The sequence below is a fragment of the Anoplolepis gracilipes genome, chromosome 14, assembly GCF_047496725.1.
Source record: "Anoplolepis gracilipes chromosome 14, ASM4749672v1, whole genome shotgun sequence".
Lineage (NCBI taxonomy): Eukaryota > Metazoa > Arthropoda > Insecta > Hymenoptera > Formicidae > Anoplolepis > Anoplolepis gracilipes.
Window position 1 is genome coordinate 9,065,784 of NC_132983.1, and position 144,179 is coordinate 9,209,962.

At 32.0% G+C, this 144,179-nt stretch overlaps 11 protein-coding genes and 1 pseudogene across 27 annotated transcripts; 6 read left to right on the forward strand and 6 right to left on the reverse strand.

Annotated features, from left to right (window-relative positions):
* Positions 1-2,380: 2,380 nt before the first annotated feature.
* LOC140673340 (uncharacterized) lies at positions 2,381-4,791 on the reverse strand. Its single transcript, XM_072906236.1, has 4 exons — positions 4,440-4,791; positions 4,309-4,359; positions 4,009-4,200; positions 2,381-3,175 (listed from the first exon to the last, which is right to left on the reverse strand). The coding sequence occupies exons 1-4, from the start codon at positions 4,474-4,476 to the stop codon at positions 3,018-3,020; spliced, it is 438 nt and encodes a 145-aa protein (XP_072762337.1). The 5' UTR covers positions 4,477-4,791; the 3' UTR covers positions 2,381-3,017.
* Positions 4,792-6,751: 1,960 nt separating this feature from the next.
* Positions 6,752-8,746, forward strand: Not11 (CCR4-NOT transcription complex subunit 11). Of its 2 annotated transcripts, none has more exons than XM_072906279.1 (2): positions 6,752-6,910; positions 7,123-8,746. In XM_072906279.1, the coding sequence occupies exon 2, from the start codon at positions 7,128-7,130 to the stop codon at positions 8,490-8,492; it is 1,365 nt and encodes a 454-aa protein (XP_072762380.1). In that variant the 5' UTR covers positions 6,752-6,910; positions 7,123-7,127; the 3' UTR covers positions 8,493-8,746. The 2 variants fall into 2 exon arrangements, with proteins under 2 accessions (XP_072762380.1, XP_072762379.1); XM_072906278.1 differs by having other exon boundaries at positions 6,756-6,910; positions 7,089-8,746.
* Positions 8,747-10,599: 1,853 nt separating this feature from the next.
* Taf3 (TBP-associated factor 3) lies at positions 10,600-24,061 on the reverse strand. Of its 3 annotated transcripts, none has more exons than XM_072905832.1 (10): positions 23,817-24,061; positions 23,173-23,344; positions 22,642-22,884; positions 21,315-22,510; positions 20,811-21,203; positions 20,173-20,370; positions 19,995-20,095; positions 19,394-19,730; positions 12,402-12,502; positions 10,600-11,231 (listed from the first exon to the last, which is right to left on the reverse strand). In XM_072905832.1, exons 2-10 carry the CDS (start codon positions 23,336-23,338, stop codon positions 11,096-11,098), a joined length of 2,871 nt encoding a protein of 956 aa, XP_072761933.1. In that variant the 5' UTR covers positions 23,339-23,344; positions 23,817-24,061; the 3' UTR covers positions 10,600-11,095. The 3 variants fall into 3 exon arrangements, with proteins under 3 accessions (XP_072761933.1, XP_072761932.1, XP_072761931.1); XM_072905831.1 differs by having other exon boundaries at positions 10,604-11,231; positions 20,601-21,203; XM_072905830.1 differs by having other exon boundaries at positions 10,605-11,231; positions 20,592-21,203; positions 23,817-24,060.
* Positions 24,062-25,711: 1,650 nt separating this feature from the next.
* Positions 25,712-32,640, forward strand: LOC140673171 (transformer 2). 2 transcript variants are annotated; one of them, XM_072905885.1, is made up of 5 exons: positions 25,712-25,865; positions 29,075-29,575; positions 30,092-30,306; positions 30,596-30,693; positions 31,501-32,640. In XM_072905885.1, the coding sequence occupies exons 1-5, from the start codon at positions 25,851-25,853 to the stop codon at positions 31,509-31,511; spliced, it is 840 nt and encodes a 279-aa protein (XP_072761986.1). In that variant the 5' UTR covers positions 25,712-25,850; the 3' UTR covers positions 31,512-32,640. The 2 variants fall into 2 exon arrangements, with proteins under 2 accessions (XP_072761986.1, XP_072761985.1); XM_072905884.1 differs by having other exon boundaries at positions 32,100-32,625.
* Positions 32,641-35,615: 2,975 nt separating this feature from the next.
* On the forward strand, positions 35,616-37,921 carry LOC140673583 (beta-1,3-galactosyltransferase 5). 3 transcript variants are annotated; one of them, XM_072906623.1, is made up of 2 exons: positions 35,616-35,980; positions 36,155-37,921. In XM_072906623.1, exon 2 carries the CDS (start codon positions 36,279-36,281, stop codon positions 37,359-37,361), a length of 1,083 nt encoding a protein of 360 aa, XP_072762724.1. In that variant the 5' UTR covers positions 35,616-35,980; positions 36,155-36,278; the 3' UTR covers positions 37,362-37,921. The 3 variants fall into 3 exon arrangements, with proteins under 3 accessions (XP_072762724.1, XP_072762726.1, XP_072762727.1); XM_072906625.1 differs by having other exon boundaries at positions 35,618-35,980; positions 36,322-37,921; XM_072906626.1 differs by having other exon boundaries at positions 35,618-35,980; positions 36,354-37,921.
* A 644-nt stretch (positions 37,922-38,565) lies between these two features.
* Positions 38,566-42,324, reverse strand: Angel (protein angel). 2 transcript variants are annotated; one of them, XM_072906620.1, is made up of 7 exons: positions 42,208-42,324; positions 42,047-42,141; positions 41,412-41,787; positions 41,129-41,307; positions 40,675-41,048; positions 40,349-40,595; positions 38,566-40,040 (listed from the first exon to the last, which is right to left on the reverse strand). In XM_072906620.1, the coding sequence occupies exons 2-7, from the start codon at positions 42,089-42,091 to the stop codon at positions 39,624-39,626; spliced, it is 1,638 nt and encodes a 545-aa protein (XP_072762721.1). In that variant the 5' UTR covers positions 42,092-42,141; positions 42,208-42,324; the 3' UTR covers positions 38,566-39,623. The 2 variants fall into 2 exon arrangements, with proteins under 2 accessions (XP_072762721.1, XP_072762720.1); XM_072906619.1 differs by having other exon boundaries at positions 38,566-39,541; positions 39,596-40,040; positions 42,047-42,312.
* A 10,951-nt stretch (positions 42,325-53,275) lies between these two features.
* Positions 53,276-58,321, reverse strand: LOC140673582 (ectonucleoside triphosphate diphosphohydrolase 5-like). Of its 2 annotated transcripts, none has more exons than XM_072906621.1 (4): positions 58,063-58,321; positions 55,995-57,140; positions 55,199-55,375; positions 53,276-55,112 (listed from the first exon to the last, which is right to left on the reverse strand). In XM_072906621.1, exons 1-4 carry the CDS (start codon positions 58,081-58,083, stop codon positions 55,035-55,037), a joined length of 1,422 nt encoding a protein of 473 aa, XP_072762722.1. In that variant the 5' UTR covers positions 58,084-58,321; the 3' UTR covers positions 53,276-55,034. The 2 variants fall into 2 exon arrangements, with proteins under 2 accessions (XP_072762722.1, XP_072762723.1); XM_072906622.1 differs by lacking the exon at positions 58,063-58,321 and adding an exon at positions 57,534-57,798.
* LOC140673584 (mitochondrial 2-oxodicarboxylate carrier) lies at positions 57,873-62,522 on the forward strand. The gene is made up of 7 exons (XM_072906627.1): positions 57,873-58,010; positions 61,079-61,372; positions 61,467-61,573; positions 61,645-61,707; positions 61,785-62,084; positions 62,163-62,308; positions 62,394-62,522. Exons 2-7 carry the CDS (start codon positions 61,207-61,209, stop codon positions 62,512-62,514), a joined length of 903 nt encoding a protein of 300 aa, XP_072762728.1. The 5' UTR covers positions 57,873-58,010; positions 61,079-61,206; the 3' UTR covers positions 62,515-62,522.
* LOC140673585 (uncharacterized) lies at positions 62,290-64,321 on the reverse strand. Its single transcript, XM_072906628.1, has 3 exons — positions 63,564-64,321; positions 62,896-63,178; positions 62,290-62,797 (listed from the first exon to the last, which is right to left on the reverse strand). The coding sequence occupies exons 1-3, from the start codon at positions 63,873-63,875 to the stop codon at positions 62,718-62,720; spliced, it is 675 nt and encodes a 224-aa protein (XP_072762729.1). The 5' UTR covers positions 63,876-64,321; the 3' UTR covers positions 62,290-62,717.
* Positions 64,322-68,236: 3,915 nt separating this feature from the next.
* On the forward strand, positions 68,237-78,143 carry Mtr4 (exosome RNA helicase Mtr4). 6 transcript variants are annotated; one of them, XM_072906610.1, is made up of 11 exons: positions 68,237-68,346; positions 70,779-70,895; positions 70,976-71,077; positions 71,340-71,582; positions 71,659-71,866; positions 72,018-72,284; positions 72,749-73,580; positions 73,673-73,845; positions 73,915-74,346; positions 74,555-75,092; positions 77,569-78,143. In XM_072906610.1, exons 2-11 carry the CDS (start codon positions 70,819-70,821, stop codon positions 77,724-77,726), a joined length of 3,030 nt encoding a protein of 1,009 aa, XP_072762711.1. In that variant the 5' UTR covers positions 68,237-68,346; positions 70,779-70,818; the 3' UTR covers positions 77,727-78,143. The 6 variants fall into 6 exon arrangements, with proteins under 6 accessions (XP_072762711.1, XP_072762714.1, XP_072762713.1 ...); XM_072906613.1 differs by having other exon boundaries at positions 68,258-68,346; positions 70,787-70,895; XM_072906612.1 differs by lacking the exon at positions 68,237-68,346 and adding an exon at positions 70,629-70,714 and having other exon boundaries at positions 70,787-70,895.
* Positions 78,113-83,135, reverse strand: Casp (Fas associated factor casp). Of its 4 annotated transcripts, none has more exons than XM_072906617.1 (12): positions 83,088-83,135; positions 82,338-82,406; positions 81,428-81,716; positions 81,164-81,341; positions 80,779-81,055; positions 80,523-80,664; positions 80,248-80,393; positions 80,017-80,171; positions 79,327-79,522; positions 79,082-79,185; positions 78,443-78,755; positions 78,113-78,271 (listed from the first exon to the last, which is right to left on the reverse strand). In XM_072906617.1, the coding sequence occupies exons 1-12, from the start codon at positions 83,118-83,120 to the stop codon at positions 78,191-78,193; spliced, it is 1,983 nt and encodes a 660-aa protein (XP_072762718.1). In that variant the 5' UTR covers positions 83,121-83,135; the 3' UTR covers positions 78,113-78,190. The 4 variants fall into 4 exon arrangements, with proteins under 4 accessions (XP_072762718.1, XP_072762717.1, XP_072762716.1 ...); XM_072906616.1 differs by lacking the exon at positions 83,088-83,135 and adding an exon at positions 82,809-83,081 and having other exon boundaries at positions 80,523-80,661; XM_072906615.1 differs by lacking the exon at positions 83,088-83,135 and adding an exon at positions 82,809-83,081.
* A 6,669-nt stretch (positions 83,136-89,804) lies between these two features.
* LOC140673408 (uncharacterized) lies at positions 89,805-90,485 on the forward strand (annotated as a pseudogene).
* The last annotated feature ends 53,694 nt before the right edge of the window (positions 90,486-144,179 follow it).

Here is a 144,179-nt window from a genome sequence, read left to right on the forward strand (position 1 = left end):
GACAATCGATACATTTATATATATAAGGTAAAATGTTATCGTACGATATAGATAATTATAATATATTAGATTGCGCAACGCTATATATATTTCTTTTTTTTTCGATCTATATATATTTCTTATATTTATTATGTATTCTTATTATTATTATGTATATAATTGAAGAAACATTAACATCATTTGTTATATATTTATTATATATTTATATTTTATTTATTTATATTTTGAAATTATAGTTTTAACGAATTTATATTGCAACCGATATTGTACTTATTAGTTATATTTATTAATGTACGCTGAAGAAAACTCAAAATGAGCTCGAAACGTTCGTTCGATTTTGTTTTTTAAATTATACTAATTTACAACACATGCGTAGATTTCGTTTATTGTTAATAAACTAATTTGGTCACTACATAAAATATTCTATTATATCTACAGTGTTCTAATTATTCTCAATTGCCACCTAATTCCGTTTATACGTTATTTGCTCTCTACTGTCTTTATTGTTTTTTAATTTTATTTACACAGAGAGCCTTGATACTAGTTATTTATCATATATAGACTTTAACTACTGTATGGCGTTGACATCATTTCCCTCTTAATTAAAGAGAGCTTTTTTACTTGATTAATTATATATTTTTTTTTGGTTGTTTCCACATGGATATTCTTTATTCTTTCAAATCATCAATTTGAAATATACATTTTTCTACGTGTGTAATATAAAAATTTTTAATAAATATACATATTAAAATCATAATAAATAAATTAATATGTATGATATATATATACATATGTAATATATATAATAATAAATATAATAATAAACATATAATTCATAATATAACAAAAAGTAAAAAAAAACATTTAATGTTTTCACGCGTATCAAGAATCGAGAAGCGAGAAGCATCGCTCGTTGCCAGCTTGGTGGGAAGGAGACAGAAAATAATCTATCCATCCTTTTCTATTAGCCAGCCGAAGCTAGCCGAGCACCGAGCTCACACGTACGCGGTACGGCGCTTGTGTGTGTTTCCCTCTCCTACAGTCGCACGCAGCAGATACGGTTGCTAGCGTGGGCAACCTGGCATCTCTGGGACTAGGTGCCTGCTTTTCGGCCGAGCCGGCTTATATACCCGGCGGCTGGCCTCCCACTCTCGGTTACGAGTAGAGTAAAGAGGCGGTCGAGTGAGGAGATCGGGAGCCCCAACGTCGTAACGTTTGGTGGCGCCGAAAGGCGCCGATTATTTTGCAGGAGCGACTGTTCGGCCCCTGGTGACTTTGTTACAATATAGATGGTTATATTGTAAAAAAATTAAATATTATAGATTGTTATAATTACATCCAAAGTTTGACATGCAATCGTGAGCATAGTTATGCGCATTGCGAACCTTTTGCAGAATTTGTGGAATTCAGCACAAAAAAGAATGGTTTGATTCGTCCATCAAATAGTGTTCTTAAAATTTTAATGGAAACCGAAAGGCAAATACAAATTTAGACCGCAAGATTAACAGATTTGCAAATAAAACACTTAGATTTAAAAATATTAAATAAAGTCAGACGTAAATTAGTATTAGAAAATACCATATTTCCTGATCTTAGATGTGACGACGCACTTTTGGAAATTTCCCATAAAGTATAATTAATTACAGCAATAGCAATTAAGTATATTACAATTAGATTAAAAAGTTATAGCAAAATTTTATGTACAAAATATTTTACAAGCAAACCGCAAACGCCACCGTCTCACAAAACAAATCCTTTTTTCAAATGAATAAAATAATAACTTAAAATTGTAACAAATTTGTATTGTTTTATACAACCTTAAAAAGCTATTCTTTCCTATGTACATCTGTCAAAGTTTTAAGTAATAAATAATAAATTAATGTATTATATAATTTAATATAGATTGTCCATAATTAATTTTATTAAAAATTAGAAATTATTAACACTATAATTAATAACCAATTATTGATTAATAAAATTACCATTTATTCGTTTTTTATTGTTAGCCAGCAATATTTATATAATTCATATATTCACTTATTTGTTATTTATTAATTTTAAAAAATATCTGTAGTACAAAACTAAACATTATATTAATATTTGTTATTTTTAAATAAAATTATATTTGTGATTTTGTATGCAAAAAATGCGATATTAATATCATTAATTTTTATATTTATCTTTTCTACAATTTACATTAAATTTATCTTTTCTACAATTTACATTAAATTATTATAATTGTTTGCAAGATTTGAAATTTACTCTCATATATCTATGATCAATACATACATATACATATTTCTTATTTACTCGAGTATGTAGAGAACCTTTTGCGCAAGCGTATTCTTTATTCTGCGCATGTGCGAAAAGTTGTACAAACTTTTTGGTAATCGTGAAAAAGGTTAGTTAGCAATCTAATGTATTATATAGATGTCTATAGTACAGCTAGAGAATTAAGGGTCTACCGGACCAGCTCCGTAAAGTTAGCCGAACCATTTTGATTTTTTTATAATTAAAGTTAACTAATCATTTGGTAATCGTTTGGTGATGATTGGTAGTCCAATTAAAACGTTTGGTGGTTTATCGTTTTTTTTTTTGTAAATTAAATAATTAAAATTTCGAAGTAAAGTTAGCCGAACATTTTTATTTTTCGTCCAATCGAGTTAAACAAGAGCTTATTTGATGCAGAATCGTTAGGTGGTCACGAATAATTTTTTTACAACGTTTGATGGTCCATAGTTTATCCGAAAAATGAAAAAAATTATGTGGTGTAAAATGACGGCAATGATTGTAAAATTAGCCGGACCAATATATTATTTATTAAGCAATTTTGTTCAAATTGGTCCTACATGATAGAAAATCGTTTAGTGGTAATTGGTAGTCCAATTAAAACGTGGTTAATTATTAGATTATCACGATCTTAAATTCTTTTAAGGCTGATTCACACTTTGGCAGAAAAGCAAGTAAATATGAAGATGAGCGGTTCTCCTCACCGATTTTATTGAAAAAAAATTTTTTTAGTAATAGTTTCCCTTTAATCCAAATATACGTCGAACTGTTGTTGGGCAATTGCCGAAATCTGCAGCAACACTCAAGGTCTTCTTTCCTTTCTCCAGCCTTTCGATGATTTTTAGTTTGTTGGCAAGGGATATCAATTTGTATTTCTTCTTCTTACCTAAAATTTGATAACACTAATTTTTTAAATTTTATTCAATAATCAATGCTTTTTTCTTTAAAAACTGATTAAAGAATTTCTTCATTTCTATTTGGTAATTTTAATATATTTCAGTATGAAATATATTAGAAATTAAATATAAAAATAAAAATTAATATCACATATAAAAGTACATATATGATTTAAGGCTCCTGAGTACTCGCCGCGGAACTTCGACGGTGGCGACATATAGTTCTGTCTCTTTCTTTCTTTTGGGAAATATGTCAGAAGCGAGAAATGACAGCCCAATTTATGTTGCAACCTACGTCGTAATTATTTGCTTTTTGCTAGTGTTGTGATGTGCAACGTATTTATGAAACTTGTGAAAATGGACGGCTGCCAACTGTGTAAGGAATAAACTGTGTAAAGTAACATTTTCCTCTCCTTTCGACAGCTGTCAAATCGCGTGTTTTTCCGCATTTCAAGGGTTCATTTCGGACTCAATTTACAGTTATTTATCAATTGTCAGGAGAAAGGATTACCAGCCGTCCATTTTTACAAGTGTTCTGAAGAGATTGGTAGTATTATTTCGTTGAAATATGTTTTTATTTATATGTCAGTCGCAACATAAATTAGGGTGTCATTTCTCGTTATTTCTCGCTTATGACGTCACGATTTTAATATGGCCGCGGTGACTACTCAGGAGCCTTAAGAACTCATTTTTTGAGAGAAAAAAAAGTTAATTTTAATTTTAAATCAGAAGTTTTAAAATCCAAAATATTGTAATTTACTTTAATTTCAAAATACAAACAAATAAAAAATACAAGCAAGTAAAAATTATTTTAAAAATTTACCGATTACTCTGTTAATCTGAGGACTACAGTTAGACTTTTTTTTTGTTTCAAGAACAATCAAATCGTTTTCAATAGACTTGGTTGACGTTGATTCGCATCTAACATGAAGTTCCTGGTCTTCCCCCGGATGATCAACACATGGTTCATCTATCTCATCCAAAATCATTTCACTCTGCGAAATGGACTGGATATCTAAAATAAAGAAAAATCAAAATAATCAGTCTACGAATATGCATTTTACGAAATCAAATTGTACCATAATTAAACGAATCACACATATCTGATAAAATGGTTACGTACCACTAGCAGATTGAAAGTCTTTCAGAATTCTCTTAGAAGTTGACGGAATATCTATGAAAATATGTATATACAATAAAGGAAAATATGGCGAGTTGCAGATGAGGTTATCTTATGATTTTTTTTGTACATACCTTCGACTTTTTGTTGCTCTATTGTATGTGCATACATATTCCATCAATAGTATAATAATATTAATCAGTATAATATGTAATTCCATCAATGGTTTATATAGTATTACATATTTATTTCGCACAAAATCACAAAACGTATATGTATATATCATGTTACGCGCTTCGCACGATTCGGAAATGTTTGGAACCCGAATCTTTCCAAATAGACTGCAAAATGGGGATAAAGAATCGCCCCGCTTTTTGTCATAGGATCAAAGGTTTTCTGGGCCCAAAATGTCGTAGGATAAGAGGTCCGACTGTATAAAAAATCAAAGTGGTTCGGCTAACTGTACGGAGGTTACTAAGTCTATGCATAAAATACATGGGAGCCAAAATGGCGAAAAATGTAGATAGTGCATGTCGTAGTGTAGGCATTTGTACTTTAAGGCCGGTATTCATAATCCGTTCTTATATTCAAGCTCGTCTTAAGTAAAATCTTAAAATTCTGTTCAGCCATCTGATTGGCTGAACGTAGTCTTAAGTCAACTAAAAACATATTTTAAGATGATTTTATATATAAGAACGGACTATAAAGGTGATTCCACAATAGCTGTCATAAGTCGGATGTCGGAAGAGTTGACCAATCATATTCGATTATTCTTCTCTAAAGTCAACTGTGATTGGTCAACTCTTCCGACATCCGACTTACGACAGCTATTGTGGAATCACCCTAAATACCGGCCCTAGAAGAGAAAATAACAGGCTGTTGCGTAAAAGACTGCAATACTCGCAGTGAAAGAGGATTCAGATTATTCCGTGTACCAACCAAAATGAAAAATATATACAAACTACTTTAAATGTGCAAACTGTTTATGAATATTTAGAAAAATATAATTTTAAGTATTTGTTGTTAGGACAATTTACACAAGATGCTCTGGAAAATCTATTTCCACAAATTCAAGGGAGAAAATCTGTACCTGATGCTCGTGAATTTAAACAGGTTAGGTTAGGTATTTAGGCTTATTTGTTTGTCACAGTTCCAAGTTAACATTAACCGTAGCAATTATTCTGTTATAAACTTCAAAGACCTTATTCATTATTGTGACGAAATGGAACAATTAGATTATAAAAATATTTCTGTAGAAGAGAGAAACCTAGAGAGTAATGAAGATTTATGGAATATTAATATATATCAATCATTGCTTGAAGACGAGGAAGATTTAAATTATACAACGCAAGCTGCGTTGTATCATTTAATAGATGCTTTACTATTTAAAATAAAAAAAAAATTTAAACATTGTGATAACTGTTTCAATGCCCTTCTGATAAATAATTCTAACAACAATTCTGTTAGCTATAATCTTAGTTTTTATACTAAATTAAGAGAATATAAAGAAAATATCTTGATATTTCCAAATATAGATACAGTCGGACCTCTTATCGTACGACATTTTCGGTCCGGAATCTTCCCCTTAAACCTCTGATCCTACGACAAAAATTTGAGAGTGGGAGTATAATTCCCCTTTCGCGGTCGTAGCATGAGAGGATTTTTGTCGTAAGATAAGAGGTTTCGTAGCATAAGAGGGTCGTAGGTTAGGTAGGATAAGAGGTCCGACTGTATATATAATTTAAGGACGGGATCCGATAGCACACAATGCTAATTGGCCAATGAACAATTGAATCTTCTGATTGGCTAACCGTGTTGGTTACCCTAGACATCGGTCAATATTGTGTGCTAATGGGACCCTCCCTAATTTAATATATAAATGTTAGCATTTAAAAAAAATGAAACTAACTTACTCTATTAATAAATTAAAACCTATGGACTTTATAAATATGTTTTTAAAAGAATATTCCATATTGTTTATTTCTCAATGTCATAATATTAGTTACAAATTTATTAAAAACTTTATTATTACAAGGATACATTTTTCATTAAAAAAAGGAAAGCAATGATATTAAAAATGCAATTAGTTATAGTAGCAGAAGTGTAGCAATGAAAATGTCTATAGCCAATAAAAACATAAATTAAAAAACTTATTCACATAATAATTTATGGTTTTATTTTCTTTCTTTCCTACAAAAAATTATGTTATAATACATTCATACAATTAAAATGGCCGCGTAACGCGGAGCCAAAATGGCAGCTTTTTTTTCCCTGATTGCGGCACTTTGTAATCTAGTGACTTTACGTTGGAATTGTTAGAGTTGTGTTACTGTATACACTATACACTGTGGGCGCGTTCGGGGAGACGCTATTAGCGCTAACAGCGTCGTTCTATCTTTGTTTAACTTTTTATGAGTAACAAAGACAGAACGACACTGTTAGCGCTAATAGTATCTCCCCGAACGCGCCCTGTGTCTGACTACTTTATAATCTAAAGAAGGTTATTTTGACGTGATATTTCATTTAATGATAGAAACAAAAAACAAAGAAGAAAATATGAAAAACTAAATAAGAATCAATCAAATATCAATACATATAATACTATGTGAGTACATCGGTCAGAAAAATATTAAACGTACATTATATGCATATTACGAATTTGAATATAATAATACTCCCTTTGCAAATTCTGTACCCATAAATATTTAAGATATTTATAAAAGACAACCACCATTATTTGCTCTATTTTTTTATGTACATAACATTGCGAAATAAATGCAAAGGATCTTATGAAATAGAAAATCATTTGTCGCATAGCAAAAATGCTTTCTCCGAAGACGTTGGTAAAATTGCTGGATCTTCTCGATAAGGAAAATTTGGACACCACCCTGGAAAGTCTCTGTAATCAGCTGCACCAGAGTTTCCCTAAGGAAGATCGTTTTAAGGTGGGAACAATATTATTGTTACAGTTGCAGCACATTGATCTACTGCCAAAGCATGTTCAACGTGTCATAGCATTGACCTTGCTATTTGATTTGTATAAAGGAGAACCATTGGCTACCACGCCTTTTGCCAGTGTATTTGTGCAGGTTTTGAAGCAGGAAGATGGAACTAATAATGGAAACTCAAAACCATCCAATCACACAGGTCACATACCATTTCTGTCTCAGTGCGAGAGGAATTTGTTGGTCAATTTACTGGGGTACAACCATAAAGACATTATGAAAAAGACAGCCCGTCAGATTGTCGACGAATTTTCCTTTGCCCCTGTGCCATCTATCGATTTAACTAACTTACAATTACAATTAGTGGAACATCAGTCCGAATTACCCTCCGTTAGTAAATGTGGAAATCCTGTTATTCTACCCGATGTGGATCATTCTAAGGAGACAGAATTTGACGAAACAACCGTGAAAACCGTAACGGAAAGCCTCACTGTCGGTGATCCGCCTTTGTGCATGCAAAGCTATCATCCTGAGTTTCTGAGGCTAGTGCCACCTCTTTATCATTCTATCAATGAAATAGCTTGGTTTAATGTCACGGAACCAACGCAATTTACAATAGAGTATGATACTAGCATGTGTGTGTCTAACTGTGCTGGTGCGGAAGCTCGTAAACTGATGGGCAAGGCTTTTAAGGGTGTATTGACGCTACCGCAACAGCAGCATCTAGTCAATGAACTGGAGAACGATCCGAAGCTCGTTTATCATATCGGGCTCACACCCTGCAAATTACCGGATTTAGTTGAAAATAATCCTCTAATTGCCATTGAAGTTTTATTAAAGCTGATGCAGTCTAGCCAGATAACCGAATACTTCAGTGTCTTAGTAAACATGGAAATGTCCCTTCATTCTATGGAAGTTGTGAACAGGTTAACAACCACTGTGGATCTACCGACAGAATTTGTACATTTATACGTCAGTAATTGCATATCCACTTGTGAAACTATTAAGGATCGTTATATGCAAAGTCGATTGGTACGACTCGTTTGTGTGTTTTTACAATCCTTGATAAGGAACAAGATCATAAATGTGCAAGAACTATTCATTGAAGTCCAAGCATTTTGCATCGAGTTTAGTCGAATCAGAGAAGCCGCTGCATTATTCCGATTGTTAAAACAACTTGAATCCGGCGACACTGGTGGACTTAATGCTTCATCTACGAAAAATAAAATAGATATGTATTAATATAGTATCATTGCTTACACAAATACACTATCTGGAATATGTATATTGTTAACAAATTATTATTGATTAATTATTTAATTATTTCTCATATTTATATATTGTAATCTTTCACATGACATCTAGATTGGATATAAATGTAATCATCATGAATTATATATCAAGCCGCTCAAGTATAACAAGTATTTTTTTAAACTTACATATATATATATGTGTGCGTGTGCGCGCGCGTGTGTGTGTGTGTGTGTGTGTGTGTCTGTCAAAGAATGTTTCAAACACAATTTTATAAAAAAATATGATTTAAATGTTATATACTTAAATAGATTAAATTGATCAAGGGTTTGATAACATAGAGATGTATCCTCAATTTTTTGAAAAATGAGATATTAAAGAATATGAGTAGACATCTTGAATCTTATAATAGTTGCATACTAATTGGCCTAATAATGACATATTTAGATGTATATCCTATATATTAAATGTGAATTAAATGTTTCTCTCATTTCTGTAAAGTTACAATTTTGGGTTTACACCACTACATTATAAATCTCTTGATATATATGAAACACATTAGGATTATACTTTAATTTTTTAATGTGTTTTTAATCTAGAATTGACAATATTGTATTTCTGTGCTCATAATATATATATATATATATATATATATATATATATATATATATATATATATATATATATATATATATATATATACACTATCGTGTAATCAACAAATAAATGCCTTGCATAAGTAAATAATGATAATTTATTTAATTAAAAAATTTTTTACACATTAGTATACCAAATTTTACAAAACAGAAGATTACAATAATAAATATTGCAATTGATACAATTTTGCATTTCATACACATTCTATATATATAAAAATATATATATTATATGTATGTATATATATATAATATATATATATATATATATATATATATATATATATACATATATATATATATATATTATAGATATATCATATTTATTAACATATGTACAATTTATTAATATTGATTGGTTTGCAATAGATATGCTTCTATTTTAATATATGTTTACACTTTGTATTGTAGGAAAAAATATTGGATAAATTTCTATCATATACACGCACAAAAATACAAATTTTATGTAACAAATTATAATTACAAATATCTATAATCTGTTATAATTAGATGGATAAAATTAATATAGCTATCTATAATTCCAATTCGAATAAAAGTCAACTTTTTTAAAAATTATATTAGATTGTGACTTTGGAGAAGTTTATCTTATTGTTTTTTATTGATTTAATTAATCATTTTTTTTAATATCCAAAGTATCTTGTTTTAGACGGATTCTTATTTACTACGCATTTTACCATTCATAAATATTATGAACACATCTCACAAGAGACACTCACAAAGTGTTATGTCTTTTAGTAAAAAGTACATTTATGAAAAGTGCTTGCTAAAACAAATTCATATATACAACACTTGTATTTTTAAATAAGAGGTACCAAAAATCGAAAAATTTTGTTATATTAGTTTGAGCTAACACTTGTCACAAATATATACATCTTTCAAAAATAGACGTAAAACTTTGTATTCCTTGTCAGAATTAAATATTTCACGTCTTATATATGCAATACAATTATAGTATATATTATTTAGTATAATTGCTACAATCATAATAATAAACACACACAGACACACATATAATTATACATGTAGTACTATAAATATAATTACTATAGTTATATTAATATATAAATTAAAAATAAAGTGACATAGTATTACACAATAAAGTCGCTATAAAAATGTTTCATCATTTATTTTATCTGCAAACTTGTATACTTCTTATCAGTATATAACCATATATTTATATAAAAAAAAATATATAATTATCTATATCATTTATGATGACTTATTATATAGTTTTTATACATAATTGATTTACATAACATATATGCATTAAAAATAGATATAATTTTGCACTTTTTTTTTAAGTATCTTTTATGTTAAGTTTGTTAAAAGCAGTGATAGCATGAGAAAGTGATGTAATCTGGAATATAGCTAACTATAAGAAAATATACTACAAATTTATCATGCTGCATAATAAATAACATAGAATATGTGACAAAATTCATAATGTGTATGGAAGTAGAAAACTGCAGATATTTATAAAATCTATAAAGATATCCATAATATCTATTAACGTTTGTATGTATTGACATCTTAATTTTTAATGAATATAACATCGACACAAAAATATATATATTGTTAATGCAATACAGGATATTGTTACAGACAACTGGTAGAATAGAATCATTTACATTTGTCTTATAGTTTAGAAAATAATATTTTCCGTTATTTAAATTGCATTACATAATATAACAATTCTTTTTTTTTTTATTTCTTTTTTAGACTTTTTACTTTCACTATATTCTTCACAGTCTTTCCTTTAGTCATGATCGATTTTCCTTTCATTTGTATCTTAACATCACTCTTGGACACCTTTTTCATTTTTACACTTTTAACACCAATTTTGTCTTTTGCTTTAACTTTGGTAGCGAACGGTATCGTGACACCGGGTCTCACACAATTAGACCCGGTTGACTTATACTAGGCTGTTACTTTCACTTTTTTCTTTCGCTTTTTCTTCTTTTTATCATGAAGAAGTTCCTGCTTTTTCGCTATACAAAATCGACAGTACCAATCCTCATCATCAGCTGGTGGAACTTGCATACCAACGCACACCCTGTAATATGAAAAATATTGTATAATTATATATATATATATATTTAAATATCATGTAATTATACAGGGTGAGGAAAAAGTATGGAAACCCTGAAAAATATAAGTTTTACAGAAAAATAATTTAAAGCAAGATCGAGGAAAGATCCAGCCATCTAAGGCAAGCTTTATTCATTTATTTCATATTTTATATTAAAAAGTATCACGACAAACTTTAAAATATCTCAGGAAATTTTTAATCAAAAGAAGTTTTATTATAATGTTTTGGAAAGTTCTCGAGGTAAGCTCTCTCTCTCTCTACAAGAATATACAATTAAAAATAAGATGTTCCATTTAAGAAATTGAAGGTGACCTTTACATGATCTTCAAGTGACTATTCAAGACACCATCTTAGTCTCTTGAAACCATACAACTTTTGTCTGAAACATTTTTCTGTAAAACTTATATTTGTCGAGATTTTTCAGGATTTCTATACTTTTTCCTTACCTTGTATATTATACAGGGTATCCCATTTTAACTTTTACACTGAAATATCTCGAAATGTACAAAAGATACGGAAAAATGTTTCAAACAAAAGTTGCAAGGTTCGATGGGAGACATAAACAAGTACCATTGGTTTGAAATTAAGTGGCGCCGACAAGGTCAGGTCAAGGTCAATTCCTTCATTAACCGAATTATCTTGCCTTGTTGGCCAGCTCATTCTTCGATAGCCGAATCAACCACCAATCTTCATTGACTGGATATTACCATATATAAATCTTGATAACTCCAAAACGGTTGATCTAAAGTGAATTAAAGTATTTTGGAAAGGTCTCAAAAAGAGCTAAAATAATGTGTAATAAAATCTAGGAGGTACCATTTAAAAAATTTAAAGTGACCTTGACCTGACTGTCGACGCCATCCAAGATCAAACCAATGGTACTCTCTTATGTACCCCATCGAATCTTACAACTTTTGTTTGAAATATTTTTCTCATCTTTTATACATTTCGAGATATTTCTGTGTAAAAGTTAAAATGAAACACCCTATATACATAATATTTTCTCTAGTACATTATATGTACACTTGAGTTTTATTATTCAAATTAATTTTCTTTAATACATTATTTATTCATTGCAAAATTTTACTTTTAAGTATCTTTCTATAAATTAGATAAATTTAACGAGTTATTTACCAATGGTACCACGCGTCACAATCGTCGCAGCCGATCATTGGTGAGCCATCATCCTGGTTGCCGCATGCAGGACATATCCACACTTGACGACCTCCTCGATCCTGTAACACTCACCTCAAGATAAACAGAACAGAACTTGACCAGCTTTTTGTCTAACCCAACCCATCTTTGATGAATTTATTCTAGAGATTTACTCTAGAGAGTAGAAAATTGTTCAAATACATTCGCCAATACTTCAAATCGATTATTCAAATTTTTTTTTATTAATAATGTACTGGCTTTGACTGCAAAGAAATCAACATTTTGTTTTAAGCTATCTATCCATTAATAATCTCATCCATTGAAAAGAAATATTTTTAATATAACAATGAGATTTTATGTAGTACCTTAAGATACATTTTTTTGTATTATTCCAAAATTTCTTGAGTCTTAAATAATGTGTGGGACAAATGTATTTCGATGAAATAATGACTTGACAATGGCACATGAGTGGAGATGCACATGAGAGGAGATGAACTTGTCTCTTCTTTTTTTAAAATTCAATACGCATATATATGTGTATAGTCTTTAAATCACATTCTAACTTTTTATGTGTAAATCAATCCTATTAAAACAATTAACAAGACCAGATATTTCAATATTTATATTTTTGCATAATTTATGTCATAACGTACGATGTATACACGTCATATTACAACATAAGTGGTTTATAAACTAATTATTCATAGCTTTGGCGAACAGAAAATGCCTTGCAACATTCTTTGAAAGGGGTATAAAGCGTACTCACCACAGTAGTGGCTGGTGTTGTAGGCAACATGTTCCTGCCATTTTCTTTGTCTTCTTTAGCATCGTCCTTTTTAGTATTTGGGTCTGCTTTCACCTCTGTACCGTTAAAACCGTCAGTTATATTCCTAACGGGTCTTTCATGCTAAATTCTTTTATGGAACATGCAATCTCATGCAACGGTCTAATTTTATACTTTCTGCTCTTTTTATTAATATAAATTAATGTAAACTAATAAATAATGTATCAATCTAATGTATGTTTTTATTAATGTAAACTAATATAAATAATATATCAATAAACATATATTTCTGATTAAATAAAGAGAAATAAACGAGTAAAAATAATTTCTTATTATTATATCTTTAGAAAATTCTCATGATAAAGTTTCAAAATAAAAAACATACTCAAAAATGGTATTAGTTATAGTTCTAATTAATAAAAAATGCATGCTAATACTACTAATTAATAGACAAACAATAAATTCAGAGATAGAGAACATAAATCCTGATAATAACTTATAAATATTTGTAGAAGAATATACATATATGCATATGCATTAATGCAACTACACTTGCTAAATAGAGAAGAGAAATCAATGAGAAGTCTGAGCATATATTATTAATTAACATAACGCAGATGTACATGTTATAAAAAAAGTTACTTCCTTTTTGTGGCATGTACCAAAATATCAAAAATAGACTATATGTTATTTTTAATTATTAAACAATTATATCACTAATGATATTATTAATGCTACAAGAGAGAATGTGGAAACTTGTACATTGATATGCCAAATAAGTGGCATAAAATTTATATAATGCATAAATTTAGTTACACATACCTCTTTTAGACGTAAAATAATATATTCAATATTTATGATATCAATTATATACATATACATATATTTATAGTAATATAAATATACATATATTTATAGTAATAAACTCTGCAATTTTCTTTTATATAGTACAAGTAAATATTTTTTCGTTAAATTCAGTAGAATAATATTCGTTATTTTATTGTATATTAATCATTTGAATTTGTAATAATAAGAAGAGACAAGTATAATATACTAAATGTTGTATATGAGCGCCATTTAAAATGTATTAATATAATAAATAATTATGATAAAATGATGAGGAATGCTTTCTCTTAGCCTTAAAATGCATATGATTAAATTTCTGATTCAACTTGTTCAATGAAGAACTGTTTATATTTACGAAGAAGAAATGATCATTTGCAAATGAATAAATGCTTACATTTGCATAGGTGCAGCACTTCTATAAACAGCAAACTTAAAAAATTTGGCGTGCCGTTCAGAAAAGATATCTACATGTATATTAAAATATATTCTAAGATATAACAAATCAAATAAAGCAGGTAACAGATAAAAAGAGCCTATTTCTACTTAAAAACGTGACTTATTAAACAAAATTATAAATATATAATCTTATATCGTATATAATCTTTTTTTTTAATAACTAGATGTGAGAGTAATATTTTTATCAGTGCAAAAAAATGATGAGAATTACAAATATAAATATATTTTAAAAGAATAAAGATAAGTCTTTAAATATAAATAATGAAAATTTTGTTCTATTTATTTATTATTTTATTTTTATAACTTTTTCATCCTAAAAATTAAAAAATTATCTCAAAATAAATAATTCAGAAATGTTAAATTTAATATAGCAAATCCATATAACAGATCTAAAATTAATAAAGATCAATTTTCTCATTGAAAAAAAATGTTAAATCTTACTAGTGCATATTTTAGTCATAAAAATGTTAAACTATCTAATAATGAACTTCTATTTTACTAATAGGCATAGACAGTTTTATTAATAGTCAACTAAATTTATATATATATATATATATATATTATACACAGAATAATTCATAAAAAAAGACTTACGTAAATATTTGCAAAAGTTAAGGATATGTAAAAAAAAATTCTTTATACAAAAAATATTTAATACGCTGCAGTAGGGGACATCATGGAAACAATTTTTTTGGAGACATTAAGAAGATTTCAATCTAATCTAAGAAGGTTTTAAATCTAATTTCTTTAAATGGAACTATCCAGATTTTTTATATAAATTGATTTTTCGCAATATTCTGCCAATGAAGAAAAAGTTATAAGGATATAATGACCAAAAATTGAATTATTTACGAAATATTTTATACTTTAATTTGACATAATTTTATATAAACTATGAAATATCTCGTAAAATATTTATTATCTTGCCTTAATATTTTTACGTACAGAATAACAAGAGGAATTAATTAGTGTTAAAAAATACATAGTTATATTTTGAAGAAAAAATATTATAATCTGCTTCCACTTATAAAAAATCATTTTCATATAAAAGATTTTTTATATATCCTCAACTTTGCAAATATTTATATCGGTCACTTTATATAAATCACCTTGTGTGTGTATAAATATATATATATTTTTTTTTAAATTCACTCATCTTCAGAATCTTTTTAGGAAGGTTCTTTGACGTTAAACATATTATCTTAATATTCATCAGACTTGTATAAATCTCGCAAATAAATCCTTTATAATATATATATATATATATATATATATATATATATATATATATATTGTATCTTAATAGAACTATGAGAATAATATGGAAGATCACTATTTTTCTACTTTTATTTCCGACTGCTGCTGCAGATGTTGATAAAAAATGGAGGAAGTATATGTTTCATCGAGTTTCGGATCGGTTATTATAAAATATCCTCATAATTACAAAAATTTATTTATTACAATCTTATAGTAAAAATTTAAGATTTTTTTAGATAAAAAAACTGATTATTTCAATTTTTACTTATTTTATATGTATATATATATATATATATATGTATATATATATATATTTATTATATATATATTGCCACATTAGGTTTAACATTTCTGAGGTATTTAATTTTAAGATGGTTTCTTAAGATGTTTTTAATGAGAGGTATAAGAATAAATTATAATACAAATAATTAAAACAAAATGATTATTAATGATATTATATATTTAAAAGACTTACTTTGATATTTTTAAAACGATATTTTGACTACTTTCTCAACTTTAAATAAATAAAAAAATACTATCACTATTCAACGATTTAAAAAAATATACATTTTTTATGTATATGTGTATAAAGCATAATATGTAAAACGTAATATAATTACATATATAATTTATATTACACCTTTTAGGCAGAAATCAGTCTTTTTGTATCTACCATGTTTTTGTTAAAAATATATCTATATCTTTATATACAATTCATATATGTATGTAAAGTGTCCCAAAACCACTAGATGTTCTATTAATATTAGTTTTCTGATCAATTTAAAACCAATTTCTTTCTTTATGAAAATGTCGAGGCATTAATAACTTTCGAAACAAAAATTGTAAAAAAAAATTACAAAACAATAATTGTAAAAAAAAAATTTTTCAAAATATTAAAATGTGAAAAGTTTCCACAACTAAAGAATGATAAATTTAGCCCATTTTATAGCCTTCGAATTTCGAATCGAATTGTATGCCAAACGATACTATATGATGAACATTAATCTCAGAAAAATAGTCGTCAGCTTCGACATTTATATAAGTAGCAATTTTTGCAATATATGTGGAATTTAAAACTTTTAAGATTGGTTTTTTCTGGAATGTTTATAACTGGGTTAAATAATTACAGCCCCTTCTTTCCTACAAAACTATAGAGAAATAGGATTAGACCTACAAAAAAAATTAATGAGATTTTCTGTGTAAAATTTCAAGGTAAACAACTTTTATCCTAAATATTTTTTTACGTCTGCATCCATTTTCAAGGAGATTTAGCAAAAAAACTTTTTTTATCCCTTTAAACAACAAGGTTGGAAGAGTCGAATTTTCAATACGATAGTCATAGAACTATTCTTACTAATTCTATTCAAAATCCTATTGCTATTAAAGAAATATTAACTTTCTTTTTATATTTATTGTGCTTGAACAATATTGAGAATTTGGCCATTTTAATTCCCCATATAATTCCATGTAATTCCATTTAAAAAAACAAACCTTAGCTACACTCAAGGTCAACTAATAGCCCTATCTTTTTTCCTCTTTGAACCAAACAAATTTTATCTGAAACGTTTTTTTCGTGTCTTCTATATTTTTCGAGATATTTGCTTGATGGATTTAAAATAAAATACTCTGTATATATAGAATATTTCGAAATTCGCGATTCTATAACAAAAATGTTTGCAATTTTTTATTCCAAGCAATAGTTTTTCAGATTAATGGCTTAAAGAGAATAAGATATGTCAAAAGTTAATGAATCTAATATATTTAATAAATCTAATATGTTTCGATATACATGTATTGCAAATAAAATATTTTTAACCTTTAAATATAAAATTAATAATTAATTTGTAAATTAAAGATTTGCCTCGTAGAATGGAAATTTTTATTTTCATAAATTTTTATGATCACTATAAAATTTTTTAAGTCCCTATAAAAAAGTTCGATATAATATTCGATATAAAATTGCAAATATATATATATATTTTTTTAATACTTTATTTAATTTTCCGAGAGTTTTGCTACTATAAAATTTTAAGAAAAAATTTTTGACACATCCTATACATGAGCATGTATATATATTTTTTAAAATGAAAATGAATTCAGCATAATAATATATGTATATAAAATAAATAATATCTAACTTTATATTATTTAAATTATTAAATCTTTTCTGAAAAGCCTTTTTGTATGCCATAAATTTTACAGGGTGAAAAAGCAAAAATCAAATAAGATAAATGTATTCAAGATTCAATTTGTGTAAGAAATATTTAAGACTCAAGATAGAGATAGAGATAGAGATAGAGATAGAGAGATAGAGATAGAGAGATAGAGATAGAGAGATAGAGATAGAGATAGAGATAGAGATAGAGAGATAGAGATAGAGAGATAGAGATAGAGAGATAGAGATAGAGAGATAGAGATAGAGAGATAGAGATAGAGAGAGATAGAGAGAGATATAGAGAGAGATATAGAGATAGAGGGAGGGAGGGAGGGAGGGAGGGAGGGAGGGAGGGAGGGAGGGAGGGAGGGAGGGAGAAAGGGGGAGAGAGAAAGGGGGAGAGAGAAAGGGGGAGAGAGAGAGAAAGAGAGAGGGGGAGGGGAGGGGAGGGGGAGGGGAGGGGGAGGGGGAGGGAGGAAGGGGGAGAGAGAGAGAGAGAGAGAGAGAGAGAGAGAGAGAGAGAGAGAGAGAGAGAGAGAGAGAGAGAGAGAGAGAGAGAAATACAAATAATTAACGTTAAAGAAATTCATTAAAATAATGATTGCAACGTAAAATACACAGTAAATCTAAATGTATACATAGTTATTAAAGAGAATGTACTACATTTATAGTTTATACAACATAACAATATACCAAAAGCATGGTTTAAGGAAAAAAAGGAGACACGATACCATCACCACAGGTTTTAAATGCATAGATAGCATAAAATAAAATGAATGGGAATTTTTTGGAGAGGTTTGTATTTGAAACATGTTGATGGGTTGGATTTCTCATTATAGAATAAAATATCAAAAAATATTTGTAATATAATTTAAGGTAAATTCTCTATAAATCGGTTGACTTTATCATAATAACTTGAATTAATTTGTAAGATTTTGCTGTACAAATTTAATGTTGACCTATTCTGTTCAACTAAAATTTGTGACATACATACACACATTATACATACATACACATACACACACACATTCACACACAGACATAAAAAACACACAATGCACGCAACACACGCACGCACACATATATGCACATTCGTTTATAATTTTATTATTTATTTATTAACTTGTTTATTTATTTAAAAAATTTTTTCTTAATATATTAATTTTTTTAAATATAATTATATTAAATTTAGAAACTAATATAGATTTCTTGTGCAATTTTAAAGCACTTGGACATAAGTACATATTATTTGACAGTAAATAGTCCTTTGAAATTAATAATCTGCGAATTTTTAAGCTCTACATATTTTCAGCATAAATGATTATTTATTCAACTTATTTATCACTTCTTTCTTTGTCATAAAATACTATTTATAATGTTCATTCATTGCAAAATAACATTCATTTTTTGAATCAATGATGCAAATTTAAGTGATCTCCATTATTGTAAATATATGACAAAATGGATACTTACAAAATAATATGGTGGTTGTTGTGGCGATATTAAAGGTTTCAGGACTTTAAGAGGATTGTCAAACTGAGATGAAGGTATTGGCTCACTTTGAGATAGACTTTGGAAATTAGATTTCTTTGCTCGAGGAATTGATGCAAGTGACACGTGACTAGTAAGATTGGCAGAGAAAGAGTCTGTAGGAAGAGCAGGACTTCCATCTAATATTCCCTCCTCTGTTTTCTTACTTGTTGACTTCTGCTTTGGCGGTCGTGTTACCAATGCCGATATTTTTGCCAACTCTGGACTAGGTTCCCGCTTGATTTCCTCATCAGGTTTTTTCACAAGTGGTTTAATAGTTCTGCACGAAACAAACAAATAGTCAATGGCCTGTGTCTATGTCAATGAAAACTAAATTATGAAAAATTTACCAGGATTTTGCTAAATTATAAAATATACAAAAAATTTTAACACAAATTTCTGTTTCCAAGTAAGTGAAAATGCACTAACAAATTTAAATAAATGTTCATATCACAAGACGTTGTAAAAAGATAAAAATTTATAATAAATAAAATTTCAAATTTTCTCTAACATTGCTATAATAAAAACATGATTAATGACTTACATTTTCTTCATAGGAGTATTATCTGGTGTTGCTGGTCTAGGAGAAGCTGTACCTAATTTTAATGTTATTTTTGGTACAGCCTCTGGATTTTTATCTTCTCTCTGAAATATATACATAATAAATTATTTTATTATTGTTATTTAATACCATTATCATTGATAAAAAGCTAACAAAATACCATATTTTTCTTATTTGAATCCTTTTCCTTCTTTTTCTCTTTCTTCTCCTTCTTTTCTTTAAGCTTTTCCAGCTTCTCGCGTTTCTCCGCCTTTTCTTTCTTCTCCTTCACTTTCTCGCCTTTATCTTTGTGTTTCTCTTTTTTATCTTTCTTTTTCTTTAATTTATCTTTCTTTTCTTTTTTGTGCTCTTTAGATTTCTGAAAATTTTATATAAAAATTACTATAAGTATAAAAAATAAATTAAACACACAAAAGCTACCAAATTAGTTGATTGGGATAATACAATTATATGCCAGATAGACATAAAGGAAGATCATTATCATGCACATATACAAATTATTTTTTTCGAAATATTCTCTTAAAAATAAAATTATGATAAAATACAGCCAAACATGTGATCTCGGACATGATCTCGTACCGAATTTACCATATCATTCTTCTCTGTTTTTTCAGTTTTAGGATTTTTCGATGGTGGTATTTGCGCGACGGGTACTGGTGTAGCAAGCGTGATTGGTGCGACAAGTGCAGACACTATAGGCGGTGAAGCGCCTACAGGTGGTGGTGGTACCCTCTCAGGTACTTTCATGAAAGGCAATTCTTTATTTGGCTTAAACATTTTTGTAAGTTTATTATCCACCTTCTCTTTGTCCGCTTTTTCATTCTCGCCTTGAATCGATGAGGATGTTAACTCAACTGGTGAGGGAATCAGTGGCTTTTCACGCTCTACTGGTTTAATCTTGGGCAACGCAAAGTCCTCGGGCTTCATGGATGAATTGAGAAAGCGCGGAGGTAATGGTAAATTGGGCATTGCTGGATGAGGACCACCTGGCCCACCTCGACCCAACGGCAATGGGAATCGCGAGAACATTGGATGAGGTATTAAACCAGGTGCCGAAGGAAACGTAGGAAAAAAAGGAAACGGTAGTGTAGGCGGAAGAGTGGGTGGCTCTCTGTGTAATGGTGGCTCAGGTGCCTGTGGTGTTTTTGGTCGATCTGGTATGTCCAGTTCTGCCGTATCATTTAGCTTTGTCTGAAAAAATGGCGATTATCAGCAAGATACATTAATGTTAAAAATTGAAAGCGTGTACAAAAGAAGATATGGTACACAATCAAATTGATACTTTGTTAGATATAATCTTACCTTCTTTGGGCTGACACATTGTTTTGGACTCTTCAATTTAGACTCTTTCTTTTTGCCACTCTTTTCTTTCTTTTTTCGTTTCTGCTCTGGTGCAGTAGGTACGTTCAATTCGGGAGTTTTCGGCGTACTAGGCGTACCCGGTGGTGAGATATCATGATCTTCAAATATATAAACCTCCGATTCTGAGCTTTGTACATCCGGCAAATCAGTATCCGGTTGCACATGCACATCTGGCGTGTGCGGTGTCCTCTTCTCCTCCCGGTCATACTTTGTGATCGCGTCATTATTTCGCTTTTCTACATCGCTTTTCTCGACATCTATTATTAACTCCGGCGAGTTCTCGCGCGAATCGAGAATATCTTTATACTTATGCGGCTCCAGTATCTCCTTGTCCTTTTCTTCGCGCGGTTTCGATATCTTTTTGAATATGTTTAATTTCTGTTTATCCGGCTCTGACGGCAATTTATCAATTGTGTCCTCCTTCTTCTCGACAACAGAGGAGTCATCTGTCACATCTATCATCTTTTCGCTCTTAACTTTCGGCTGCGCGGCTTTCGATGGTTTCGAACTACCAATGGTCGACTTGGGCGACACGATTTTCGGTGTGGACGGTCTGCTGGCCGTCGTAAGCTCTTGCAGCGTAGCGGGTTGCGCTTTGCCACCGCCCGGTTTTAATGGCTTCAACTTGGCCATCTCCTTCATGCCTACCAATTTCTTTATCTTACCCTCTTCTGTTTTATCCGGCTTAAATAATTCTTTCGTGCCTTTCTTCTTTTTATTTTCTTTGTCAAGCTTACGATTCTCCGGACCTTTCTTTATAACCTTCTTCGGTTTCTTTTCGCACTTCAGTTCGGGCGGTACCATCGGATACGAGCTCGGTTGCGGCGAATCTGATCGCACTTGATGCGGCGTTCTCGCCTCAGGTAACTTTCCCTCTCGCGCAGGTGATAAAAAACCGGAAGTGGTCATCATAACGCTGCTTATTTCACGTAATGGTCTACCTTCCTCCAAAATTTTTGCCCGCTTCGCTATAGAGCTTTCGAAAGATACCGGATCTCCGGGCCGTTTGAAAACTACTTGTGGTGACATTCTATGAGGTGATGCGTTATTCGAATTGCTTGACGATGTTGCACTGCTAGATGTCAAATCTGCCGTACCATTCATTAAATTTTCATTCTTATCTGGTATATATTCCTCTGTAATTGTATTATATTATACATTAATTTATTATACAATATATTATAGAGTCAATACATAGTCAATATAAATATAAATTAATGTAATGATGTTATTATAAAAAGTATCACACTATATAAATTTCTTATACCTTCAGTATCTGGATACATTGCTGGTAAATGTTCATGTACATGCACTGATCTAGTGACAACTTCACGACTTCCTGGCTTTAAAAAATTTAAATGATTTTCACGTCTAACTGGATATTGCGGTATCTGTATGGGACACGAAACGGAATCTATATTCTTAACATACTCAGCTAATTCCTGTATATCAATATTCATATGCTGAAATGTCAATCCTAAATCATCAAGATTTGGCTCTGTTCTTCCCACTGCAAAGTAAAAACATCATAAATTCAAATATATATATATATATATAAAACATTAATAACTTTTTAATTATTTATTAATTACTAATTATAATAAATGTAAAAGAATAAATAACTTATTCAAAATGTCTTTTTAATATTATTATAAATCTTAAGAATGTGAAAGGTATTATTTCAAATATGTATATCAAGTTTAATATTTTTATTTGCTAAATTACATAAAAAGAATAAAAAAAGACTTTTGATAATGCAAAAGCAATTATTGCCAAAATTGATATAATAATTACTCACAAACTTCTGCATATTGATGTGTCAGTTTTGAGACACGTAATATATATTCTTGCATAAGATCTACCATAAATTCTAATGGTGTAGAGTTAATAGAGTGCCATCCGATCATCTGACAGATCTGAGCAACAACTACTTTTAATATACTTCGACTGTATTCAGCTGACATTTTTTCCTAAAAAATTATTAAAGTATATATTTAAATATTTTGATACAGCATTCTTTTAAAACCAAAATTATTGTATAAACTATGTGTTAATGTGTCAATTATATAAACAGTAACAACAAATAAAATAGAAGAAAACTAAAACATTACGCTTATATATAATTGAATTTAAAAATTTTATAATACCTATACATGCAATACAATCATAAAAAAATATATTTATTATTGTTTCGAAAACTATAATGCAAGAGAAATTACACAAACTGTCATTTTGTATATACAAATGCTGAATAATTACAAAAATGTTACATAAATTTTGCATAAAAATCTAAAATCTCCTTCAAATAGAATAATCAATATCCTTATAAAAAGTTAATTGTATAAATTGTAGATCCAACTAAAGACGGTTGTCAAACTCGATTACTTTAAAATTGCGGTAAGATGAAAAAAAGAGAATTAAATTCGATTAACGTTGACTTACCTGAATGTAATATGACGAAGTCGTAAAAAATATTTTCCAGTTCTCGAATCAAATTTCACATTCACGCGTTAACGCGATCGATGTCATCGTATTCAATACTTGAGAACTTGTTTTTTTTTTTTTTTTTTTTTCTTTTACGCGCATCAAATTGTAACGCAACTGGACGCAATGCAAACTTTAAAACTTGTACGTCGCCATTCTTATTCTCAAATCTTTTCCGACTACGGCTGCGTTCCAATATTCACTGCCAGTACTGAAAATCTATAGTATACGTCATGGTATAATCACAATATCTACCACAGACTTTTATATAATACTAGACTGCTAACTTCTTATGTATAAGGCAGCTCTAATTTTATGTACATACAAACAAGTATGTATAGCATCTCTTTCTGCGCATGCGCTATGAAGGCGTGTGTTGCACGCATGTATATACATACTAAGTATGATAGGTCGGTATTCATAGTCCGATCTTATATTTAAGATCGTCTTAAGATCCTGTTCAACCAATCAAATAGCCGCATAGCATCATTTTATTGGTTGAACGAGATCTTAAGATAATCTTAAATATAAGATCGGACCATAGTATAACTAGTAGGAGCACTCCGAGCTTTTTCGGAGTTGTGTCGATCCGTTCTGCGCATCCGCCATGTTTTTGGGAGGAACCAATCAGACAATTAATTGTATATGTGGTAGTGTGAAATTTATGAGAGTGCATCACAGAGGTAACAATATTATATATTTGTGAATATAAAACTATAAATTATTTTTATTTCTTTTATTTTTTACATAATTTTGTAACTTTTTCTTAATTTTTTAAAATTTATAAAATTTTTATACATTTCTTTCACGGCATAAATGTAACGCAGATTCTTTGAACGATTGATACGCCACTGAATATTAGTCTAAAAACATGGCAAAATACCACGTGATCAAAGACAAAAAGATCAAAGTGCCGACAAAGAGTGCTTCTACTAGTTATACTCATAGAGTCTATGGTTATACTATGAATACTGGCCATAGACAAGCTTATATAAAAGATATAAAATAACTGCACATTTGTATCCCATAATTTAATATTTATATTTCTTACTTTTTTTACTAACACGACATGTGTTCTGATAAGAATTAGAGATCGAAAGCAGGTTAAAAGGTCATGTACTGATCATAATGGCATCGGCACATGTCAGCGCATGCGTAGAAAGAGTTACCTTAGGGCGCGTTCGAAGAGACGCTATTAGCGCTAACAGTATCGTTCTATCTTTGTTCAACTTTTAATGAGTAACAAAGACAGAACGACACTATTAGCGCTAATAGTATCTCCCCGAACGCGTCCTTAGTACATAAAATTCGAGGACACTATATAAGCAAAATCTAGGGAGTTAGCAGTCTAGTATTATATAGAAGTCTGTGGAGAAATATCTTCTCTCTCTTTCTTTTCTACGTTATTTCCTGTTTCTATTTCTTGTTGCCTGGCATTGTGTAAGGGACTTTAGTTATACTATGGTTTTACCACAAATAACTGCAATAGAAAACATAAGCGGTTATTCCGGGAGGGTCCCATTAGCCTACGAGCCTGATAGCGCACAACCACACATATCGGCCGATGCTTAAGGTAACCAGCACAGTTTACCAATCAGAAGGTCCTAGTGTTCTAACTGACCAATTAGCAACACTCGTGCGCTATCAGATCCCGTCCGTTATTCCAATCCCTCTTTAGAGGATCACCAATCACAGTTGTATGTGAGAAGAATAATCAAATGTGATTGGTCAATTCCTTAAGGCTTAAGGCTTACTATACCTATTGTAGATCTGGCCTAAAGCTTGAATCACCATTTCCATATCCATAGCAACGCTGCCGGATGTTGGTATATTCATTTGTATACATATGTATATCTGGGCCCGGCGTTTCCTGTATTCCTGCCGAAAGAGTAGGTACGCCATTATCGTCGTGAGTTGATGACACAGATTTTCTGCCTGTAAATTTCCCATATTCTTTCTTCCTTTGATCAAGGCCTTTAGAGAAGATTAATAATGAGTGACATCGAGGTAAGTACAACGAGCTTCGTACAACAACGAGCTTTTTATCGTATGAATTATGATAAATATGATACGGACTCCTTGAGCAGCCATTATATCGATCCCAACGCGGTCTTATAGCCATTATCAATTCCATGCAAACACAATATTCATACGAATACTCGATATACGATTTTTAATCTTGCCTATTAATTTTAGAACTTATTTCAACAGAAAATTATGAATATGACTAATACGTTGAATTCTCTCCTAGCATCATGTGATAATAATAGTATCATCTTTTAATATAAATGTTGTAAGGTTATAAATATTGAAATTATATATTCTAGTTATATATATATATATATATATATATATATATATATATATATATATAATACAATGTATATGCAATTATTATTGTTAAGAATATACAGTATAAAGAAAACATTTCAGACAATTTCTGAATAGGTTTAAACTGCAGAAGGATGGATAAAATTACTGATTTTTGCCTAAAAAATGTAAGTTATATATGTTTTCTTATGGTTTCAACTGAATATAAAAATATCTGTTTTATTGATTTAAATCCATAAAAAAATGGTCAAAATTTGCCTTAAATGTGTCCAAATAAGTTATTTTTAATAATAACTTGATTAATATCAATTTTGTTCTAATTATTTAATTATTTGTATTATATAGTTTAGTTTTTATAATTTTTTACTGAAACTAAGGATACATTTTAAAATAAAATACCTTCAAAAATCTAACATAGCAAAATCAATATAACATAAAAATTAAAAAAAATGTGTATCAATTTAATCAAAGAATTTTAAGTCTCATGAAATACACACCTTCATACATTGTACAGTTTTAAATATGTTAAAATAGTAGATTTTTTACACCACTATAAAAATGCTTCTGATATTTCAGTTATAGCAGTTATTTATTATGAAATTGTAGAATTGATACTCGTGTAGTTGGCTGTTGCTCATATGTAACAATTCTCTGATTTTTTGCATATGCTCGATATTTGGATTTGATGCCTATACCTGGTGATTTAAATAATATTTTTTATAAACAAGAATATATTTTATGTCGAAGTCTACAGATTCTGATTACGAATAAAACAAAATACTATACAGTATAATATGAAAAGAAGTATAGGCCTCTACAAGCAAATATCTACTATTAAAAAACCTAATGCGCCTCTAGATGGAACCTCTATGATGTGAAAAAAGCTCACTATTTTAACGTATTTAATTGTACAATGTATGCAGGTGCACATTTGATGAGATTTTGGGATTTTTTGAATAAATTGGCTATCTTTTTTTGTTTTTTTTTTTTTTTTTTTTTTTATATTGATCTTACTATATTAGATTTAGCATTTCTAAAGTGTTTTCTTAGTTTTCAGTACAATGTTATAAAACTAAATTATAATACAAATAATTAAATAATTGCAACAAAACTAATACTAATTGAATTACTAAAGTGATTTTAATAGTAACTTATTTTGATACATTTAAGAGGATCCAAAAGCTGTTCTATATTATCGACCAAAATCTAACCTAACATAACAATATATTTGCTTAATATAAAAGTTACAATTTATACACATAAAATAAAATAAGTTTCCACTCTAAGGATTGCATGAAAGAATATTTGTGAACTTTTAAAAATGAGTTTAGAAGCTTAGGTAAAAAACATTCATTGCAGAAAATATGCAACAACATTTTCTACAAAATGTTTTTTACCTAGGCTTCTAAGCTCATTTTTAAAAGTTCACAAATATTCTTTCATTTGAATTTTGATTATTTTTCCACAGGCTTAAACCAATAAAAAGAGTATTTTCATATTCAGCAGCTCAAAAATTGTAATAAAACAAATGTAACTTATGTTATAGTTTTTAGGCAAAAATCAGTCCATTTTACCAATCCTCCTTTGTATAATACATATATTTGTATTAAAATATATACACAAATATATTTATTATAGTAAAAATAAAAAATGTGTATGTATACATATCATGTTTTAAACAAAAAAAAATCAATTTGTAATAAAGTTATCATGTTATTTTTTACAATATAAAAGAATATATATTATTGTGTATTATTATATATTAAATTCTGTTATTCAAATTCAATTTGGTCTAAAAAGTTATCTTTTATTTTAAAATATTAAATATTATTGAAAAATTTAACTCTGTTCTTACATTGAACATCTTGTATTTTTCATTATGTATTAAAGGTGTAATACGGCCATATATCTTAATAATTAAAATATGTGTAAAATGAATGTACACATACAATAGTACAATAATATTATTGTATTGAAACACATTAATATGTGCTCACACTAGTGAACACTGTGTTATACTGTGTCTTGCTGGAAAGTTCCTATTGAATGTGCATACAATAAAATAAAATTGCAAGTAATGGCATTAATTAATGAGTTAAAAATGTTGAGAATTTATATATTTCTGAAATTTGTATATATGTACGTTTTGGGCAGGAATCTTGTAACTTTTTTCCTACTGTGAAAATGAAAAATTTTATCATTGGCAATATGTATAATGATGAAATTTTTTTATGTCTCTTTGATAGAGAAAAAAAACTATGCTCACTGCCATGCATTCAATATTTGATGACAGATTAGATTTAGTTTATTAATTGTAGATATTTATTCCTTACCTGTTGGCTTTGGAAGGGATTTTACAAAAACTACAGTGCCTACAGTATAATGCATATAAAATATAAGTTTTATATAACAATGTCTCTTATTAGTATATAGTAATAATTTGATTTGCTAAATTTCTGTAATTATTCAATATTTAAGGTTGCACATATAGCAAAAATATAATAATAATTTAGTTTTTACATTTCTACATAATAAAATAAAACAATAATAAAAGGGACAACAATAACATAGTTTTTAATCTGTTACCATTGAGAAGAATTTGAAGGGACTTGAAACTTTGGCAAATTATGTTTATTTTGAGCTTACGCAAAAAACTTTTATAAACTATTTTATCACGCATTACTTACTGTGTTCAGGTTCTAATTACCCTTCCCTCTTTACTATTAAATTTATATAGAGTCTTGTCTAAATTAATCTTAATTGTTTTATTTATTAAGCTTAATTATCTTATTAATATAATTATTTTCTTTAATCTTATTATTATTTATTATTTATATATTACTTATTTTATTTTATTTTAATAACATGGTTTGTGTGTTTTGCAGAGAAGTGGTAGTCGCAGCGCGAGTCCACGTAGACCACGAACTGCGGATGGTGGTCTGAGGGATTCGCGGTCACATTCGAGATCGCGTAAATCACGCGAGCGGAAGGAAACGCACAGAGAGGTCAAGTACTCCAGATCGCGAAGCCGTTCCGTGTCGCGTGGCCGGAAGTCGTCGTATCGTGGCAGCAAGTACACAAGTGTTGGCCATCGCGGTAGCAGCCGTAGTCGGAGTCGCTCGCCATATCGTAGCAACCGTTACTCCCGCAGTAGATCACGCTCGTACTCACGATCACGATACTCCCGCGATCGTCATGTATACCGGTCTCACTCTCGCAGTCCAATGTCATCTAGACGACGACACGTCGGCAATCGCGACAATCCATGTCCCTCCCGATGTCTAGGTGTATTTGGACTGTCGATTTTTACGACGGAACAACAAATCCATCACATTTTCTCGAAATATGGTCCTGTTGAACGAGTACAAGTCGTTATTGACGCAAAGGTACATTTATTTGTCCATTTATGTACATACGTGTGTGTGTATATATAGGGTGAAGAAAAAGTAGGGAAATCCTGAAAAATTTCAAAAAATATAAGTTTTATAAAAAAAAAAACCCAAGACAAGATCGAGGAAAGATCCGGCCATTTAAGGCAAGATCTATTCATTTATTTCATATTTTATTATATTAAAAAATATGACAAACGTTAAAATATCTCAGTAAATTCTTAACCAAAAGACACTTTATTATAGTGTTTTGAAAAGCTCTCGAGATAATCTACAAAAATATGCAATTAAAAATAAGGTATTCCATTTAAGAAAATAATCTTCACATCACTTTTATTATTCAAGATCAAATCAATGACCATCTCATGTCCCTTTTGAAACGATACAATTTTTGTCCGAAATATTTTTCTGTAAAACTATTTTTCAAGATTTTTCAGGGTTTCTATATCCTTTTTCCTTACCCTGAATATGTGTATATATACTACAATAATATAAATTATTTTTATTATATAGACTGGAAGATCTCGAGGATTTTGCTTTGTATATTTTGAATCATCGGAGGATGCCAAAGTGGCTAAAGAACAATGTACTGGCATGGATATTGATGGAAGAAGAATAAGGGTAGACTTCTCTATCACACAGCGTGCTCACACACCCACTCCTGGAATATACATGGGAAAACCAACGCATCTACATGATAGAGGATGGGATGGACCCAGACGTAGAGAGTAAGTGTAACTTATATAAAAAGTTCATGAAAATAATTTTAATTCTACAAAGCAAATCTTTATTTTAACTCACAAATTCATTATTAATTTAATATTTTAAAAGGCTAAAAATGCTTTGTGCAATGTCAAATTCATGAATCTCGAAATGTATTAGATTTATTTATTTTTGATATAGCTGATTTTTTTTTTTTTTTTTTTTTTTTTTTTTTTTTTTTTAAGATGATTGCATGTTGTTACACATAATGTTCTTTTTTTTTTTTTTTATTTCTCCGCTCGCGATGCAAACTAGGATCAGCTATAGAGGAAGTTATCGTCGCTCACCCAGCCCATACTATAGCCGCCGACGTTCTCGCTATGATCGTTCCAGATCACGTTCTTATTCACCACGTAAGTATAATTTCTATTTTAATTTGTATTATTTGTAATATAAGCAGTCTGCATTCGCCTATGAATTTTATGTTGCATTATTGAAATATACTATATATTTTATTTTGTTAAAATATAAAACTTTTTCTTTTTTTATCAAAAACTAGATATTTATTTACATGATATATCATGTGATGCACATTTATTGTTAGTTAACTTTTTTATACTTTATTTTATTATATAGGTTTTTGCTTGACAAAATTTTACGGAAAAAAACTTTTATAATCATATTTTATAATATTTTATAATATTTGTATTTCTAAAGGAAGATATAACTTTATTCAGATTTGTTATTGCCAGATAGTTTTATGCATCATACATACATATACTCGTTAATAATTTATAAAATATAAAAAAGATTGATTTGCATGTAAACTTAAATATTTTTCACACAAGATGCAAAAAGGAAATTATTGATACTAACAAATGTGTATATTTTTATTAAGAATGTTAAGAGAGAAGATACCAATGAATAATGTTTTTGCTATATTGCATTAATATTTGTTTTAAATTAAGAATTATTGAATAAAAAATAGTCCTGCTGTGATATTTCTTATTTATAAATTCATATTTTTGCAGACTGCTTATATATTTCCAATTGAAATGATAAAAAGATTAATTGGATTGCAAAGTAAGTAGTGCAAGTTAGTGAGAAATGGCAGACAGATGCGTCAGAGAAATGCATTCGATAAATCGGTAGCAATTAAGCAGCAATCCGTAATTTGCGTAACAATCATCATGGTTTTTTTGTTCCTTAATGAATTTCAGGTCGGTATTAAGTGACACGAGTGTGATGCGAGAGGCCAGGTGTTTTGGGAGAGCCCTTGACTTTGACCCAAATATTTCTCTCTTCTAACAACGGGTCAAAAAAGAAAATATATTTAAAAAAATATGTCACAATATTACTATTCTTACCTTACCAAAATTCTGCATCATATGCAAATTAATTATATACAGTATTTGAGTTACAATATTATATAACATTGATTAATATTTCAATAATATATGCAAAATATAGCATATTGTTTGCATGAAACTAGTAAGGTTGGAATAGATATAAAACCTTATTTTCATAAGTTTATATTTCTTCCTACTAATATTATGAAGATAAGGTTTAAATTATGTAAAAATACATGGCTATAATACGAAAGTTGGAAAATAATTGAGTGCTCGGTGTTTTCTCGATTGCTAGCTTATAGTTGTATCAGTTGTACTCCAGTCATTGGGCTGAATCTGATAAAAATACAGAGATATTCTCTCTGAAAAAGAAAAAAAGCAAGAAAACGAAACAAAAAGACAAAAAAAAAAGAAATAATAATAAACCTCGAGTAAAAATAAGTTCTCTAACCTGTTTGTTTGTTTATAAGGTTTTGAATCAAGAGGTATTGGATGATAGAGGGAAGTTTGAAGTTTCTCTCACTCTGAAAAAATGAGTTTTGAAAAGTTGAAGACAAGATATCCGAAGACACGTTTATCTTGCTCACATTATCAAGAATCTGAAGGTTTTCTCAGTTGCTTGTGACAAAGAATATGATCTGCAATTCATTTCCGGCTGAGAAGTCTCAAGCCTAGAAGAGAACTTCAAGCGCTCAGTAATGCAAGTCCGAAGACAGTCGAGTTGATCGTCAGACCCCCCGACCGGGACAGACGAATCGTTTGGTTGGGGGTGAAAAACAGGGCCGACGTGTTTCCGAAAATATTCAAGAAACATCGAAATCTTTCATAATAGGGACGAGCGTAAGGTGCTCCCAGACCTTTATACCGATCATATTCTTTATCAGTTGATTTGTTTGTCACGCGCCACATTATTCGCTGGGTAGAGAAATTCAATATATATATATATATATATATATATATATATATATGTGTGTGTGTGTGTGTGTGTGTGTGTGTGCGTGCGTGCGTGCGTGCGTGCGTGCGTGCGTGCGTGCGTGCGTGCGTGCGTGCGTGCGTGCGTGCGTGCGTGCGTGCGTGCGTGCGTGCGTGCGTGCGTGCGTGCGTGCGTGCGTGCGTGCGTGCGTGCGTGCGTGCGTGCGTGCGTGCGTGCGTGCGTGCGTGCGTGCGTGCGTGCGTGCGTGCGTGCGTGCGTGCGTGTGTGTGTGTGTGCACGCGCGCGTGTGTATTATATATACATATATATACATATATACGCTTATATATATATATATATATATATATATATATATATATATATATATATATATATGTATATGTATATATATATGAAAATAAAAATAAAAGTATCTCCATCATCTTCTCCCTCCACCATCCTAAGACCTCTCCAAGAAAACATTGTTCTGTTATGAATTTTATCTATCCAATAGTAGTCAGATTTTATCATAATATTTCATCAATAAATGTTTTTCTACCATGACCGACTATCCCTTTTCTTTTTACATTACATTTTGCATAATATATCAACAACTTTTTACATTTGCACTAAAAAGAATTCTAGATTAATCTATTTCAATAATTCTGCATTAATATTGCCTTTACAAATTTATAGATCTTAATCTTGTAAAAGTATGTGATGTATACATATATAATAGAGAAATCCGACTATCTTGTCTTGATTTGAAATATGCTAATAATAATAAAACCAGCTTCCAGTAAAAAATTCCTCGAGTTCATAAATCCCAATTTGCATCCTTTTTATTACTATGTACATAGTTTATGGAGGAAAGAAATAATAGGAGGAAAAGAAAGAAGTTAGATATCGAGCACAGGAGTCATAGCAGATCATAATAGTAATTGTTATAATTTATAGTGGAACCTTTTAATTTATGTAAGTATATATAAAATATAATTTCAATAAATGCATTTAATTGTGTGTGTACACATATATTACTCTATTATATAGGGTGATTCAAAACAACCTAATGTCCTTAAAATAACATTCCTGAGTAAATTCTGAGACGATTTTTTTCCTTTTACAAAATTTTGTCTGAAGCTTAGTGTCTGAGTTATAATTAAAAATAGTTAACTACGGCTCCTGAGTACTCGCCGCGGAACTTCGATGTCGACGGTGGCGACATATAGTTTTGTCTCTTTCTCTCTTTTGGGAAATATGTCAGAAGCGAGAAATGACAGCCCAATTTATGTTGCAACCTACGTCGTAATTATTTGCTTTTTGGTAGTGTTGTGATGTGCAACGTATTTATGAAACTTGTGAAAATGGACGGCTGCCAAGCTGTGTAAGGAATAAACTGTGTAAAGTAACATTTTCCTCCTTTCGACAGCTGTCAAATCGCGTGTTTTTCCGCATTTCAAGAGTTCATTTCGGACTCAATTTACAGTTATTTATCAATTGTCAGGAGAAAGGATTACCAGCCGTCCATTTTTACAAGTGTTCTGAAGAGATTGGTAGTATTATTTCGTTGAAATATGTTTTTATTTACATGTCAGTCGCAACATAAATTAGGGTATCATTTCTCGCTTATGACGTCACGATTTCAATATGGCCGCGGTGACTACTCAGGAGCCTTACGATCCGAGTACAACGGACAAGCAGGGACGATGCAACACGTCATGAAACAAATGACTCTTTTAGACAGTTAATAATATCATCTAATAATAATTATTATACAATATTGTTTGAAGTTTATTGAATTATTATTGCATTCTATACAATACTATACAATATTAATGACTGCAGGGAAGCCATTCATCTCATGATGTGTTGCGTCGTCCCTGCATGCTCGTTATATCCGGCTCGTAAATAACTATTTTCAATTGTAACTCAGAAACTAAGCTTCAGACAAAATTTTGTAAAAATAAAAATCGTCTTAGAATTCGCTCAAGAACATGTCATTTTAAGGACATCAGGTAGTTTTGAATCACCCTGTATATACTAAAATGAAGAAAAAAGCTGTTTGTTATCGCCTCTGTCCTTTTCATGGAGCGAATAAAAGCTGGCATTTTACCCCCATTTCATCACAATGCAAAGCAGCGTTTAAAAAGCGACAATTGCTGACATAACTGCAAAAATGGAGTTGGAATATAATCATTACGTCGAGTACGTAAAATATAGACATACAGTAGCGGTGATAGCTGAAATTAGAAGACGGTGTATAGCTGCTGCAGTTGCTGCGATGTGTTTATGAAAAAAAAAAGAAATAAAAAGAAAAAATTTTGGGTAGATCCGATTTTTAAAAATTTTTAAATTTTTAAAATTTACTGTATGTATATAAATTAAAAAATACTGTATGTACTCGTGCTACGCATAGACTTCTATAGACAGCGTTTTACGAGGGGCATCTGATAATCGCGGTAAAGGGGGCATCGGTGCCAGGTCGGCCATTTTCGTAACCGATCGGATGTGTTCGGCTTTCCATATATAATTACTGATTCTCAATCTAACTTTATTAATCAAAATATTTATAATTAATATATTAAATGTTTTATTTGCGTCATTTCAAATATTGTACATGATAATAAATACTATAAAGTCTTTTTTGTAATTTTTTTTTAAATCAAATAGTTTTTCTAATCGAGAAAAATATAACGTAAAAAAATTGTAATACGAAAAAAATTTAGACCCACTGATACAATCACATTTTAAATATTTTTATATTTTTTACTGTATATATTATTATTAAATAAATATTTTATAAAATATTCTATATATATATATATATATATATATATATATATATATATATATATATATATACATATGTTATATATATTATTATTCTAATATATATTAGCACTTAATTTTTATAAAAGGGTAAATAAAATAAAATATATGTTTGAACACGTTCCATCTCTATTTGTTCAACATTTTTTTTATTTTTGTGTTTATGATTTTTACATTTATACACAACACAAAAACTCATTTTTATATCTCTTTCTAAACTTCGATGTTAGTATGTTCTTCACACTACTATTTAACACCATGTTTAACACATAGACAACATATATGTTAGGTTAGATATTGACCGAACATTATCGAGTCTTAACGAAATAAACCGAGTTGGCACCGATGCGAAGAGATTCTCGCAGCATCAGAGCCCCTCTCGCCCTAAGTAGGGCCTAACGCTCTGTCTATAGAAGTCTATGGTGCTACGACCGCGAAAGGGGAATTATACCCCCACTCTCAAATTTTTGTCGTAGGATCAGAGGTTTAAGAGGAAGATTCCGGACCGAAAATATCGTAGGATAAGAGGTCCGACTGTACTGTCTGTCCTTTCTTACGAGGTCAATTTAAAGTAGGAAGATCTGCCTAATTATTTCATAAATCGAAGTCGTAAGTCGTAAAATGAATACATAATTATTATATTGATGTAAAGTTTACGTCATAAATGTAAACCTATCTATTGCATATTCATTCGTGTAAAGATCCAAACCACAAACGCATTCTGTCACTCTAATATCAATCCAATTATGAAAAAAGACCCAATCGTCATTACTATGCTTTCAGAAATAATAATTTGGATGAAACAATGTCTGAAATAACAATGTAATGCAAGAAGTTACAATTACTTTTTATTCCAATTTTTATTTCATTAATTAATCATCAATCCTAAATACGAAGACAGGCAAGCATGGTTTCCAAGTTCGGATTTTTATTGTTGTTTGGTTGTATAGGATGTGTCTTGTTATTTTTCATATTCGTGGAGAGAAATTTACGACAGACTCCGAGAACGAATTTACACTTTCAAACGGCATACGAGATGATCAACAGATCATCAGGAGATATTAGAATTCTAATCGAATCATCATGCAATGCTACTTTTTTGATATGGATTATCACATCTTATGCGGGTGATCCCTCAGCTAGAAGCGCTTTACGACGAGCATATATGGATCAGGAATTACAAACTTTAGGGATTGAAAGAGTATTTTTACTTGGTAAATTAAATGATGATGCTGAGAAGAGAACGCATGTATCACAGGGAGCATTATTGGATGAGTCGCGACGGTTCAATGACATACTTCAGGGAGATTTCCTGGATACTTATAGAAATTTAACTTACAAACATCTGATGGGTCTTCGGTGGGCAATGAATAACTGCAAACACGTTAAATACATTATGAAGATGGACGACGATATAGTTGTAAATATATATGGCATATTAAAAATGTTACGTTCAGGTATAATAGAGAAAGATTCCTTAGCTGGTTACATCATGAAAAATCTGGTCCCTGTTCGAGAGCCAGCCAATAAATGGTATGTAAGCAAAATGGAATATGCAGATAATATTTATCCTGATTTTGTTTCTGGTTGGCTGTACATTACAAATTCACAAGTGGCAAATCAATTGATCAATTATGCTGAATCTTCCCATATATACTTTTGGATAGATGATGTATTTGTGACTGGTATTTTGAGAAAAGGTGTAAATGTTAAGATTCAAGACATAGGTAAAATATATACGACAGATTATAGATATTTGGAATGTTGTATAAAAGGAAAAATAAATCTGCTGAAATGTGAATTTCTAATTGGTCCTAACGGGGGCGACACAGAGTTGCAAGTGAAATTCAAAGAATTTGCAAAGTTTTGTCATACAAACTGTTCCATTCGCGCCGAAAATAATCTTGTTGGCAAAACCTGTGTAGTTGCATATAAAGAACGATATCTACATAAAGGTGCTTTCCAAATAAATTCTATTAAAATTTTATAGAGGAATGGATAAATGTGTAAATAAAGATAAGATTAATAAAGATTTATTAATTAAGACAAAAGAAGCAAAAATTTTTGACAATATAAAGCGGCAAAGTTAGTACTTTTTATAAAACGAGAAAATACTATTATAAATTTTAATATAAATTTTATTTGAGAGAGAATATTTTCTATTTATTTTATATTGTATAAAAAATTTGTACAGTATTTTATACAACATTTTCTATTATTATATAAAGTTTTGTAGAATATTGTAATTGTCTTTTATCTTTCACCTATTTTTTATATATATATTAACAGTTCTTATATAATAGTTGCTATCACACGCGCGCGAGCACGTACGTACGCATACATGTACGCACACAGACATAGTTCTATATACGTAGTAATAGTTTAGTTTGTAATATATATTAGATATACACCTGGCACAAATCATAATGTCAAATCAATATTTTTTAGCATAGAAATAAACAAAATAAATTTCTGATAATATTCATAAATCTTTTAAAGACAAAATTTAGTTCTCAGGAAATTCTTGTCCAATTATTAAAAAAAATTTTTTTAAAAGACTTGACGTACTTATAATTACTAAAGGTTAAATCATGGACAAAAAAAAAGATTTAAGTATAAAGTTATATTTCCATAACTTTTGCAAATATTATATCCAGAGTATGTTAACTCCTTTGGAACAATTTTCAGTACTACTTGGGCCGCGTTTCACTAAATAATCACGACACTCACGAGTATTATGTCTATCTTTATTTAACTTTCGGTTAGGCCAAACAAGTAAACAAAGACAGACATAATACTCGTGAGTGTCGTGATGGTTTAATGGAACGCAGCTTTGGTTGGTAGTCAGAAAAATGCTAAAGTATGATTTACTTGATACTTTTTTTACTATTTAACAAACTGGCATGCATACATAAAGCATTGTGTAAACTATACTCAGTTAAAATGAATCATGCGACGCGAAGAGTGGAAAGAAGTCGCGTACAATAATTTGTTCAAAATTATATTATTTACGAGTATGAAGCACGATTATCCGCAAATTAAATGGAGATTCGTTTAGTTTGACAAAGAGAGATCACAGTTATCTAATCACCGATTTTAATCTTCTTGCACATAGTGAATTTACATAGAAAATAAGTCTATGTCCGAATGTTTCCTTCAATGTGTCTTGTAAATATTTTATAATTAATAAGTAATCATCTCATCTATTTAATCTACAATATCTAAATCTCTCTCTTTAGATTTGTAAACAAATCGTAAGTCACAATCAGTCAGCTATAAATCATTTAACTGCCATTAGTAATAAAGATGTTAATAGACTATGAGACTGATAATATGCTAATAATATTTCTAAGCATTGAATTTCTGTCTTCGTTCAAATACAGAGTTAGCATATTCTGGCTATATTGAGTGCTTTTCATTTAGCGACACAAGTGTTATTCTATCTTTGTTGTCACTAGTTGAAAAAAAATAATGCTTGTGTCAACTTATATCGTTAAATGGAAAGTCCATTAAGATAAATTTCATAAATTTGTTTTTCATAAATCAAAATATATATCTTGCACTTTTGCTTTAGAAAACTGACAATGCATTTAACATTTCTCATCTTTCAAGTATGCTATCTTTCTCTCCTTTTTTCAACATAACTCTTGTAAATTATTGATACTCATAAATAATATTTTTAAAGATTTAATTTTGTATTAGAATAAAAAAAATATATATATATATATACAGGATGTTCGGTAATAATCGCCCAACCTTTCATGGGCAGATAGAGCAGGTCAAACTGAATAGAAAAGTTTTCTACCATTTTGCAATTTTCGTAATAATTATCGAGAAATTAATTAACAAAGATTGACAAATGCAGGCGAGTACAAGCGCGCGGCGAGAAGGCCCATCCTACTGCTACACGGTTACTAGGCACTCATTGAATGATAGCAGGAGCGGTCTACGACTGGCAATGGCTGTGTATGAGTAGCGCGCCTAGTAACCGCGTAACAGTAGAATGGGCCTTCTCGCCGCGCATTTGTACTCGCGCGGATTTGTCAATCTTTGTTAATTAATTTCTCGGTAATTATTATGAAGATCGCAAAATGGTAAGGGACTTTTCTATTCGGTTTGACTTGCTCTATCTGTCCATGAAAGGTTGGGCGATTATTACCGGACATCCTGTATATATATATATATATATATATATATATATATATATATATATATATATATATATATATATATATATATATATAAAAGTACTTTAAAGCACAGATTTCTTTTTTGGTAACTGAAAAGTGGCACCTATACATAAATGATCACTACCTACTACGAAATTTGGTATATTTGGTAATGCAGTGCATTGGCTTACTGTAGGTAGGACATACTTCTCTACAGGTTGGATATTGCTGTAAAATATATAGTCGACTGTAATCCAATCATCCTGATGTGTTGTCGCTTCCTTTTCACCATGGCCGCTTGTATGCCTATAAACGCTACGCATGTTGAAGGGATGAGTTAAAGTGCCGGATGAAAATCTCACGGAATAACCCTTTACAATCTCGATGATTTGCGTACAGCTAGTATTAATATTGACACTGTTTTGCTGTAGCACATTTACATTACAAGATGTAGTCATATTCCCGTCTCGTTTCTGAATAGGCAATTCGCTGTTTTCCAACTAAATAGAAACATAAGTAGTTAAAAGGATAATTCGTAATATATACTTATGACATATAGAAAAACTAATAAAATGAAGAAAGAATAAAGTACCTATACATAAAATTTAGAATTACAAGCACATTATAGTATCATAATTTAAAAATATTATTTTATAATTTATGCTGAATGTTAAAAAACTTTTAGCATAATAGATACTGGCAATACTCATTGAAATGAATATATGTCGACTATAATATATTAAGATAAGCCTTTGATTTAGTAAAAAAAGTTAAAATTTTAATATTGCATATACAATTAAGAACATACCATGATTTTACCAGTACCTTCCCTTCGCAATCTTTGAGTCAAGATGTTAAAATGTTGACAATTATCAGTAATGCATAATCGTGATGGTATCAAACAGTTGGATAAAGAATTATATTGAGAAGACTCCAAGTTTCGTCCTTTGTTATAATACTCAAATGAACCTTCCGTTAAAAACTTGTAGACGCCTGTAAACGGTTCCAAATTGAAGTCACCCGTCAGTATGATCGGTAAGTATTTCGGGCCCGTTCTGCAGAGTATAAAATGTACATATGAGGAACATTTGGTACAACACGTAATGAACATATTTCATTAAAGTGCACACTTACATTGTGTTTTCAACAAATGCGATTCGTTCTATTTCAGCTAACAAAAGCTGTGTCTGTGCTAATCGTACGTCGTTACGTCTCGGATTATACAACAAATGAGTGGTTGCAATCACGACTTGTGTTTCTGGGCTATCTCTAAGGGACAATTTAGCAATTATTCCAACATTGTCTCTATTTAAAAGCTCGACGCCGGCTTGATATAATTCCACCTTCGCATAATCTAGTAAAACGAACTGATTGGAGCGATATAGCAAGAGCAAACCATCCCTTTTATCATTAGTTCTTTTTTTATATAGATATTCATAACCAATTTGTTTGAATGGAGCTACAAAATCTAATAGATGATCCTCCTGCATTTCCTGAAGGCATATTACCTGGAATATTTCATAGATATTTTTTTACATTTATATTTCCATTACAAGACAGAACTAAATACAGAAAAATAAGTATGTACATTTGCATCTGCTTCACGTATCTCCTGTATCACCAGAGGTTTTCGAATTTTCCAACTCAAAGCTTTCTTGTTATGGTCCTGATACAAATAGGAGTGATCTTCTAATAAGTTTTGCGCAAGAATATTAAAAGATAAAAGTTTCAGGATAAAAGAATCTTCTATATTGCTAGTCAATCTATCTAAAAATGTTTAAGAAATTATGTTCTTTAGACAATTAATAAACAGTAATATGTAGATCCATGTGGAAATTTTACATTTGAAAAAGAAAAGTAACAATCTTTACTTTTTCCAATTCGTTTCCACTTCCTCATAATCTTATATCTTTCTTTATCAATATAATTTCCATGCATTGTATCTGCCGCACATACATTAGCTTTAACGCTGTGCGTTACATCTGTAAATGCTCCAGGTTGACAATAAACTAAATTACTTGAAGTTGTGTGAAATGGCACATCGCACATTGTGGTGGTATTATTTTGGTTGTAACATGTGCCAAGATAAGATTCCATCTTGGCATTTGTACGCTTTTGATGAGGCGCAGAATTATCCATAGAAATGGCGAGGTCGAGATAATCGGAAACTAAAGTTTCCGGAAATGGATTCAGAGGTAGATTTTCTAGGGACAATCGTTGCCAAATTTGTTCTACCATGTAAAAAATCTGAAAAAAAATTGTACAATAAATATTATAAAACAGTATAACGCGTGCGCAATCAAATTATTATATTAAAAAAAAATGTAATGTGTGTGAAAAAAAGATATATACATAATAATTTGTTGAAATGTTATTTAATAAAATTAAATATCTCTTAAAAAAAAATACAATAATATGTTTGCGTGCGATTGAAAATTTATTATCAAATTAAATGATTTATATATATTTTTTATTTTTCGGTAAATGTTTAATTTGATCTACTCACCTTAAATCTTCTTGACAAAAATACATTCATTCGATGCTTTTGCATAAAAGAAAGATTTGAGAAATAAAAATTATCTATTATATATTTCGAATACTCTAAAAAGAATAATTAAGTGCTATAAAGATGACGTCTTTGAAGGTTAGGAAATCTGTCATACCGACCACTGAACTATAATAATACTGGAATGCAGAGTCTGTTGTCAGAGTCTAAAGTCACTAGATTTACAAAGTATGTCATAGCAGAGAGAAACCTGAGAGCGACCATGCCGGCGTTTTTCGTAAAACGCTTTCTACATGTGCAGCAGCGCCATTGCATCCACTTTTAGGAATTGGAAACACTTAGCCACATCCACTTTTCGATACTGTCGGTAAGACTTCTAATTTGGTTTATGTCCTTGCTACATCCATTTTTCGACAATAATGGTAAACTTATCGTTTGGTTCAAGTCCGTGCTATATCTATAAATTATAGATAAGAAATTTCATATATATGAATTAATTAATATATTTTATTAGTTATTGCGTAATTGCGTGCAATATTTTTATATACTACGAATAACATGTTATATGTTATTATTGAAACATTTTTATGTAGCCATATAAGCAATCGCGCGATGAACATAATTGCTTGTATACATATTCGTGCATGTATAAAACACACACACACACACACACACACACACACACACACATTATTTTTAATTAGAAAGATAATCGTAATTATGATTATTAATTAATTTAAAGTAATCCGATTTATGTCGTGTTTGGTGTCATTTTAATCGTAAAAATCTCATTAATCCATTAAAATTATTTTCAAATCGATAAAATGCGAAATAAAAAAATTTTATATTCTGCGAAAAGATGAAATATGATACGAAAGACTGGAGATAAAGGAAAGCTCGCGAACGAGACTTCGGAACTGCCTTTGATGTTGACCATCTCGCTTATTCCTTACTCGTTCTCTCTCTTGCTTTCGACGACTTACAAGTCTCGCGGAGATCTTATCTGATCTATAATATAAACATCTTATAAAATAAAAATTGAAACTTTTATTTCGCATTTCATTAGTTTGAAAATAATTATAAATAATTATGAATTAGTGAGATTTTTGCAATTAAAATAAAACCAAACACGACATAAATCGGATTATTTTTAATTAATATGTAATCAAAATTTACTCGTTCTTGACGCGCTCTCGCTTTTCACGATACTGGGGACCTTCTTTTAGCTTTAATGCTTTTTAGCTATATTTAGCTATTAAAATGCTTGTCAAGTAAAAATTAAAACTTTTATTTTTTATTTTATTTTTTTTATATAATGAGAATAATTAATGAGAGTTTTACAATTATGACATCAAACACGATATAATTCGGACAATTTTTACTTAAATAAGTAAAAAATTATTTTTCTCTAATTAAAAAAATTATGTACATATATGTATATGTATATATATATATATATGTGTGTGTGTGCGTGCGTGCGTGCGTGCGTGTGTGTGTGTGTGTGTGTGTATTTATACATGCACGAATATGTATACAAGCAATTATGTTCATCGCGCGATTGCTTATATGGCTACATAAAAATGTTTCAATAATAACATATAATATGTTATTCGTAGTATATAAAAATATTGCACACAATTACGCAATAACTAATAAAATATATTAATTAATTCATATATATGAAATTTCTTATCTTTAATTTATAAATATAGCACGGACTTGAACCAAACGATAAGTTTACCATCATTGTCGAAAAGTGGATGTAGCAAGGACATAAACCAAATGAGAAGTTTTACCGACAGTATCGAAAAGTGGATGTGGCTAAGTGTTTCCAATTCCTAAAAGTGGATGCAATGGCGCTGCTGCACAACATGTAGAAAGCGTTTTACGAAAACTGCCGGCATGGCCGCTCTCAGGTTTCTCTCTGGTTATAGACTTCTATAGACAGAGCGTTTTACGAATGGCATCTGATAATCGCGGTAAAGGGGGCATCGGTGCCAGGTCGGCCATTTTCGTAACCGATCGAATGTGTTCGGCTTTCCATATATAATTACTGATTCTCAACCTAACTTTATTAATCAAAATATTTATAATTAATATATTAAATGTTTTATTTGCGTCATTTCAAATATTGTACATGATAATAAATACTATAAAGTCTTTTTTGTAATTTTTTTTTAAATCAAATAGTTTTTCTAATCAAGAAAAATATAACGTAAAAAAATTGTAATACGAAAAAAATTTAGACCCACTGATACAATCACATTTTAAATATTTTTATATTTTTTACTGTATATATTATTATTAAATAAATATTTTATAAAATATTCTATATATATATATATATACATATTATATATATTATTATTCTAATATATATTAGCACTTAATTTTTATAAAAGAGTAAATAAAATAAAATATATTTTTGAACACGTTCCATCTCTATTTGTTCAACATTTTTTTTATTTTTGTGTTTGTGATTTTTACATTTATACACAACACAAATACTCATTTTTATATCTCTTTCTGAACTTCGATGTTAGTATGTTCTTCACACTACTATTTAACACCATGTTTAACACATAGACAACATATATGTTAGGTTAGATATTGACCGAACATTATCGAGTCTTAACGAAATAAGTTGGCACCGATGCGAAGAGATTCCCGCAGCATCAGAGCCCCTCTCGCCCTAAGTAGGGCCTAACGCTCTGTCTATAGAAGTCTATGAAGTATGTATGTACTGCAATTGATGAAAAAAAACTGAATTTGACCACAGACTTCTATATATAACTAGACCGCTAACTTCCTTATATACTCATAGGGTACGTTCGGGGCGACACTATTCGTGCAATTTAGTACTATCGATTGTTCACAGAGATAGGTAGTAGTGCTACCAAACGCAATCGTGACGTCATTAATGATGGTGTGTGACGTCATAATTCTACGCTACCAATGCTATTCGGCTCCATAAAGTTAGCCGAATCACTTTGATTTTTTTATAATTAAAGTTAACTAATCGTTTGGTCATCGTTTGGTGATGATTGATTATTCAATTAAAACGTTTGATCATTTATCGTTTTTTTTTAATTAAATAATTAAAATTTTGAAGCAAAGTTAGCCGAATATTTTTATTTTTCATCCAATCGAGTTAAACAAGAGCTTATTCGATGCAGAATCGTTAGGTCATCACGAATAAATTCTTTACAACGTTTGATGGTCCATAGTTTATCCGAAAAATGAAAAAAATCATGTGCGGTAAAATGACGACGGGCGACGTATAATAACATGGACGTGCGCTGCGGTCACGCGCGCATGCGTTTTAGTGACTTATACAAAATTTTAAATAAATCTTTTTTAATTTTAAACAAATTCTTTTTAATAATGTAGCTATGCAAGTTGCAAACCCATGTGGAATTGTATATGCATTGCAAAGTACATGCTTAGATGGGAGTGCATAGGAGGATGGGGCTTCGCTCCGTCCCCATAAAAAAATATAACAAAACTTGAGAACGTAGAAATTACCAAGGCTGACAGTACTGTGTGGAAGTTTCAATGCTATTTTCCTAAGCAAATGCTATTTGACTGAAGCGCTGCTAGGCAAATGGCTCAATGAATCGTGCATCGATACATTCAGTATTTATTTTGTAAGATTATGAATAAAAAATTATAAATGTAGTGTAAGAGTTCGGACATAGATTGAATTAAGATTTTACATTGAAACTTCCACACAGTACTGTTAGCCTTGATAGTTTCTACGCTCTCAAGTTTTGTTATATTTTTTTATGGTGATGGGGCTTTGCTCCGTCTTCCTATGCACTCCTATCTAAGCATGTACTTTGCAATGCCTATACAATTCCACATGAGTTTGCAACTTGCATAGCAACATAAAAAGGATTTATTAAAATTAAAAAGGATTTATTTAAAATTTTGTGTAAGTTACTAAAACGCATGCGCGTGTGACCGCAGCGCACGTCCATGTCATTATATGTTGCCCGACATCATTTTACGCACATGATTTTTTTCATTTTTCGGATAAACTATGGATCACCAAACGGTGTAAAGAATTTATTCGTGATGATCTAACGATTCTGCATCGAATAAGCTCTTGTTTAACTCAATTGGACGAAAAATAAAAATGTTCGGCTAACTTTACTTCGAAATTTTAATTATTTAATTTAAAAAAAACGATAAATGACCAAACGTTTTAATTGAATGACCAATCATCACCAAACGATGACCAAACGATTAGTTAACTTTAATTATAAAAAAATCAAAGTGGTTCGGCTAACTTTACAGAGCTTCTCTTATTAGAGGCATAGTACAACTAGTAGGGGCACTCTTTGTCGGCACTTTGATCTTTTTGTCTTTGATCACGTGGTATTTCTCCATGTTTTTGGACTAATATTCAGTGGCGTATCAATCGTTCAAAGAATCTGCGTTATATTTATGACGTGAAAGGAATGTATAAAAATTTTATAAATTTTAAAAAATTAAGAAAAAGTTACAAAATTATGTAAAAACTAAAAGAAATAAAAATAATTTATAGTTTTATATTCACAAATATATAATATTGTTACCTTTGTGATGCACTCTCACAGATTTCACACTACCACATATACAATAATTGTCTGATTGGTTCCTCCCAAAAACATGGTGGATGCGCAGAACGGATCGATGCAAATCCCGAAAAAGCTCGGAGTGCCCCTACTAGTTATACTATGTTAGAGGGTCTCTATCCTTGCCCAAAGAAATAATTCATACTCGGTCTATGTATATCTATGGTAATTCGTGGTTGATATGTTAGATTTCCTAACCTTTAAAAGTGTCATATTTAACATTTATAATTATTCCTTTTAGAATATTTTGAAATTTTTAAAACTTTTTTTTAATACAAAAATACACCGAATGAATGTATTTTTATTAAGATTTAAGAAAAGCTGGTCCAATTAAACATTACCAATTTCTCTCGAAAAAAGTCGTATCTTAAACAGCACACGATTGTTTATAGGATTGGTAAGTTAATTTTTTTTTTAAATTAAGTTCAAAGTTAATAGCCCATAAATTAACTAAATTTACATGAAAAATTAAAACAAAAACTAACTTATTCAGTTTATGTTAGTTAAAAATTAGGTTATAATTAAACTTTATTAAATTAAAATTAATAACTTATTAAATTAAAATTAATAACTTATTAAATTAAAATTAATTTATTAAAGTTGAAAGTTAATTATGCATGTGTGTAAAATTCTAATAAATACTTTAGCTTACACACCTCCGTTGAATGTTTTCATTTTTACATATGTTTATATAGCGCGTACATTCTTGAAAAAATCCGTTTGGATTTTGTGGAGCTTTGATTTCGTTCTTGAGATATGCGATTTTGAAGTGTTATAATTTTGGATATTTATATCATCTTTTTGTTATATATATATCTTACAATTAGTTATGTTATATTTCTTTAGTTTACATTTGGTAGTAAAAATATACTGAAAAGTACAAAAGTAGACATTTACCAAACTCTCTATATTTAATAGTGAATCAATACATCCAAAATGAAATATTAACTTGTATTTTTTTACGCATTGTGACTATCATTTTCATATGACTTTATATTAATAAATTATTTTGACTATAAAAAATTAATAAGTTAACGTTAATGTATTTAAAAATAATTATATTTCAAGTTATTAACTACATAGTTTAAGTTAAAAGTTAACACGTTTAAAATTAATTAAGTTAGATTAAAAATTATTAACTTTTTAATTGTTTAACTAATATTTAACTTTTTAACTGTTAGTTATTTATTATCTTTAATTTACTTATATATATATAAATATTCATAATTATTTTTGCCATATATTTTTTTGAAATATATATAGAAATATTGATTGTATTTGACATATATATTATTATTAAAGAGATGTTAGATAAAATATTTTGTATAATATTCATAGTAAGTAACAAAAATAAATATTATTTGTAGTAATATTATTTCTTAAATATTTGCTAGGATATTTATGATAAATCTTTAATCTGTTATTCAGTTTAAGAGTACAAAAATATTTATAAAATATTTTGATAAATATTTCGTATATTTATAATTTATACTATTTGTTATATTCTCACACATAATATATATACAAAATAGATACAATATAGACACAATTTCAACAAATGTAAAAACTGAAAGTCATCCAAAGCCGAAAAGCACGGATTAATAAATAAATAAAATAATAATAATAAATAATATAAATATTTCGTATATATTTTTATAAATAATATTGTGTGCAGTCTGTGGAGCGATCACTGTGCTAATAACCTACTAACGAAGCATTGTATATCTCTTGTTATGAATATGACGTAAATAAGTTGTCATTCGCGGAAGATTTGAAACAATCGGCAACGATGCGTAAATGAAAATACGCTTACCTTTTGCGATTGAAGAAATTTAGCTGTTCGCGGGTTACATACTACATTTAATAGAGAAGCCGTGATTGTCACCAACCGTGTGTTTTTTTGAAGACACACTCATTTATCCGTGTGAATTTTCGCTCTCACAGTTCTATTATATCCATATACGCACTATCATAATCTAATTGTAAGATCCGGATATATATAATATATACGTACGATTGTGTGTTGTGAATATTACTTGACTGTATATTATAAGGTAATATACGAAAGAGAACTAACATGGAAATATCTCAACCGAATTAGTAATACATTGAACGGACAACAAAATATGTTGCTCGTTTGACTTTTGGTTTCTGACTCTCTTGCTTCGCGTTGTAGATCGGTCTTTGCTGTGACTTTAACAATAAAATTTACACAAAGTCGGACCGCGAGGGTCGCGACAGCCTCATTTGAGATCAGCGTTGACCCTGATAGATCGAGTTTTATCTCGTACAATCTGTAAAATAGGACGATGATCTGAAGGAGGGATATAACCGAAGCAAGATATTAATCTAATATGTATTAACCGAGATCCGAGACTTTTTTCTCCGCTATTTTCTGCTATTTAATTATCAAATAATATCTGCAGTATTAATTCTTAATATATAATAAAATTATCTTTTTTTTATTTTGTTCGACAAATGTAAAGATGAGATATTATAATTCAGAGAACAACGAATTATTATATATATATATATATATATATATATAATTGGAAAAATTTGGTTGTAAGCAATAATTTCAAATAAGTTAATTTCCGATGAGTTAATTATCTGATTAAAATGGCTCTTTAATGCGTTAAATGTGTCTAAGGATGTTTTTATATAAGTTTAATCAGTTACATATTATAAAATTATCATAAATATATAATTTCAAAATTAGCACTAACCTATATTAATATATATTATTAGTCTTTTTTTTTTACAAAATATGAACAATAGATATGGAAATTATAATAATTTGGAAATCTTTCTAATGTATCAATATTATTATTTTTTTCCAGATATATTTGAAACAATAATAAGAGAGAAAATTTAGATAAGAAATTTAAGATAAAATATATTTCATGAAAATTATACGTTTTTTTTTTCATCAACTATGAATGTGCATTAATTATATTGCATTTAAGAAAATATACTATTCAATTTAAGAAGGATATATTATAAACATTATAGGAATGTTGCAAAATCATCGGATGTGTATCTTTTTAATAATAAACTGCTCAACCAATTTAGAAGTGATTTTATTCCTTAACAGAAATAAGTAAGAGATTATCATTTTTTTATAAGTTTTTATATTTATTTCTATTATATATTTTTATAACTGTTACATAATAACATTTATTGTGTTTTATTATTGACTAGAAAAAAATAAAAGATCAGCATTCTTATTCTTTCTTAACTATAATATAAGCTTCAAATTAAAATTCTATTAAATTACATTTCAAACTAATTGAATTTTATTAACTCTTCATGACATTTAATAACAGTTTATGAAAAGCTTTTTTTTTTTAATCGCTTACAACATAGAAATTATTTTTACTTTTGTTAGGAAAAAATCATTTTCTAATTGACTGGAGAACCTGCTATTAAAAGGTATCCAATGATTCTGTATAGAATAAGTAATTTAAATATTAGAAAAAAGAAAGGAAAGCAATTTATTAGTAAATTATTTATTAAACTTTTATTATATTTGTATATATTATAAACTATATTTATTATATTTTGTGTATATGTTATATATAAACTACAAAAAATGAGATTCGATAAAAAGCAAATTTTTTAGTTTTATTAATAAGAGTTTTATTAAGAAGTTGGAAAGAAAATAATTTTAAGATTAAGTAAAAACTAACCTTTTTTGGTTTAAAAATTTTATTATCTTTAGGAAATGAAATATCTTTTAAAATGATAAGTTTTTATTCCTTTTTAAGTATTGTTAAAGTGAAGTGCAAATTACTATAGTTATATAATATATTGCAAAATTGTTACAATTATTTACTACGCTTTATTATTGGCTAGAGAAAAATAAGACCAGCATTCTTAATTTTTTTTTAAGGATGTTTAATACCTATTTTTAAAAATATAGGAATTTAATAAAATTTGCACAGATTGTTCTGATACATGTTCAGAGATTCATAAAAAACCTGGAGTTGATTCACTGAAGCAATCAAAAGTTATAAGGATTTTAATTTGCAATGTATTTACCCGTCGATATTATTATAAATATAATTATTTTGTGGATCTAATTATAAGTAAAAGTATTAATATAATTATAAATATAATTATTTATATAAATAAGTATAAATATAATTATTTCTGTCCTTTTTAGCCCTTAAATTGATACAATTACAGATTTTCTATCTTATAAAAAACCTGCGATCGTGTTGATTTAAGAGCTAAAATAGATAGTAATAATAATAGGAATTTATTCAAAATTTGCAAAAGTATAGTTTAAATATAGAGGAAATATTTGATCACATAATTTTGATCAAGTACTGACTAGTTCAAAAGATAATATTGAATATAATTTTCTCAATTTCGTTCTATTATCCGAAATGACATATTATTTATTGTGAAAACGTGGCAACATATATAGCATTCAGCTGAGCCTTCTTTTGACATTTTAAATAACTTATCTTTTCAACTGAAGAAGCCTCTACATATATAACAAACGTGTAAGCGAGAAGCGACTAAGCCTCTATGTTAATTTGCAATTTGACTAACTTATGAAAAATTACCATGTTGCCACATTTCTTTCTTTTCGGAGAAATGACAAATTATTAAATTTATCAAAGAAATAGTTAAAAATCTTATATTTTGTCATTATTCACTATTATAATTTTTATTCTGACATTTTAAATTACTCTGTACGAGTAAATTCTTTTATTTTTATAATTCAAATTTTGTGCTGTAATGTTGAAATCGAGGTACCGTCAATGATAAAAGTTTCTCATTATAATTTAAGAAACATGAAAATTCTCCGAAAAAAAGCAACAGAAGTTCGAAAATACATTTCTACACACTAGCTATAAATAAATAATAAGGATTTATGTAATCTTTATAATAATCATATATTAAGATATATGAGAAAAGTATATGTGCTAAACATTCTTAAACATAAAAAATATGGCATATTATATGGCTATATACTTTTGTCAATTGTTGGATATAAATGAAATACTATGTAAACTACATATATTGAAGCGCAAAAACATCATCTTATTAATAAAAATTAAAACTTTGTGACAAATCTTTCATAATTATTTCATAAATGAATAGAAAACAATAAAATGTGTAAAAAGAGGCCTAAAGTAAAACAAACCTTATTTTTAAAATACGCAAAAAAGAATATTTAGGTAAAAAAGATACATAAAATAGAATATTTACCTTAAACATGGATCGTTTCTGGCTTCTGAGTCGACTATGAATGACAACGCAGTTTCTTTTTGTTCTCATCCCTTTTATTGTTAAGAAAAAGAAGATGTGTCTCTCTCTCTCTCTCTCCTATACCAGCTTTATGAATAAGGCATTATTTTTCTATTTATTTATTACAATAAGTGGGAGCACAGTTCACGCACATGCGTGACATTTTCAACAGTAACGATTTGTTATTGGTATTTAAAATAATGAATAATGATGCGTGTCCTCGATGCTCATTCATGATAAGATATGCCATTGTGAAATCTGTCTTCTTTTTTCTTATTACCAGAGACTTATTCTTGTTCACTTCCGAATAATCGATGATGATAATTTAACTACAAAAGTGTATCAATAATGAAAAACATACAATAAAAGATATTTCAATATAAATTACATTTTCAATGTTGTAAACATGAAAAAAATTCACATGTTATCAAATGTTATTGTGTAATACAAATTCCTGTTCTATTATTACATTATAAAACAGGAATTGGTTTCACGTGTCTATAGCATATAAAAATAAAATATATATAAATCATCAGATTTAAAAAAAATATCTTTAATGAAATATCAGCAGAAAAAGCGAGGGAGAGAGAGAAGGAATAATCCAAAATCAAGATGCATATTAATTTAAATTGCATTTTTTTTTAATTTATTGACAATAATAAATTTTTTAAGAAAATATATATAAAATATTCTATCTTTTCTGAATTCTTAGAACCTTTGAATAAACGATTAAAAATAAACAATATCTAATTATATATATATACATATATGTATAAAACATTTGCAGAAATTTTTTTTTTCTTTTATATAATTTCTGTCCATATAGAAAAAATAATTGAAAAATAATTCAAAGAACAACTTTCGTATTTTGTTTTATTTAGAAAAAATAAAATTTGAAGTAAAAAAAAATTTTTCTAAACAAAATAATACGAAAATTATTCTTCCAATATGTATGTGTGTCTGTGTGCGCGCGCGCGCGTGTGTGTGTACAATTCATATATAAATTTATATATGATTATAAATAGGCCATTTTTTTCAAAAATTTTACTTAAAAATAAATAATTTTTTAAATTACTTTCTAATTCTTCTTTTTTATGTATATACGTAGACAGAAAAAAAAACTTATATGAACATATTTTATTTATATTTATATTAGGTATACGCATTTACATTTGATTATATATATATGGTTGTCTTTCCGCGTAACTGTAAATCTTATATCATCATAAAATTCATTTTCTCTGAAAATGTAAGAGAGATGCAAATAAATTATACATTATAGAAGTTGTGTATTTATTAATGAAAAATTAATGCATAAAAAAATAAGTTTTCGACAAAAATACAAAAAATATGATTACTAAATTTTTTTTATTTATTTCAAAAAATATATAATTTTTCCGCATAAGCTTACACATTTATATTCATTCACATTGTCAATACTGCTCTTACGACTCGAAATTTCATAAATCAGTGCTCAGAATTGAAATCAGTAACACCAGAAACATTATTTTTGAGAAAATAAAAATTTTTTAATTTTTTACTTCTGTTCCCTGTCGCAAAGCCACTTTTGTGGCTCTGAACCAAAGCTCGAAATTTTGCGCAACATGCATGTTATTTATATATACAAATTTTTTAGAAAACACTATTTTAAGGAAAAAATGCAGTGGCAGCGTTAAACATGAATGGTTGCAAAGAAACTTATTTATCTATATTTTGAAATTGGAATATGAGAAAGATAAATATTAAGTACTTATGTATAGCGATACATTTTATTTAAAAACAGCATTTTAAAGGCACTATATATACATATTACATGCATCTATAGATTTGTGTCTCTATTTTTATAATATGCAGACTAATATATAAAATGTAAAGGATTGTATAAGACTTTAACAGTTTGTAAATAGTATGATTCGTTGCATTGCGCTGTATATAGTGTCCTAAAACCACTGTACATCTTTTTAAGAGCAGATTTTTTGGCCAATTTGAAGATAATTTTTCTTCAGAGAAAATGTTGAAGTATCAATAATTTTTGAGTTATACGCAATTGAAAAAGGTTTTTTCGCAAATTTTGTAGAATTAAAAGATTAATACAATTACTTTCAATTAATTTCAGGAATTTACTTTAATAAAATTAAAAGTTACAAAGTCAGTTACAAAGTAAAAAAATATAAAATAAAAATTAGAAATTTGTAAAAAAATGATGACTTTTTCTTGAAATTTTCACTAAGAAAAATGATCTGTAATTGGCCAGAGAATCCGCTCTTAAAAAGATGTACAGTGATTTTAGGATACTCTGGATGTTACAATCAATATCAAAATTATAAACGCGAACGCGATAGAGTAATGAAAAATCCTGTAACATATTGCAACACACTGAGACATAAAAAAAATCAAACTTTATATACATCTGTGGCATATTTATAACAGATAGATATTAGCATCTTGATTAATCCTATTTGTACTAATTTTGTGATGATAATCGTAATTTTTATGTATATTAATATATGCCAAAAAGTTTTATTTTTTCTTATATTTTAGTCAAAAGTTCTATAGTAAATATCGTCGTAAGAACATATTCGTAATTTCACACTTTTCTGTAATTATTGAATCATCATACTTCTTAATTAATTTTATATATTGAATGATATAAATTTTATCATTGAATGATTTACATTATGAATCTTGAGAGAAAAAATTAAGAACTGAATATATTAATACAAAGTTATTGAATGTATATTGTGTGAGTACATATCCAAAAATAAAATAGTTAAAAATATTTATAATATAAAAGCGATATGTTTTCTATTTGTTAGATAAAAAGACACATTTTAGATAAAAATATATTATATACATGTACCTAAAAATATATATTAAATACTGCTTTTTTATGTCATAGGAGTGATATCAAGATAGATTGTACGATTACAATGTTAGGCAATTGTGCAGTAAACGTTAATAATTCAAACATTTTCATTGCCAAAGCCAAAATGTTTACATCTTAATAACTGCTTTGGCTATTCTTTTTTCCTCCTTAAAAGCATTTTCTTGTCTTTTGTATAAATCTGCTATAAAATTCATCCAACAGTACAACAATAAAACATAAATCAAAGTCCATTTTGAAGAACATTGAACGCAGCTCCTAATGCCCAACTTAATTCGTGGCCATTAATCTTCTTGTAAAGCTACAAGAGTTAAAAATATTTTTATTTTTCAAATATTTTCAAATGATTAAAATCATAACAAAATATACAATCTCTATTGTACTTACATATAATTTAGTTGTTGGTTCCAAGCCAAATCCATCTCTTAACAAAATATAAATAAATGTCAAATCTAAACACATGAATGGCTGATCTGTGTTTGGATAGTCGCATGTTTCAATTGCTTGCTTCAAAAATCCAATTAATTGCACCATTCCACCCAAAAATGGATCTATTAATGCTACCTAAAAACTCAATTCATGTATATATATAGTGTGTGTGTATACAGGGTGAGGAAAAAGTATAGAAATGTTGCAAAAACTCGAAAAATAAATTTTACAGAAAACGAATCTAAAACAAGATTGAGGAAAGATCCAGCCATCTAAGGCAAGGTCTATTCATTTATTTCATATTTTATATTAAAAAGTATCATGACAAACTTTAAAATCTCAGGAAATTCTTCACCAAAAGAAGCTTTATTATAGTGTTTTGGAAAGCACTTCAAGTAAGCTACAAGAATCTGCAATTAAAAATAGGGTGTTCCATTTAAGAAATTAAAGGTAACCTTCACATGACCTTCAAGCAACTATTTAAGGTCAAATCAATGACGTCATCTTATGTATCTCTTAAAACTATACAACTTTTGTCTGAAATATTTTTCTGTAAAACTTATATTTTTCGAGATTTTTCAGGGTTTCCATATTTTTTCCTACACTCTGTACATATATATAATTTTTCATATTTTACGATAATAAAAGTTATAAAAATTGAGATACGTTATTTAATATTTTTATAATAAAAGGATATTTCTTATAATTTTCTTCTTATAATTTTTTATATAATATTTCTAGTTGAAAGCCTTACCTCTGTTGCACGTTCAAAGTAGTATGAAAACGCATATATTTCATGATCTTTTAAGCCTATTGGTTTGTCCGTCAGAGTATTGACATAATTTTCGATGATCTTTGAACATTCCGAAAAGTGTACAATTGGTTTATTTTCTTCCCCACCGGCAAAGTTTTGAGTCTTTATTAGTTTGTATGTGCCATTTATCGGACCTTTTACAATATAGTCACGTCCACCGTATGACCATTCAGTGGATATAATCGGATTGATGCATTCAGAATGTATCTCTATAGGGAGCTTAGAGTCTGCATCCAGATTCGTGTCATAAGTTAATATCGCTTTTCTGGCAGCCATTAAACCCATGCCTAAGTAACTGTGCGTATATAAGCTCATGTTGTGATTTAATACATTTACGGAATAAACATGTTTCTCCAATTGTTTCACTTGATCATTATTTGGCTGAAATGTGATCTGTGTTGAGCCTCCCCCGAGATCTAATGCAGCCACAGTAGTTTGAGAACTAACAGAATTAAAACGATCAAGTAAGAAATTGACGGTGAACCAAGAGAAGATTCCCTCATCTGTGCCTTCCATTATGGAGATGGAATTCTTTGCAACCTGAAAGCCGGACGTGTGAAACAACTTTTTGCACTCTTCCAGTATATTGTTGGCTTTATGTTCCGGTAACAATCTCAATCCTGCTGTGGCTTTCATAGTCAGCAATGTACGAGACCATTCGGATTGCGGAATAACAGTCTTTGCTTTATCCAAAAGTATAGTCAGAGATTTTGCAGCATCTTTCGGATTGTTCGCAAACGAACTCAAACCTGGTTTTATTTCACTAAATAGCTCATTGTCTAACACTAAATTGCCATTGAGAATTGACTCGTGAAAACTGAAGGCTAATACACGACTACCAGTAGAGCCAGCATCAATAACAACAACATAGAATGGTTTTTGTAAATTAAATGAGAATGCTAGTGTATCGATAGCTTTGCTGCCTATTCTCATAGGTTTTAAATCATTTGCTATGGCTATATAACCTAGGAACAATGTACCAAGCAATACCAGCATGGTAAAATACTTTCTTCTTAGCTGATTAGTAGTTTTCTTTTGGTGGGATGCCAATTGATTATCACGCTCCTCTTCATTTTCGTTTCTTAGCTAAAAATATAAAAACAACAGTATTAAAAGAAAATCTGGATTAATGAACAATATTCGATGTATCACAAATTATATTGCAAATACACATGTGTATAAATTACACATATTATTACACATACACATTATTATTATGTAAATCAAAATGTGAAATATAAAAATAAAAAAAAAAATACCGCAATTAATTTAAAGCTACTATAAAAACAATTATATATAACAAAATAATGACAAATAAAAAATAGCTTCACATATTTTCTGTCAAGCCACGAGTTTAACAATTTTTTCGAAAATCTTTCCCATCGATTTAAAGCAATATAACACAATTTTATAACAAAAATAAAATATTTCTAATCAAAATTAATCTTGTAGGTCTTTTTCGATTATTTCTATACTCACGAGCGTATATTGCATTTAAGGCGATCCGAAGAACTTGCCAAAGACATAGATTCGTCATAAAAAAAATCGTAATTCTCTTCATTCGATAAGCAAAACGACAAAAAGATCGACGTAAATTGTGACAAATCGCGTCAAATTGTGTGTTGTGCTCATTTTTTTTCTTTATGGATTTCGTTTCTAGACTCTAGAATTCTAGAATACAACGAAGATACACGCGACACGCGACGTACGACGTACGACAGGCCACACTTCTATTAGCCATTAGCACACCTGACCACGTGGTTTGCCATATGTCAAGCGAGCGTGATCACGTGACACGCGAAGAAAGAGGCATGTTCGAAATTCGAACGATTCATGTCGAGTGTACATACATACATTATTACGTATGGTTATGATAATTAACAGGATGATCGATTACATCGATAAAGGATTAAACCGTGTAATGTGCGACGAATGAATCTTGATAAATAAATTTCGGTAAGTGATTTATTAATGATAAATTGTATATATATATATATATATTATATACCTTTCGATGTCGCACACTCATGTTTCGTTCGGACGTGTATACACGATAATGGACGATTGAAATCTTTTTCCTCGAATTTTTATTGGCACAATTGGACGAACGGCATTAATAGAAATAAAACTGAAAAGAGTACGTAAAGAAATCAAGAGATATTACGCGGAACTCATCGCAAACGATGACGAGTTACCACAATTAATGGAGTACGACGCGGCTCGTGTCGCGCAAGTTTCATGAAGATTGCACGTGTTGATTGGTATTTGTGTGTGTGCGTCTCTATACATTCATTATGACATAGCAACATTTAGATTCGATAACGCACGAACTTCTTCAACTCTTTAGTACCGATGACGTTTCTCATTGTGGATAATATGGGTGCAAAGGTGAATGGAGCGAGTTATACACTGAACTATATAGGGTGTTCCTAAAATGACTTATTTATTTTGGTGAAATTAGAAAAATCTAAGTTCAATGCTTTATACGATATATATATATATATATTTAAACAGCGCACAATATTTATAAAATAAATATAAAAACATTTATATAATAATGATTTGAATATATATTTTATAAATATTTATCAAAATATTTCATATTTTTGTAATCTTTTATTGTTAGATTGAACAAGTCATAAAGATTTATCATAAATTATCTCACCAATTATATAATATTTGAGAAATATTTACAAAATATACTACAATATAAAATACTTATTTTCTTATATTTATTACCATAAAATTATATAAAATTATCTAATCTACATTTTAATAATATATGTATATGTCAAAACTTTTATATATTAAAAAAAAATACTAAAAATATTTATGAGTATATATTTATCATAAAAATATCGTCTGCTCTTGTTGGGTATATATTTTCAGAGCTTTTTTATAATTATTATTTCGTAACATGGATGTGTGTGTGTCTCTTTAAGAATCTCCTGTATGTTCGCAGAAAAATGAATTCGTAATATACAGCATATATACATACACGCACCATTATCGCGCTGAAAATGAAAGACATTATTCAGTACAAAACTTTTACGTAATTCATAAACAGACCACAATCGCAGACTGATTATAGGCTGTAAACGAAAAACTTATTGTCGTAGAAGTTTATTGGCTTGATGATTTTTTTATTTTAGTTATCTTTATGCATGTTCAAAACTATTATACTTATTCATATATATACTCGTTGCGGACGTCACAGAGGAAAAAAGTCATTATCGCCTAATCATTCAATTATGCAATACAGTTAGATAATAACGCTTTTATATTACAACGAATTTATATAAGGATGAATTGCTAAATAATACCAGTAAAATAGTGGATATATGAATTTTTGTGTGGAAATTATACATTTGCGTCAAATTGTGATATCTATAATAATATTTATTTGCTAAACGTAAGTAAATCCGTAAATATATGTAGTAGAATTAATTAAATGCTTTTGTGCTTTTATACTTCTTGTAACTATACATATGTAATGCCATCGATCACAGTACGACATGATACGATGTGTGTTGTGTGTGTGTGTGTGTGTGTGTGTGTGTGTGTGTGTGTGTGTGTGTGTGTGTGTGTGTGTGTGTGTGTGTGTGTGTGTGTGTGTGTGTGTGTGTGTGTGTGTGTGTGTGTGTGTGTGTGTGTGTGTGTGTGTGTGTGTGTGTGTGTGTGTGTGTGTGTGTGTGTGTGTGTGTGTGTGTGTGTGTGTGTGTGTGTGTGTGTGTGTGTGTGTGTGTGTGTGTGTGTGTGTGTGTGTGTGTGTGTGTGTGTGTGTGTGTGTGTGTGTGTGTGTGTGTGTACATACATACATACACATACATCGTATCATGTGGTACTGTGATCGATGGCATACATATGTATAGTTATAAGAAGTATAAAAGCACAAAAGCATTTAATTAATTCTACTACATATATTTACGGATTTACGGTATATATATATATATATATATATATATATATATATATGTGTTATATATATATATATATAATGTGTGTGTGTTAAGGGAGGGAGGGGGACTAGTCCCTCCTCACACAGCTGTTATTTAAACGTATATAATATACACATATTTAAAAACAGATTTTTTAGTTAAGGTTTTAAGATTAAAAATATTAGTATACATTTATTTATATCGATAATATATATTACGTTTTTAAACATTTTTTATATTAAAATATATAACAATAAGTGCGATATATAATTTGATAATTTGATACCGTTATTGATATAAACAAATGTACTAAAGTTTTGAATCTTAAAACCTTAATTGAAAAAAGAAAAACTTTTTTAATCTAAAAAATAGAAAATTTAACTAATATAAATAAATATATATATATACATATATTTTTATGTATGTATAACTTTATTAGTATAGCATATTAAAAAAAATAATGTGAAATTGTAATGCCATATTTTTTACAGTAACATGGTAACAAAAGTTATTCTTATAAATTACTTTTATATAAAGTAACTTTTCGAATTCTGCTCTAATGATAAAATATTATAATATTATGATTAATATAGTCTATATAGTTATAAACATATTTTTAAGTAATATCTATATAAAATTTATTTAAAATATGAAAATAAGATATTAATCATTGTATCAAAAATTACAATTCTTTTTTGTGCTAAAAAATAGATAGCTAACTCAACAAACATTTTAGGTCTTATTTACTATACATATATATTTACCTACTATACATACATTAATATTTATACTTATTATTATTTTATACACAATATGGACCATGCCATAAACTTATCACGATTAAAAATTGTAAAAGTAGAAAAGTTTTACAAAACTGTGCATATCAGTACTAAATTAACTTTCTGATGCTTCAAAGATAATGTAATTTTATTTGATCTATTAAAATAAATATAAAAAGGTAACAAGAACACATTAAAATTAAAAGTAAATATTATTTTTTATATGGCATAGAACATATTATAGTATTAATAATTTTATAGTTCAATATTTTAAGAATAGAAAAAAATTAAATTACATTATTTTTAGATACAACATACATATATATCAAATATACATTATAAAGTATTGGATTTTATTTGTATTTATACAAATAATTTTGATATTATTCTTTATATTACATCAATGAGACAATTCTTTTAATAAAGATTATAAAAATGGCATATTACAAAGATAATATTCTAAAAGAAGCTGTTATCCAAATATGTGCTGGAGGATCAGCAGGTTTTATTGAGGTTTGCATAATGCATCCAATGGATCTTGTTAAAACACGTTTTCAGCTTCAAGTGAAGACATCAAACATGGATCCATTTTATTATACAGGTATTATAATATATACATATATAAAATATATATATTTTTTTATTGTATATATATATATATATATATATATATACGTACATAAATATTATTTTAGGGATTTATGACTGTATGACTAAAATGTATAAGACTGAAGGATTATCTGCATTTTGGAAGGGAATTTTACCTCCAATAATTGTAGAAACTCCCAAACGCGCAGTTAAAGTAAGTGTTTATGTTTGATGTTTAGAAATATGATTTTTTTTACTTGTGTATAAAAAATTATTTCTTTTTAGTTTTTTACATTTGAGCAATATAAACAATTTTTCTTATTCGGCGCTAATGCACCTACTCCATTGGTAATTATTTGAATACAGTTACTAACATATACAATTTTCTAATTATTTTTAAGATAAACAAGTTTATATCATTACAGACATTTTCATGCGCTGGTTTCTTTGCTGGTGTTACAGAGGCTATACTAGTTAATCCTTTTGAGGTGATCAAAGTAAAATTACAATCTAATCGAAAGCATGTTAAAGAAAGCCCGTCAACTTTTGCAGTGACAAAAGAAATAGTTTCAAAACATGGTTTTGGTTTAAACGGTCTGAACAAGGGGCTTTCAGCCACTATAATGAGGAATGCGGTGTTTAACTCCTTTTATTTCAGTTTTTATCATTCTGTTAAAGAATGCGTGCCAGTTAAAAAAGAACCTTGGTTGGAATTTTTAACTAAAGTAATCATTCTCACAATACAAACACAATAAATATATGCAGTTGTTTTTAGTTTATCGTATCTATGAAAAATTTTTTAGATTATTATAGGATTTGTGTCAGGTACTGTTGCTTCCTGTTTAAATATACCATTCGATGTTGCCAAAAGTCGCATTCAGGGACCACAAGATGGCACACAATATAAAGGAACATTGAATACCATACATATTATTTACAAGAGAGAAGGGTAATTATGCATGTAATTTACTTAAGAATTTGCTAAAATTGCTCAAATTGTTCTCAAGTTACTTATATAAAATACATTATTCTAGATTCACAGCCTTATACAAAGGTCTATCACCAAAAATATTAAGATTAGGTCCAGGTGGTGCTATTATGCTTGTAGTGTATGACTACATGCATGCATTTCTTACAAAAAAGTTCAAAGATTAATTTTTATATATTTTGAAAAATTGAAGTGAAGTAACTATAAGATATTGTTCTTTAAGATGCATTTAATATACACATATATATAAAATAAAGAATCATATAATTTCATATTTTGTGTACCAAGTAAACTTTCTTTAAAAGTTTAAATTCATTTATTTTTTTCACTCCTTTTTCTTATACTTTATATATTTCAAAATAAAGAAAAATTAATCATCTAAAACAGTATCTAGCCATTTCTCTAAATCAATTGGTTTAATTGGAGCATTCTTTGACTTTGCTTTGGAATCTGCAATAAATCAATATAAAAATATTTTATATGTAATTTCCAAAATAAGAATTGTGTGAAAATTATATGGAATGTCAATTATTAATTTAAAATTTTACCGTTATGTGATGTAGAAATAAACTGTGGAATTGTTGGATTATTCTGGACTGGTTCTTTTAAAGATAATAAAAAATCTATATCTTCTTCTAAATTATTGATATCTTCTGATGGGAATTTCGTGTTTGACTCCAAATTTTTCGATTGATTGGTCTTTATATCCTTTTTCTTCTCATTTTTCAAACATACAGTATCTCCTGAATTCAACGTATTTGGATAAATTGTTGTATTGTAAGTAGCCTCTCCTTTCTCAGCATCGTTATTGATATTCATCAATTGATCGCTCTAAAAAGATCATATAAATCATCAAATTATTTCTAATTATTTGTTTAATCAAGAAAGATAGTTGCAAAATTAAGGAACTAGACGGATCAACTTAAAATTAAAAGTTAATAAATTTAATACATTTAAAGGTTCATGAATTTAACATTGCACAAAGCACTCTTAGTCTTTTAAAATATAAAATTAATAATTAATTTGTAAGATGGAGTAAAGATTTATCTTGTAGAATTATAATTTTTATTTGTATGATTTTTTTTTTATACAGTCACTATTAAAAATAAGTTCGATATAAAATAATATTTATGATTTTGAGATTGAATTATTTTCTACGGGATATATATTAGATTTATTAACTTTTGGCGTAGTTAATTCGTATATTGGTACTTACAATGAAGTATTTGTCGTTTACGTTAATATATTCGTTGAATGGAATACAATCGATCGCGCCTGATAATGTTTTTAGATTTAAGGTGAAAAATTCCGAGAATTGTGACGAGTCAACGGACCAAGCTTTCTCTGATTTAAAGACGAAATGTCCATTTTTTGAAATCGGAGCGTTTATGAGAATACCGAAATCTTTGCCTACATCCTCGTCGATTGATATTTCAACGTAATCGTCGGAAGATGACGGAAATTGTGATTTCTTTTTCCCTTTTGTCCTCTGCATTTTCGAAGATTTGTCCATATACTTTTCGATCATGTAGTAATAATACAGTAATTATAAGTCTATAATAATACATATACCGGAGAGTTGAAGAGTTGCAACGTGAACTTTATCTAAAGTTCACTGATTGCGACGGTTGCGATAATCGCAATGCGATTTGCGACGGTTGACAATCCGGAACAAATATGGCGGATAGTAAGAGATAACAATATTTGTTTTCTTTCTCACATGTTCACATATGTAATAATTTCTTATTTTTATAATGTTAAATTTGGTAATTGTACAGAATAGCTACCTCACCTCAAAAGTTGATAAAATTATACTCATTCGACGCGTTTTTGCATAAAATGAAAGAATCTGGCAGAAAAAATTGTCGCTCTGCCCCGCGAAGCGAGATATTAATTTTTAAAGATATCAACTTTTGAGGCTAGGATATCTGTCATATTATAGCGAACTCAGTCGCTTGCACTAGTGCGCACTGAGTGCGAACCTTTCTAGTACCATGTATTCGGATGATATTCACTGCCTCGGTGCAATCAGATTGGTGTATTCGACGAATAAAAATTACCCTAGTGTAGTGGTGAATTTATATTCGGACAAACGACAAAAACTGAACGAGAGTAGAAAATGTTGCACTGACTTTTCTGACAGTGCAGTTTGGTCATATTTGTTTAATTCGTTACTAATTCAAAAAAATGGAAGATAAAGAAAAGTTTATTATTTTAAATGAATTATTATGTTAAACAATTTTTTTGCCAGATTCTTTCATTTTATGCAAAAACGCGTCGAATGAGTATAATTTTATCAACTTTTGAGGTGAGGTAGCTATTCTGTACAATTACCAAATTTATGTTCAACTGATGGATCTCTGTCTCTTTTTACACATTATGCACTAGACACTAGTTGCATGTTGCGTTCAGTTTTGAGCATCAAGATAGGTCGCATTAGCCTAGTGCTACACGAAGATAGTTCTGCACTCAACCATGTCGGGGCAGCACCAGAATAGAGTCAGTGCATGTGTACCGAATTCGCTATTAAGGCTATCGCACACAAAATGCATAAGCTACATGTGCATAGCAAAAGATCGTATGAACCAATAATAATATTATGTAAATCAATATGGCGACTTAATATTCGATGCTCATTGGTCCATACGATCTTATGCTATGCACATGTAGCTTATGCATTTTGTGTGCAACATTTAGTCAGTGCCGCACTGGGACAAAGCATGAAACTAAATATTATACATGTTATATTTATTGCACTGTAGATTAATTTTTTACTACCATTAAAATATTTTTATAATAATGTATAATAACCTCTTGGTCTCTATTCTTTCATCACAATATTCACGTAATTCTTGATTTTGGTCTTTCTTCTTTCGTTATATTTATTAACACTTTTTCTATTATTTCATCATTGCTACTGCTTGATTCTAATAATTCATTTAAAATAATAAACTTTTCTTTATCTTCCATTTTTTTGAATTAGTAACGAATTGAACAAATATGATCAAACTGCACTGTCAGAAAAGTCAGTGCAACATTTTCTACTCTCGTTCAGTTTTTGTCGTTTGTCCGAATGTAAATTCACCACTACACTAGGGCAATTTTTATTCGTCGAATACACCAATCTGATTGCACCGAGACAGTGAATATCATTCGAATACACGCCACTAGAAAAGTTCGCACTCAGTGCGCACTAGTGCAAGCGACCGAATTCGCTATAAGTCGATATGACAGATATCCTAGCCTCAAAAGTTGATATCTTTAAAAATTAATATCTCGTTTCGCGGGGCAGAGCGACAATTTTTTTGCCAGATTCTTTCATTTTATGCAAAAACGCGTCGAATGAGTATAATTTTATCAACTTTTGAGGTGAGGTAGCTATTCTGTACAATTACCAAATTTATGTTCAACTGATGGATCTCTGTCTCTTTTTACACATTATGCACTAGACACTAGTTGCATGTTGCGTTCAGTTTTGAGTGCTCACGTGCTGTCAACTGTCATTCTTCGATATACATATAGGGCGCGTTTGGGGAGACGCTATTAGCGCTAACAGCATCGTTCTCTGTTAAACTTTTCTGTTTAACTTTTAATGAGTAACAGAGATAGAATAATACCGTTAGCGCTATTAGCATCTCCCTGAACGCACCTATAATGAGCAACTATATTTGAACTAAAAACATTTCTATTATAGTTTTGATAGAAACTGTAAAGGTATAAGCAAATCAACCAATCACAGTTAAATATTCTTATGACGTTTCTCAGAATGCTTGACTCCCTTGACTGTGGTTGGTTGATTTAGTTAAGCCTTACAGTTTCGATTAAAACTTTTCACTTGTCATGGGTCATGGCCTTTAACATATCGTGCATCGTGGTCACAGTATAAGTAAGTACAATAAGTGCACTCGCGTCGATTTCATTGCATAGACTTCTATAGACAGAGCGTTTTACGAGGGGCATTTGATAATCGCGGTAAAGGGGGCATCGGTGCCAGGTCGGCCATTTTCGTAACCGATCGGATGTGTTCGGCTTTCCATATATAATTACTGATTCTCAACCTAACTTTATTAATCAAAATATTTATAATTAATATATTAAATGTTTTATTTGCGTCATTTCAAATATTGTACATGATAATAAATACTATAAAGTCTTTTTTGTAATTTTTTTTTAAATCAAATAGTTTTTCTAATCAAGAAAAATATAACGTAAAAAAATTGTAATACGAAAAAAATTTAGACCCACTGATACAATCACATTTTAAATATTTTTATATCTTTTACTGTATATATTATTATTAAATAAAATATTTTATAAAATATTCTATATATATACATATGTTATATATATTATTATTCTAATATGTATATTAGCACTTAATTTTTATAAAAGGGTAAATAAAATAAAATATATGTTTGAACACGTTCCATCTCTATTTGTTCAACATTTTTTTTATTTTTGTGTTTGCGATTTTTACATTTATACACAACACAAAAACTCATTTTTATATCTCTTTCTAAACTTCGATATTAGTATGTTCTTCACACTACTATTTAACATCATGTTTAACACATATATGTACTACTATATTGCTAACACCCATAAGAGGAAAAGAGAAAAAAGATACGCTGAAAAGAGACAAGTATAGCAGGAATTTCTGCCGTGCTGCGCATGTGTGACGTCTATAGAGGCGTGGCTTATTATACGCGGCTTGTTCGAGAGATATGAAATAGACATATATATATATATATATCAGCACATGCGCACATTGCACAATATTCCTTGCTAGAGCGAGACACGAAGTATCGTCCGCACCGTAATGTTGGCTACAGTTTCTCGACTTCCGTTAGCAATATAGTAGTATTACATATATGGTTTAACACATAGACAACATATATGTTAGGTTAGATATTGGCCAAACATTATCGAGTCTTAACGAAATAAACCGAGTTGGCACCGATGCAAAGAGATTCCCGCAGCATCAGAGCCCCTCTCACCCTAATTAGGGCCTAACGCTCTGTCTATAGAAGTCTATGTTTCATTGTTGTTTTGTGGCAACGATCCGTCATGTTGTTGGTTGTGCGAGCGCATGCGCTTTAATTTAAATAGCAAATTACTTAACAAATGATATTGTCTACATATGTGTGCCATAATTTTTGACATATATATATATATATATTTACATTATGTTATTATATTATTATTGTCTTTATAAATTATTATATTTCTATTGCATTATATTATTAAATTTATATTATATTTTATATAAATTATTATATTATTATTTTTAAATAAAAATAAATTAGCAATTTATAATTATAGAATTTTTTATTATTAATAAAATTATAAAAAATATATTAGTTAAATAATAACCAAAAAAATATAAAAATATATTAAAAATATATTTAAAAAATATATTTATTAATAATATTATATTATATATATAATATTATATATAGATTATATATATATATATATATATATATATATATATATAATCCAAAACTAATAAAATTTAAATAAAAGGCCAAACACCGGGTTATATAAACATATATATATATATATATATATATATATATATATATATATATATATATATAATCTGCCGTTTAGCTTTAGTATTTTAAGTAAATATTATTGACATTCCTCAACATTCCTTTTGCCCCGCGGGAGAATTCAGGGAATAAATCATTATCGCGCAGTGTACATTTACATGCCGCGGCGTGCTGGTCTACTTGTATCTGTGATAGCTCTTTACCAGTGCGCAAGGAGAAAGTAATAAATTGATAATTAAATTAAAAGCGAGTATATATTTCTACAGTAATAAGTAGATATACTGTGATTTCGATCTGAATAAAAATGTAAAATGTTAAAATCAACAAGTGTAAAAGGTACAATTCTCTTATTTGACGATTAATGCGAGTGATGAATTTCTTGCAGCGGATGAAGATTTCTTCTATGTATACCTATTGAACATGAAGCTCGGAACCACAGTATAAGTAAATATTATAAAAATTTTATTATTTTAAAATTATTAAAATTATTATAAAAATATTTATACTGTGTCGGAATTCTTTTAGAAGTATGCGTGTAATTTTGATATTTTCGAAACAGAAACAATTTAGTGCTGGACTAGATCTCTGGAGGGCATGGACGTAAAGAAAAATTTCTTTATGTTTGCGATCAAGTCAGTGCGCAAAGAAAAAGTGCAGACGAGTCGTAAAAGCGAGTGAAAAAAACGGACTGATTATTTGAATAAAGTTAAATAGAATTAAATAGATTAAATAATATTAAATAAGTAGATTAAATAAAATTAATAATTAAGTAGAATTTTATTAAGTTCATAAATTGAAAATACAAGCGATTAAAAATATATAGATTTCTTATATTACTTATTGTGTAGTCAACATGCATATAGTTAATTGTGTAAATTATTTACATATTTATATATTTACATTTATATATTAGTACTTATAGATAATATACATTCGTAAATATACATTCATACTAATATATATTAGTAAATATAGGCATATATTCGTATACATGCATAATATATATACATTTATTCATAGATAATTAGTTAAAAAAGCTTTTGTTAAATGGAAATAAAATTGAAATAATGCATAAAACATAAATAAAATAAACATAACCATAAATTAAATATTGCAGTACTTTATTTTATTTATTTTGCAAAATTCTTATTTTTTTATTATGTTTTTTTGTTCTTTAAAGTCTCGGTTGGTAAATTTTAAAGTATAAAATAAACGAACTCTAATATAAAATTTAATTAAATAATTTTTTGGAAAATTAGAACATGAATGAGAAAATTTTATTTTTGATAAAATGATTATAAACTTTTGCACTACATTAGATTGTTTTATAATAAAAAAATTTTCAAAAAATTTTGTATGCATTTCTTTAATATACTGCAGAAAGAAAGAACTTGGAATATGCAAACGGCCAAATGTATTTTCTGTATTGTCATATGCTCTGAAGTAACTATATAATTTTGAATTGTCTAAATCAATATTTTCCTCTAAAAGTAATTTACATGTTTCGCATGTATGCTTTATAAAACAACGTTTTAATAAATACCCACAAATATACATGAATGCATTTTCTTCAGTTATTGCCATGTTACGGTAATCACAATTATCAATTTCCATATTAACAAAAGCGTTATTATTAACTGTCTGAATTTTTAACATATCTGTTTCATGAAAATTTGTACATTTAACTAACATTTCATCTGTATCTATTTCACAATTTCCTGTGTTAACTTGACAATAATTTATACAAAATAATTTTTTAAACGAGTAATAAAATTGTATTGAAGTAGGATTAAATGCATTTACCATGTTGATTACGCACAGCGCCAAAGAAATTCTCTAATGCGTCTTGAAAAAAAAATATATAAAAATATAAAAAAAAAATAAATATATTTAAATGAATACATATATGTATTAATTATAATTAATAATATTTTTTAAAAATAGATAAAATAATACTAAGAATAATTGATATATATGTACCAATATTATCATTTGATGATGAAATAGCGTGTGGCTGTAATCTTAATTGTTTTTTCAAAATTCAAAAACATTTTATTATTAAAATGTTTCTTGCATATTCTATAATTATTATATAGCGTAACAGGATCCTTGCTATATAATTCTTTCTTGTTACATGCTGCTATCCACAATTTGCACCTGTTAAATATATCATATGACATGTATTTTATTACAACATAATATAGAAATAATGCATTTATTATTTTCATTATAATAATTTTAATAATTTTTAATATAATATATAGTCTTACCTTTCTGGATCTTTCGGAAATCGAAATAAAGTTTCTTTTGCTCCTATTTTTCCAATGCTAACACTGTTACAATTTGTGAATATGCATAGCAGTAACCACTTTTATTATTCATTATATATTTAATAAATTAATACTAATTAATATTAATATTTACACTAATATTTAATAATTTACTAATATTTAATATTTAATATTTAATTTACTAATATTTAAAATTTTATGTTATCTATATTTACTTGATATCTATTAAATATTTACTCTTTTTTCATTTGATATCTTTTTATTTGATTTATTTTATATTATCTATATTTACTTGATATCTATTAAATATTTACTCTTTTTTTATTTGATATCTTTTTATCTGATTTCAAATGTCAATTTGAATTTAAATAAATCAGTGTTGCCAAGCAACAGTCCGCCATATTGTTAGTTGTGCAAGCCTCCATATTGATTACCAACTTTTTTGAGAAGTGCACTTACTGTACTTACTATTTATACTGTGTCGTGGTAGAGGATAGGGTTAGTAGTTAGTAGTTGTGCATGTAAGTATATAATTGAAGAAATGTTTGGGTTTTTAATGTATTATATAGAATTCTGTGTTTTGAGTGTTTTAGAGTGTCGAGGTAATAATAATTTTTAATAAATAATGGCGAATTTTACCGAAGATTTATTTGACGTCTTTGACGAGCACGGCGATGATGTAGAGATACCCGATATTTCGAAGTAAGTGAGCGATTCTTAATCTTTATAAAAGGCAACCTTGTGGCTGTAGATATTTATTTATTCTATAATTAAATGTGTAGAAAAATTGAACTGGATGCGGGAATAAAGCGACAACTTGACACAGAAGATGATAAATCACTTGTTAAAAAGTTGCGGCATGATCCTATTCTGGATGACATCAAGTAAGCCTCCTTACATCTTACATGCTTTGAATTCAGTATATTTTGTTAATAAGTACATACATATGTTATTTATAATTAACTTAGTAGTTACTTTATATTTTTGATACTATGCTTGTATTATTTTATAAAATTGCAATAAGTATAATACAGAGATACATATTTTATAAATTTGTTTAGTTATATTTAATTCTTTAATAATATATCGAATTGTAACTGGAATTATAATTAATATATATTAATAATTAATAAAACATTTCTTCAGTCTAGAAGATGTAGCATGTCGAATAAAAGTACATAATATAGAGACTATGGAATCTTGTATGCATGAAATTGCTATTCCTCCTGAACAAGAATATATACCTTTGGAACATAAACAGGGAAAACCAGCCAAAGAATATAAATTTATACTTGATCCATTCCAAAAGGAAGCAATTTTATGCATTGAGCACAATCAGTCTGTTCTTGTTTCCGCTCATACTTCAGCTGGTAAAACTGTTGTAGCTGAGTAAGTATTTTATTTTTGAAGAATGAACAATCTTTTTCAATGGCTTTTCCATTCTATATCATTTTGTAATTTATAGATATGCAATAGCATTGTCACTTAAGGAAAAGCAGAGAGTAATATACACAACCCCAATTAAAGCATTAAGTAATCAAAAATATAGAGAGTTTCATGAGGAATTTAAAGATGTTGGTCTAGTAACAGGTGATGTTACTATAAATCCAACAGCTAGCGTATTAATTATGACTACTGAAATTTTACGTAATATGCTATACAGAGGCTCAGAGGTTTGTTTCATTATTAAAATTATGAAAATAGGAATGTTTCCTATCTTATTACAATCTAAATATATATTATATAAGAAAAAAATATATTAAAAAATATATATATTTATATAACATCTATTTCTGTGAATGAACATGAATATGACTTCTATAGGTAATGCGTGAGGTTGGTTGGGTCATCTTTGACGAAATTCATTACATGCGCGATAAAGAGAGAGGTGTGGTATGGGAGGAGACACTTATATTGTTGCCGGACAATGTACATTACGTATTTCTCTCTGCTACTATACCAAACGCACGACAATTTGCAGAATGGGTGGCACACTTGCACAATCAACCTTGCCATGTGGTCTCTACAGACTACAGACCTACTCCATTGCAACATTACATATTTCCAGTTGGCGGCGATGGTATTCATCTGGTTAGTGATAATTTAATGAAATTATACCAGCTTAAGAAAGAACTGGATGGATCAGTTGTATTAAAAATTAATAAATTTAATACATTTCAAGATTTATGAATTTTACATTGAAGCACTCTTAGCTTTTTAAAATGCAAAATTAATAATTAATTGAAGTAAACATTTGCCCTGTAGAATTAAAGTTTCATTTTCATGAATTTTTGTACAGTTATAAAAAAATTAGTTTGATATAAGATAATATTTACGATTTTGAGATTTAAATTAAATTTTATAAGCAAATATTTATTCACAAATTAATTATTAATTTTATATTTTAAAAAGGTAAAAAAGTGTTTTCCAAATTCATAAATTTTGAAATGTATTAGATGTATTAATTTTTTATGTAGATGATACATAGAGTTCCTGCTTAATAATAAATAAAAAAATATGCAACATATCTATTACATTTATTTATTATAAAACAGGTTGTAGATGAGAATGGTCAATTTAAAGAGGAAAATTTCAATAGAGCCATGGCCTGTCTACAGAATATAGGTGATGCGGCTAAAGGCGACACGAAAGGTCGTAAAGGTGGCTTGCGCGCTACAAACAGTGGACAAACGAATATCTTCAAAATGGTAAAAATGATCATGGAGAGAAATTTCGCTCCCGTGATAATCTTCAGTTTTTCAAAGAAAGACTGCGAGGTTTACGCGATGCAAATGGCCAAGTTAGATTTGAACACATTGGAAGAAAAGAAATTGGTGGACGAGGTTTTCAATAATGCAATAGACGTCCTTAACGACGAGGACAAAAAGTTACCGCAAGTTACGAACTTGTTACCACTTTTGCGACGTGGAATAGGTATTCATCACGGTGGACTTTTGCCGATTTTAAAGGAGACAGTCGAGATATTATTCGGGGAGGGTTTGATTAAAGCGCTTTTCGCCACCGAAACATTCGCGATGGGCTTGAACATGCCTGCGCGAACAGTTTTGTTTACGGCACCCCGTAAATTCGATGGTAAGGATTTCCGTTGGATCACATCGGGTGAATACATCCAAATGTCAGGTCGTGCGGGTAGGAGAGGTCTGGACGATAAAGGTATTGTCATATTGATGATAGATGAACAAGTTAGTCCAGTTGTCGGTAAAGCTATCGTTCAAGGAAAGCCAGATCCAATCAACTCTGCGTTTCACTTGACATATAATATGGTCCTTAATCTTCTTCGAGTAGAAGAGATTAATCCAGAGTATATGTTGGAAAGAAGCTTCTTCCAGTTTCAAAATCAAGCTGGTATTCCGGCCTTGTATAATAGTAAGTCATTAATTAATAGTTAACATTATATTAGCAGTTTAAAAATTGTGTTTAAGTCGATTGTTAACATCGTCTCGGTTCCATTTTTACAGAGGTAAAGGAATTATACACTACTTACAACACCGTGAACGTCGAGAGATATGATGAGATTTCTTCTTATCATGATATACGCGAACAACTTGATCGGCTGACCGGACAGTTTCGATCATTTATGACGCAACCGCAGTATTTGCTTCCATTTTTGCAACCCGGAAGACTAGTAAAAGTATATTTATTATTTATTACATTTCCGCCATTTCGGATGGAATATTTAATTTGTTCATACATATTGCAGGTGAAAAACGAGTTTGAAACGTTCGATTGGGGTATTATAGTCAATTTTAAGAAGAAAAATCCGAAAAATCCAGTAAAAGATAAGACTATCATTGTCGTTGATGTTTTACTTCACATATCGAAAGATTCTAAAGAAGGCTGTCCAATTCCGTGTCGCAAAGATGAAGAAGGCGAAATGGAAGTAGTTCCCGTTTTGCATAATTTAATTTCTCAAATCAGTTCACTCAGATTGTATTACCCGAAAGACCTCAGACCGCCTGATAATAGAAAAAGTGTACTGAAAACAATACGAGAAGTAAAAAGGAGATACCCAAATGGTCCGCCATTACTCAATCCTATTACAGATATGCGCATAGAGGACCAAGCTTTTAAAGATACTGTTAAAAAAATTGAAGCGCTAGAAAAAAGATTGTATGTGCATCCTTTACACAAAGTAAGTGATAAGTATATACAGAGTGATGTGAAACATTCTAGCTAAGATTTTTTGTGATCTAATAAACAATTTAATCCTGCGTCCAAAAACCTCTAAAATCACTCGAAATTTTATGCTTTGCTTATTGTAAAATATCTTAATTATTCAACTTATCACCGTATATGTATCTTTTTTTATCGATAATCATTTAACTTTGTTATGTTTGTAGGACCCTAACGTAAATGTATTATACGAACAATTTTTGCACAAAGAGGAGTTGGCCGTACAGCTTAAGCAGGCCAAGGAAGAATTTAAGCAGGCTAAATCTATACTTCAGATGGATGAACTCAAATGCAGGAAGCGAGTTTTAAGAAGGATGGCGTATTGTACATCGGCGGACATTATAGAACTGAAAGGACGTGTAGCTTGCGAACTGAACGGTGCCGATGAGCTATTAATGACAGAGATGATCTTTAATGGTCTCTTTAACGCTTTAAGTGTGCCACAAATGGTGGCATTAATAAGTTGTTTCGTATGCGATGAAAAATCGAACGAAATGCCTAAAAGTACAGAGGAATTAAGCGGTCCCCTCAGACAGATGCAAGATCTGGCTCGAAGAATAGCGAAAGTTTCGACAGAGGCCAATTTGGAATTAGACGAGGATGCATACGTCGATAGATTTAAACCGTATTTAATGGATGTTATATACGCTTGGTGTAAAGGCGCAACGTTCTTACAAATCTGCAAAATGACAGATATATTTGAAGGTAAACATATATATTAGCATGTGCATATTTTGTTATATTGAGTTGCATTGATAAATCCTAAACTTCATTTTTTCCCTATATTGATATACAGAGTGAGGAAAAAGGATATGGAAAACCTGAAAAATATAAGTTTTATAGAAAAATGTTTCAGACAAAAGTTGTATGGTTTCGAGAGGAACATAAGATGGTGTCATTGATTTGACCTTAAATAGTCGCTCGAAGGTCATGTAAAGGCCATCTTCAATTTCTTAAATAGAAAACCCTATTTTTAATTGCATATTTTTGTAGCTTACTTTGAGAGTTTTCCAAAACACTATAATAAAATTTCTTTTGATTAAGAATTTCCTGAGATATTTTAAAGTTCATGATACTTTTTAATATAAAGCGAAATAAATGAAAAAAATGAATAGATCTTGCTTTAGATGGCCGGATCTTTCCTCGATCTTACCTTAGATTTTTTTTTTGTAAAACATTTTTCGAGATTTTTCATACTTTTTGAAGATTTCCATACTTTTTCTTCGCCCTGTATGTATATATTTAGAGTATCCGGTAATTACCGCCCCACCTCTCTAGGGCAGATAGAGCAGGTCAAACTAAACATAAAAGTCTTGTACCATTTTGCGATTTGCGCAATAATTATTAAACTATTAATTAAGAACGCTCAGTGAACGATATTATATACAGGATAGGCCATTTTAATCAATCCAATCGAATATCTCGAAAACGAAGCTCGGGGAGAGAAAAATGTTTCAGGCAAAAGTTGTTTAGTTTCGAGGGGGCCATAAGAAGGTAGCATTGGTTTGACCTTGAAGAGTCATTTGAAGGTCACATAAACGTCATGTTTAATTTTTTAAATGGGTCACCCTATATATTATTACATATTCTCAGGGTTGGGTAGTAACTAGTTAAATAGTTAAAAGTTAAGTTAAAAAGTTAATAACTTTTAACTTAACTTAGTTAATTTTAAATGCCATAAACTTTACACTAGTTAATTTTAAGTTAACTTATTAACTTTTTTTTTATATCAGTTAATAAATAATTTATTAATATCAAAGTCATATGAAAATTGATGATCGTAATGTATAAAATATATATATATATATATATATATTAAAGCTATTTTATTTGTTTATATGTCGATTTGTTATTAGATAAAGAATTATTAGAGTGCTTGGGAAAGAAATAAATTAGGGACTTTAGAAGAACTCTATTTAAAATTCCAATTAATAGTATATAAAGAAAAATAAAAAATAAAAAGATAGTCTTTTATAATTTATATGAAAGAAAAATATATTTTCTACTTTTTTATATATCTTTTTATTATAGCCTAAATTAAAATATCAATTAAAAGATTAATTATGCAAAAAATGTAGTTTTATATAATTAACGTTAACTTTTAACTTTAATTTTTAACTTTTTAACTTAACTTTTAACTAAGTTAGTTTTTGTTTTTAACTTTAAATGTTAACTTATTTAATTTATTGCCAATTAACTTTCAACTTAACTTAGTTAAAAAAAAAAATTAACTTCCCCAACCCTGCATATTCTTGCAGCTTATTTCGAGAGTTTTTCAAAACACTATAATCAAATGTTTTTTCGTGAAGTACTTTTCGAGTTATAAGGCTTTAAAGTTGCAATATTTTGACATAAAATACAAGATATCTCGTAAAATATTCATTTTTTATCTTACCCTAATACTTTTATGTACAGAATAATGAGACAAATCAATTGGCGTAATTAAAACACATAATTATCTTTAAGAAAAAATCTGAATTTGTAACTAGCAGTTATACATTTTTACTTTAACATAATTATGTGTTTTAATTACACCAATTGATTCGTCTCATTATTCTGTGCATAAAAGTATTAAGGTAAGATAATCGAAAAATGAATATTTTATGAGATATCTTGTATTTTATGTCAAAATATTGCAACTTTGAAGCTTTATAACTGGAAAAATATTTCACGAAAAAACATTTGATTATAGTGTTTTGAAAAGCTCTCGAAATAAGCTACAAGAATATGCAATAATATATAGGGTGACCCGTTTAAAAAATTAAACATGACGTTCATGTGAGCTTCAAATAACTCTTCAAGGTCAAACCAATGCTACCTTCTTATGGCCCCCTCGAAACTAAACAACTTTTGCCTGAAACATTTTTCTCTCCCCGAGCTTCGTTTTCGAGATATTCGATTGGATTGATTAAAATGGCCCACCCTGTATATATACATATACATATATATATATATATATATATATTATCGTCGCTGAGCGTTTTTAATTAATAGTTTAATAATTATTGCGTAAATCGCAAAATGGTAGAGGACTTTTATGTTCAGTTTGACCTGCTCTATCTGCCATAGACAGGTGGAGCGGTAATTACCGGACACCCTGTATATATATATATATATATATATATCCTATATATATGTTATATGTAATGTTTTATATATATACATATAAAAAACATTTCAGGATCCATTATTAGGTGCATGCGTCGTTTAGAAGAAGTGCTTCGACAACTGTGTCAAGCTGCAAAGGGTATTGGAAATACAGATCTAGAAAATAAATTTAGTGAGGCGATCAAACTTATAAAACGTGATATTGTGTTTGCGGCATCTTTATATTTATGATGCAAAGAAAAACAAATTAGTGCCACAAAGCATAACAATTTCCTTTTTCATTACACACACACACACGTGCGCACACATACATTCACTCACATATATAGTATATCTCAACATAAATTCTCATGTATATTACCCTCGTCATTTATGTTGCCCAGCAATGTGTGTTTATAACAAAGACACAGCTCTTGTTTAAAATTGATCAGAATTCGATTTATTTCTGGGAGTTTAAAGTATATAATATATGTATGCATGGAAAAAACTTTTTTTTTATGAAATAACATTATATTCGTCATATACGACTCGTACATTGTACAGGAAAAATTCAGCGTAAAAATGTATACATATTTGCAAGATAAACGGGACTCTATAATTTGCTGTTTCTATCTCGAGATTGTTAAATAAATACATTTTTGTAGAATATTTGCGACACTTAATTTCTATATTTAAATTTAATTATAACGTATTATTTATCGTTCTTCTAAAATTACTGTTTCCTGTGGACAGAATTTTAATTCCATCAAGGTGAGTTTTGAATCCATCGATGTTAACTGGAACAAATATATTGATTAGTACATTATAAATACTTCGAATAACATTTTATAAAAATGAATCTTTGCTAAAAGATTAATTTTATTTCAATTTTAAAGAATATAATCTAAAACAAATTTCAAATAAATATTTACATAATAAAAACTTAAATGCTTACATCATCTACTTACATCCCTTCGAGGCCAACTAGACAGAAGTTTATATTCTTCTGTAGGATAACCCTCCACAATAAGAAAATTAAAGAGCGTTTGTAACGGCGTGTCCGGCTGAAATTTACGCTCCAGGAATTTTCCAGCTGGGAGTCGTACTCTTACTTTCATTACACCATCGCCCGCTCCCTGTTGCGGTTCAGGTGGTAAACTAGACTCTACAGCTTGTCTGTGAGCTTCTTTCCTCGCTTCTTCTGCTAATCTTTCGTTTTCGGCTTGTTCTTTCTTTTTCTTTTCAAGTTCTTCTTGCATTTGTTTCGCTTCTTCTTTTGCTCTTAAAATATGTTACAAATATTACATTTATCGATCCATGTAAATTATCTATGTTCTGTGCAAGTATTATACACGTATATATATATTTTATACAGTGGATGTTTCAAAGTTAAACGATTAAACTTGGTCAGTATGTTCTGTGAGAACAGAAATGAAAAAAATGTTATATAAACATAGATCATTTTGTTATCATGTTACAGTGGAAAAAAAATTACCCGTTATTCATGTTTGTTTTCATTATATAATGTTTAACAAAGTGTTTCCATATTTTAGTAAAGTTTTTTTATCTTTTACACCCTGTATAATAAATATTGAATTTTTTATTACCTATCAGCTGCTAAACTTTCTTGATATGCCCTGTCTTGTTCTTGCTTAACTCTTTCTCTAGCCTGTCGTTCTTCTTCAACGCCAATATCAGCTCGTCTTTGTTCCTATATTTCAACAAGAATAATAATTATATTTATAAAATTGGTATTTATATATTCACGTTTTGATGGAGCAAAGTAAATATATACATGTAAGAAGTATGAACAATATTTCTCAACAGTGTATAAAATAGTTGCACTTCTTACTTGAAATATATCGACAGCTTGTACCAAATTCGTCAGTAACTCGTTAACTCCCACATTGCCATGTACGATAGTGAATATCTCTGTATTAGATCTAGATCTCATAATAATCATTAAAACTGGCAAGGTATCAACATCTATGCTTGATACAGCCAATGAACCAACAGTACCAAGAGTTTGAGTTACAGAATATAGAAATCTGAGAATTAAACGAGCGAATTTAATGATTGTTTGCTAAATTCAGCAAAATTTTTTTTATGCAGGAAAAGTATGGAAACCCTAAAAAATCTCGGAAAGTGTAAGTTTTATAGAAAAAGAATTTAAGGCAAGATCGAGGAAGGATCTGACCATCCAAGGGAAGATCTATTTATTTTTTTCATATTTTATATTAAAAAATATCATGACAAACTTTAAAATATTTCAGGATATTCTTAACAAAAGAAGTTTTATTATAGTGTTTTGGAAAGCTCTCAAAGTGAGCTGCAGGATGCAATTTAAAATAGGGTATCCCATTTAAGAAATCGAAGGTGACCTTCAAGCAATTAAGGTCAAATCAATGACACCATCCTGTGCCCCTCTCAAAGCTATATAACTTTTGTTTGAAACATTTTTCTGTAAAACTTATATTTATCGGGATTTTTCAGAGTTTCTATACTTTTTACTCATCCTGTATATTACATTTGCACAATTTACCTGTCTTTATTAGATTCATATGTGATATCCCAACCCCACACTATAAAATTTGCTGAGAGGAGTTGAAGCACAGTTTCAAAGCCTAACAATTGAGTACAAAAGACATTTGCTAATACACTATTATCGTGATGCAAATATACAGCTAATAATTTTCTCTGCAATATAAAAAGCACACTTCAGAGATGTTTGCAATGAAAATAATACTTTTGTGGCACAAGAGCTAAAACAAACCTCTTTTGCTGGTTTCAAACACGATTCTTTTAGGGCATCTTCGAATGTACCGGCAAAAAATTCCGGGTGTGCTGGTCCATACCGTTTTTCGAATTGCTCCGCGAAATGTAATGTGCCCATCACTTCATCCACTACATTTTCTGGCACTTTTTATATATATATATATATATATATATATATGTAAAAAATTCTCATTTACTTACTGATATTAGACACATATTCTATTACTTAAATAAAACGAAGTAGTTTTTTCTTATGTTTTAATATACACTCACTGAGGCGCTCTATTTTAGTAGACTTAACATCATCTATGAAAATATCGTCCTCGACCGTAAACGTTTCAGGAACATCTTCAAATTCTTCCACATCCTCTGGTTCATCTATGGAACTATCGCTGTCAATCAAATCTATAACCTTCTAAACACAGAGAGAAAAAGAAAAAGAGAGAGAGAAAGAGAGAGACAAATATTATAAATTTTTATATATAAATTTGTTATAAAAAAAAAGAATTTATTCTTAATAAGATATTACCTTCTTCTCTTCCTTTGCAGGAAGTTTTCCGACGGATAAATCATGTTCTGGGTAACAAATCCCACTTTGTGCCAGTATTACATTATCGTCCTTTAATGAACTAGGCCAACCTTTCCATTGCTGATTTCGTACAGGTACATCTATTAATGAATAGATGTCCGTCTTCACTTCTAATACAGTACGTGTACCAGGAAACTTTAGATTATATGTTTTATTATGTACTTCATCCTTTACATTCAAAGTGTAAGTTTGAATCATACGATCTGACAGATTTACCCTTAAATAAATTTAAAAAAATGTAGTTCAATTGTAACAATTATTATTATTATTATTATAACAACTACAAAATTGCATTAAAGCAAAATATTTTACTTTAAAAACTTACGTCTCGTGAGACAAATCGCCATCTTGCGATAATGATGACAGGTACAATGTATTTTCTCTAGGCAGATCTAACGTTTGCAATATTATATTCGATGTTTGGGGTTCCTTTTTCCATCCATGAAGATGTTGTTGACAGGGTGCTATATTTGTTTTATACCATATAAATTGCTTAAGATCTTCTAAAAATATATAATCCAATGTTAGTGATTATTTATTTGTTTTTGCTAATTTTTAAGTAACAACATGATTGATAATCCACACTTACTCAAAGTGGATAATTCAGACAAATTTATTTTATAAACATTATCAAGATAGTTAATGTGGAATGTAAGTGTTCTATTCCTCATACAACTTTTAGGTCTACTTGTTCCAGGTTTCGCACTTTCTACTACATCTGCTTTTGTATTTCCTATCTTTTTTGAGCTTTGAGCAGTTTGTAGCTTTGACGAAGACGAATGTGGTGTTACTTTAATTTCCTCTATCATTTCTATATCCGAAGTCATTTCAGAGGGTAGCTGTTGCGTACCTTGAGGCATAGCTTTATTTATTGCAGCCTATACAAAAAATATATGTTTTAATAAATGAAACTATTATTATAATCTCATGATTCTGTTTCTAGACAGCACATGATATTTATGACAAATATTTAATATACATTAAGAAAAAAATTTAAAAAAACTATTTAATATATTATACTATATTATTAAATATACACACATATATATATATATATATATATATATATATATGTATATTTTATACAATATATATAGTAAATAAAAAAAACAAATATTTGTAGTTATATTTTGTAAATATTTCTTAAATATTTGCTGAAATATTTATGACTACGGTTAGACTTCACTCCTAATAACAATCATATTGAATTTAATAACAATCATAATTCTAAGGCTAGTCAATCATAGTTATTCCATTCCTCAGAGGAATAGCTGTGATTGTTCAGTTTTAGAACTATGGATGTTATTAAATCTGATTAAAAGTAACATATAAAGTGTAAACATAGTCTGTGATAAATCTTTATGATCTATTTAATCTAAGATTACAGAAATATTTTTGAAATATTTTAATATTTATAAAATATTCAAATAATTATTATAAATATTTCGTATACATGTTATAAATATTGTGCGTACTGTCTAGGTTATATTTATATTTACCAGTAGATCCCAGTTTGTTTCTTCCAAATATAGAATAGCTTCTCCGAAATCATCGATTCCAGTGCACGCCTGTAAATGTGATACAAAAATTTATACTTGACATAAGCATTTTCGATTTAAAAATCTGTATTTTCAAAACTCGTAAAATACATAATAAAGCTCTGATCTAAATATTTCTATTTCGCAGACTCTTACAAAAATAACGTAACAAAGAAATCGACAGTTTTTTTTTATTTGACAATGTTTATAACTTTATAATATCAAGAAATATAAGGGCAAATGTAAAAGACCCATATTTGATCGCTCGATCAATTTCGAGTACTTGTGACAATTATCGGGAGAAAAAAAACAGAAGCAATGAAATTTGCTTCGAACGTCCAAATATCACAATGTCATCTAAATGTAACCATAACCTAACAATGCATTTATGTTGTGTACGAATCAAGTTGTGCGGAAAATCAGCTGGCTTACCTGAAAGTCAGCCAGTATCGCATCCCGATTTTCAGCCATCGTAATAAAATTCGAATGCGAAAATAACTGCGGGATAATCTCTCGTGCGAGAGAACAGAAAGATGAGAGAAAAACTTATGACTCTCGCCTTCTTTGTTATCTTAAAACTATTACAAATACGAATAACGGCGAGCCATTGACGTCTTAAATCAGGGCCACGAAATTTCCATATAGGATACGCGGTGTCACATCACACTATATAATCGAGTATAATGCAACAGCGCAACTACGTATCGGTACCTTTGATGTTGAAGCAAAGTTGCCTACGGTCATGCGCGAGCGAAGAGCGAAGCAAGCAAACGGTAGTAGCTATCCATAGATATATAAAAATCATAGATATAAAATCACTATATAAAATTCATTGGCAACGTTCGTTTCAAGGTAAGTTCATTTGGACACAACACAGGGGGTTTATTACGGTTTTCGGATTGGGTGAAAATGACGAAAGTGAACAACTCACCCAATTACGATTGATCTCATCTCGTGAAAATACGAAAATGCCCGTGTGAGCTAGCTCGACACAAAATTTCACGTGAAAAAGTAAAATTATTATATATTTTTATATATTATTATATATTTTTCTATTATAAATGAAATATTGAGATATTGTTACTAATAATTTTAATGTGTATATTGATAAAATATATACACTTACTAATATTATTTTATTACTACTGTTATAGCGTAAGCGACCTTTTGCAAAATCTTCATTTTTTTTCATATAATTTAATAAAAATTTTTTTTTTATGTTCAGTAATATTCATTTTATTATTTTCTAATAATAAATAGGTTTGTTTTTTATTCCTGTACTTCTGAACTAGTGCAATAAGTTAAAATAAGACAAATATACTTTTTCTCGTTCTAACTTACTGCACTAGTTCAGAAGTGCAGGAATACAAAACAAACCTAATAACTTTTATGATTTTAACCTTACTTTTACGCTCTATAGTCATAAGTGGATTTGTGAAAACATGAGATTTATTACTGAAAATGCCTAGTTACTTTACATTTTCATTCAACCGTTCCATAATTGAGTGACCAAAGTCACGTGAAATGATAATGTAAAAAGTGAGTAAACTCATCCAAAAACCGTAATAGGCCTCCTGGTCTAGTTTCCACAAGAGTTCCTCTAGTAAGAGTTAGGACACCGGGGACCACTTTTTGATTGGTTCCCTCATCCGCCATATATAGTAGGGAAATAGCGAGGGAAAATTAAATATACTATTACCGATGTAGACTGATCGTGATAATTGTTGAAGAGACTGTTAAAACACGGTTGTTTTGACATTCACTATTGCATTCTGTCTTTATATTTATCTTTTTTAAATAAAAAATGCCGAGCTGTGCTGCTAAAAATTGTTCAAATTCATCGAAAACTGGGTATAAAATGTGCTATTTTCCCTTAAAAGATCAAGAGCGATGTGCAATATGGATTGCAAATATTAATAGAGAAAATTGGACACCTAATAAGTACTCAACGTTGTGTCAGGTTGTATAAGCAAATTAAATTATTATAGTAAAATAATAATTAAATATCATGTATACATCATAGACTTCTATAGACAGAGCGTTAGGCCCTACTTAGGGCGAGAGGGGTTCTGATGCTGCGGGAAGAGAGCATCGGTGCCAATTCGGTTTATTTCGTTAAGATCGATAATGTTCGGCCAATATCTAACCTAACATATATGTTGTCTATGTGTTAAACATGGTGTTAAATAGTAGCAGAGAGAAACCTGAGAGCGGCCATGCCGGCGTTTTTCATAAAACGCTTTCAACATGTTGTGCAGCAGCGCCATTGCATCCACTTTTAGGAATTGGAAACACTTAGGGTGTGTTCCATATGAACGCTCACGCGCTGTAAGCGCTCACGCTTATAAGCGCTATTTTCAATCGTTCCGTTTGCTGCTTAAGCGCTTAAAATTGCAAACGGAAAGTAGTTCCTTTTGGGTGCATGAGCATCGTGAGCATGTAAAAATGGCGGAAAAACAAATTGTTCTTTTGTGTTCGCTAATTGTAATAATGTTCGAAATATTGTTTGATGACGATGGAGATTCTTTAAAACTTAATACAGAAGTAGAAAACATTCTTTTAATTCTTAATAAGTATCGCGAGAAAACTGCAATATTACGCTTAAAGAATTACGTAGAAAAGATTTTACCATCATATACCGATGTACAATTTAAATCATATTTTAGTTATTAATCAAATATTAACCATATATTAATCACATTACAATTTAAATCCATTTTTCTGTTCACCATGCGATACCACGGGTGCGTTCCATATGAACGCTCACGCGCTGTAAGCGCTCACGCTTTTGCTGCCCTACCTCGATGAAATAAGCATTTGTTAGCACAAGTTATGACGTCACAGTGACGTCATTAATACGTTTATAAGCGCTTATAACTCCAAATGGAACAGCGTAAGCAATGCTTATAAGCGCTTTAAGCGTGTAAGCGTCCAAAAGGAACGCACCCTTAGCCACATCCACTTTTCGATACTGTCGGTAAAACTTCTTATTCGGTTTATGTCCTTGCTACATCCACTTTTCGACAATGATGGTAAATTTATCGTTTGGTTTAAGTCTGTGCTATATCTATAAATTATAGATAAGAAATTTCATATATATGAATTAATTCATATATTTTATTAGTTATTGCGTAATTGCGTGCAATATTTTTATATACTACGAATAACATGTTATATGTTATTATTGAAACATTTTTATGTAGCCATATAAGCAATCGCGCGATGAACATAATTGCTTGTATACATATTCGTGCATGTATAAATACACACACACACACACATACACACACACACACACACACACATATATATATATATATATATATATATATATAGATATATATATGCATATAGCATTTAATATTTCAAAGATTTTCCGTAATTCTTCTAGATTTAATTCAGTGATAAGAAGGAGAAGGGAGGGAGTATATCAGGCAAACTATATCAATTTATCGCGGAATCGTCAGTGTACGTTTAGTTGCGTTACCGAACAGGACGTCTTTTTAACAAGCTTTTGAGATATTTTTTATTCTTCTGTGTTTTCGCATTTGTTAGTGTCCATAAAGGATCTTATACGTGATTATCTGTGAAAGATTTTTCACATTTTGTGCCGTGTCAGATTTAGTTTGCGTGTTGCAAGTGGAAACTTCTTTTTGTTTTACAGTTTCGTTGTAGGGATCGTAAGTTAGTGTAGAAAAAAAGTAACATTTATAAAAAGACAATGTCGAAACAGTGTCGTGTAAATAATTTCTTTGATAAATGTATGTACAAAAACTGTGCGAATAAAAAATCTGATAAGAAACGTTTATACAGATTTCCGCTACAGACAGATGAAAGATTTTATTTGTGGATACACAACAGTGGTAAGTTGTTATGTATTATATAAACTATCTTTGCTATTTTTATATTTTTATAAATTACTATTTTCATATAATGCTATTTATATTTCTAGTTATGTAATATAATTGTTTAACATCAATAATAGAAATAATGTGAAATGTCAAATATTATTCTATTCATTGTAATATTAGTTTTTACATTTCATAAGTTATATATTCCTTTTTATATTCATTTTTATATATTACTTTGAGATATATGCATCAATTATAACTTATTGTGATATGTGTTATTGTTTATAATGCCTGAGAAAAAATTTGATATATGATTTTTAAAGTACCTTGAAAATTATATATACAATAATATTTTGTTATATTAATTAATATCGAATTATATTTTGCCAATTATCTTAATTAATACTGAAAATCATTGATATTGAAAATAACTTTTATATATTATTATATATAATTTATATAAAAAGTGTTTTGGAGATAATATTTATTTCATTTTATCTTATAAAAATATGTATCATTTAAGAATACACAATATGTATCATTTAAAATCGGAAGTTTTTTATATTATTATTTATATTATCATTATATTATTTTTTTACAGAAAATTTGTATATTATAAAAAAATTTTTTATTATTAATAGAAAAAATAATGTACGTAATTTTAAGCAGACGATTTTATTTCAGTTTATATTTATACTTTTAAAATTTTTTAAAATATAAAATTATACAGATATCTGAAGAAGCGATAAATAATTAAAATCTGCATCGACATTTTTGCTAGAAAAAATTATTCTCAAATTTTCTACTAAAGTTATGTTTACCATTTATCTGGTATAATTTTAAAATATATAAATTTAATTTTATAACATACGAACGGTTATGACGCTTTGAAAAAGATAGTATTATTGTATTTTTGTAATTTTTTCTTATGCAAGTACATTTAAAAAAGTTTCGAATGAAAAAAGGATTTAGTATCAATTGTATTTATGATAAGCTTACTGCTGACTTATTCTTTTGTGAATTATTGAATTGAACGCATGCGCACTGATATCGGCAACCATGTGGCACGGTGTAATGTAACATGATCGCGAAGCGCCGCGTGGCGGCTCGCGATTCATGTCTTCATGTTCGTTCGTGAGCCGCTGCCTGCAGCTCCCACCACGTCATCAGGCACACACAACGAAGAAGTCGTGTACATGTGGCGCTCGTACACGACTCCTTCGTTGTGTGTGTGCCTGACGACGTGGTGGGGGCTGCAGGCAGCGGCTCAAAACTGGCTACTGTTCGTGATCAATTTGTGTACGATACGTGTACGGGAAACATCGCGATCGAATTGCACAGACGATATCCACAGAACACTATGTGAAAAAGAAGACGTGCAAGGATGGATACAACAGTGAGTAATGTTATACAAATTTAAAAATCTCAATTTTAATATCTAAATTTTTGGTTGTAAGATTGTATTATTAAACTCTGTGTTTGTCTAATTAAAAAACGGCTTTCTTTATGATTCGAAAATTATTTTGTAAAACTGAGTTTATATTACCAAACTGAGCTTTAGAACTACGTAAATTTCATATTATTGCAAACATTTTTGGAATCAAATTTTAATAATGTGTAATTCATAAATTCGTGTAGCTCATTTCGAGATTCGTGTCGGTACCATTCAATAAAAGATATTTTATCGTTGTTGAATCTCACGAATTATGCGAATACAAGTATTTCGATATTACATACGTAGCTCGATTAGTATTCAGAAGTTAATATTTTGTGATTGAATTAAAAAATATGTAATTACATAATATTCTTTAATTTAATGACAAAATATTATTGACTTCTGAATATTAATCGAGTTGCGTATTGCGTATATAATATCGAAATACTTGTATTCACATAATTCGTGAGATTTGATTTTATAGTAAAAACGCACGAGCGATTCACGACAATTTTAACTTGATTGCGAGTGTAATAAAGTGATTTTTTTTCAGAACACAGTGTCAACAACACTGCCGACAACGACGTCGACGGTAACAACGTCGTCGGGTGATGATGACCTATGGGAGTGATGTCGACAGGGATATCGACTCCAGCAACGGAGAAGGCGACAGAACCGGCCTCGACGACAACATCGACGTCGACGACAGCGTTGACGTCCACTATGCTAATGTTAAATGTGAGTATTAAATTTTATAAAATTATTAAATTTATGTTAAATTATATATTAAATTATATTAAAAATTATATATATATATATATACAGGGTGGACCATTTTAATCCATCCAGTCGAATATCTCGAAAACCAAGCCCGGGAGAGAAAAATGTTTCAGACAAAAGTTGTATGGTTTCGAGGGAACCATAAGATGGTACCATTAGTTTGACCTTGAAAAGTCATTTGAAAATCACATGAAGGTCACCTCAATTTTTTTAAATGGCATCCCCTATTTTTTATTACATATTCTTGTAGCTGGCCTCGAGAGCTTTCCAAAACACTATAATCAAATGTTTCTTCATTGAGTACTTTTCGAGTTATAAAGCTCCAAAGTTGCAGTTTGAAAAAATTTAAAATATCTCGTAAAATATTCACTTTCCGATAGTCTTATCTTACATGATCCAGCCAGTGAAGGCAAGATCTGAGCATGATGCAGCCAGTAAAGGTAAGATTCGAACATGCTCCATACCCTACACACACACGCGCACGTACACACACTTTACATACACTTGCACACACCCTACACACATATTCCACACACACTCACACATAGGTTATGTGACATAACCTACACGCATGTACACACACTTTACATGCTCTTACACACACCACACGAACACTCCACACACATTCCGCATACATTCATACATAACCTATACACACATACATATACCTCACACACACTTATACATACACATCCCACATTTACACACACACAGATAATCGGCCCATGTAGACGATTGCTACAAATCCTGTTCACAGAAGTACAAACCTGACTGATCCCTTGATTGTTCTTGATGTTCTACTCATCTCAAATAGTCTATTTGAAATAATATACCCTCTATTGTTTCCAAAGAAAATATCGATCAGAAAATTTATTTGTCACTATTTAGGAATCAATTGATTACGAAAATCTCTTCCACTGTTGATCGGAGTATCAAACTTTATTACTCACAATCAGAGGCTTACGTCTGCCGACAATACCCATGGCTGATTATCGTTCCTCAGAGATTGTTAATATTCTCCTTGTTCTCGGAGAATGTCAACTAAATTATCATGAAGCTTCGCGAGTTTACTGGAATCGTTACCCCGAAAGAGAACAACATCCGAATCATACTACAATCCGGGACCTCGAACTAAGAGCTCGTCAAGGCCGTTTAGAACGTCAAAGAGCACATCATGAGTATGATGAAGATGATGTGCGTGTGTACGTTATCTTGGCATTCATTCATCTTAATTCTCATACAAGTAGTCGTATTATGGCTAGAGAAATTGGTATCCCGAGAACAACGATCTTAAGAATTTTGAAGAAAATGAAGTACCATCCTTACCATATCACGTTAACACAAGCTTTTACTCAAGCAGATATGCCGTAGCGTGTACAATTTTGTCAATGGGCACAACAGATGATCCGAGCTGATCCGAATTTCTTCTATTATGTTATGTTCTCTGATGAATCGACGTTCAAAAATAATGGTGAATTGAATAGACATAATTGCCATTATTGGTCGGATGTTAACCCACATTGGCATAGACAAGAAGATAATCAACATCGCTGGAGTGTGAATGTTTGGTGTGGTATTATAAATGGTTTCTTGATTGGTCCTTATTTCTTTGAAGGAAATGTTAATAGTGTAAATTTTTTGGAACTTCTCAGGGATCATTTACCACAATTGCTTGAAGATGTTGATTTTCATACACGTCAAAGAATGTGGATACAAATGGACGGGGCGCCACCTCATTATGCGGCAATAGTGAGAGCTTATCTAGATCGAGAATACAATGGCAGATGGATTGGGCGACGAGGGGCCATCGCATGGCCTCCACGATCACCTGATCTAACTTCACTTGATTTTTATTTATGGGGGTATATTAAAAATGCGGTTTATGAGCATGCGCCTACAACTAGAGAAGATATGATAGAGAGAATAAGAGTAGCTTGCGCAAATATACCGCGAGTTGTCTTACTCAAAACGGTCAGGCACTTCGAAAATAGGTTGGAATTACGTATTCAAGCCAATGGAGATAATTTTGAACAATTCCTTTGATAAAGATCTTGCCTTGACTGGTTGGATCATGTCCAGATCTTGCCTTGACTAGTTGAATCATGTAAGATAAGACTATCGGAAAGTGAATATTTTACGAGATATTTTGAATTTTTTCAAACTGCAACTTTGGAGCTTTATAACTCGAAAAGTACTCAATGAAGAAACATTTGAATATAGTGTTTTGGAAAGCTCTCGAGGTCAGCTACAAGAATATGTAATAAAAAATAGGGGATGCTATTTAAAAAAATTGAGGTGACCTTCATGTGACCTTCAAATAATTCTTCAAGGTCAAACCAATGGTACCATCTTATGGCCCCCTCGAAACCAAACAACTTTTGTCTGAAACATTTTTCTGTCCCGGGCTTGGTTTTCGAGATATTCGACTGGATGTATTAAAATGGTCCACCCTGTATACATATATATATATATATATATATATATATATATATATATATATATATATACAGGGTGTCCGGTAATAACCGCCTCACCGCTCATATACAGGTAGAGCAGGTGAAACTGAGTAGAAAAATTCTCTACCATTTTTCGATTTTCGAAATAATTATCGAGAAATTAATTAAAAAAGATCGACGAATCCGCGCGAGTAAAACGCGCGTGGCGAGAAGGTCGTCCCACCGCTACGCTGTTACTAGCCGCGCTACTCATACGCATCCATTTTCAGTCGTAGACCGCTCCTCCTATTATTCAATGAGCGCCTAGTAACTGCGTAGCAGTAGGATGGGCCTTCTCGCCGCGCGCTTGTACTCGCCCAGATTTGTCAATCTTTGTTAATTAATTTCTCGATAATTATTTCGAAAATCGAAAAATGGTAGAGGACTTTTCTACTTAGTTTGACCTGTTCTACCTGTACATGAGCGGTGAGGCGGTTATTATCGGACACCCTGTATATATATAACATATATATGTATATATATATATATATATGATATTGTTCATTGAGCGTTTTTAATTAATAGTTTAATAATTATTGCGCAAATCGCAATAATTATTAAACTATTAATAACTATTAACTATCTTGAGCTATGAGGCGGTCGTGATCGGACCCTGTATATATAATTAAAATGCATATTTTATTTCATGTAAAATTTAATGTTTTAATAATTTCAATAAAAGTATTTTAATAAAATATATATGTGTATATTACTCCAATAATAAATACTACCAAAATAAAAAAAAAGGTCATACGTATTAATGTTTCGTACTTTATTAAAAGATTCACAATATAATTAACGGATCTACCACGGATATACAGTCGTTTATGTACTAAAATAAACTATGACACATACACACATATATATATATATATACATATATAAATAATTAATATATATGTTATGTGACATTAAATATATAATTTGCACAAGAAAAATACTGTTTTTATACATTAAAAATAGAACTAGTCGAACAAGGAAAATCTTTGACGGGATGCGGAGGTTAATAGATTAAATGATTCAGTTCTATGAATAAACAGACACGTTTACGCAACGGCGAGATAAGTTGGTGTAATATAGTTTTATTTACAACCGCGTGCAGCAAAACATGTATGCATTATTGTGTCGAAAATGTAAATAGCAAGATAACATTCTTGCTCATATACATTACATATATAAAAAAAGAAATAGAGTATTTTACTAATTAGATATTCTGTTTTATAATATTGGAGGAAGGAAAGATGACGGGTAGAGAGAGTGTTGGAGAAAAGAAAGAAAGCGTCAAGGTGAGGATTTTTAAGAGGAAAGAGGTGCTTATGAGGTGAAAGTGAGGGTGGATGGGAAAGTGGAGAGCTAGTGGAAGGTGGGAAATTGGAGTGAAAGTGGAAGACAGGCTTAGAAGAGAAATACAAGAGATTGAAACTCGGAGCGAGAAGACAGAGGATAACATGGTAAAATTGATGGTATAAAGGAGGATGAGGAAACGAGAGAAGCGAGAAGGAAGAAGACGGAGGATTAGAAAGCGGAGGAATGATAGCGGAGGAGAAAGATGATGTGAAAGAGAAGGTGAAGAAGAAAGGAAGAACAATTAAAAGTGAAAAAGGTGGAGTGAGAAATAAATGTAGAGAGTAGAGAGGAGGGGAAAGAAGAGGATGATGGAACGTGGCAATATATCGATATCGGTAAGCAGGAGCGGTGCGGCAGAGAGAAGGAGTACAGGGAATCAACGGTAGATGGCGGGTAGAGTGTGTTAGAGTGCACAGCGCGAGAAAGGAAGACCGAGAGATCGATATGATAAAGGAAGTCATGAAGATATCAATTCGAGATGGGATAGCAGGCATGATCGGGAGACACGTGTGGCGAAAGAGATAGGTTGAGAGAAAGGTGCGAAGAAAAAATAAAGGAAAATTTGACTGGAAGGATAGGAAGAGCAGAGCAGAGCAAAGGAAGGAGAAGGGAAGTGGGATTGATGAGGAAAGGACAAGGAGAGATGGAGGAATTAAGACGGATAAGGAATGAAATGAAGGAAATGAAAGAGTGTATGATGGAAGTGATGTGGTGTTGATAGTGTTGAGGGGGATCTACGGGGAGCTAGAGATAAGGAGGAAGAAGGAAGAAGGAAAGACAGTGCGAGAAGAAAGGAGGAGGGATGGAGGAAGAAGAGGAAAGAAGGATGACGGAGTAGCAAGGGGAAGAGAGAAGAGGAGAGAAGAGAGGGGAGAGAGGGGAAGAAAAGTGTCTCAAAGCGAGCGGAGAAAAGAATGAGGCGGAAGAGAGGATGAAGAAACAGGGAATAAAAGAGAAAGGAGAGAAAGGAAGCGAGTGGACGGAAAAAGAGAGGCGGAGGGAAAAGGAAGACGAGAGGAGGAAGGAAGAGAGAAGAAAGAAGAGGAGAGAAGAGTCGAAAAGGGAAGAAGGGGGGAAACTGGTGGGTGGGAAGGCAAAAGGGGGCGGTGTGGAGAGGAGATTGTAAATAGCAAGAGGAAGAACAGGAGAGAAGAGAGAAAATCGAAAGGGGGTCAGGAGAAAGGAGGGAAAGATAGGTGAGGGGGGCGGACAGAGAAATGGAGAAGAGAAAGAGAGAGAGAGACAAGAGAGGGGGGGGAGAGAGGAGAAGAGAAGGGAAAGATAGATGCATGGTGGAAGATGATAGAAGAGGAAGAAGAGGACGAATGGGAGGAGAAGAGGAAGAGGGGGGAGAGAGAAAGGAAGGAGGAGGATGGAGGAAAAGGTGGAGAGGGTGAGAAGGGAGAGCGAAAGGAGAAGGAAAGAAAAGAAAAGGAGAGAAGAGAGGAAGAGGAGAAGAGGAAGAGGAGAGAGACGAACGTGGATGTGGAGAGGGATAGAAGGAATGGATCAAGAGGAAAGGAGTTTTAAAGTATATGAAAAACCATAAAACTTTTATTTGAAATATTTTTTTATATCTTATTGTTTCGACAGTATTCGCTCAGAAATGTAAAAATCAATTTTTCTCAAGAGGGTGTTTGGGAGGGTCCCGTTAGCCCACGAGCCCGATAGCGCACAACCACACATATCGACCGATGCTTAAGATAACCAGCACAGTTGACCAATCAGAAGGTCCTAGTGTCCTAACTGACCAATTAGCAACATTCGTGCGTTATCGGGTTTGTGCGCTATCGGATCTCGTCCGGGTGTTTCACCCCCTTAACGGGCGTATGGGCACTTATAAAAAAATACGTGTCTCCTATTTTAACCTATACTACAACATAGTCAAAGCTTATTAAAATCGAAGGGGGACACTTCCAACCCTTTTTTTGTCAGTGGTAACAAACTTGTGGAATAAATGGATCTATGTTCCTCATTTTAGTGCGTTATAACAGTACAAAAAAATTATATAATATTTCATTTTGGGATACCAGCATAAAACTTGGTACATATATCAAAAAATATATGGGGAACAAAAATCCGTTGAGACACAAACTGTGTCTGATATATTTTTGCCGGTACCTTTAAAAATGGCGATAAAAAATAGTTTTATCCAAATAACTCGAAAACGGTAAAAGATATCAAAAATATTGTTTATATAAAAAATGTTCAGCGCAAAAAATACACATTTTTTGTCTAAAGCAGCAGTTTTTTGTACGGTCAAAAACAAAGCCACTATTTTAATTAAATGTCAAATATTAGTTTTAAAAAAATGTCGAAAATGGCTACGGTTCTGCTAATTATAATTGACATTGTATTTTATAAACTTCTGAATGTTAATGCTATTTTTAAAGGTATAGGGAATGGAATAAAATTCATTTGTGAGCAATATTTAAAACTATTTATCATTTAGGTTATCATTTAAACTGGCTGATTGGTAGGCCTATGTTTCGGTTACAATAACTGCGTTCAGCAGAGAAAGCAAATCATTAAGCGCTTACTGATTTGCTTTCTTTGCTGAACGCAGCCAATTTTATATTGTTGATAGTATTCTATTCAATACTAAATTTTTATTTTATACCCTTAAGTTTTTAATTTATTGAGTTCAGTTTATTATTAGTAAACAAAATGTCAATTGCAAAGAAATCAAGATTAGAACTGATTAAAGATTAAAAATTCTCAATCTTTATTATATTTTTATTTAAAAAATTCTTGTTTTCTACAGTTTTATGAATTTTCTAGAATTATATGAGATAATTATATAATATTTATTATTAACTCTTTCCGTGTACTGTTATTTTTGGTAAAAATGGAGCATATTAAATTAAAATTAAATACTTAATTTTGAGACATGAAAAGTAGTAATTTGTAATTAATTTTTTATTTCATTTTTAAATTTTACTATTTATTTATTTTATTATATCCTACAATTATTCGTTTTCGAGTAATTTAAACTTAAAAATGTACATCCGTATTTCGCTCTTTTTTTATATATAGAAGATGATACAGTGCCTTCACCGCCTCCTGTTATTAGATGGGAGAGATGCATTTTTTGTCAGGAAGATACAGGAAAAATGCTCATCAATGCAAAAGAGATTGGACTTAAATCTCTTGGTGAAGACTTGATTGCTTTTAAGGAAATTGATGCGTTGCCAAAGTCTGTTCCGTTTTCCTTGCTTAATGATGGCCGAAGTGTTGTTGAATCACTTATATCTCATTCAGCAAAATTTCACAAAACTTGTCGGACAAAGTTCGATAAACAAAAACTAGAAAGGCTAAAGAAAAGACAAATACTTGATGATTCAAATGCTTCAACTTTTTCAGAAGTATATACACTCGATCTAAAATTGTAACGTCCTTACATAACAATATTCAGGATTTATGCTTATTTTATGATAATGATGCAACTTATAAAAAACTTATGACTCCACAAACATTAGAAATAGGTTCTTCAATTTTATTTTTGGCGATGGAGCTTCAAGATGTCAAGATTTTGTCGAAGCTTTGTTTTGCTGATTTGGTAGCTCAAAAAGCTAAATATCACAAACGATGCTATGTAAGATTTCGAAATAGAGCTAGGTGTGAACAACATAAAAATAAAAATGAAGAAAATGAAAAGGAAAATTACAGTATTGTTTATGGTTCTGCTTTGTCTCAAATAGTGGAGTATATTGAAGATATGTATTTAAACAGAGACACATCTCCAGTTTTCAAATTAGCAGTACTAACAAATCAAATGGAGAAAAAATGCGCAATCTTGGAATTGCAGAGCCAAAAATACATCGATCTAGGCTAAAAGAGGAGCTTATCTCTTTAATCCCAGGATTAGTTTCTTGTAAAATTGAGAAAGAATTAATGCTTTATTTCGAAAAATCTAATGGAGATGCCATACGAGATGCTATTGCTGATGACTCGAAGAGTGATGGAATGTGTCTAGCACATGCTACTAAAATTATTCGTAGAGATTTATTTAACAAATATCCTAAGTTTACAAGTTCTTTTTCGAAAGAGTTTGTACCTAAACTATGCGTGAGTAAAAATTTGATACTACTGTTGCAAATGATCTTGAAGGATCAGATCCCAGTGATGAAACGTTTGAGAAAACTTCTGTACTTTCTTTAGCGCAATTGATACGATTCAATGCAGTAAAATCCAAGCGTAGATATACAAGTTCAAATGTTAATCATCTTGTTAAGCGTGAAACTCCTTTATCTTTGTATATTGGTTTAAAGATGTACTCAACAGCGAAAAGCAAAAATCTGATTGATCATCTTTATGCTTTAGGATTGTCTGTATCATATGATCGAGTTCAGTATGTTTTATCCACAGTTACTAATGTTATTTGCGAGTCATACGAAACCCCAAACTGCGTACTTCCTCAATCATTACATCGTAATATTTTTACTACAGCGGTTATTGATAACATTGATCATAATCAGTCATCGATGTCTGCTTAAAACTCATTCCATGGAACGAGCATAACTTTGATACAACATCCAAATACCATGTTAACAGATAAACGACTGAAAATTCAAGATGTCCAGTGGAGTAGACAAGTAATCAAAGAATTGCCGCCTTCGGTACACAATATTGGAGATATGACATGTACTGTCATATCTCCAATATCGATGAACAAGTATTGTAACATATTTAAATGCAACAGTGTTCACTGGAGATCAGCCTATTTATGCTTTAGCCAAACAGTTGCAATGGAGATTTCCTCACTTGTACGGCGAAGATAAATTTGTTATCATGATGGGAGGTCTTCATATAGAAATGGCAATCATGAGTATAATAGGTTCATGGTTAACTGGATCAGGCTGGATTGACATTCTTGTTGACGCTGGAGTGACGAGTATTGGACGAGCAGAGTCTTTCTTATCATGCTCACACGTAAAACGTACTTGATATGTTCATCAAGTAACAGCGGCTGCATTGACCATCTTAAAGACAGAAGCCTACACAGTTCGTTATTATAAATAAAATAAGATAGATAACACAAATAAAATATATAATAACACAATTAAAATATAATAAGACAGATAAAATAAGAAATAAAATATAATAAATTTAAACAAAAAACATTTTATTTCTTATTTTATCTATCTTATTATATTTTAATTGTGGTAATTGTGTTATATATTTTATTTGTGTTATCTATCTTATTTTACTTATATTAAATATTACAATTATACTGTATGTTAAAAGCTGATTTCAGTTTCCTCATTCCCTATCGGATTTGCATTTAAGGTATCAATTACGTAATTTTTTCACTTTTTACAAAGAAAAAATTATATGATCGATCCTCTGATTTTATTAATTTTCGATTATGCGAGGTTGGTAAAGCATGCTCCTGCTGATCGTCAGATAGGCAAGCCAACTTACTGATCTGTATGTTGCAGAAACACTCTGTACATGCTATTATAAAGCGATGCAATTTGGCATTATTCAACGACGAAAAAAACAATAAAATCAAAGCTTTAAATGCAGATAAAAGATCTTAAAAAAGATGCAAATGTATTTTGCAAGTTATATGTGGCCGGTCAGATTAGAGAAACAGATGTGACAAAGTTTTTTGCTCATGAAAATCATCCTTATCCTCCTTCAATAAGTGAGTTTGGGAGACTTCGAAAAGCAACAAAAAATCTGATGTCATTAATTGTTTATCTAATAGTGCAAGTAATGGTGAAGCAGAAGACAATGATATTGTTTCATGTTGTTCAGCTATTATTATAGATGGTGCTGCCTTAGTTCATTCTTTGCATGTAAAAACATCAAAGACATTTTCTGAGTACTGTTCGAAAGTATTTTTACCTGCTATAAATTCTCGTCTTTTAAACTTTCAGAAAGTCGACATAGTTTTTGATAGATACTTGCCAGGTAGTCTTAAAACAGATATACGACTTAAACGAGTATCTGAAAAAAAATGGTTGTCAGACCAACCACACCCTTACCAATAGTTTTCAATAAATTTTTGCAGGTTGATGGCAATAAGAAACAACTCTTTCATCTTTTAGCAAATACAATAACTTTAATTGAAACTAATGGCAAGCTAGTGATTTGTACTGATAAAGATTCAATAACATCTGCAGGTTCTCTAATCAGTAATGATCTTGCTCCATGTTCACATGAAGAAGCAGACATCAGACTTCTTGTTCATGTAAAAAGTGCATTATTATCAGGTCATAAAAACATTTTATAAGTACAGTCGATTCTGATGTGATATCGCCGCAGCTACCTTCTATATAGAAAGTATATACTTCCAACTGAAGAAGCATTGCGCTAACACGTGAAGCGAGCAATGCTTCAATCACGATGTAACGAGGCACCCCCCGTTACTGTCAACAGCTTCGTCCCCGACCGACCATCAGTCGGAAGTCCGCTGCCCGGTGACCATCGACCGGGCAAAAGCGGAGGCGCCCTTTTTATTCTTCTCAAAACCCCGGCCGTTGCGACCGAAGGATCTCGGCGAGAGAAAGACTAAGTCCCGCTCGGGTACCGTCCGACTGTCACCGTAAACACCCGAGCGGCGACACGGTCTCGATGGTTACTGAGGCCTCGAACTCCGCCAACCGAGCACGGAGAAGCCTGAGGTCACAACGGCGTTCAAAATTTTAACCGAACCTTCCAAAAGAATTATTCAACGTAATTCTTCTGGAAGGAGAAGCCGGCAACTGAAAGAGAGGGCAAAGAAGCCAGAATAAAAAGGGCCACCGCAACGGGGCCAGCTCCGTTCCAGCTTCCGACAGCGGGCTATGCTCGAGGAAGTCTCCGAAACCGATCCAAACCAAGCCTGCGAAAGAACCGCGACCGAGAGTTCTCGATCTCCGCTGAGCGTTCTCAGCCGATTCAAACTAGTCAAATACATAAATCACAAACTATCCCCAAACGAACCAGCGGACACCACAGTCTCGGGGCGGAGAGTGCGCCACCCCCGACAAGAGTTTTTGTCGTCCGCCGGATCCGTCCTTAAGTTAAAACAAGTCTTCTACCGACCGATCTACACTCACCACGTGACCGATCGATAAATATCTCGGCGCACCGAAATAACGCCTCCCGCGCGAAGTATCGCACGCGGCATTCAAACCGGCCCTTTAAATCCGCTCATCGCGTCAACACGCCGGCCAAAATATTTACGTCGAACGGTCACTGACCTACGACGATTCGCGCGACAGTCCAAACATTGAACGGTGAACCAATGGTTCGATATATCGAAGCACCCGCCGTGCCGTACCGGTTCGCCGCCTCCCTGCCGAGATTTGCACTCGCGTTGCATCTACACCTACACGTACAACCATTGTACAAACTGCGCACGCGCACACACACACACACGCACACACGCACACACGCACACGCACACACACCTCATGTACACACTAGCGCTCACACATTTATAAAATACACTATCAACTGTACATTCAAATGATAAATAAAACACACTTCGAAATACAAACCCGCTTACGTTTCTCGCACACCGACTAGATCGAATCCTGATTCCGACCGAAACTATTCGGCACTTGAAGACGTTATAACATATTTGGAGACAGTGCTTATGCTATACCTAATGCAACCAGCTGAGGATGGAAGACATTAGATAAAAATAAAATAGAGCCACTATGGACAATTTTGCCACAAGCGAATTCTGACGAATGCTCAGAATTAATTAGTTGCCGCTGCAAAACGATGTGCGTGAAGAGCTGCAAGTGCGAGCGGCTCAATTTGCAGTGCACTGCTTTATGCATGTATGGTGGACAATGCTCCCAATAAGTAATGTAGGAATATGTTCAGGATATTAGCAATGATTGTTAATATTCAGATGATACTTTTGATATAAAAAAAAGGTTTAATATAAGATTTGACTGGCAAGAATTATACAAATGCAGTTTACAAAAAAAAAGAAAAGAAATATAAATGTCACAAGTTTCGTTCGTAAGCACACAGTTCAATTAATCTCGGTATGACCGATCTCCTTCCGCACTTAATTCGCGCTCCTTCACGAGCCTTATTCTTTGCTTTTTACACTTTCGACCGTTTTTTGCGAGAGCTCAACAATCTCTGCCTAACGTTCGTCCTTTTCAAAAGCTTTAGCCGTCTTCTTATTCGACCTCTATTTACATCGACCTATTTTCTCGCAAATCTCGTATGTGTTGTTTTGGCGCGTCGTCGGTCGGCAATTCGATTTTTACAAATTTCTGTTATATCGATATCTTTGTTTTAGGCGTTTACAGCTTTGGCCTTCCTGACAATAAGTTCGTCCCGAACTAGCGGTAAATAACGTACGAGCTCGTTTACACTTAATTCTACCTTACATGCTAACGGATCAATTACAAACTTAACTCTATTATCTACTATAATTAATACGCTTATTACTACTCTTACAACTACGATACTTAGGCTACATATGCCTAGGAACTTGCTATTATTATAAATTTTCATTCTTGGATTCTGTTTTTGATTCTATAATTGTCTCTGGATTTTGCAGCGCGACATGAATATACGGCTTTATTGTGTCCGCTGACAATATTGTATTTATCGGCGCATGCTTCAAACTAAAACCTGGCACATCAGTGATTACATATTGGTTTTCGTCTATTTTCTTGATGCAGTATGGGCCTTTAAACTTTGGCTTTAATTTCCGGTTTTCGCCTGGTTTATATTGCATTATTCGCATCATCACTAAATCGCCTTCCTTATATTTAGTACACCGCTTATGTCTCTTTTGACCATTTCTTTTAGACACTAACACTTACACAGCGCGCACAATACGGCGATATGCTAGGCTTTATTATTTTCTTTTCAATTATATTTTCGACGGTAGCGTCTAACTTTTTACGCTCGGACCTCGACATCTTACGCGGCGCATATTTATATAACGAATCATTTTTCGACTGTACTTTCTCACAAAAGTCGTTTTGAATCGATTTGACGTTAAACGCATCTACATATTTTAACGTGTCTCTCAGTTTCGTTCGCTCGCTAACTGGAAGATCCGCATCTAACTTATTAACTATCTTATCCGACTTTTCCATCGCGTTCATTGAAAAAATAGCATGCACCGTTCCCATGACCGTCTCGTTTTTCTTTAAACAAATATTTGCCGCCTTCTATGCAAATCTTTAATCGCGGGTTATTTATGAACGCTCTGCCCAATAATATATTTACGTTCATGGTGCTATCGGGCACCACGTACAATTTGGTCGGAAAGTATACGTTTGGCAATTTATACAACCCGAAATTGACAACAATTTTTCCTATCACTACTATCGTTGAATTATTTACACCATTAAACTTCCACGACGGATTAATATCACTAATTTTCTCCGCGGAAAAGTGTTCCTCGCATATTGTTTGCCTCACAAAACTTACAGAGCTCCCGGTGTCAACCAAACCTCGTAGCCTCAGGCCCGGCTTCTCTCCCGTACACACCTGTACGCATGCTCCCTCTTCCCCGCTACTCCAAGTTCCTTCTATCGGAGTCGATACCGTGTACCATATGTCGTCGTCACGTCCTTCCCGGGTTCTTCTTGTTTTTGGATAATGTGACTCGTTGAATCAGTCGTTTTGCTTGCTTTCCTGGTACATGTACGGCTAATATGTCCTTGTTCCCCGCACTTATAACAAACGATTTTGCTTTTGTTACAATCTCTAGCTATGTGTCCTGGTTGTTTACACGTAAAACACAACCTTTCCGTTTCTTTTTCTGTTACTGATGCATTATCACCTCGTGTTTGTCTGCTTCGAAATTCATCTCTCGCTCCATACCTGTGTTCCACCGAATCTTCCGTAATCCGGCGCACAAAATTGACAAAATCGGCCACACTATTATGCTTGGCTCCCATCACCATCTTTCTCGTGATCGGCTCCTTCACGCCGTCCGCCAGCATCTCTACTTGTTCTCGCTCCGTTAATGATAGTGACTGCATCAATGTTAATTTGTGTTCTGCATAATCCAAAATCATCTCGAAATACTTCCTTATGTGGAGTTTAAAATCTTCCACACGCTTACTGATTCCACAGGCTGCCGGTTGTACCATTCCAGCCCGCGCCCTTTCAACTGAGTCACCGCCGCCAACACCAGCATTTCTTCTCTAAAATTGTGTATCCGTCCGATACTCCGAATGCGCTCCAGCCATCTCAAGATATTTTCCTCCTCTTTACCATAAAAAAAGGAATCAGTTTAGCGGCAAATTTGATCTGCTGCCACTTATTCTCTCCGTTCGCACTTCCTCCTGAACTCGAATTACTACCACTCTTCTGTGATGAAGGTACCTCAGCTGTCTGTCCCATGTCTTGTCTTTGTTGCATTACGCGCAGCGTCTCTATCACTCCTTGCATCACTCGAGACATTTCTTGTAGTTGGTCTATCACTTGTATATTCGTTAATACTGCAATCTCACCGCCCGTCATACGTGCACCCGCTTCTTCATTTCCCGCGTACACGTTACGATTTTCAGCTTCACTCGAAACACTAGCCGTTTCACCCACTATCTGTTCGACGTCCGTTTTACTTGGCCAACCGTTTCTATCACACCAGTCTACTATTTTATCTATCAATTCCGCTCTTGTTCCTCCGGCCGATAAATTTAGCTTAACGGCTAACGATCTTAATCTTTAATGTTTCGACTGTCGCGCGATCCATTCCGACTGTTTAATAATTATATGTTTATACACTGTTAATTATTATTCTTTCAAGTACTTTTCTTCTTCGGTCTCGTGTTCTTTCTGATTGGCCCACGTATCCTCGCGCCACGTCATTATGACCTTGCTTTGTAACACCGATAAACTTCTAACGAAAATTTTGTCCTTTTTAATAATTATTTCGCGAGCCATGTGAATTTCTATCTCACTTCTGATTTAATATAGCTGTAGGAATATGTTCAGGATATTCAAGCAATGATTGTTAATATTCAGATGACACTTTTGATATAAAAAAAAGAAGGTTTAATATAAGATTTGACTGACAAGAATTATACAAATGCAGTTTACAAAAAAAAAGAAAAGAAATATAAATGTCACAATTTTCGTTCGCAAGCACACGGTTCAATTAATCTCGGTATGACCGATCTCCTTCCGCACTTAATTCGCGCTCCTCCACGAGCCTTATTCTTTGCTTTTTACACTTTCGACCGTCTTCTGCGAGAGTTCAACAATCACTGCCTAACGTTTGTCCTTTTCAAAAGCTTCAGCTGTCTTCTTATTGCGACCTCCACTATTTACATCGACCTATTTTCCCCGCAAATCTCGTATGTGTTGTTTTGGTGCGTCGTCGGTTGACAGTTCAATTTTTACAAATTTCTGTTATATCAATATTTTTGTCTTAGGCGCTTACAGTAAGAAAATATTATTTTTAATGTTTTTTTTCAAAGAGTTAAAATATATTATAGTACATATTATTTATAATACATTATATCTTTTTTCAGCTGTAATGTGGACACAACCATAATACTTTTATTTTTTACTTATTACTTTATTTAATATAACTTTGTTTCTTTTTTATCTTTATTTTTAAAGGATTAAACTATTTTTAACATTGAGTTTAATGTCATAATGTTCGACACATTTTATTTGTAAGAAATAAATTCATTATTTTTTAACACTTAAAATTATTTATTATTATATTATAATATAGCGTTCCTCCTACTCTTTAAAAATAGTAAACATCCAGAAGTATACAAAAAACAATATCATAGGTATTATTAGCGGAATCATAGTCATTTTCAATATTTAAAAAAAAATTTATATCTGTCGACATTTAATTAAAAATAGCGGCTTTGTTTTTGATTCTACAAAAAAATGTTTTAGACAAAATGTGCCTCCGTGAGAGGCACGGGATCGGGATCGTTGCCGGTCGGGATCCGGGGATGATTCGAAGGAATTTTTGGTTTCCGTTGGGAAAAAATGAATAAATCTTGTGTTCAGTCCACTTATTGTCGCACTTTTATTATACAGTTACTCTCCTGATATACTGAGAGTAACTACGCGCCTTGCAAACGGGTCACTCGCGAGTGTGGTAGTGTCTTTTCGAACGTTAATTACTGCCCCCGTTTTTAGGCGGTGGGCCGCTTTTATCTCCTCCGGTTTCGGGCGGATTTCGCTTGGCGACACGACCGAATATGGTCGTGTTCTACGGATTACAAATGGTGTGATCGAGGTGCGAGCTAAGGGAGTTCGAAGTCCGAATTCCTTCCTCGCACCTTTTCGCAATTCGGCAAAGCCGAGATTTCCGGTCTTCTGCGCTCTCGCTCTGCCCTGGCCTGGCGCGTGTCTCTGCTGCGTCAGCAGTGCATTCTTATTGCGGTGCGTTCTATTCGCTCGCTTCTAGTGATAACTTTTTAATGTATTTATTAACTTATAATATATATCTGTGTCTAGCCCTTCGGGCTATGACAAAAAAAATGTTTATTTTTTTGCGCTAAATATTTTTTATATAAACAATATTTTGTATATCTTTTACCGTTTTTGAGTTATTTAGAAAAAACTATTTTTTTGTCGCCATTTCTAAAGGTAGCGGCAAAAATATAGATATATTAGACACTGCTTGTGTCTTGTCGAATTTTTATTTCCCACATATTTTTTAATACATGTACCAAGTTTGATGCTGGTAATCCAAAATGAAATATCATTGTGCTATCATAGCGCACTATTTTCACTGTCAGTGTCATTTGAAACTGTTTTACTCTTACTGAATCGTGATTTGGATTTTGGTCGTGTGCCTAGAAGAAATTTTTAATAGGTATTTGATTTGTGACTTGTTATAAAAAGTTGGAAATTACCACTAGTAATTAAAATAAGTAAAATAAAAAACTAAATTTTATACATATCATGGGAAGAAATTTCCTGTAAATATATCTATTCTTGAAAGTTCAGAAATAGAACGCATTGGAAGTTTGTTATAAAGTATGTCATTGACCTGAGATTTCGGTAATAATAGTGGTACTTTAACAGATTTTTCGCCTTCGATATCAGTGGTTTCACAATCCTTAGTAAATTGTGTTCTAAAACCAATAAAACGCCAAAATAACTAATATCAAAGTGTGCCGTCCTTTTGCCTAAGTAAGCCTCAGCCTAAGTGTTGCTGATTCCTCCGCGATACTGTCGAACAATTATGGATCATGAGTTATAGTTGATACGTATCAAGCAACGTAAATCAGGCCCACTTAAATTTTTTTTAGAATATAAATAAAAAAATAGAAAAATTAAAATGTTAAAACATTTATAATGAATTATTATTTTAACTTTTTTTGACTGTTTCTTTGAATATAAAATTTTTTCACCGGTAGTAAAAAATATTAAAATTTATAGTTAAACTTTTATTAGTTAGATAAATGTGTCTGCATTCAATTACAAAAGACTCTGAAGCAACTCGTAAAATTAACATATGTGAATTAGTGAAATAACATCATGATATTAAAAAATAAAAAACAGAAAATTCTACATATTTCTTTTCATTATTATTATACTTTGTTGAAAACTTTTATTCGTGAAGAAGAGTAACTGAATATTTTTTTCCATTGACGTGTAACAAAACACATTTGTATTTGATAGTCGTTGCAATTTCATATCTTATTATAGTTGAAAATTCGTTGACTAAAATTATTCTTGCATTTATTGAAAAATTTGGAAAATCAAAAACTTCCTCTCTATCACACTCTTCCTGTCCCATAATATAGACATCATCAAGATTATTGACATATTTTAGTGTTCCTTCGTTTATTAATATTTTTGAGATAATAAAAATTGTTACACCACTGTGTAATTACACTATATTATCTGGATGCTTATGTTTTAGTGTAATGTCATGTATGTTAATTTGATTTGCTGTTATATATTTTTTGTTACGGTAAAAAATTGCTTCAGGATTTTTGGGGATGACTCAATCATTAAGTAAATATTTTTTTTTAATTCTCCTCCGTTCATCAGACTCAAGCTCATCAAGTCGGTTTACAATTTGTGTAAGTGGTTTATTAGTTGATTTAATAAGTTTTTTAAATAAACCTATGTAACTCTCGTCCCAAAAACCTGAGAGATCACTCAGTGATATTTTAAAATACTTGGCATCATCAGCAACGTGAATAATGTTACGCCAACTCAAAACTTGACTATTTATTTCATATAGAGAAGGTAAGAAACAAAAAAAAATTTCTTAATAAGTCACTGACATAGTCAGTTAAATCCGCAATGAGTTCTTTATTGTTCAAAATGCGACTTGCAAGCACGAGTAGCAAAAAATGACGATAATGATGACTTGATAGGATGTTTTTCAATACTATAGCTCCACAATAATTGAACATAAACTTAAATTATGATGTCTTCCATCGACAAATTTGATATACATGTCAAATGTTTTTCTCTGTAATTCACACGGAATATCATTAGACAATTGGTCATTATAGTTGAAGACATTTAAGATCAGCCAATTTCATGCGTGTTCTTTCATTTCTCGATGTCCACTTGTTCAATAACCATTTATGTTATTCAAATAAAATGCATAACTTCCAAAACTAGCTGCTTGACTGGATCAACGTTCTTTATCAAAATTATCGGCGAAATACAATTTTCAGTGTGATGCTCGCGTTGAGATTTTTCTTCAAATGATTGTCGTGTGCGCAATTCAGCATCAATTTGAGGATATACTCGTTTTTTGAACCTTCCAATTCTTATTGATATACCTTTTGTTATACATCTTTCGCAAGCATAAAAAGTTCCAGGTGCTCTACAACACTTCAGAAATGCTTTGGCAGGAAAATCTGCAACTATGGCCATGATTTTAATCGAATATTTTTTTTTGTATAATTCTATTCCATTTTCAATCAAATCATGTATTTCTTTTACAAAATCAGAAAATTAATTTTCAGCAAAAAGAGGTTTAGAGTCTCCACAATAAATTGCTGCTACAAATGGTTTGACAATATAATTTGGATGATAAATCTTTACAGCAATGGGCCAAACTTGTTTTAAAGAACTGTGATAAACTTGCATTCCGTTGTAATAATCCGCCTTTCCCGACGTCTCGGACAAGCTCGTCGGCTCCAGGATTCGAGAGAAAGACAGGCACGGCGGGTGATAGACTCCCTTTCTTGTGACGTGCTTAGACGAGTTTATTATATTCTATATTCGTACATTTATACGTAGACATGGTATTTACAGTGGTGTGGCGGGGGAAATATGTACAAGGGGCGGTGTATACACAGTGGTCCCGTGTGGGGCCGTCGGTGTTCATCCTGATGACGCTGGTCCGGTCGGGGGCGCCCTGGCGGCGGATGACTTGGCGGTTCAGTTGGCGGCGTCCTGGTGGCGTACGGTTCTCTCTCTCGTGTTGCCCGAAGACGGGCGGATTGGTGGGTGTCGTCCGGAAACGGACGGATGTCAACGTTATTCGCCCGGTTTGCGCGTTGTCATCTGGAGACGGACGGTTTCACACTTGTGCAAGGGGCCGGAGGCCGGGGACGCCCGGTCGGTTCAACGAGAACGCTCGTTGTCCGGAGGATGGTCGGACAAGGTGCCGGAGGCCGGGGACGCCCGGTCGGTTCAACGAGAACGCTCGTTGTCCGGAGGACCGTGGTAGGAAATAGTCGCTTGTGTCTGGAGCCTCGAGAGAACTCTCTCGAGAAAGGATCAGGACAGGACTAGGTGCCGGCTCTTTGGCCGAGCCGGCTTATATACCCGGCGACCGGCCTCCCACTCTCGCTTACGAGTAGAGTAGGGAGGTGGTCGAGTGGGGAGACTGGGAGCCCTAACGTTGTACCGTTTGGTAGCGCCGAAAGGCGCCGATTGTTTCGCAGGGGCGGCTGTTCGGCCCCTGGTGACTTTGTCACACCGTCAACATGTATTAAGAGAGAAATATTTTTTTCAGTGTATACATCCGGGAAAATAATATTTTTAAGACTTTTTTTTGATGCCTAAATATACATATATATTCTCCTACAATATTGTTGATGCCTGGCATTTTCTGAAGTATCCTACAATGCATTGTTCTCAATAATGTCTCAGCAGTCTTCGGCAACGATATATAGCTTTCACTTTTTAATACTTTCAGCAAATCGGTCACTGCAGTGTAAGGGGTTAACCGCCAGTTGCCACTTACCGACAGCACAGATTGCGCGCGCACGTAAGTATAGGAGGGGGAAGGATCGAGAATCTTCCACGTGAGAGTCGATCTTGACAGCGTGAGCGAGCGACGGCACTCTCCCTTGAGAAGAGGTCAACGCTAGACGTGGTTTTCGGGAGTCACTTAGAATACGGATTAATTATCAGGGAAAGAGTTCAGTATCGAGAGTTTTTTTTCTTTTGTAATCCATTTATACTTTATTGTCAAATAAATCCATTCTTTTAATACATAAATCGTGAGTTCGATAATAATCGATCCGAACAACCAATCTCTTTCAGCAGTAAGTGTTAGATTGATAAGATTACGTAATGCCCAGTCAGGGATCTTTTGCTCCATTCCAAATAGCACAGATGGTTGATTTGGTGAATCAGGGACAATAATATCATTATTATCGCTGATTATGTCACAATCACTGATTATTGAATACAGATCTAAATTTATGTTCGACGATATTTCTAAATCTTGAGAACTCAAAGATTATCCACTACTGATATTCAACTCACATTGCCCAGACTGAATTCTAACCTCACTTTTAACATTTGGTGTTTCGTTTATCCCACTATTATCATTCTCCTCGTCATTGCTTCTATCCTTGATATCGTCTTTGATTTTATTTTTTGCATATTCGCCATTTCTTCACACATTTATATGAACTTGACGATGTAATAGAAGCTAAATGTTTTTCACGTGTTATATGTACGGCAATGATTTTTGTCCAGATTACCTAATCTAACCACAAAAGAGTCCGCGAATCTGCAAAAATGAGCATTTGTTATACAGGGTGTTCCAGAACAACCTTCCGTCCGTAAAATGACGTATTCCTGACACAATTTTAAGACAATTTTTTCTTTACCAAAATTTGATTTGAAGTGTAGTTTTTAAGTTATAAGCAAAAATAGTTAGCAAATCACACGTCGAGTATAGAAGGTAGGCAGGAGCGGCGCGGGCGCAGCTGACCGTCCGACGAGTGATTACCGCCGCATGAGTCGCTAACTATTGTATCTTATAACATAAAATTATGCTTTAAATAAAATTTTGGTAAAGAAGAAAATGTCTTATAATTACGTCAGGAATAAGTGTTCCTTAAAATAACGTTACTTTAATGACCAAAAGTTGTTCCGGATCGTCGACCATCGGATGCTGCAATCAGCTGATTGCTACACGTGATGTGTGTATGTCTGAGTGTGTGCGTAAAAGAAAGGGACAGAGTGAGTGAGAGAAAGAAAGAGAGAAATAACCGTCTCCGTGACGGCGATGCTCCTTCGATTGTCATCGACATTGTTGTCGACGATTTCAGACCGATCGATATATTGATTTTCCGGCTCAGCTTAGAGACACATCGCATGTAGCAATCAGCTGATCGCAGCGTCCGACGTTATTTTAAGGAACACTTATTCCTGACGTAATTATAAAACATTTTCTTCTTTACCAAAATTTTATTTAAAGCATAATTTTATGTTGTAAGATAAAATAGTTAGCAACTCATGCGGCGGTAATCACTCGTCGGACGGTCAGCTGCGCCCGCGCTCGCGGTGCGCCGCGCCGCTCCTGCCTGCCTTCTGTACTTGACGTATGATTTGCTAACTATTTTTGCTTATAACTCAAAAACGAAGCTTTAAATAAAATTTTGGTAAAGGAAAAATTGTCTTAAAATTGTGTCAGGAATACGTCATTTTACGGACGGAAGGTTGTTCTAAGACATCCTGTATAACTTCAGTTATACAGGGTGTCCCGTAATTCGCGAACCACCCGTTACGTGCAGGTAGAGTAGGTTAAACTGAGTAGAAAAGTTATGTGCCATTTTGCAATTTTCGCAATAGTTAATAAGATATTAATTATAAGAGATCAGCCAATCGACGCCCGGCAAGAGCGCGCCGGCGAAGCGGGCACGAAGAAGCCTCCCACTGTTACTCGATACTAGGCGCGCCGGCGAAGCGGGAGGCGGAACGCTCTGCATTGACAATCTGAGGAGTCACACACATAGTGCGCGCTTCGTTTAATGGCGTCTGACTTTTTCAGTTGTCAGTATGTACGAGCGGCGTGTAAAAATGTTAGAAATAAATAAATAATAAATAATGAAATAATGAATATTAGAGCAATAGAAATTATTTTAAAATAATAAAATCGAAAAGACTTTGTTATACAAATACAAATTCGAAATATGAAAGGCTATTAATAAAAGTTTGAAAGCCCTTTATACCCGAATTTGTATTTGTATATCAGAGTCTTTCCAATTATTATTATAAAATAATTCTTAATTATAATATTTAACATTTATTCCTAGTTTTCTCTATTGTGCTCAGAGACTAACGCTGAAGTTTTGCATCGAAAAATTATTTTCTCTCTCTCTCTCTCTTTCTCTCTCTCTCTCTCTCTTCCCCTCTCTCTTCCCCTCTCTCTCTCGTACGCGCGCACGCAGCAAATTAATAAAAATATAAATAAATTAAATAAATAAATAAAAAATGTGCTATCGTTTCCTCACCACCTTGCGGTAGATAGCAAGGCGCATTTTTTTTATAGTGGTATCCCCAATAGGTCTAATCCACTCATTATTTAAAGCTAAAATTGTTCGAAGTGCCTTCCTCGTTCTCGTACACAGAGTTCGGCCCTTCGAATAATATTGCGCGTCGCGCGATACGCCATATCCGGCGTGATGGTATTAAAAGCTGCGAGAATTGCTTCTCGCATTTCCGCTTCTGTACCATTACGCCGGTGTTCGACCAAATCTTTGATATATCCCCATACAAAATAATCTAATACATTTAGATCTGGCGATCGCGGCGGCCAGATGATTGGGCCACCTCGACCCATCCACCTGTCCGGATAATGCGCGTTTAAAAATTCGCATGCCTGTCGCGAAAAATGTGCAGGTGCCCCGTCGTGCTGGAAAATTAGTTGCGCTCTTGCGCGGAGGGGAATATTTTCCAAAAGTACAGGCAATTGATTTTGGAGGAAATTTGTATATGCTTCTCCATTTAAACGAGGTGGTAGAAAGTAGGGACCAATCTGAAAATTGCCGAAATAAATAATTTAGTGAAGCTGCAAGAAAAAATTTTTTTAGATTACTCTGTAAATTTATTACTTACGATTTCGTTCGCCGTTATTCCTGCCCATACATTAATTGCCCAACGATATTGAAAAGCGTGTTCTCAAATGGCGTGCGGATTTTCTTGCGCCCATAATAAAAAATTACGTCTATTAAAAATACCGTTGGGCGTGAAAGTGGCCTCATCGGTCCATAGAATGCGGTCGGGAAAAGAATCATCCCGCCGACATTGTGCAAGAAACCCTGTGCATGTTTCGCCGACTATTAATATTTATTAAAAATAACAGGAAAATACATTAAATAAATAAATAAAAATACCTTCACAAAAATAGATACGTGGTTCTCGGTCTCTCGGCAAAAGTTGCTGTACTCGTTGAAAATGAAATGGATATAATTCATTTTGGCGCAAGATACGATGCACTATGTTTCGCGAGAGACCAAGCATCCTAGCCAAACAGCGCACACTAATCTGAGGATTATCCTCCACTGCTCCGAGAACCCTCTCCTCATCATTTACACCATACTGCATTGGTGCATCAGCAGTTTGGCGATTTGCTACCAAAACTCCCGTTTCTCGTGCGCGTTGTATACACCTTAAAATCACTAAGTGATTGGGATGTCGTTCACGCTCGGGAAATTGCTCCGCGTACAAACGCGCCGCGGCACGTGCATTTTTCCCGGCCATTCCGTACGTGATAATCATATCCGTATATTCCACGGCAGTATAACTCATTTTCGTACGACAATATTTCTTGCGAAACGTACACGTAGGAGACTGAGCAACTACTAATGTGGAGTAACGAATAAATCGAAAATTGAACGTTGAATTTTGTTTTCTTTTTGCTTCAAACGTTGGTGTCGCGCGGCGGCTTATCTTTATGTATCGCGCGGCGGTATTCCTTAGATGTGAAAGACAAGCAATTTCCCGAGCGTGAACGACATCCCAATCACTTAGTGATTTTAAGGTGTATACAACGCGCACGAGAAACGGGAGTTTTGATAGCAAATCGCCAAACTGCTGATGCACCAATGCAGTATGGTGTAAATGATGAGGAGAGGGTTCTCGGAGCAGTGGAGGATAATCCTCAGATTAGTGTGCGCTGTTTGGCTAGGATGCTTGGTCTCTCGCGAAACATAGTGCATCGTATCTTGCGCCAAAATGGATTATATCCATTTCATTTTCAACGAGTACAGCAACTTTTGCCGAGAGACCGAGAACCACGTATCTATTTTTGTGAAGGTATTTTTATTTATTTATTTAATGTATTTTCCTGTTATTTTTAATAAATATTAATAGTCGGCGAAACATGCACAGGGTTTCTTGCACAATGTCGGCGGGATGATTCTTTCCCCGACCGCATTCTATGGACCGATGAGGCCACTTTCACGCCCAACGGTATTTTTAATAGACGTAATTTTTTATTATGGGCGCAAGAAAATCCGCACGCCATTTGAGAACACGCTTTTCAATATCGTTGGGCAATTAATGTATGGGCAGGAATAACGGCGAACGAAATCGTAAGTAATAAATTTACAGAGTAATCTAAAAAAATTTTTTCTTGCAGCTTCACTAAATTATTTATTTCGGCAATTTTCAGATTGGTCCCTACTTTCTACCACCTCGTTTAAATGGAGAAGCATATACAAATTTCCTCCAAAATCAATTGCCTGTACTTTTGGAAAATATTCCCCTCCGCGCAAGAGCGCAACTAATTTTCCAGCACGACGGGGCACCTGCACATTTTTCGCGACAGGCATGCGAATTTTTAAACGCGCATTATCCGGACAGGTGGATGGGTCGAGGTGGCCCAATCATCTGGCCGCCGCGATCGCCAGATCTAAATGTATTAGATTATTTTGTATGGGGATATATCAAAGATTTGGTCGAACACCGGCGTAATGGTACAGAAGCGGAAATGCGAGAAGCAATTCTCGCAGCTTTTAATACCATCACGCCGGATATGGCGTATCGCGCGACGCGCAATATTATTCGAAGGGCCGAACTCTGTGTACGAGAACGAGGAAGGCACTTCGAACAATTTTAGCTTTAAATAATGAGTGGATTAGACCTATTGGGGATACCACTATAAAAAAAATGCGCCTTGCTATCTACCGCAAGGTGGTGAGGAAACGATAGCACATTTTTTATTTATTTATTTAATTTATTTATATTTTTATTAATTTGCTGCGTGCGCGCGTACGAGAGAGAGAGGGGAAGAGAGAGGGGAAGAGAGAGAGAGAGAGAGAAAGAGAGAGAGAGAGAGAAAATAATTTTTCGATGCAAAACTTCAGCGTTAGTCTCTGAGCACAATAGAGAAAACTAGGAATAAATGTTAAATATTATAATTAAGAATTATTTTATAATAATAATTGGAAAGACTCTGATATACAAATACAAATTCAGGTATAAAGGGCTTTCAAACTTTTATTAATAGCCTTTCATATTTCGAATTTGTATTTGTATAACAAAGTCTTTTCGATTTTATTATTTTAAAATAATTTCTATTGCTCTAATATTCATTATTTCATTATTTATTATTTATTTATTTCTAACATTTTTACACGCCGCTCGTACATACTGACAACTGAAAAAGTCAGACGCCATTAAACGAAGCGCGCACTATGTGTGTGACTCCTCAGATTGTCAATGCAGAGCGTTCCGCCTCCCGCTTCGCCGGCGCGCCTAGTATCGAGTAACAGTGGGAGGCTTCTTCGTGCCCGCTTCGCCGGCGCGCTCTTGCCGGGCGTCGATTGGCTGATCTCTTATAATTAATATCTTATTAACTATTGCGAAAATTGCAAAATGGCACATAACTTTTCTACTCAGTTTAACCTACTCTACCTGCACGTAACGGGTGGTTCGCGAATTATGGGACACCCTGTATATCAACTTTTGTATACATTTTTTAAATTTATTTCAAAATAAATTATTTTATAAAATGTTTCATAAATTATTGTGAATGCCTAAGAAAGCGTTAAAATCATGAAAAATAATTTTTTTTTCATACATTACGTTAGCTCAAAAAATTTCTTCCAAACATTCTGACGAAAATTAAATATGAGTTATTTCAAGTTTAAAATTTTAATTTTATTTTAAGAAAATATTTTATATTTTTTTATTATTTTTCTAATATATTTTGACAGATTATAAATCTCATAATAATATAAAGGACTGGCTACCAATTTTGGCTTAATATTGGGCGGCACTTGCTTGCCAAGCCTCGATTACCAAAGTTTACTGCTAATCTAATACATTGACTACGATCTTTGGCCAATGCTTGGGCTAGACTTGAGTATCAAGCTTCGGCAAACCAACGCTTGTGCCCATATGGACCCGTTTCTCGAGAACCGGCGTTTTCTATCTGGGCAATCGCGTAGATGTTAAACTTTTAACAAAATGGGACGGAAAGTACGGTGCAGAGGCAATGATTGCAAAACCAAATTTCCATAGCAGGAGCATTTTTTCAGAAAATCTAATCGCTGTGGAATTACGTAAACTCGAGGTGAAATTCTACAAACTAATTTACGTGAGCATGTGTATTCTCGATATATCCAAGACGTGTACGAATTTCACCACGATTATATGGTGCCAATGTATCGGGAGAGATGCAAAGTCATGTACACCGACACGGATAGTCTCATATATCACATTGAGTGCGACGATGTGTACAAGAATATAAAACGCGACATCAGCAGATTTGATACGAGCGACTATGCGATAGACAATGCATATGGTATACCGCTCATGAATAAAAAGGTACCAGGTCTAATGAAGGATGAAAACAACGGTATCATAATGACCGAATTTGTCGGGCTTAGAGCAAAAATGTACGCGTTGCGCATAGATGGTAAGAGGGATACGAAAAAGGTAAAAGGCGTCAAGAGTAACGTTGTTGCGAGAAACAATAACGTTTAACGATTACACGCGGTGTTTGAACAAAAAGATTGGAATAATGCGTGGTCAATCGCGTATAAGATCAAAATTTCACGAGGTATACACCATTCGAGAAATAAAAATTGCTCTAAGTCCATACTTCGACAAGCGGTATATTGTACCCACAACTACTGATACGTTACTGTGGGGACATTATAAAATATAATTATAAATAATTGTATTTATTTATTGTAAATATAAATTATATATTCTTTCATGTAAATTTATGTATATTTTTATTATATTATAGGAATAGTGCGGTTCTGGCGCAGTGAGTTGAGCGTCTGCTCACTATGCCTCTAAGATCTCGGGTTCAAATTCGAATAGAACCATCGAATTTTTATTCGATGTTATTTGATCGGCACCTCTCGGAAGGCAATGGCAAAACCACCGAGAGTATCTTGCCGCAGAAAGAACTCCCTCTATCTAGGCCGTTCGGAACCGGTATTAAACAGTAGGTCCCTATGACTGCAGATAAGATGCTCTCTGCGGTCATATGCTAGAGGGAACGGAGAGGGTTTTTGGAAGGAGGTGTAGAAAAAGATGGAAGGGGTTGGTGTACCTGAAAAACACCTCGGCCATCCCGAAGGAAGTCTGGTATAAGTCCGTTATCCGTTATCCGTTATATTATAGTAATATATGTTTATAATAAATTATTTTTATGTATCCAAGAGTTGTGCGATGTTATCAAGTCCCAACCATTTCACAAAAACTTATCTCCTTTTTTGCGTATCACCTTTTCCACGAGATACACGTCAGAGTTAGAGACCCTTAAAATAGGAGTCCGGACGATCTTGTCGGCAGTTTCACTGGTCGGAAAATAAAATGGCGCGACCAATCATTGTTGTCGAAATTTCATTCCAAGCGCGGCGGTAATATGAATTTGATGGAATAGGAAATAAAGTAAAACTCTTCTAATTTATTAAATAATCAAATTTATTTAATAATAGAGTGCATTGCCATAGTTTTGCTGTTATAAAGTGGTCGTCGCAGACGTTCTTTTACACAATTAATTTTTATTCTATATTTAATAAAATATTTCATAATTTTATCAGCTAGAGTATGACAATTATTTAAATTTTCATGCTTAATATGACTCATTTTTGTTAAGAGAAATTATAATAAATTACAATTTGTACCTAATGATCTTAAAAATGGTAAATAACGACGAATAACAATTTCCATTTCATAAAAATAATTAAAAGTGTCATTATTAACAAAAAATAAAGTCTCTGCTTTGAAGCATCGCATGTGAAGAAATTTACAATACTTGTAACTAGAATTATATTTTTTTGATCCTGCAGAATTTATGCATTCTTCACAAACTTTATAATTTTTGGAAATTTTCGAAATAATATAACCGCAAACAAGATAGAAAGCATGTTTTTCATTGTTATCTAGTGCAATAATTTTTTTCTCAACATAATCAGGAATGTCAGGGATTTCTAATAATGTTGTTTTTGTTGGTTTCTGTTGTTGAGAACGTTTTAAAAAATTAACAAGAAGGACACCATTATCGTCTTGTTCATAACTTGTATTTTTCATTTCTTGCATATATTGAGAAACGCTTAAAATTTTTAAACTCTCTTGAAATTGTAACGCATTAGGTGTAGGAAATTTTTTTCTTAAATTTGAAAATACATTTTCTACAAAATCGTTTGTAAATCGGCTACCCAATACATAAAAATATCCGCGTTTTTCAATTAAATATTTAGTCAGCTCAATATAAGATTTGGTTGTGATCGATATACCGGTTTGAACTGTTAAAATATTTCTTTCTTTTGTCCAATTTTAATGGTTCGAAATAAATCAATAAATGATTCTAGAAAATTGACTTTTTCATTAAATTTATTTTCAGATTCAACATGACCAGCTTTTTTCCCTAACGCAAGTGAGAAATGTCTTGAAGTTATAAACGTAAACCATTTTGAGACTATTTCCATAAAAAAGGCTGTTGTATTATAATTTTCATTATTGTTTTTTTCACTCATATAGTTTAATGCACTACTCGAAGTTCGATTGAATAGATTTACTGCCTTATTAACTTTCATTTTATTAAACTGACTCTGTGAGAACATCTTTGTTCAATTTTGGAGCAAATTTAAAAAACATATTTTCTTGTTCCGCGACTAACTCCTCAAGATGTGAACGTTGAACAATAGATGATGGTAAATTTAAATCTTCGATATAATTTGGTGGTAAAATAATACTTCTATTGCCACTGCCGCGAGTCAATTCCCTCATGTCCCGATCCGCTAGAATACGGGAGACAATCAAAGTCTCGGGGTGGAGAGTGAGCCGCCTCCGACGAGGGTTCTCGTCGTCGCCCGATCCTCCCTCACGAGTCCTCCGCGAACCCTTTCCTAACCGGCGGGGTGGAGGGACTCTCGATTGAATCGAGACCCGCCGAGCAACGGCCGAATAAACGAAAAAGACCAAAGAAAAGGCACGCGCCACCAGCATAAAAACCGGCACGCGCGGTATAAGAAACGCGAGCGGCAAAAACCCCAACGCTCAAGTACGTGCACAAAAACGCGAGCGCCGAAAAACCCGCCACGCGACGCGCCGCTAAAAATAGCGCCTACCGCCGCGCCGATCCGCGCACCGACTATTCATACGGCCCGCCGAACGGCCCGACCGCAATTATTTTCTGTAAATAATCCCACTGTACATGGCGTCTCCATCTATACGGCGGTACACACACTCACACGCACATGTAAACCTCTTTGTACATACAATAAGCCACTCTACATTACAGCACACTCACTCGCGCCGTGTCTCTTCTTTTCCCCCTCAAACTCCGAACCCTGATCCCGACGAGCTACCCGGTCAAACGTCTGATTAAACAGGGGGGGGGGGGGCGTTACAAATTAATGAAACAAGGACACAGAGATACAGTATCAACGTTATAACAGTTATAAACGTTCGAATTGTTTGCAATTTTATGTAACTGCCGTTGAAAAAATTAGTAAAAGATTGCCAATTAATAATAAATTTTTTCAAAATTAAAAGTTTTTCAGCCTGACATAGCTACATTGATAGAGAAACATCATTCAATGATGTTTCGTTTATAGCTGAAACTTTTGGCGGTTTTGATGAAAACGGATTAAAAAAGAATAACTTCATTTACATTTAGATTTTACATTAACAGAAAAAGAAAAGCTATTACAATTAAATTTTTATGATATGTGGAAACAAATTTTACAAATCCAATGCTCCACTAATAAATGACAAATATCTCAATCTCAAATCTCTTTTGAATGCTGTTAGATATCTTCCAAATTTAAATGCTGATCCAGAAAGAAAATTTTCCGTTTTAACAAATTTAAAAACAAAAAAACGAAATAAACTTTCGTCTACTTCTGTAAACGCTATTTGTGTTTTTAAATCAGCTTTAAGGGGATCTTAACATCCTGTAATACCAATGAAATATACACATATTGATTGATTGATTGATTGATTGATTGGTTTATTCCCGCAGGTTTCCGGGGTGTTTTCAGGGGACCACCAAACCCCTTACAAAACTCTTCACCACCTTTCCACAATACATCTTTAACTGTTACATATACAATATATACATATATACAATATTTACAGACTATACATCTTTCTAAACCCTTTCCTCTTCTTTGCCTCAATCTCCTCCCCCGCGACATAACTGGCGATTTTACGACCCTTACATACTGATTCCCTCTCTCTCCCTCACGACGCATCCTTTCTACCTTTTCTCCCCTCCCTCTCTTCCGCTACTCTTGCTCCCCCTTTCCTCTCTACTCTCGCCTCTTCTCCATCTCTCTCTCTCTCTCTACTCTCTCTGTCTCTCCTCTCCCTTAATCGTCTCCTCTTCTCTCTTCCAGTTTCCTTCTCCTCTCTCTTCTCCAAGCTGGACTATTCTCCTCTTTTTCCCTTGACCCTCTTCTCATCCCTTTCATATTGTCCTCACCTTCTTCTCTCCTCCTATCCCTCTCCTAATCGTCCTCTCCTTCTCTCCTCTTACTTTCCATCCATCTCACCTCCCCCTCTTCTTCTCTCTCCTCCCTCCAACCCTTTTTCCTCCCCCTTCCTCAGACATCTTCCTCTTCTCTTCGCCTGCTTCTCTTCTACTCCTCTTCTACGTCCTCTTCTTTTGACCTTTTACTTCTCATTTTCCTCTCCTCTTCATCCTCTGCTTTCCATCTCTTCTCCTCTTCTAACCATCTCCACCTCTTCCCATCCACCCTCAGTTCCCTGCTTGTTGCTATCACTTTCCTGCTTCTCGCTCTTTCTTTTCTTGCCGCCTCCCCGATTCTCATCTTCCTCTCTTCCAGTGTCAGATCCTCGTCCACTCCCACTCCCCAGTTCCCTCTAATCTCTCCTTCTTTCTCTAATACCTCTTTTCCGTCCTCTCTCTTCTCCATTTCTGTTAGTACCATCCATGTCCCGTCCTCCCTTCTTCTTTCTTCTATCCACACACTCCACTGTTTCCTATTCCTTGTCTTATATTACTTCCCTCTGTTCACACACTCCACTGTCTCTTTGCTTTTTATTCCCAACTTTCCTCTAACCTCTCAACATACGTGTCCTAGACCATTCGCTCACCCTTATCCTAATCGATATCCCTATCCGCCGTCTTCCTCGATATCGATATATCGGGATCCTTTTCCGCTACGCTTTTTAACTATCTCCTGCCGCCATCTGCCGTTTACCGTTAGTACTCTGCCTCCTTTCTGTCTACCGCACCGCTCCTTCTTTCCGCTCTCTCCTTATCGACCCGTGTCCGCCATCCTCTCCCCGTACCTCTCCGCTCCCTGCTTCCACTCATTATCCTCTCATCTCATTTCCTTCCTTTTATCTTTTTATTCTTCCTTTTCCGTCACTCCTCTTCTTACTCCTCCTCAGCCACACTCTTCGTTAACTTCCCTCTTCCTTCTTTTGCTCCCTCGCTCTTCTCCACTTTCCACTCTCGCTCCTTCGCCTCCCAATTCTTCCACGTCATCCTTCTCCGTCCTCTCGTTCCAGTTTTCCATCCTTATATTTCTCTTCCCTGCCTGACCTTCTCCACTCCACTTTCTCTCACATCACTGTTCTTCTGCTTTCCCCTCTGCCCTTCTGTTCACTTATCACTTTCCCTATTCCTCTAAAAACTCAAAAATATTCCGGACTCAAAAATTTCCGGACGCCCAACCTCTCCATCCGCCATCTTTATCCCCTCCCTCAATATACACATATATTTTCATAGGAAAAATCGTATAGTTTAAATATTCGGATTAAAAAATTCTTTTCCAGAATTAAAGTACACATAATAATAAGTTGCGAAAACAAAACTTTATACAAACAAGGAACAAAAATATATCAATTACAGTTTAGTTATCGGTTTGTAGAACAAATATTTGTAAATATAAAATTTTTGTAATCTAGATATGAAAAATGAGTGTATTCACATATTAGTATTACATAAAAGAATATTATTGTACTGTTTGACATGAGTTTAGAAGTCTAGATAGAAATATTTTCCCTTTGGAAAAATTCGTGCACATGATGTGTGCGAGACAAAGAAAGAAGAAAGATAAAACAGATTTTTATAAATTGACGTCGCGATAGACCGAGTTGAAATCTGTTTCCTTGACAAGGACAGACATTATTATCTTTGTTTGATTCATACGTGGAGAGTAATGCTTTTGCACGTAAAAAAATTTTAGTCGTAATCGTAAGACTATAAGTAAATCGATCAATTACAGTGCGTAGAAAGACGAGTGAAATCATTACTAAACACTGTGATTAGTCAATTTGTTTACAGTTGTTTATAATTATAACTAAAACTTTTTTACGTGCAAAAGCTAAAGGTGCCAACAATGAAAAATAACAGGAATAGGAACAGAAAATAACGTAGGAAAGAAAGAAAGAGAAATATCTTCTAAAGATATCTTCTAGAGATATTATTTCTTGTCCCTAATTCTTATATTTTTCATTGTACTAGAGCTCTAATATACATATACATACTAATATTGAAGTCTCTCATATTCTCTCCCACCCTCCCACCTCTTTCCTTCCTCCCACCTCCTCCCTCCCTTCCACCTCCTCCCTTCCCCTCTTTCTCTCTCCTCTCCCTCCCTCCTCCACCCTCTCTCTCTCTCAATATTTTCACTGACAGATCCCGGGAGGGGGGGGGGGAGTTCGGGGTTAAAATCTCCTTTGAAATAAAAAAAATAAATAATACAATTTCTAGAAGAATAAAATAAAAAAAATCAAAAGATGAAAAGAACCATATAATTTTGTTAATCCCTCCCCCTTCCCTCGTTATCAACGTCAGATCCGTTAGTGTACTTTGTAACATATATTATAGACTAATATATAAATATATATAAACATATTATAGATATATATATAAAATATATAAAGCAAACTGAACACACACAATATAACTTAATTTTTATATCCACTAAATGTATTCCCCGTGTGGGGTTGCTGCATCCCCCATCGGGCGCCTCCCCAGGGTGACGGATTGGGGAACACTCACCAGCTTGTCAGAGGGTACTGGAGAAATAAAATACCCCGGGTGGACCAAAACTAAGCAACACTTTCGGGCAATGGACAAAACATTTTTGGGTAAAACCACTCCAGGTAGCAGACCAGGAGATAACTTGGAAAATCCATTTTCCATAGAGGCTGACTCCAACGATTCTAGAGGGGGGGGGGGTATTGCTTGACAAGGAAACTATTGGAGAAACCAACATGTCAAATACCTCTCTGACAAATAAAGAAGACAATTCAGATAATAACGACACTATCACTCAGGGAAAAAGACAAGGCAACAAAATCCTGCTTCAGCAGACACTAACAAAGAAGCTTCTTCAGGGCAGAGCCAGATCAGTAGGGAACACCGTACAGGAACGCAAGATTTCTAAAAACCAACTGGAAACACATAACGCTAATGGAAACCGGAATGAGGTTACTCGAAGTAAAAGGCCCAGAAACAGCCCTGTTGCCACACATCCTAAAGGACAAAAATTTTCAAAGACAGAAGTATATTGGCTTAAGTCCACAATACCCTTACACAACAGATATCATAAATTAGATCAAGACGTACAAAATACCACACTATCTGAAGCTCAAGCTAAGAAAACAAAACCTCCTCCTATTGTATCAAGAGTTGCAAATATCTCACCGCTCACAATGCTGCTTGAAAATATTGTTAAAAACAATACGAAATTAAGCTAGTAAACAGTATGCAAGTTAAAATACAATCCAAAAACTCTGAAAAAATATACAACAATAGTTAAAGCAAATAAGTAAGTAAGAAAGAGGCAATAGGAGCGAGGAGATGTGAATCAAAATTATAAGTTTTTTATATAGGTGATGTGTCGCAGGTATATTGACATTAAGTACATTAGTAACATTCTATAGAATGACGAAAATTATAATAAAAATCTGATAAAAATTTGAATGTTTCGATTCATGTTTTGAATCCTCTTCAGCATATTATATAAAATAAATAAATGAATTATAAATAGATAAAAACGAAATTAATGAGAAAACATCGCATAATAAAGGCGTAAGCAATGTGTGAACTAAAAATCGTGATCGTGTTCGCATGATTAAATGGATCAATGCCTTAGAACCGCTGTACATATTTGTCGCATGTTAGTTGTATAAATTACATGTATATAAAACGATCCAACTTGTTCGGCTCTTTTATTGTACGGCTTGCATAATAATCCCGCGAGGCAATTCTCCGAGGTTTCCAGACCGAGGGAGGTATACAGTTAGATTGAAGGGTTAAGTCTGTATTAATAAAATGAGTATAATAAATACCTGTTTGTAATAAAGTTATTTACAGCTAGTTTGTGTATAATGGTGGTGACTCAGAAAAAGCTTACAGGATATGCATTCCGTTTGTGTGTTGTTGAATCTATGGTATATATATCGCGCAACTGATGTTTAACGTGTGGTTATGCCGATGGTACAGATGGTAATGAGCTCAAGGGCGAAAAATACATTTAAGATGGAAAGAGTTAGATAGGTGACATTAGATCTTAGGCAGTTTGTTTATTATATCATCGTAAATAGCTGGCAAACATTCTATATCTGTTTGTAGATTTATGCTATTTATTTGTCGTTTGATGTATAACATTTCAGATATCAGTCTTTTTGTGTAATAAGGCTCATTGTCTAGTATTTGTGCATTGTCCCAGTCAAAGTTATGATTATATGTTACGCGGTGGTCAGTGATCACTGATTTGTTGTCGTTGGGCTTGATTATGTTGGTCTTATGTTCTTTTATCCTAGTATTCAGCTTTCTGCCCGTTTGACCAACATAAGAGGCGTCGCAATTTAGACAATTAATTTTGGATACCACGTTTGTTTTCATGGAAATAGGGATAGGATCTTTGTGTGTCTTAATAAATTTGTTGTTTTTGTTTATACTGTAGTAGGCTAATCTGATGTCGACGTCTTTTAGAACATTCTTTATTTTATCAGTTACTGTATGCAAATATGGAATTGTGAAATATGAGTTATTATTAAGTGTTTGTGATTTTCTGTCGGATGGTCTATTGTTAATTAAAAATTTTATACGGTTATTAATTGTTTTGAATATAAAATCGGTTGGATAGGAGTTGTCCAGTAAAATCTTTATTATAAATTGGATATTCTTTTCATGGAACATGGGATGTGATAATAAGAATACTCTATCAATTAAGCCTATTACAGTGCCTCTTTTTTGGTTGTTAGGATGTTGAGAATGGAAATTGAGATATCTACCCGACAACGTGTTCTTATGGTACCAGTCAAATATTAGATGGTTATTAGTTAAAATGAGTGTGAGATCTAAAAAGTTAATCTTGTTGTGGTCATTTTTTTCCACAGTGAACTGTACTCTGTTATGGAAAGAATTAAAAATTGTCAATGTCTCGTCAATAAATTTTGGAGGTACCGATATTAATATGTCGTCTACGTATCTGAAGTAAATGGGAGGGGTAAAATTCAATAACGTCAATGCTTTCTCCTCTATGTCTTGTAGGACTATGTCGACGATGATCGGAGAGAGTGGGGAGCCCATTGGTGTGCCAAAAGTTTGTTGATAAAATTTGTTATTGAAGACAAAGTATGTAGAGTTTAAGACTAGGTTTATTGCTGTTAAAAATTCTGGTTCCGGGATGTTGCAATTATTTGTGATATATTGCCATCTCTTTGATATGCTTTCTACTGCTAAATTGATCGGGATGTTAGTGAACAGTGAGATTACATCTAGCGAAAACAACTCATAATCATTATCAATATGTAAATTAGATAATTTGTTGACTAGATCGAAACTAATTGCAATGTGACTATTCGGTTTCGGAAAGCTGTCGTACATGATTTTCTGTAACCAACTGGCTAAATTATACTTAATTGATAGAGTATTCTTTCTATCACATCCCATGTTCCATGAAAAGAATATCCAATTTATAATAAAGATTTTACTGGACAACTCCTATCCAAACGATTTTATATTCAAAACAATTAATAACCGTATAAAGTTTTTAATTAACAATAGACCATCCGACAGAAAATCACAAACACCTAATAATAACTCATATTTCATAATTCCATATTTGCATACAGTAACTGATAAAATAAAGAATGTTCTAAAAGACGTCGACATCAGATTAGCCTACTACAGTATAAACAAAAACAACAAATTTATTAAGACACACAAAGATCCTATCCCTATTTCCATGAAAACAAACGTGGTATCCAAAATTAATTGTCTAAATTGCGACGCCTCTTATGTTGGTCAAACGGGCAGAAAGCTGAATACTAGGATAAAAGAACATAAGACCAACATAATCAAGCCCAATGACAACAAATCAGTGATCACTGACCACCGCGTAACATATAATCATGACTTTGACTGGGACAATGCACAAATACTAGACAATGAGCCCTATTACACAAAAAGACTGATATCTGAAATGTTATACATCAAACGACAAATAAATAGCATAAATCTACAAACAGATATAGAATGTTTGCCAGCTATTTACGATGATATAATAAACAAACTGCCTAAGATCTAATGTCACCTATCTAACTCTTTCCATCTTAAATGTATTTTTCGCCCTTGAGCTCATTACCATCTGTACCATCGGCATAACCACACGTTAAACATCAGTTGCGCGATATATATACCATAGATTCAACAACACACAAACGGAATGCATATCCTGTAAGCTTTTTCTGAGTCACTATCATTATACACAAACTAGCTGTAAATAACTTTATTACAAACAGGTATTTATTATACTCATTTTATTAATACAGACTTAACCCCTCAATCTAACTGCATACCTCCCTCGGTCTGGAAACCTCGGAGAATTGCCTCGCGGGATTATTATGCAAGCCGTACAATAAAAGAGCCGAACAAGTTGGATCGTTTTATATACATGTAATTTATACAACTAACATGCGACAAATATGTACAGCGGTTCTAAGGCATTGATCCATTTAATCATGCGAACACGATCACGATTTTTAGTTCACACATTGCTTACGCCTTTATTATGCGATGTTTTCTCATTAATTTCGTTTTTATCTATTTATAATTCATTTATTTATTTTATATAATATGCTGAAGAGGATTCAAAACATGAATCGAAACATTCAGATTTTTATCAAATTTTTATTATAATTTTCGTCATTCTATAGAATGTTACTAATGTACTTAATGTCAATATACCTGCGACACATCACCTATATAAAAAACTTATAATTTTGATTCACATCTCCTCGCTCCTATTGCCTCTTTATTACTTACTTATTTATATTTATTAATTCGGAGCTCTTTCGATAATCTTATAATAGTTAAAGCACTACAAGCAAGAAATACGGAATTTCACACATACAAGCTGAAGCAAGAAAGAAGTTTCAGTCATTCTAAAAAACATGCATCCTTCCACCAACCTCGAAGAACTAAAGCAAGAAATCAGCAATAAAGGACACATAGTAACAAACATATGGAATATGAAACAGAGAAATACAAAAAGGCCTCTACCTGTGTTTCATGTTGAAACCAGATAATAATAAAACAATATATGATATAAGTTCTCTGTTACATTGCAGAATTAAATTCGAACAACCACATACAAAAAGAAAAATTCCACAATGTACTAAATGCCAGATATATGGCCGCACCAAAAATTTCTGCTTTCGAAAAGCAAGGTGCGTTAAATGTGCAGGCAATCATGATAGAGCAAATTGTCAAAGAAGATCAAGATCAAATTATATCAAATGTGTTCTGTGTGAAGGCTAATATCCGGCTAATTACAAAAGATGTAGAATATACAAAGAACTACAAAGAAACATGTTTTCACCTCTAAGAGATAAAATGGTAAATCCTCCAATTACGCAAGAAACGAAAATAAAGTCCAAACCTGTTTGTGTTAACTACACATACTCTCAAGCCGCAGCGGTCCAACCCCAACAATAAACATCTGACGAGCAGAAGTCGACCCAACGAGCGGGATCCGTTAGCGCACGGTGCGATAGCGCACAACCCGATAACACACGACAAATTTAACGTTATTCCCGATAGCCCACAACTCTTTAGCACACATCCCGATAGCACACCAGGTAAATCGAGTATTTTCCCGATAGCGCACAATAAAATGCACATTGTCTTGATAACGCACTACCCGATAGCACACGGCAAAAACGTTATTCCCGATAGCCTACAACTCCATAGCACACATCCCGATAACACACAAAGTGAATTGGGTATTTTCCCGATAGCGCACAATAAAAACGCACATTGTCCCGATAGCAAACAAAGTAAATTGAGTATTTTCCCGATAGCGCACAATAAAAAAACACTGACCCGAAAGCACACATTGTCGTGTGTCACTTAAATGGTGCGCTATCGAGAAAAGATGCGTTTCTGTCTCGATAGCGCACATCGTCGTGTGCCATTGAGACGGTGCGCTATCGAGAAAAGATGCGTTTCTGTCCCGATAGCGCACATCGTCATGTGTCACTTGAATGGTGCGCTATCGAGAAAAAATGCGTTTATGTCCCAATAGCACACATCGTCGTGTGTCACGTGGATGGTGCGCTATCGAGAAAAGATGCGTTTTTGTCCCGATAGCGCACAGACATGTAAATGCATGTTTTATACGATGCGGTCTTCACCAATAATTATTTATTATAATTAGAAATAGTGTTTAATTATAATAAATAATTAAATTTTTTAAATACGTCATTATACGTTCGCCTCGACGTCAATCACGCGAGAGTTGTAGCGTCACAACTTGCATCTTTTCTCGATAGCACACCATCTCAATGGCACACGACGATGTGCGCTATCGGGACAGAAACGCATCTTTTCTCGATAGCGCACTACCCAAGTGACACACTACGATGTGCGTTATCGGGACAGAAACGCATCTTTTCTCGATAGCGCACCATCCAAGTGACACACGACGATGTGCGCTATCGAGACTGAAACGCATCTTTTCTCGATAGCGCACCATCTCAATGGCACACGACGATGTGCGATATCGGGACAGAAACGCATCTTTTCTCGATAGCGCACCATCCAAGTGACACATGACGATGTGCGCTATTGGGAAAATACCCAATTTACTTTGTATGTTATCGGGATGTGTGATAAAGAGTTGTGGGCTATCGAGAATAACGTTTTTGCCGTGTGCTATCGGGCTGTGCGCTATCGGGACAATATGCATTTTTATTGTGCGCTATCGAGATGATACACTTTTTATTTCATGCGCTATTGAGAAAATATTCGATTTACTTGGTGTGTTATCGGGATGTTTGCTAAAGTGTTGTGGGCTATCGGGAATAACGTTAAATTTGTCGTGTGCTATCGGGTAGTGCGCTATCGCACCGTGACATTTCACTAATGGGACACTTCCGTTTTTTTCCCGATTACGTATGTCGTCGCGTGCAACTAGCATGGTGCGCTATCGTGAAAATACCCGATTTACTTTGTGTGCTAACAGGAAAATGTGCATTTTTATTGTGCGCTATCCGGAAAATACTCAAGAGAGTAAAGCATTGAACACATTACAGTTTGTTCCTCCAGATTTTACTTCAGATTTGTAGATGACATAATTATGGCTGTTCCCTCCGATGCTATTGATGAAACACTTAATACATTCTATTTACAACATGATAGATTACAGTTCACTATTGAGGTAGAGAAAGATCATAAAATTAATTTCCTTGACATCACATTCATGACAGAAAATAATATTTTAACATTCGACTGGTATCACAAACCCACGTTTTCAGGGAGATACCTAAATTACTTCTCGCACCACCCACTCCACCAAAAGAGGGGCACAATCATCGGATTAGTTGACAAAGTAATTTTCCTCTCAAACCCCAAATATCACAGAAAAAATTTAGACAAGATCATCAGAATTCTTTTAGATAATAATTACCCCTTAAAATTGATATTTGATGTCATTGGGCTACAGTTAAAAATTATCATTAACAAAAAAATTCTCACAAGTGACACCCCAAGTGAAGTAAAACCAGTTTATTTCACGCTCCCTTATATACAAGGTTTAACGGAGAAATTCAATTGTTTAAAAAATTTTAGTTTGAAACTCGCACAGTTCAGTCTTAATAAAATGAATAAATTAATTAGAGCTCACAAAAACATCATATCAACAAATTTAAAAACCAATGTCATATATAAAATTAACTGTAGCCAATGTGATGCCTCATATGTTGGTGTATGTAAACATCCCGGAAGTTAAAAACCAAAATTAATGAACATAAAAGACATATACATCTTAATACGAATACAAACTCGGTAATCACTAATCACAGAAGAGATTTTGAACATGATTTTGACTGGGAAAACGTTAAGGTACTAGATGAGGCTTCGTTTTATACTAAGAGGCTTATCTCTGAGATGCTATTTATAAAAAGACAAAGGAATGGGCTGAATTTACAAACGGACACAGAAAATCTACCGAGTGTCTATCAAGATATTGTCAACACTCTTCCAAAAATATAGTGGTGGGAATAACATTATATAAACACGAAACTCGCACCGTTTTTTGACATTATACGAACGTCCTCCGCAGTACACGGATTTGAGTCAACTAATTATTATCAACCGTCACAGAATATCGTATGAGAGTGAGTGACTTCCCAACATATATCGAATAGTGATAATACAGAGTGTTTTATTTCGTTTTACATGAAAAACTTCAATATTTTCACAGATTTCAACGGTCGCTGCTATTCTTATATAATATTACCAGGTTAGTGATTTTTTATGTAAAGTTGACTCAGGGTGACTGCCAAAATCATTATAAAAACACCCTTCAGAGACGATCCAGAATAATTAAGTTGATAGCTTAACTACATCTTTATATTTAATTTATTGTTTATATTTCCCGTTCCATAAAAATTCTTATTATTGTATGTAATCATAGCGCTGAAGAAGACTCAAAATTGAGCTCGAAACGTACGCATTTTAAGTAATTAATTCTATTCTTTTATAATATCTCCGATTTTGTAAATTTGCGGGTTGCGATTTTTCAAAAAAATTTTTTGTAAGTGATTTATTACTTGAACATGTTACGATTTATGTAAGATTAGTGGATAAATAATCCATTATACTCAAACTTTGTTATTTATTTTATCATAAATTGAGTGTATTTACCTTAGTCAGGACACATTTTTGCTCTCTATCGCCGTTTACATTTTATACTTTAGTTTATATTTAAGAGAGCACTGAATTTATTTATCAATTTATTTTGTTTGCTATCGGGACAATGTGCGTTTTTATTGTGCACTATCGGGAAAATACCCAATTCACTTTGTGCGTTATTGGGATGTGTGCTAAAGAGTTGTGGACTATCGGGTTGTGCGCTATCGAGACAATGTGCATTTTTATTGTGCGCTATCGGGATGATACACTTTTTATTTCGTGCGCTATCGGGATGTGTGCTAAAGAGTTGTGGGCTATCGGGAATAATGTTAAATTTGTCGTATGCTATCGGGTTGTGGGCTATCGCACCGTGCGCTAACGGGATCCTCCCGACCCAACTACAAAACAAGCTCAGCAGACAAACGATATTCTTGAATTAAAGAATATGATGAAGGGGCTCATAGAAAAAATGGACCCCATGCGCAACATACTAACAGTTCTTGTCACAAAAATATAATGGCTCGAGCGCTTAAAATAATAGCATGGAATTCAAATGGTCTGTCACAGCATATAAATGAAGTTAAGTATTTCATTATTGAAAACAAGATAGATGTAATGCTAATATCGGAAACTCATTTTATCAATAAACACCATTAGAATACCGTCCTACACAGTTTACCACACTATGCACCCTGATGGAACGGTTCATGGGGGTACCGCTATTCTTATCAAACATAATATCAGGCACCATGAAAAAGGAAAATATAGTATGGATTTCCTACAAGCAACCACTATAATAATAGAAGACTGGACTAGTAGGATAGCTGTCTCATCTATTTACTGTCCTCCAAAGCATACAATCAATAGTGACCAATTTGAAGCCTTTTTCGAAAATCTAGACGAACGTTTCATAGCAGTACGTGATTTCAATGCGAAACACCAATTCTGGGGCTCCAGATTGACTAACCCTAAAGGACGAGCACTTTTTAAATCCATCACAAATAAAAAATTGGAAATTATATCTCAAAACGCGCTAACATATGTATTGGCCAACGGACAGAAGAAAAATTCCAGATATAATAGACTTTGGAATTGTTAAAGTAATACCCAAAACTTACTTCAATGTAAAGACAAACTTTGAATTATCCTCAGACCATTCTCCCCTAATAATAGAAGTAAATAATAAGGTAATTACAAAGATGCAACCCTGCACATTATACAATAAAAAGACAAACTGGCAACACTTCCGCGAAGAAGTTGTAAACTCATTAAATTTGCAAATATCCTTAAAAGAACAAAACGACATAATACAAGCAGTTGAACATTTCATTGGCAGCATACAACAAGCAGCTTAAAACTCAACTCCGTTAAACAACACTAGAGAACAACATACAGAACTACCGATAAGGATATAGATCTCCTACTTTAAAAACCAAATTGAATAAATCAGTGAAAGAACTTAGAAAAATGCTTTACGACGAAAAAAATGCGAGTATACAAATGTATTTACAAGGCTTAAGCCCTTATGCGGCATCCGACTACTCTCTGTGGAAGGCAACGAGAAAGATAAAACAGCCACAGCAGCCCTCCCCTCCCATCCTTAAGCAAGATGGAAACCGACCAGGAAAAAGCTGAAATCTTCACGGAGCATCTCGCCCAGGTCTTCATCCCAAATCCTAGAGAAGCGACCTTGGAGGAGGAAAGAGAAATATACGAGAACGTAAAAATAATGCAATATCAGATTCCTACAATAGCTTCACCAAAAACGAAATTAACTCAATAATTTCAGAACATTCTAAGGTAAAGAAAGCCCCAGGATATGACCTAATTACTGCACAGCTCCTAAAAGAACTCTCAAAAACGGGAATATTGTACCTAACGCAATTGTTTAATGCCATACTAAGAATAGGCTTCTTTCCTCCGCAATGGAAAGTAGCGCAAATAATTATGATCCAAAAACCCAACAAGGACCCAATAGATGTTAAGTCATATAGACCTATCAGCCTCTTACCAATTGTTTCGAAACTATTCGAAAAGTTACTTTTACAAAAATTGATGCCAGCCATAGAAGCAGGACAGCTAATACCTAACCATCAGTTTGGATTTCGTCGCAAACATGTCACAATCGAACAGATACACAGAATCATAAATAAAATTTCATTTGCACTGAAAACAAGGAAATACTGCTCTGCGGTATTTCTTGATGTATCACAGGCATTTGACAAAGTCTGGCACGATGGTTTATTGTATAAAATCCAACAAAATCTACCAGAATGTTTTCATAAAATTCTCAAAAGCTATCTACTCAATAGATATTTCTTTATAAAACAACAAGATGCCACAACAAAAATACACAAAATTCTATCAGGAGTTCCCCAGGGAAGTGTTTTGGGTTCGATCTTATATTTGATATATACGGCAGACCTACCAACTGACATTAACACTACTACAACCACCTTTGCTGACGACACAGCAATTCTCGCAGTACATAATAAACCAATTATAGCATCCCAGCGTCTCCAGGAAAACTTAAATCTAATTAAAAAATGGCGGATCAAAATCAATGAATGCAAATCAGTACACGTCACCTTCACGACACGCACAGAACCTGTTCTACAGTATATCTAAATGGAATCTAAATTCCACAAACAAACGACACCAAATACCTTGGCATGCATCTAGATAGACGTTTAAACTAGAAAAAACATATTCTTAACAAGCGCAAACAGTTCTAATACTAAGTAAAATGTATTGGCTGATAGGTAGGAGGTCACAGCTATCACTTGAAAATAAACTTTTATTATATAAAACTATATTAAAACCTGTCTGGACTTATGGCATACAATTATGGGGCACAGCTTCAAATTCAAACCTCGAAATAATACAAAGATTCCAATCCAAAGTTCTCAGAATCATTACTAACGCACCCTGGTTTGTTACAAACGAGATTATCCATCGCAATCTAAAAGTACCGACAGTAAAAGAAACTATCAAGGAACTATGCCCGAACTACAATAGCAGACTAAAAATGCATCCAAACAACTCCGCCATCGGCCTCATAAGAGAGAGAGGAGAATATTAAGAAGACTCAAAAGGAAAATGCCATTTGATCTAATCAAGCAACAGACGAAGTAACTCTCTGTGTTATGTGTGAAGGAGACAAAGTAATTCAACTTTGTTGTGAACTTTAATATTGGGACGTGACAGTGGTCATACACCCACCTCGTCATTATCTCCTTTAATCTTACATATTGCTGAATGTTCAACACTTTGTGACAGATTGCAATATTATGGGACGATATAAAAAAAAAAAAATATTTTTGTTTCCTTACGTACAGTAAATGTTAGCATGAGAGTTATAAAGACTTACAATATATCATTTTTTTTAAATCTAAATAATTTTGAAAATATGAATATAATTAAAAATTCTAAATTAATTTTATAAGTATAAATCTTTATAACTTTCTTGCTAACATTTACTATACGTAAGAACGTTGCAAAAAGTGTAGTGTGCCGAAAATTAAAATACAGGTAACTATTGCTTGAAATGATTATTTTGTTAATTAAAATGTTTCAAATTGTAAATGAGTATTGATAGTGCGTGTTAAGTGTATGTATTGACACTTTACCAGCAAGCAGATCTAGGGTGCGTTCCATGTGAACGCTCACGCGCTGTAAGCGCTCACGCTTATAAGCGTTATTTTCAATCGTTCCGTTTGCTGCTTAAGCGTTTAAAATTGCAAACGGAAAGTTGTTCCTTTGGGTGCATGAGCATCGTGAGCATGTCAAAATGGCGGAAAAACAGATTGTTCTTTTGTATTCGCTAATTGTAATAATGTTCGAAATATTTTTGATGACGATGGAGATTCTTTAAAACTTAATACAGAAGTAGAAAACATTCTTTTAATTCTTAATAAGTATTGCGAGAAAATTGCAATATGACGCCTAAAGAATTACGTAGAAAAGATTTTACCATCATATACCGATGTACAATTTAAATCACATTACAGGTAAATGTAATATTTTTTATATAAATATTTGTACGAGTATCAACTTTATTTTCGATAAGACAAAATTATACATATATTTATAAATATATTTAATATATGTAAGTGAGAAACTTATGTTTTATGTTATGTGTTACTGTTTCCTAAAGCTGATTTTTTAATATATTTTAGAATGAAGCAGACTACATTCTATTACATCTTAAATATGATAAAACCTTCATTATTAAGATTTAAGAGTGGACGAAAAACAATATCACCGAAAAAACATTTCTTATTGCCATATGGAAAATGGCTACACCAGATTCATATCGGTATGAGAAAACAAAAATTATATTAAAACAAAAAGTTTTTTAAATTTCTAAACAATGTCCTAAACTGTGTTTTTCTTTTAAATGTATACTTACTTATAATAGTTTAATTATTATGTAGATCTATTTGTGAGAAATTTAATGTCGGAAGAGCTGTTAGAAGAGTGTCAAAAACAATTGCCAAATTATCTTCTATATTTATTACCTGGCCAGAAGGTAATAAAGTGGAAGAAATTATAATGGGATTTACTGCAGCTAGTGCTTTTCTCAGAATAATTGGAGCAATTAATGGCACGCACATTAATATAAAAGCGTCACATATCTACCTTGAATTTTACATAAATAGAAAAGGACATCACAGAGTATACAATTACAGGTAATGTAAATTATATTATATTTTTTGAAAGTAGTTATATAAATTATAATAATTTTTTATTTATTATCTGCAGGCCGTTTGTGACCATGAACGACGCTTTATCCACTGTCTTGCTGGACACGTTGGTTTTGTCCATGATCAACGTGTATTTCGTTTGTCCGAAGTTTACAAAGCTCGACAAATCCGGCGCGAGTATCAGCCCGCCGCAAAAAAGATGGCGAGAAGGACGGCTCACCGCAAAAAAGATGGCGAGAAGGACGGCCCACCGCTAGGCCGGTCGCTAAATAATAATCGCTAATCTATTGTTCTTATCAACGCTTCTCGTCTATGCCCCTGGTAACCGCGAGGCAATGGCGCCTATTTACGCCGCGCGCGCTTAGCGACCGTCTTTAGAGCCGTCCTTCTCGTCATCTTTTTTGCGGCGGGCTGATACTCGCGCCGGATTTGCCGATCTTTGTAAATTAATTTCTCAATAATTATTGCGAAAATCGCAAAATGATATAAGACTTTTTTGCTCAGTTTACTGTGCTCTACCTGCTCACGAACGTTGTTAAGGGTGTTCCGGGACACCCTGTATACATATATATTTACACATGTATACATATTGTGAGTGAAATATTTCTCATATTGCAGTTTAAATGAAACTGTTTATGATAAAATAATAACCAGTATATTATTTAATATATTATTATTATTTGCAATTCACACATTTGCAAATAATAATAATATATGGAACTAAGCGTCGGTTATTACTTTACTACAAACAGTTGTTTAACTAATATAGAAATATTTCAGCAAGAAAAGATTGCTTGGCAACATACATACACATACACAAACACATGTATTCATGTATGTAACCATTAAAAACAAATATTTTTTATTACAATTTTCATATACATTTTTTTAAAAATTACCTTTTTTATGTTTTGTTGCTTTCTTTTGATCTCGCTATTCCTGCGTTCATGGCAAGCGACAGCATCGTCGCTGTCGCCGTCATCCTCGTGTCCAAATCAACTGACCCGACCGGCATTGTCGTATTTATAGCAACCGACAGCGTCGTCGCCGTCGCCATTCTCGTGTAAGCGGGCGGCACCGTTGCCATTGCCGTCGTTGTTGTCGCTGTCCTCACCGTCGTCGTCACCGCCGATTTCCGCCCTGGTCGTGACGGGAACGTAATAGAACTTCCCTCGCTTTTTGCTATAAAATTAATTGGTAAATATTCACATAAGGTCACCCCTTTCAGAAGTCAATGACCTTGATATATGTTGTCAAGGTCACTGTCCTGAGTAACGCTTAAAGGTTTTAGCCGTCGCTCGTTGTTTACTAAAAAATTATAAAAATTTTTTTAAATTGACGTTTTTTGCAATTATTTTATCAAATACTAAAAATTTAAAAAAATGTTTCAAATAAAAGTTGTAGGTCTCTTCAAAGTGTATGCGCGGATGCAGTGGGACTATATTATATATTATGTTATAATTAATATTGTAAGGTTTTAAGTCTTTATCGTTGTTTTTCTCGAAAACTATCACTCGTATAAAAATGGATAGGATATAAAACGTGTATTTTGAAGAGACTTACAACTTTTATTTGAAACATTTTTTTTAAATTTCTAGTATTTGATAAAATAATTTTTAACAATTTTTATATGTAACTTTTTAGTAAACAAGGAGCGACGGCTAAAACCTTTTAAGCGTTACTGAGGGTGATGACCTTGACAACATATGTCAAGGTCATTGACTTCTGAAAGGGGTGACCTTATGTGAATATTTACCGGCCGCGCTAAGTCCGCTCAGGACGAGGAACCTACCACGACCTCTGGAGGGGCAATTATCACGAGCGATATAATTATTTTTCTAATTTCGCATTTTTCTTTTCTTTTGAGCGATTCGCGTTACATAAGGGGCCTCATCGAAGATCGACGGCGGCAAGGAGGAAAAACATCGCCGAACACCCGGCTCTCGAAGGACGCCTCGGAATCTCGAAGGACGAAATTGATATTTTGGATTATCTATGATCAGCCCATCACGGCGTGATCACGGCATACCAGATGTGCGGAAACAACCGCCTGCTGGAAAAGTTGCGCACGCGAGAGCAGGGCCGCCCGAAAACGCACCCCGGTAAGGAATCTTGAGGGCCCTGGCGGAAGCCAGATCCACGGATCGCCGACGGAAGAGGATGCTCCCGAGGCATCCCAGGAGGCCTGCCTGAGAGAGAGAGAGAGAGAGAGAGAGAGAGAGAGAGAGATTTTATGTAAAAAATATTTCAGTACTTACCTTTTCGATAAACCATCTCTATTCACTCATGGCTTGAAAACAACTGAGGTTTGTCAGACGAAAGAAGTTGTCGATTTGATAAGAAAGAGACAGAAAACGATATATCTGTCTTCTTCTGTGATCCGAAGCTAGCCGAAGCGCCGAGCTTACACGCTGTTTTCTATTATGGTGTGCATTGTTCACGTTGGACTTTTGGCATTACTGGATACTAGTTTCGTTCGCTTATGGATCGGGGGTCTCATGTTATACACACATCTTTATCTCGCTTGAAGAAATGTTTTTCGGACGAGCTTTGAAATCGCGAAACCTGATTTTACTTGAAAATCGCAGCTTATGCACAAACTTTTATTTTCTTATTTTATTTAAAAGTCTAATAGTAATTTTAGTCTATGAGATTTTTGCCATTAAAATGACACTAAACACGGCATAAATCGGACAATTTTTAATTAAATATGTAATCAAAATTTAATTAAAAATTGTCCGATTTATATCGTGTTTGGTGTCATTTTAATCGCAAAAATCTCATTTAACTATTAAAATAATTTTCAACACGACAAATGCTAAATAAAAATTTTAGTTTTTAATTAATAACGCGTTTACATATAGAGAGATAAGAAAAGATTACCGTTGTCGGAGAGCTGCAAAAGTGAAAGCGAGAACGAGTAAGGAGCAAGCAAGATAATCAACATCAAAGAGCTCCGAAGTCTCGCGCGCGAGATTTCCTTTATCTTCAGCCTTTCGTAAACATATCATTTTACCATGAAAAATAAAACTTTTATATTTCGCATTTTTTCGTTTTGAAAATAATTGTAACTAATTAATGAGGTTTTTGCGATTAAAATGATACCAAACACGATATAAATAGGACAAGTTTTAATTAGATAAGTAATTAAAATTTAATTATTAATCTAATTAAAAATTAGATTCTTATTTAGTCGTGTTAAATGTCATTTTAATACAAAAACTTTATTAATTCGTTATAATTATTTTTAAAAATATAAAATACAGAAATTATACTTTTAATTAAAATATAAAATAAATCAACAATATGTACAATAATGGCTTTACGAACAATAGTACTGTTGAAAGCTCACAAGGAGTTTAAAACTCGCGCTCGATATCTAAACGGCCAACGATGCGCACAGCGCTGCTGGCAGGGCACGTCGACGGGCTCAAGGAGAGGGGAGAGTAGGGCTGAGGCGCTTGCGATGCTTTTTAGTCCTTGCAGTAAGTGAGTCGTAGTCTATTTGTGTCTTTGAAACGTGAAAAGAGCTTGTGAGAAAAAGTTAGTCAGTGTTGGTTGGAAAAGGCCCCTCTTCGAAATCAAACCAGAACGAAAGTCTCACGAGGAAAGTGTGTAATCTCGAGAGCTAAATAACAACAAAAGAACAAACAGGCGGTTATACACCATTCTCGGAACGTTCTCGTTCGTTTAACGAACGACCCAGGCGGTCTCGTGCCGTTCTCAACAATCAGGCGATATCGTACCGTTATCAGAACGTTTTCTCAATCATCCAACCAACAAACAGGCGGTCTTGTGCCGTTCTCAGAAATCGCTATCGATATCTATATCTATCTCTCTCTTTCACACGGAAACATCCTTAAAGGCGGTATTAAGCCGTGATCAACGCATACAGGAGATCGCTATCCATATCTCGTTCTCTCTGTCGCACGACAACAACCTTAAAGGCGGTGTCAAGCTGTGATCACAGCATATAGGAGATATCTATCTATATCTCTTTCTCTCTGTCGCGCACGGAATCAACCCTAAAGGCGGTGTGAAGCCGTTCTCAAAGTATACAGCAGACCTTAGTCGTAAGGCTGACCTTACACTTCTGTTTTCTGGATTGAAGTCAATCAAAAGAAAGTAACTTTACTTCCATATCACAAAACAAACTTTATTTTCAAGTTTTCTTTTAATAAATACAATTTTACTTGACTCAAATATTTATTTTAATGTAAATCACGAAAGTCCTTTAGCGTTTTTGTTTAAACGTTTACTATGACATTTTATGCTAACGTTAGCGCATTACAGTGGACACAATATTGGAGAATTATGTAAACTTAATATCAACTATCTCGGTAATTTTAACCAATCCATCAAAAGTTACATTGATGCATTGATCGAGATCAAACATACGGTGTAACGTCGGTTCAATCATCATCATTCGTACGTTTAAAGATTCGAGACTTATAAGTTTGGTGTCGTTAATCGTATGAACTCGCACTGTTAGCGGTCCAACGCTTATAAAATTATAGGTATTTTTAGAGTCCTTTCGCAGTAAATTGTGAATATTGTGACGTTGCTCGTAGAGTCCCTTCCACGTTTCGAGAGATAATATCAGTTCCTTTCCTCGATGATTTCCTATGACAATTTCCACGTAACTCAGTGGACCCACATTGATACCAATTTCAAGGAATTTGAATTCTATGGCTGTCAATGCGTATTGTCTACCTAATATATGAATCGCACGACGCTCCAACGAAATGCTGTAGAAAAATAAAAATAAAATTAGTTTAAAAAAACAGTGAGGGTTCCCTTCCTGAGAAGGGAACCCTCACTGTTCCCTCACTGGGAGAGCATATGGACTCCCTACTAAGATCTACAAAGAAAGCTGCCCTTACAGACTCATCGTTTCCTCTGTTCATACACCGTTGTATAACTTGGCGTGTTTCTTACATAATTTAATGCAAAAAAGTTTTCCTCTTCCATTTAGCCACGTTGACAATAGTTTTGAATTAGTACAAAAAATTTCTGATATTGATTTCCCTTATGATCACTCACTTATTTCTTTGGACGTTATATCTCTGTTCACGAATATTCCTATTGACCTAGCCTTGGAAAGTGTTTCTAATAGATGGCACTTTTTAGAGGATAATTGTCAACTACCAAGATCAGAATTCATAAACGGTGTTGCAATGATTCTCAACTCTACATTCTTTACGTTTAACAATTCGATATACCATCAAACGTTTGGTATCCCTATGGGTTTCCCATTGTCCCCAATAATAGCGGATACAGTGTTACAAGATTTAGAGACCAGAGCCTTACAGTCTTTGAATTTTACTCCTCCATTTTATTTTAGATACATGGATGACATCATTTTAGCAGCCCCTGCAAAGTGAGTGGACCACAAACAATATTCAATTCATTACATCTGAGATTACAGTTCACGTTGGAATTAGAGAAAAATAATAAATTGAATTTTTTAGACATCACCCTTATCATTAATAAAGAGGAAATCATTACAGATTGGTATCAAAAAAGTACATATTCGGGGAGGTATCTCAACTTTTTTTCTCAACATCTGTTTTGCCAAAAAAAGGGAACAATTATTGGGTTGATTGACAGAGCATTCCTACTATCACATCCTATGTTTCTCCAAAAAAAATTACATAACATCATTAATACATTACTTGAAAATTACGCAAAAAAACTAATTTACGACATAATAAACCAGCGCTTAAAATCCCTCCACAATAAATTCATCAAAAATTAAACAAAAAGAAAAAAGAAATGTTTCGTATTTTTCCGTTCCATATCTAGATAATTCCGTTCCGAGTCTAACAGATAATTTCAATAATTATATTAAAGACTCTAATACGGTCGTTTCATTTTATAGTATTAATAAACTCAATAGATTTATCAGAGTTCATAAAGATACCATTCCTAAATTCAACAATATCTATGTCGTCTATAAAATTGAGTGCAACGATTGCAGTGCATCTTATGTGGGGCAAACGGGAAGAAAATTAAAGACTAGAATTGTTGAACACCGGAAGCATCTTAAAACACATCCGTTAAATCAGTCATCACGGACCACAGGTTAAATAATAAGCACGAATTTAAATGGGAAGATGTTATTTTTCTTGACACCGAATCATACTATAATAAACGCTTGATTTCCGAAATGATACATATTAAAAAACAAGAGAATAATTTGAATTTGCAAACCGACACAGAAAACTTGCCTGACATATACAATAATATAATTAACAAAATTCTAAACAATTGATTTTTACATATATATAAGAAGGATGAAACATAGGACGAACATTGATGTTTCGGTTGTGACACGATACCATATTAACATAAAAATTAAGGAGTTCGTTTGTCACCTACTGTACACTAAGATGCCGACTGATTTACAACGTTTGTAAGCAGATTTTATCTTTATTCAATTTAATTAATATTAACTATTTGGAGTTTATTATTTATTTTTACTTAATATATTAATTGTTTGATTTAATCAATTTTTGGAATGTTTATAGAAAAATTCTTGATGATTAAGACTTAAATTTGCTAATAATATTAAATAATTCATAATCACAATGATTGAATCTTAGATCTCTACTTTCAGTTATATAAGACATATTGGTCCTCCTAACAATTGAACTAGAGAGGGCCAATGTACTATACGGAAGATGTTGTCTACTTTTATATTCCCGTCGGTATGCGTTCATTGCGTCTCCGTTTTAACATATTACGCTAAACTTTCAATCTATGTTTAACGTTTGTTTTTCTTAACATACCTATTTTCTTAACCTAACCATGTATAAATTAAGTAATTTTTGCGCTGAGGAAGACCTGAATAATCGGATCGAAACGTCCGCCGTTATTTTATATGATTCTATTTAAGTTGTCTTAACTTGTTTCATCATCTTGATCACATGCTCTTTATTTTCTTTATTATATTATTTTGACAATGTTATATAATTATTATGTTTGATCTAATTATATTTGGTTTATCGCAAAATTGACGCCATTATAGAAACCTGTTATTCAAGCTTCTTTAAGCCATTTTTTATAATTTTTAAATTGTATGGAGCAATCGTTTTAGTTTTAAAAAAACAATTTGTGAAAAAAATAGAAAGAAGTTAAACAAAAACTTACTTGTCACATTTGTTCTCAAATGATGGAGTTTCATAACGACTCGGTACATAATTATTCACGCTTCTATTGGGGCCGCCGCGGCTTCTTTCGACGTAGTACATATTTCCAGATTTCAAAAGTGAACCACTTTCACGAACGGTTAACGCAACACTGACCGTATGAAGAATCGAGTATACGTGACACTCGCTTTTTCAAAGTAGTGAGGGGAGATTAGTGGCAAATGTGGTGAGAGATTCTAGAATACTTTAGCCAATGACTTCTATAGACGGAGCGTTTTCTCAGCGGGGAGGTAGAATCGCGGTAAGGGGGCGACTAGGGGCAAATGGGATAACTCCGTCTCTTTTCGGCGCTATTTGGATTCGCGTTATGGCGTTCGATTTGGGTACTTACCACGCGCTAAAAGTGATATTCTATCTTTGACTCATTTTTTTAAGCTTACAAAATCTTTTTAAATATAACTATTATTACAAGTACAATATTTGCAGGTATTATTTTATTAAAGAAAGTTTATATATTAGAAATAAAATTTATTTAACGAAAAGAATAAATAAAAGGCTCACATATATAATATATATATTTTTATTCACCTTTAAATATAATTTATTCAACTTATGTCGATCACTAATATTAACATTTTGTATATAATGAGCTAATCTTATTTTAGTATAAAATTGTATAATAATACGTAATAAAATATTTAAATAATTACTTAAAAAACATTGATCATTTATGTGTCCTCTCAAATCGTTAAAAATATTTTTGTCAATAAGATTATCCATCACTTCATAAACAAAAGCGTCCATTTTAAAAGAATTCAAATTTGTATAAGTTTTTATAAAAATATTGATAGCAGTTTCTGTTGTTTTACATATACAAATGAGATCTATTGATGGATACAATAAGGAATCCTTATTTTTTAAATCAATAAATTTGTATCCTGTTTGTGTTTTTGCCGTTAAAACATCAATACATTCAGTGCAATGCAAAAGTTTCTTTGCTTTTCTTAATACACAACCTGCTATGTAACTAATAACTTCATTCTTATATTCTGTTGTTGAAAACGATAATTGTGGTAAAGGTAAATAATCATGATCATCATGATCAGCAGTGTGTTGTTTTTTAAAAACATTAAACCATTGTTGATTAAAATTTGTCGTTGCATTTATTGTTTTATTTGAATGTTGCGAAGAAGAGACATTTAATATTGATATATCTTGTAATGAAATACAGTTTGTACTATTTCGATCTCCTATTTCAGTATGAACTATTAATTTTTGTATTGCACTTTTGAACTGTTTTACGGTGGGGTTATTATTGTATCCACCATGAAATCTTATATTACTAAACAATAATTTAAGGTGGTCCTGACTGATTTTATATGTAGGAAAATATTGTAATAAGTTGTTCTTGACGCATGTAAATGTGTACATGTATAACAAACTTTCAATATTACATAAAAATCCCAAGAAACCTGTTTTACATCTAGAAACAAGTATATTTTGACCATTTGTTAGTGATAGTTTTTTTATATATTCTGCACATTCTTTAAGTTTATTAGAAATTTCTAAAAAGTTATCTTCATTAATCGGTCTTTTAAAACCATACTGTCTTAGATTTCTGGAGTTAAAAATGTCGAATAGATCGTTAAAAATTTATGTAAATTTAATTGTTGCAGAGCAATCTTGAAATTGTAGTAATTTTAATGTGTCTTTGCAAAATTGTAATGCCTTAGAAACTGAGGTGCTTAACAATTGTGTCGCCAAAGAAACCTTCATTTTATTTTTATGGTAATACATATGTTTCTCTCCGATTTTATTAGCAAAATATAATCCTTCGGCTTCTTGCAATGCATGCAATTCTTCAAAATGTTTCCACTTTATTATATTCCCATCGCTATCAACCAGTTCTTTTACTTTGCCAAGTATATTTTGTATTAGCTTTTCCATGTGACTGGGATCCATAAATACATGTATATTATTGTCACCAACGGGATGTTTAAAATTTGTCTGAAAATGTGTGGGTTCAGCAGAAAAATTACACCCTAAACTTTGTATACTTATAAGATTCGTGCTCAAACCATCACACGTTAGTGAAATAATAAACATGCCACTTTCATGAAGTGCTTGTAAACATTGTACAATCAAATTCTTTTTTCGTTCCGCATTAATTCTATTTAATAAAAAATATCCAATAGGCATCTTCCAATTATCATTCATACATACAACGCAATAAACTAAAACTTTTTTTGCTATTTGTGCAGTATCAC

What these genes read in the sequence shown, in the direction of transcription:
- LOC140673340 (XM_072906236.1), bottom strand. Translation starts at nt 4,476, where the DNA reads ATGTATGCACATACAATAGAGCAACAAAAAGTCGAAG. An exon ending in AGAGCAACAAAAAGTCGAAG is followed by an intron (nt 4,360 to 4,439) that starts GTATGTACAAAA and finishes ATATTTTCATAG; the next exon opens with ATATTCCGTCAACTTCTAAG. An exon ending in AGACTTTCAATCTGCTAGTG is followed by an intron (nt 4,201 to 4,308) that starts GTACGTAACCAT and finishes TCTTTATTTTAG; the next exon opens with ATATCCAGTCCATTTCGCAG.
- Not11 (XM_072906279.1), top strand. Translation starts at nt 7,128, where the DNA reads ATGCTTTCTCCGAAGACGTTGGTAAAATTGCTGGATCTTCTCGATAAG.
- Taf3 (XM_072905830.1), bottom strand. Translation starts at nt 23,338, where the DNA reads ATGTCAGCTGAATACAGTCGAAGTATATTAAAAGTAGTTGTTGCTCAG. An exon ending in AGAATGATATGGTAAATTCG is followed by an intron (nt 20,371 to 20,591) that starts GTACGAGATCAT and finishes TAAAATTTTCAG; the next exon opens with AAATCTAAAGAGCACAAAAA. An exon ending in ATTCAAATAAGAAAAATATG is followed by an intron (nt 20,096 to 20,172) that starts GTATTTTGTTAG and finishes TATATATTTCAG; the next exon opens with AGAGAAGATAAAAATCCAGA.
- LOC140673171 (XM_072905884.1), top strand. An exon ending in GATGGACCCAGACGTAGAGA is followed by an intron (nt 30,307 to 30,595) that starts GTAAGTGTAACT and finishes GATGCAAACTAG; the next exon opens with GATCAGCTATAGAGGAAGTT. An exon ending in ATCACGTTCTTATTCACCAC is followed by an intron (nt 30,694 to 32,099) that starts GTAAGTATAATT and finishes TTTGTTTATAAG; the next exon opens with GTTTTGAATCAAGAGGTATT.
- LOC140673583 (XM_072906623.1), top strand. Translation starts at nt 36,279, where the DNA reads ATGGTTTCCAAGTTCGGATTTTTATTGTTGTTTGGTTGTATAGGATGT.
- Angel (XM_072906620.1), bottom strand. Translation starts at nt 42,091, where the DNA reads ATGCAAAAGCATCGAATGAATGTATTTTTGTCAAGAAGATTTAAG. An exon ending in TTTTGTCAAGAAGATTTAAG is followed by an intron (nt 41,788 to 42,046) that starts GTGAGTAGATCA and finishes ATTTTTTTTCAG; the next exon opens with ATTTTTTACATGGTAGAACA. An exon ending in TACGTGAAGCAGATGCAAAT is followed by an intron (nt 41,049 to 41,128) that starts GTACATACTTAT and finishes GAAATATTCCAG; the next exon opens with GTAATATGCCTTCAGGAAAT.
- LOC140673582 (XM_072906621.1), bottom strand. Translation starts at nt 58,083, where the DNA reads ATGAGTGTGCGACATCGAAAG. An exon ending in ACTTTGAACGTGCAACAGAG is followed by an intron (nt 55,376 to 55,994) that starts GTAAGGCTTTCA and finishes TTGAGTTTTTAG; the next exon opens with GTAGCATTAATAGATCCATT. An exon ending in AACCAACAACTAAATTATAT is followed by an intron (nt 55,113 to 55,198) that starts GTAAGTACAATA and finishes TAACTCTTGTAG; the next exon opens with CTTTACAAGAAGATTAATGG.
- LOC140673584 (XM_072906627.1), top strand. Translation starts at nt 61,207, where the DNA reads ATGGCATATTACAAAGATAATATTCTAAAAGAAGCTGTTATCCAAATA. An exon ending in GGATCCATTTTATTATACAG is followed by an intron (nt 61,373 to 61,466) that starts GTATTATAATAT and finishes ATATTATTTTAG; the next exon opens with GGATTTATGACTGTATGACT. An exon ending in GGTTGGAATTTTTAACTAAA is followed by an intron (nt 62,085 to 62,162) that starts GTAATCATTCTC and finishes AAAATTTTTTAG; the next exon opens with ATTATTATAGGATTTGTGTC.
- LOC140673585 (XM_072906628.1), bottom strand. Translation starts at nt 63,875, where the DNA reads ATGATCGAAAAGTATATGGACAAATCTTCGAAAATGCAGAGGACAAAA. An exon ending in TAAACGACAAATACTTCATT is followed by an intron (nt 63,179 to 63,563) that starts GTAAGTACCAAT and finishes TGATCTTTTTAG; the next exon opens with AGCGATCAATTGATGAATAT. An exon ending in TATTTCTACATCACATAACG is followed by an intron (nt 62,798 to 62,895) that starts GTAAAATTTTAA and finishes GATTTATTGCAG; the next exon opens with ATTCCAAAGCAAAGTCAAAG.
- Mtr4 (XM_072906610.1), top strand. Translation starts at nt 70,819, where the DNA reads ATGGCGAATTTTACCGAAGATTTATTTGACGTCTTTGACGAGCACGGC. An exon ending in TATTCCGGCCTTGTATAATA is followed by an intron (nt 73,581 to 73,672) that starts GTAAGTCATTAA and finishes CCATTTTTACAG; the next exon opens with AGGTAAAGGAATTATACACT. An exon ending in AACCCGGAAGACTAGTAAAA is followed by an intron (nt 73,846 to 73,914) that starts GTATATTTATTA and finishes TACATATTGCAG; the next exon opens with GTGAAAAACGAGTTTGAAAC.
- Casp (XM_072906615.1), bottom strand. Translation starts at nt 82,847, where the DNA reads ATGGCTGAAAATCGGGATGCGATACTGGCTGACTTTCAG. An exon ending in AAACAAACTGGGATCTACTG is followed by an intron (nt 81,717 to 82,337) that starts GTAAATATAAAT and finishes TTTTTTGTATAG; the next exon opens with GCTGCAATAAATAAAGCTAT. An exon ending in GAAAGTTTAGCAGCTGATAG is followed by an intron (nt 78,756 to 79,081) that starts GTAATAAAAAAT and finishes ACATATTTTAAG; the next exon opens with AGCAAAAGAAGAAGCGAAAC.